Here is a 144,179-nt window from a genome sequence, read left to right on the forward strand (position 1 = left end):
AATAATGGCTATTTCTCAGAAAGTTTTAAACTGTCAACAGGAGTGAAACAAGGTTGTCCACCATCGGCATATCTATTTATTGTGGCCATCGAGATGTTAGCTATTAAAATCTGATCCAACAATAATATCAGGGGATTATAAATCCAGGGTTAAAAACAAAGGTGTCATTGTACACTGATGATTCATGTTTTCTTTTAAATCCACAACTAGAATCCCTCCACAGCCTCATAGAGGATCTAGATACATTTTCTAACCTCTCTGGATTACAATCAAATTATGACAAATGTACTATATTACGCATTGGATCACAAAAAAATACAATTTTTACATTACCATGTAGTTTACCAATAAAATGGTCTGATGGTGATGTGGATATACTCTGAATACATATCCCAAAGGAAATAAATGATTTCACTTCAATACATTTTAATAGAAAGTTAGCAAAAATAGATAAGATCTTGCTACCATGGAAAGGTAAATACCTGTCAATTTGTGGAAAAATCACCCTGATTAACTCTTTAGTATTATCCTAGTTTACCTATTTGCTTATGGTCTTCCCTACACCTAGCTAACAGTTTTTTAAATTATATGAGAAATAAAAAGCCATTTTATTTGGAACGGCAAACCAGACAAAATTAAACGGGCCTATTTATAAAATGAATATGAATTCAGAGGACAGAAATTATTAAATATTAAAGCATTAGACCTATCACTAAAAGCTTCAGTCATACAAAAGTTATACTTAAATCCGAACTGGTTCTCTAGCAAATTAGTAAGATTGTCTCACCCAATGTTCAAGAATGGCCTTTTTCCCTTTATTCAGATTACAACCACTCACTTTCAGTTATTTGAAAAGGAGATCATCTCCCAAATATCACTATTTCTAAAACAAGCCATAGAAAGTTGGTTGCAATTTCAATTTAATCCTCCAGAAATGACAGAACAAATAATGCAACAAATATTGTGGTTAAACTCAAATATACTAATTGACAAAAAAACGTACTTTACAAAATGTTTAAAAAATGTATAATCTTCGTAAATGATATCATCGGTAGAACTGGTGGAGTTATGTCGCACATGCAGCTAACAAAAACATATGGAAATGTCTGCTCTACCCAAAATTACAACCAAATAATTGCAGCCTTACCGCAAAAATGGAAGAGGAAAGTGGAAGGGGGAGAAAGTAAGGAACTTGTCTGTCGGCCTTGCATTAAAGAACATAATTGGTTAAGGAAAACTGTGATAAATAAAAAAGTATATCAGTTTCATTTAAGGAGCAAAGGATTGACAGCCGTCCCATATAGATTGCAAAATAGTTGGGAAGAGTTTTTTGACGTAACGATCCCATGGCATAGTGTTTATGAACTGATACGCAAAATTTAAATTATTATATAAAATTCTTGCTACCAATAGAATGTTATTTATATGGGGGATACAATCTTCCCAGCTCTGCAGATTTTGCTGCGAAGAGACAGAATCATTAGATCATTTGTTTTGGTACTGTCCGTTTGTAGCTTGTTTTTGGACACAGGTCCAGGAATGGATAAAGGATTGCAATATTTCATAGTCAATCGATCAATAACATAATAATACTTTTAGCAAAAATGTTTATTTTCAATTCACAATCTGTAGAAAAAATGAGAATAGAAAGGTTCAGAACTTTTGTAAGACATCACAGTACAGTTGAAATATATATGACAAATAGAACTCCTATATGGATGGTGTTAAAAGATAGATGGGAGGTGTTGAATGGAATTGAAGGATGGGACTAATAACAACTAACAACAAATAATAACAAGATAACTAATAATGTAAGCATACTGTGTCCATAATAAGTATATAGGTAGTAGGTTGGGAGCTTTTGTTTAAGAGCACAGTTAGAAAGATATGGCATATAGAAGCAAACCGGATGGACATCATGAAAATGATCGGAGAGGTTGAGAGTAGAGGAAGAAAAAACAAACAAAATATAATTATTGTAAAATTGACTGTGTCCATAAAATGTAGATAGTAGGTATAAGCTGGAAGTAGAGGCCTAAGCATTGTTGTTCACTAGTTTACTCCAAGTAGGGAAAGGGTGGTGGATTGGAAAGTAATAAAGGGGAATATATATATATATATTAAAGGATATGTATGAGTATGCATGTATGTGTGTATGTATGTGTTGTGTATGTGTGTATGTGTGTATATGTATGTGTATATATATATAATATATATATATATATGTATGTGTATGTATGTATATGTATATATGTATGTGTGTGTGTGTGTATGTATGTATGCATATACAGTGGGGAGAACAAGTATTTGATACACTGCCGATTTTGCAGGTTTTCCTACTTACAAAGCATGTAGAGGTCTGTAATTTTTATCATAGGTACACTTCAACTGTGAGACGGAATCTAAAACAAAAATCCAGAAAATCACATTGTAGGATTTTTAAGTAATTAATTTGCATTTTATTGCTTGACATAAGTATTTGATACATCACAAAAGCAGAACTTAATATTTGGTACAGAAACCTTTGTTTGCAATTACAGAGATCATACGTTTCCTGTAGGTCTTGACCAGGTTTGCACACACTGCAGCAGGGATTTTGGCCCACTCCTCCATACAGACCTTCTCCAGATCCTTCAGGTTTCGGGGCTGTCGCTGGGCAATACGGACTTTCAGCTCCCTCCAAAGAGACTGGCTAGGCCACTCCAGGACCTTGAGATGCTTCTTACGGAGCCACTCCTTAGTTGCCCTGGCTGTGTGTTTCGGGTCGTTGTCATGCTGGAAGACCCAGCCACGACCCATCTTCAATGTTCTTACTGAGGGAAGGAGGTTGTTGGCCAAGATCTCGCGATACATGGCCCCATCCATCCTCCCTTCAATACGGTGCAGCCGTCCTGTCCCCTTTGCAGAAAAGCATCCCAAAGAATGATGTTTCCACCTCCATGCTTCACGGTTGGGATGGTGTTCTTGGGGTTGTACTCATCCTTCTTCTTCCTCCAAACATGGCGAGTGGAGTTTAGACCAAAAAGCTCTATTTTTGTCTCATCAGACCACATGACCTTCTCCCATTCCTCCTCTGGATCATCCAGATGGTCATTGGCAAACTTCAGACGGGCCTGGACATGCGCTGGCTTGAGCAGGGGGACCTTACGTGCGCTGCAGGATTTTAATCCATGATGGCATAGTGTGTTACTAATTGTTTTCTTTGAGACTGTGGTCCCAGCTCTCTTCAGGTCATTGACCAGGTCCTGCCGTGTAGTTCTGGGCTGATCCCTCACCTTCCTCATGATCATTGATGCCCCACGAGGTGAGATCTTGCATGGAGCCCCAGACCGAGGGTGATTGACCGTCATCTTGGACTTCTTCCATTTTCTAATAATTGCGCCAACAGTTGTTGCCTTCTCACCAAGCTGCTTGCCTATTGTCCTGTAGCCCATCCCAGCCTTGTGCAGGTCTACAATTTTATCCCTGATGTCCTTACACAGCTCTCTGGTCCTGGCCATTGTGGAGAGGTTGGAGTCTGTTTGATTGAGTGTGTGGACAGGTGTCTTTTATACAGGTAACGAGTTCAAACAGGTGCAGTTAATACAGGTAATGAGTGGAGAACAGGAGGGCTTCTTAAAGAAAAACTAACAGGTCTGGGAGAGCCGGAATTCTTACTGGTTGGTAGGTGATCAAATACTTGTTCTCCCCACTGTATATATATGTATATGTGTGTATGTATATATATATGTATGTAAAATGTTCCTTACTTGCATTTCAGAGCAGCGAAGCAGGAGAAGAAGCCAAAAGGAGGTCAGGGAAGGAGAAACCAAAATTATTAACATCCTTGAGTTTCTCAGAGTTGGTACAGTACAAGTGTGTTTAGGTCAAGCTGTAGGTCACTGCAGCCCGTCTGGGAGAGGAGATGGTTCCTTCCTGGAATACATTCTGGAGACTGCATTGTATCCCTCATGCAGTCCATTCCCATGTAAGCAGGAAAAAGTAGAGCCACCTGGTTCTGGGACAAAGGTCAAGACGGCAGATGTTTTAACAAAGCCAGTTACCTGAATGGTTATCAAAATGATTTTATGTGTTCATGGCAGTGAATGTTTGTGTGTTATATCACTGTACTTTCAACTACTTTACTTACTTGTGTCTATGTTGTGTTTAGCCTCACTTCAGAATTGATTTTAGCACACTCTTGCTCTGAAGTAATAGATGTGTTACAAATGTGATTGGAAGCAAGCTGCCTTTATAAAGGTTATCACCCATATCACAACAGCTGCTGTGTACTTGCATTCATTATGTACAGTGAGGGAAAAAAGTATTTGATCCCCTGCTGATTTTGTATGTTTGCCCACTGACAAAGAAATTATCAGTCTATAATTTTAATGGTAGGTTTATTTGAACAGTGAGAGACAGAAAAACAACAACAAAATCCAGAAAAACGCATGTCAAAAATGTTATAAATTGATTTGCATTTTAATGAGGGAAATAAGTATTTGACCCACTCTCAATCAGAAAGATTTCTGGCTCCCAGGTGTCTTTTATACAGGTAACTCTTAAAGGGAGTGCTCCTAATCTCAGTTTGTTACCTGTATAAAAGACACCTGTCCACAGAAGCAATCAATCAATCAGATTCCAAACTCTCCACCATGGCCAAGACCAACGAGCTCTCCAAGGATGTCAGGGACAAGATTGTAGACCTACACAAGGCTGGAATGGGCTACAAGACCATCGCCAAGCAGCTTGGTGAGAAGGTGACAACAGTTGGTGCGATTATTCACAAATGGAAGAAACACAAAATAACTGTCAATCTCCCTCGGCCTGGGGCTCCATGCAAGGTCTCACCTCGTGGAGTTGCAATGATCATGAGAACGGTGAGGAATCAGCCCAGAACTACACAGGAGGATCTTGTCAATGATCTCAAGGCAGCTGGGACCATAGTCACCAAGAAAACAATTGGTAACACACTACGCCGTGAAGGACTGAAATCCTGCAGCGCCCGCAAGGTCCCCCTGCTCAAGAAAGCACATATACAGGGCCGTCTGAAGTTTGCCAATGAACATCTGAATGATTCAGAAGAGAACTGGGTGAAAGTGTTGTGGTCAGATGAGACCAAAATCGAGCTCTTTGGCATCAACTCAACTCGCCGTGTTTGGAGGAGGAGGAATGCTGCCTATGACCCCAAGAACACCATCCCCACGGTCAAACATGGAGGTGGAAACATTATGCTTTGTGGGTGTTTTTCTGCTAAGGGGACAGGACAACTTCACCGCATCAAAGGGACGATGGACGGGGCCATGTACCGTCAAATCTTGGCTGAGAACCTCCTTCCCTCAGCCAGGGCATTGAAAATGGGTCGTGGATGGGTATTCCAGCATGACAATGACCCAAAACACACGGCCAAGGCAACAAAGGAGTGGCTCAAGAAGAAGCACATTAAGGTCCTGGAGTGGCCTAGCCAGTCTCCAGACCTTAATCCCATAGAAAATATGTGGAGGGAGCTGAAGGTTTGAGTTGCCAAACGTCAGCCTCGAAACCTTAATGACTTGGAGAAGAGTGGAACAAAATCCCTCCTGAGATGTGTACAAACCTGGTGGCCAACTACAAGAAATGTCTGACCTCTGTGATTGCCAACAAGGGTTTTGCCACCAAGTACTAAGTCATGTTTTGCAGAGGGGTCAAATACTTATTTCCCTCATTAAAATGCTAATCAATTTATAACATTTTTGACATGCGTTTTTTAAGGATAATTTTGTTGTTATTCTGTCTCTCACTGTTCAAATAAACCTACCATTAAAATTATAGACTGATCATGTCTTTGTCAGTGGGCAAACGTACAAAATCAGCAGGGGATCAAATACTTTTTTCCCTCAATGTAGATAGAAAAAGTTGTAAAATCTATTATTTTAAATCACTTAAATTCTTTTGTATGTATTTTTTTTTTTTACTCTCTTGTGCATATGCACAGAGGGCATTTCTTTGTTATCAGTTGTTGACAAGTTTCTTATTAATGTGTTTTCTAAAGAAAATCATTTAAGTCAAATTCAGCTATTTCGCTTTTCCGTTCGTGTCATTGCTCATGGTATAGCAGTAAGAAGAGGAGCTCAAAGCATTACAATCACCTGATAATTACTTAGATCAAACAAGTGGCTATTTTCTTATCTAATGATATATCATAGATAACCATCACATTAATCTACTTGTTTAAACTGTTGTTGATGTTGGATTTCTAAATTTGATTTGTCATAATAAAATATATACATGTTACATGCATTAACAACACACAGGGGATTTTCTAAAAGTATAACACTGCTTTCCAAAGTGTGATTCGTATTAGTACAACAGTTAAATCAATGCTCTGAATGCAACTTTTAGGCATAGGCCTAGCACAGGAAATGACTAACCACAAACGCTGTGTTCGGTGGTGATGGGGGAGGGGTCTTTAATTAACAATGGAAATCTGTGAACTTGTGAGGCTGTGGGACAGCCCACCATCACATCCTTAGGTCAATATCACACTTCCTCATCTTGACTTTAAAATAACACTTTCCTCTTCTCTGCTGTCTTCATGACAGCCAGTATACTGACCTTCCCCAGGATAGGCACCTCAGTTGTTTCTGAACCTTCAAGGATAGTCTGTGTTTTTGACCCCCCTTTGGGAAATTCCCCAACATCCCCATTGGCAATTTGGGGGCTGAACATCACCCCCAAGTCTGCTGAGAGGGCCCTCGAGCAGTGGTTCCAAAATGTGTATGGTAGACAGATGAGAGGGGTATAGCACAGAAAATGAGTGGCAAGACCAGGGATCAAACCGCTGCCTTCACACTTGGAGGCATATGATATCCGGGGGCGGCAGCACTAGTAGACTACCCAACAGCACAGGCATGGATCATGTTGGAAAGAAAACGGTAGAAACCTTCTCCCGCCCACTCACACACGCTTACTCTCAGACATTAGATTTCTATGAAATGGGAAATGAATCTTTAACAAAGGCAGAACCAGCAGGGCAGGCTCACTGGTAATCCCCATAGTTGCTCAATAGGCTATTGAATGGAGTGTTGATCACTCACAAATCACATACAGTCACCTCCGAAATGATTGCCACCCTTGATAAAGATTAGCAAAAAACACTGACAGGGAGAAAGGTTGTAACCGCTACACCACCTTGTTTAACGAGGTAAGGTCCTCAAATAAACAAATACAACTGAACATTAACAAAACAGGTTTTCACATTAGGGGTGGAGCATGGAAATGACAAGGTGAGAACTATGAACACTTGTATTCATACCCCATCATGCATGGACCATTTTATGATATGAAAAATACATATTCTCTATGTAATAACTCACAAAGTCACCAAGGGAATGTTCAACCTTTTTTAATCAATGCTCAGAATTCTACCATTAAAATAATATTGTATGAAACAAGGTGTAGGATTATTTCCTGAGTAATTATTTCATTTATATGGCAGTTATGCACGTTGCTGAAATGTGGTGAAACTGTGTTACAGGAAATAACTGTTCATCTATTTCTTTACCTGGTAACTAATTGTCTGTTTTCCTATTGGCCAACGCTTTAATTGTGTGGGGTTAAGCTTTATTGATACAGGAAGTGACAGACAGTTCTAGTGTGGTGGCTGATGGTGTTTGACCATTAAAGCTGCTAAATAGTTATCCGTCTCCATCCAGTCCTTGCTCCTACAGAAAGTCATCCTTCCACCTGTACTGGGACCCTCAACTTACAATGGGAAAGTGTTGTTCTGGTTGTGTTTATTCTTATTTTCCCTGTAAGAGGAGACAGGAGAGATAAAATGTTATCATGGTTTGGGTCAATTCCATTTCAATTCCAGTAAATTCAGAAAGTAAACCAAATTCCAATTCCAAATGTTTCTCATTGAAAAGCATTGAAGAGAATTGGAATTGGAATTTCAGTGTACTTCCTGAATTTATTGTAATGAAACGGAATTGACCCCAAACCTGAATGTTATTGTAACACTCAGCTTGCAACACAAATCCCCTAACTCTTAGTAGAATATATTGGATTTCTAACTATAACAATTTTTAACTATAATTTCCCTTTTCACTACTGTGTATTTCCAAATTGTATATATACATATTGAGTGACACCACTTACTGTAAAGTAACTGTCCAGTGAAAATCTCACTTTTAAAAGTTCATTTTCTGTTACCTCATACCCAAATAATGTTGTACCAAGGATAATTTAGCTATTTGATTTTGAATTTTAAGACCCCTTGAGGTATCAAACATATATGTAAATACATTATTGGATGAAACATTGAGTTTGGAATTACTGCTATTAGCCAATAGAAACGCATTGAATAACATATTCACTACATGGAACAACAGATAGTCCCCCAAAAAATCTAAAGGAAGTTTGTTTATGAAGTGTGTCGTAGTAAATATAAAATGTTATAGCTTGGTCTGACTAAAATGTTGTGCATGACCCATTCTGTGTTAGGAGCTTGTTTTCAATCAATGCTGTTCCTATGCAAGAACAATGGACAGAGGATCATATCTTGTCACCAGGTGGCCAAGGACAACACCCACGCCACAGGCCACAATCACTTGTTGCTCCCCACGAGTTTCCCTTGAGACACACACACACACACACACACACACATCTCACTGTGGACGCACACTCATTTTCAACTCCCCTGTCTACTGGTCGGGTGCCAAGGGCAGAGGACTCTGCCGTGCACCAATGGGGCATCTGCTCTGGACAGAGCAGACCCGCCTCCTACGCCTCGGGAACCAATCAAGGGACTAGAAGAAGGACCCCTTCCTTCATGTTACATTGTATAAAATAATGCTGTAAACTCTGTTTATCCATCCTTCTCAGCTGACACTATTAGCGTGGCATATGATTAGGTCCATGCATGTTAATTAGCAGGATCCCATGCATGTAGCTTGAGCAGTACCAGCTATCTCTGTGTTTAATAAACTGCCTTTTGCTTAAGCAAATTCCTCTCCGTCTAGCGTCGTTGGTTTTGTACTTCCTCTCCATATTATGGTTTCACCAACAAGTGTCTGTCCTATATCTGAGAGATATAAGAAAGATCAGGAAACTATTTAACATGTATTTATCCCCTTATTTTAGGCACTAAACTTATATACTTCCATTGATTTTTTAAAACGGGGACCTTCAGATGATTCTTGTGAGGCTTGTGGGTGTCCTAGAGCAAAACGGAGAACACCATCGTGTTTGTGAGAGTCTCAGCTAGATTGGTCATAACAATTTGTAGACCAAACGTTCGAATGCAACAGAAGTTTCTTGAGAAGACCGAATTTCGGGATGTCTCTGCCACCTTTCACCGCGGAAGGGGCAGTCCATACAAAAAAACACATATCTCTAGCTTTCGCCTCGATCACAGCTACATCGTCATTGCATTTTGGTACACAAGAAATACATTAATTTCCAATGGATCGTTGCGTTTGCCTTGCAGCATTGCGTTGCGGAGGAAGTTGCAGTGCGTTCTGTGTGGTGCATATGTTGGATTTATCGAACATATGCCTCAAACTGTATGAGTAGCATACAGTTTGACAGAAATGGTAGCAGAAGGTGAATGTTGAACTTTTGTTGTACACATATCCAGATGATGCTGCGCACTATTTTGCGGCAAAAACCTATCGGTGTGATCAAGGCGTTAAACAGACGGATTTTGATGTGGATCTTTTTATTATGTTAATTCGATTTCCGCGGGGCGCGACCATTGTAGGCCAAGGGTTAAACCCAAGCCCAATAATGACAAAGTGAAACATGTTTTTAGGAATTTTTGCTAATGTATTGAAAATGAAATACATAAATATTTAATTTACATAAGCATTCACACCCCTGAGTCAATACATGTTAGAATCACCTTTAGCAGCAATTACAGCTGTGAGTCTTTCTGGGTAAATATCTAAGAGCTTTGCACTTCTGGATTGTACAATATTTGCACATTATTAATAAAAACAATTATCAAGCTCTGTCAAGTCTGATCATTGCTAGACAGCCATTTTCAAGTCTTGCCATAGATTTTCAAGCCAATTTAAGTCAAAACTGTAATTAGGCCACTCAGGAACATTCAATGACGTTTTGGTAAGCAACTCCAGTGTATATTTAGCGTTGTGTTTTAGGTTATTATTCTGCTGAAAGGTGAATTTGTCTCATAGTGTCTGTTGGAAAGCAGACTGAACCAGGTTGTCCTCTAGGATTTTGCCTGTGCTTAGCTCTATTCCATTTCTTTTTATCCCCCAAAAACTCCCTAGTCGTTGCCGATGACAAGCATACCGATAACATGATGCCACCACCACCATGCTTGAAAATATGAAGAGTGGTACTCAGTGATGTGTTGTGTTGGATTTGCCCCAAACATAAAGCTTTGTATTCAGGATATAAAAGTTAATTTCTTTGCCAAATGTGTGTTACTTTAGTGTTACAGGATGCATGTTTTGGAATATTTTTGTTCTGTACAGTGTTGTTGATCCATCCTCAGTTGTCTCCTATCACAGCCATTAAACTATGTAATTGTTTTAAAGTCACCATTGGCCTCATGGTGAAATCCCTTAGCGGTTTCCTTCCTCTCTGGCAACTGAGTTAGAAAAGACGCCTGTATCTTTGTAGTGACTGGGTGTATTGATACAGCATGCAAATTGTAATGAATAACTTCACAACACTCAAAGGGATATTCAATGTCTGTATTTTTATTTTTACCCATCTACCAATAGGTGCCCTTCTTTGCGAGGCATTGAAAAACCTCCCTGGTCTTTGTGGTTGAATCTGTGTTTGAAATTCACTGCTCAACTAAGGGACCTTATAGATAATTGTGTGTCTGGGGTACAGAGACGAGGTAGTCATTCAAAAATCATGTTAACCACTATTATTGCACACAGAGTGAGTCCATGCAACTTATTATGTGACTTGTTAAGCAACTTATTACTCCTGAATTTATTTAGGCTTGCCATAACAAAGGGGTTTTGTTATGGGGTTTTGTATTGACTCCAGACATTTCAGCTTTACATTTTTTATTAATTTGAAAACATTTCTAAAAACATAATTCCACTTTGACATTATGGGGTATTGTGTGTAGGCCAGTAACACACAATCTCAATTTAATCAATTTTAAATTCAGGCTGTAACACAACAAAATGTGGAAAAAGCCAAGGGGTGTGAATACTTTCTGAAAGCACTCAGATCTTTACAGCGCAGCAGGCTTCAATATAATCCAAACATAACTCACAGGGAATAGTTATCATAAATAAACAAATTCCTTCATGTCACCAGCATTTATGATGTGATGACATCTTACTTCATGCTAAAATTACAACTGGGACTCACTTAGTGTTTATGGGTAGAATGTGTGTTCACCATGCAGGCAATGCAAAGGGTTTATGGCATTGGATCACTGAAGTTACAGTATTTAAATGGTCAATGATTTAGCTTACACTTCACACAACTTGTCATTCACTCTTTAAATGTTTCACTAAGCTCTCCTTGAGTACACATACTGCGACGGTTGAATTCTGGCCATAGTGTTACGTGCTTTCTGTCATTGAGTAGCTAAACCGTCATGGACTGTCATCGAGTATATGATCGTATGCAGTATTTTGGCAGTGGCATTATGGCAGAGAGGGACTTGATCCAGTAAGAATGATTTATGTTGCAAAGTAGTTTTACCACAACTGTCATCATGAGTGTGCCCAATGGACCTAATGTAATGGCTTTCATTTGTGTTTGGTGGTGGCATGATTCAAACTATTAACATGAACGTTTTATTTGGAATGTGAGATGTCATAGATTGACAGTGAATTTTGAATTTTAACTTTAAAAATAAATTCATATATTTGATTTACAAGTAAAACACATTACTTTAAATCAAAGTGCAGTGGATAACATGTAACATTGCTTGAATCAATGTAAAGTGCTCCTGTAGGTCCATGAATTAGACTAGTTATTAAGCAGCAGGGTTGGGCACTTAGTTTGGAAGCTGCTGTATTGGCTTGATCACTGGGGAGCAGCTGGTGCCTCTGTGGGACACTGTGGATACCAAGGCTTTCACTAAAGGAGTGAAGGTAACAGCCTCTAACAGGCTATTTAGATCTGCAATTCATCACAACAACAGACCCATAGAACTAAACCCTGAGGGACTGTAACATCTATCATAATAACACTGAGATCAGTAACGTTGTCACAGGCTGTGAAATTGTGCAGTTGCCGTTATCTAATAAGGTTGCCCTGCATTGCATTGGCCTGGTTCCTCTGCCTTGTAGTAGCTAGAATAATGTAGGACTGTTGTAAGAATGTAAGAATTGTTCAGTGCAAGTTCTCAATTCAAATTCTTATTTTTTCAGATCCTTCAACTGTCTTCCCATTTAGATTCCTGACACTTTGACAGCTGAATCAGAAGCTATGAAAATGTCAATGCAGAAGGATAAATCTTTTCAGGTTTTAGGATCCATTGAGTCCCCTACGTTTCCATGGAGTCCCCATGTGCCATGTTGTTTTGACTGTTACTAAATCTTTAGCCCTTTTTGCTCAGGATTCTGTTTATAGATGCCCCAATATGACTGAGGTCTTTACTATGTGTGTAGCATTGTGGAAATACTAGCAATATGTGGCAATATGTCTGCGTAATTATTTATTATGTGCTAACAAGTTCTATAACGTTTCAACTTCAAGCAACTGGTAAATGTGTGTAAGCATAACATTACTCAATAAAAAAATAAAAATAAATGTATTCTGAACCGTAAGCAAATTAATGATGTTGAACCTGTTGAATGTGTTTGACAAATTTCACATAACTCCAGCTGATTCGGTTACAGAAAAACTAAATCACACTTAATGACAAAAAATAGGATATACTGCAACACCCGTGCCAATATATCCTCCAAACACCAGCTTCTCAGGCATTATCACTTAAATATTACAATTATAATGTGCCTTCAGAACAGTGTGGAGTCAGTGCTTGAATCTAATCTAACTGTTACATCACAGCTTTGGGATAGTACTGAATGTCTTTATAGGCCTACATTTCTAAGATGTTTCCTAGTTGTGTAATATGTTAATTGAACACTTTTTGTATAGCCTACCTCGTGTATGGAGCTTTTCCCGGCATGTAATAGTAATGTTTTATGTGTACAGCATTGAATTCACAAAGTCACCAAGACTAATGTACAGATGTTTCTACGTTTCAATATGTTTTATTAAGGAGTATGCAACAGTGTAAACAAGTGCACAAAACAATTTGTGGGCTCCCCCTTTTACACACAAGACAACAACAACAACAACATGCATCAAAACAAAATGGACAACAAAACAACACAAAAAGCAAATGACAAGGGGGAAAAAAGCAGGAAAAAGCAGTGCCTTCACTGACCACCCAGCCCCTGGCCTGGTTTCTCTGCCTTGCAATAGCTAGAATAATGTAAGACTGTTGTAAGAATTGTTCAGTCCAAGTTCTCAATTTAAAATAAAAAAGTTTATTCTTCTTTAGCCTGTAAGAGAAAGTAAAAGATATTAATGAGTATATCCAGTTCTGGGGTCTAGATCGCCAAGAACTAAAGTTGTGGTTATATTAAAATGTACTTGGGATGAAATGCCTCTGATCTTTTAAAATGAAGATTAAAGGAACAACATTAAACATTAACCTTAAATTCGATTTATTCATGTTTTTTTTTTAAAGAACATTGCTTAGAAACGCCTAGAATGGCTTAGTACCGCTTCTCCATGATCATAATCCAAAAAACATCAGTTGCAGGGACGTTAAGAAGTTTTGTACTGCTAATGTTTTAGCTGTTGTTGTCAACGTCTCAAATGATAACCAATCGTAATTCGGTAAATTGTACACAACAAAAGCCGGACCAGCTAGTCATAGTAAAAATGCTAATTAGCTGTAAAAGTGCTACGTGGCATTCTAAAAAGTATGTTTTGTGCTTGTGGATTTTTATTGTAATTGACAGGTGGAATTGTTATATGTAGTTCCTTTAACTGGGTCCAATAATAATTTTGGCCATGTTTATGCAGCCAAATTATTATTTGTTTTGAATTAGGTTTAATCTGAGTCTGTGAAAGCCTTTATTGATGATGATGACGAAGTCTTACTTGAACATAATTCAGGTGTAGGTTTAAAAGCCGATCTTTACCTTTCCGGAGTCACGGCTCTTGACTCTGAGCTTGTTGACCTGGGACTCTGCAATGTCAGCGCGTTCCTCAGCCTCCTCCAGCTCATGCTGAACCTTACGGAACTTAGACATGTGCTGATTGGCTTGTTCCTCCTGGGAGAAGGGACACAGATCAACATCAGTGGTTTATTCAGGATGGCATATTTGTTTCATGCATTGCTTGCTATGGGCAAGTTCACTACACAACTTAATACAGGCTAAGACCATTATACTTGCTACTAATTTTAGACCTAACTCACCGCTTCCTCAGCCTGCCTCTTGTATGCCTTCACTTTCAGCTGCAGCTTTTCTACCAGATCCTGAAGTCTGGTAACATTCTTATTATCCTCCTCAGTCTGTGGGAGAAAGTAGATGTATCAGTGTTCATCTGTTCATACACATACATCTGTCTGTATGACTGTGTGTTAAGGTGCTTTTCTTACCTGGTAAGTGAGCTCCTTGACTCTGCGCTCGTACTTGCGGACTCCCTTAACTGCGTCTACACCTCTTCTCTGCTCGGACTCCACCTCAGCCTCCAGCTCACGTACCTTCACGGATGAAATTGTCATGTTTTTTATGAGGTGGAATCAGTTTTAAATCATTGCAAATAAATAGAGGTAGATTCCTCCAGGCTAATGTAAAGAAATGGTGTTCACGAAAGTTAATACAGACTATCACATAGTCTTCTTCTCTTCCTTTGTCCTTTTTGTAAATTTCATAGGAGAGTTTATAATGATAATGACATCATCATTATCCACGTGGGTTATTGAAAGCAAATTGTTTACCCCATCTTCTAAATGCCTGAACAACACACCCTTGTCTCCAGTTTCTGGAGCTGCTTCTTGCCACCCTTCATGGCCAGATTCTCTGCCTCATCCAGACGGTGCTGCAGGTCCTTGATTGTGACCTCCAGGTTCTTCTTCATCCTCTCCAGGTGAGCGCTGGTGTCCTGCTCCTTCTTCAGCTCCTCAGCCATCATGGCCGCCTGAAATATCATTAAATAGGTTTAATGAAGGTGAGACCTTATGGCAACACAGACAGGCTTTCCTGTAATGATCTGATAACCACATTTCTTGACTTAGTTATTCTGTTGTTATTAACTGTTATACTCATAAAATCTTATGACAAAACTGATATAGCTAGGATTTGGTACAGATCAAACACTTTCATGTGGTTAGCCTGGAGGCCTTGTACTGTGTTTTGGCCAAACATACGGACTCACATCAGTGATAGCCTTCTTGGCCTTCTCTTCTGCGTTTCTGGCCTCCTGGACAATGTCGTCCACCTCACCCTGCACCTGCACCAGGTCAGCCTCCAGCTTCTTCTTAGTGTTCAGAAGGTTGGTGTTCTGGAGGAGGAAGTATAGATCAATCAAAGATTGGCTGAATTGCCTTATCGCAAGACAATATACCAGTCACACCATGGAAATTATAGAAATCAATCGCCACAACCTTCAATGTTAATATTGTTAAAAAATATGAAAAACTGGTTTTTAATCAAGTATTTAGGTAATTTATTTCCTTTTATGTACTTTATAAAGTATGCTATAGCATCTGAGATGGCATGAATGTATGTCTAGAATGAGCTAAAGTAGGATAAGACAAAGTAATAAAGGGGAGTATATATATTTTAAAAAAACATGGGGGATTGGAAGTGATGCAGACAATTACATTGATAGAAGATACAATCTATCTGCAATATTAAGCTGATCCATTCCCCCCCCCCCAAAAAAATAAATAAATAAATAAATAAAAAGTTGGATAAGACAAAGATTTTGACATGAAAGGCACGTGGGAGACAACTTTTTTCTTTGGTTCCATTAAGTGGAAGTTCCATTTGGCTCCCCCAGTGCAGATATACTCCCTGAAAAAGCGTGAGATTAATGAAATCACTGTCTAGTCCCTCTTTACCTTATTAATGTTGTCACATACACTGGATAAGTGCTGTGAAATGTGTTGTTTTAAAGAGTCAGCCATAGTAGCACAGCTTTCTAGGCATACTCATCTCATATCATATCATCAGTATGAAAAATGAATGCACTCACTAACTGTAAGTCGCTCTGGATAAGAGCGTCTGCTAAATGACTAAAATGTAAATGAAAAAATGTAAAATAAAATCAAATCAAATTGTATTGGTCATATACACATGTTTAGCAGATGTTATTGCGGGTGTAGTGAAATGCTTGTGTTTCTAGCTCCAACAGTGCAGTAATATCAACAATTCACAACAATACACTGTGGCAGATCAGGGGGTTGGGTCAAGACGTGTACACAGATCAGAACGGACAGAGTATGATTAGCTCAGTTTCAAGGGTGTTTATTAATAGAATAATCAAAAGAAAAGGGTAGGTCTCCCCCATGAGACCCTCTCTAGTATACCATCTCCAACTACACAAAAGTTACCTTACTTCCCCAAGTCCTCTCCCATGTGCTGCCCTTCTGGCAGCTTTATGGGCCTTGCACAGCTGGTGAGCAATCCGCCCTTAATTACTCACCAGCTCCCAATCAGCCCCAATTAGTCCTGTCCGGGGAGCCCGTCGAGACCTGGCACGTCCAGCAGATGGAGCCACCGCCTCGTGCTGTATACTCCATCTGTTACCAGGCCTCGACGAGTCTCCCCCTGGTGTCTGACCTGCTGTACGCCACAACACATAATACCCACAATCTAAAAGTTGTCTGGTCAGTGACCAGACCCGTACCTGAGAGTGGAGCAGTCCCACACGCTCACTGGCGTCCACCAGCTCTTGCTCAGCAACTTTACGGCCTCTCTCAGTCTGCTCCAGAGCAGCCCTCAGCTCCTCAATCTCTGCCATCATCAGACCGTTCCTGCGTTCCACCATGGCGGCCTGCTCCTTCATGTCTTCTGACGCACGGACAGCGTCATCAAGGTGCAATTGGGCATCCTGGAATTCAAAACAACAGAGTATTAGGATGTGTGAGTGTTGTCTTTATGAAGAATGGGACTGATGTACCTGCTTTTCTGCTTTATTACATCACTTGATTAGTCTTTGACCAAAACAAAATCAGTCACATTTTTTGGTGTTTAACTGGAAGTTTTGGCATCTTTTACCTTGAGTTGTCCCTGGATATTCCTCAGCTGTTTCGTGGCCTCAGCGGCCTGCCTATTGGCGTGGCTCAGCTGGATCTCCATCTCGTTCAGGTCTCCGTCCATCTTCTTCTTCACCCTCAGGGCGTCGTTCCTGCTGCGGACCTCAGAGTCCAGTGTGTTCTGCATAGATTCTATAATCCTCTGGCTGTTCCTCTTGATCTGCTCCATCTCCTCGTCCTTCTCTGCCAGCTTCCTGTCCACCTCACCCTTGATCTGGTTCAGCTCCAGCTGCACACGCAGAATCTTGGATTCCTCGTGCTCCAGTGTTCCCTGGAAGAATAAAAGTGATTTGTCACAGAATGCTTAACATAGGAGATCATCCCAGCAATTAGAACATTATAAGACTTGGAGACAGCTAAAAGTAACAATTGGCTCTCTCACTATTGTGTTTATAAGACCTAAGGCAGTTGTATAAATCGAAAAGTTCCCACTCTTCGCAATGGCGAATGTGCATAAAGATGGCAGAACACAGATATGACTTCATTGTTTTAACACTACAATCCTAGTTTTTAAACTATGGCACACAACATGGTTCAATGCGCCAATAAATCAACACATTCTACTTTTTTTAAATTTGTATATATGGCGGTGTCTGGGAGCTAGAATCGGGATCATGTATACTGTGCTAATGTTTCAAGTTTCAATGTCACATGCACAAGTACAGTGAAATTCCTTTCTTGCTAACTCAAAACCCAACAATGCAATAATCAATAACAATGTATTACTAGAAAAAACACGCGAGAGATAAGAATAGGAAATCTGAAATACACAATAAAGTAAATAAGTAAGTAAGCATACTAAATTATATACAGGAAATATTTAAAAAGTCAGTTTCATTACCATATTTACATGTGCAGGGATACTGGAGTGATGGAGGTAGATATGCATAGGGTTAAGGTGACTAGGCAACAAGATAAACAGAGTAGCAGCAGCTTGTATGTAAGTGGGTGTGCGGGTGTGTAGAGTCAGTATAAATGTATGTGCATATTATGTGTGAGTGAGCAGATGATGGAGTGAGTGTTTGTGTGTGTGTTGGAATGACAGTGTGTGAGAGTGTGTAGGGCCCTGTGAGTGTGCATAGAGACAGTGCAAAGACTGAAATAAAAGGTCAGTAAAGATACAAGGTTAACTCAGATAGTCCGTGTAGCTAAATTTGTTAGCTATTTATCAGTCGTATTGCTAATTTGGCATTTGTGGTAACTACATGGAGACCACCATCTTTATACACGTCCGCTATTCCAAGGAGTGCACCACCTAGTGAAGAACTGTAAGCTATATTACTGCAATAAGTACCAATACAGGAGTACTGAACAGCACTGTAGCTCTCATTCTGTTAAATGTATTCTACTACATAAGGATGTATTATATCTGCTCACTTCAGCCTCCTCCAGAGCGGTCTGGATCTCAGAATTCTCAGTCTCCACAGTCTTCTTGGACTTTTCCAGCTCATGGATACTCTTGCTAGTCTCTCCGATCTGTTCAGTCAGGTCAGAGATCTCTTCTGCACAAACACAGAGAAATGGTTTAGAACAGGGAGATTTTCAGTGAATATTACCAAATATCATACAGCTTTGCATAAAAGCCTTTTACGACCATAGATGTTTCAAAAGAATACAGCTATAACTGATAACAATACAAAAAGTGATATTGAAAACTGTACACTCCAAATGTGCCAAATAAACAACTCCTGCTGTTTACTCACGTTGGAGGTTCTTGTTCTCTCTCTTCAGAGTCTCCAGCTGATCCAGAGCCTCCTCGTAGGAGTTCTTCATCTTGAAGAGCTCTGTGCTCATAGAGCGAGCCTCCTTCTGAGCTCCTTCCAGTTCAGCCTGACCCTCCTCATACTTCTGCTTCCACTCAGCCAGAACCTATGGGATTGTATGTGATTTAATGGTTTATTCTTGATGCGGCTTTTACTTCTAATCAGAAATAAGCCATAATACATTATGATCACTGGAGACACATACTGATAATGCCTATCAGAAAGAAAATAAAACGTGTTGTTGCTATTAATTTTGCCAGTCCATTTAATAGCACATTTCAAAAGTCAGTATAGTGTGTGAAGTGTTCTTTTTCACCTTGTCGAAGTTCCTCTGCTTCTTGTCAAGGTTGCCAGCCATAGCGTTGGCCCTCTCTACATCAATCATGATATCCTCCACCTCTCCCAGCAGCCTTTGCTTGGTCTTCTCCAGCGAAGCACACTTTGAGTTGGTTGCCTCAATCATTTCCTCAGCGTCCTGCAGACGCTGCGCCAGCTTCTTCCTGTTAGACAGGAAAGAGTTAATCTTTTAATGCTTCCACTGGTACTGTATTCAGACAAACGTATCATATAAACATGGTGCCTCATAATGAAGTGAAATTAGGAAGGTGTGAAGATGCGCACATTTAGGATCATAGTTATAATGAGAGGTTTATTTTCAAGTGTAACTGCTTACTTGGCCTCCTCAAGCTCCTCTGTGCGCTGGATGGCATCCGTCTCATACTTGGTCCTCCACTGAGCCACCTCACTGTTGGCCTTAGACATGCAGCGTTGCAGTTCTGCCTTGGCCTCTTGCTCCAACTCAAACTGCTCCCTCAGAAGGTCACAGTCATGGCGGGCAGACTGGACACCATGGGCCAAGGCATTCTTAGCCTGAGTGAGAGATAGCAAAACCGGTTACAGTAATACATTTCTGAGGATGGTTTAGTTATGATAAACATGACAAGAGGCATTTGACTCTATACTCTGTGCTTGGTAGAGCATTTTGACTCCCTTACCTTGACCTCCTCCTCAATCTGCCTCTTTAGCTCCTCCACCTGTTGGGTGAAGGCCTGCTTGCCTCTGGTCAGCTGAAACACCAGAGCTTCCTTCTCTTCCAGCTGGCGTCCAAACTCACCTGCAAGGGATGAGAGTACACATTGTAAATTCTTCTGTTCTTAAAAATACTGTAGCCTTGTACAATAGCCCCTAACACATGTTGTTGGGTACTGATTTAGATTATGTATGGTAAATGTGTTGGTCATTGTTGTGGGTACCGTTCTCAGTCAAGAGTCTGGCCCTCTGTCCACTGATGTCGTTGATCTGGCGAAGATTCTCGTCGTTCCCAGTCTTGAGCTCACTCAGCTGATCCTCAATAGTACGGCACATCTTCTCCAGATTGCCCTGTTAGTGAAATATAGATAGGTCATCTTTATTTAACATTCTTATGGTGTACAGCTTGTATACAGTCGTGGTCAAAAGTTTTGAGAATGACACAAATATTAATTTTCACAAAGTCTGCTGCCTCAGTTTTTATGATGGCAATTTGCATATACTCCAGAATGTTATGGAGAGTGATCAGATGAATTGCAATTAATTGCAAAGTCCCTCTTTGCCATAAAAAATGAACTTAATCCCAAAATAACATTTCTACTGCATTTCAGCCCTGCCAGAAAAGGACCAGCTGACATGTCAGTGATTCTCTCGTTTACACAGGTGAGAGTGTTGACGAGGACAAGGCTGGAGATCACTCTGTCATGCTGATTGAGTTAGAATAACAGACTGGACGCTTTAAAAGGAGGGTGGTGCTTGAAATCATTGTTCTTCCTCTGTTAACCATGGTTACCTGCAAGGAAACACATGCCGTCATCATTGCTTTGCACAAAAAGTGCTTCACAGGCAACGATATTGCTGCTAGTAAGATTGCACCTAAATCAACCATTTATCGGATTATCAAGAACATCAAGGAGAGAGGTTCAATTGTTGTGAAGAAGGCTTCAGGGCACCCAAGAAGGTCCAGCAAGCACCAGGACCATCTCCTAAAGTTGATTCAGCTGCAGGATTGGGGCACCACCAGGGCAGAGCTTGCTCAGGAATGGCAGCAGGCAGGTGGGAGTGCATCTGCATGCACAGTGAGGCAAAGACTTTTGGAGGATGGCCTGGTGTCAAGAAGGGCAGCGAGGAAGCCACTTCTCTCCAGGAAAAACATCAGGGACAGATTGATATTCTGCAAAAGGTACAGGGATTGGACTGCTGAGGACTGGGGTAAAGTCATTTTCCCTGATGAATCCCCTTTCCGATTGTTTGGGGCATCCGGAAAAAAGCTTGTCCGGAGAAGACAAGGTGAGCGCTACCATCAGTCCTGTGTCATGCCAACAGTAAAGCATCCTGAGACCATTCATGTTTGGGGTTGCTTCTCAGCCAAGGGAGTGGGCTCACTCACAATGTTGCCTAAGAACACAGCCATGAATAAAGAATGGTACCAACACATCCTCCGAGAGCAACTTCTCCCAACCATCCAAGAACAGTTTGGTGACGACCAATGCCTTTTCCAGCATGATGGAGCACCTTGCCATAAGGCAAAAGTGATAACTAAGTGGCTCGGGGAACAAAACATCGACATTTAATCCCATTGAGAACTTGTGGTCAATCCTCAAGAGGCGGGTGGATAAACAAAACCCCACAAATTCTGACAAACTCCAAGCATTGATTATGCAAGAATGGGCTGCCATCAGTCAGGATGTGGCCCAGAAGTTAATTGACAGCATGCCAGGGCGGATTGCAGAGGTCTTGAAAAAGAAGGGTCAACACTGCAAATATTGACTCTTTGCATAAACTTAATGTAATTGTCAATAAAAGCCTTTGACACTTATGGAATGCTTGTAATTATACTTCAGTATACCATAGTAACATCTGACTAAAATATCTAAAAACACTGAAGCAGCAAACTTTGTGAAGACCAATACTTGTGTCATTCTCAAAACCTTTGACCACGACTGTACATTGCTGTCTTGCAGTAGGTTTTGTAGATAGTAATTTGACAGTGATGCTACTCCAGCCCTTCACCTTTGAGGTAATTGCATTACCCTCTATGTCTATAGGATTAACCCACTAAATTGAAGCTGTAGTACGCTTACAAATGTGTCCAACTTTAGAGCTGGATGCCATGCTGCTGTCTCGCAGCATTCCATTCATCCATTAATGTTGAGTATTTAGGGTTTGATTCAAATGCCCACCTTAGTCTTGGCGACAGCCTCCATGTTGCTGGAGAGGTCGTCAATCTCCATCTTGTACTCGCTCTTCTCCTTCTCCAGTTTCTGCTTGACACGCTGCAGGTTGTCAATCTGCTCTCCGAGCTCCGCCACACTGTCAGCCTGCTTCTTCCTCAGGACTGCGGCTGTGGCCTCGTGCTGCAGGGTCGACTCCTCAAGGTCGCGTCTCAGTTTCTGGAACTCAGCCTCGCGCTTCTTGTTCATCTCGATCTGAGTGGCAGTGGCACCTCCAGCTTCCTCCAGCCTATCACTGATCTCCTCAAGTTCCCTGGAGAGATCGGCCCTCTGCTTCTCAACCTTTGCCCTGGCAGAATGCTCAGCCTCAATATCCTCCTCCAGCTCCTCAATACGAGCCTGAAGCAAGGGAGGGGGGTTAGGATGGGGAAATTTAAACTGACCTTGCAAAAATAAATAGCCTGGATAGTTGTGTATTTATACTATGTTTTATTGTTCCTTTATTACAACTACAGAATGTTGCTAAATGAGTAAGACTGACATCTAGTATCTAGAACATGTAGTATCTAGAACATCTAGTATCTAGAACATCTAGTATTATATGGAATACTATACTGAAGCCGGGGTTAGATACTGTACTGTACCTGGAGTTCCTTGATTTTCTTCTGCAGCTGACCGCCCAGAGACTGCTCATCCTCAATCATGCTGAGGAGCTGGCTGGTCTCAAAATCCTTCCTATGGGAACATAAATGCATCAGTACTCAGCAGTCACTTTGTATTTAAAAGAGTCTTTCAAAGTCCTAACTACACAAAACTATTTTTTTAAATGTACTTTTTGATCTTTTCTTCAGACTGCTGCTTGTCATTCTCCAGGTCCATTATGGATTCCTGGGCCAGTCTCAGGTCTCCCTCCAGCTTTCTCTTGGCTCTCTCAAAGTCCATACGGAGCCTCTTCTCTTGCTCCAGAGAACCCTCAAGCTACATGTTAAGATACTTGTGTCAGTTAATTTTAAACAATCAATGATTATGCCATGGCCTAGCTAAATGTTTAATCTAACAATATATAAATCCATGACTCGATAAAGTCTGACTCCACTCACGTCATCAACTTGCTGTTCCAGCTTGGTCTTGGCCTTGGTCAGAGTGTTGACTTTGTCCTCCTCTGCCTGCAAGTCGTCCAGTGTCTGCTGGTGGGCCTCTTGGAGGGCTTTCTTCTCCTTGGTCAGCTTGGCAACGCTCTCATCTTGAGAGGCCATCTCCTCAGTCAGATTTTTGACCTGAACACAGCCACAACAACATTTGTATGTAAGTTGTGTGGTTAGTTTCAATCATTGTTTAGCTTTGGGTTGATTCTACTATTGTTCAGCTATGTCAACATTTTAGACCTTGTTTTCAGTGGCGTGTTTCTCCTTTTCCACTTTGGCCAGGGTGAGCTCCAGGTCATCAATGTCCTTCTTCAACTCCGAACACTCATCCTCCAGCTTCCTCTTCTTGGAGGTCAGCTCAGCATTCATTTCCTCCTCGTCCTCCAGCCTTTCGGTCGTCTCTTTGAGTTTGGCCTCCAGCTGGATCTTGCTCTTGATCAGCCCCTCGCACCTCTCCTCAGCATCGGTCAGATTCTCTGATTCCTGGTTTCACAATGATAGAAAAATAGGCAGACATTAATTTAGTCAGTGCACACCTCCTGTCCATCGTTTTCAATATAATATGGGTAATCAAGCCAGGCACTTGACAGATGCTCACAGATGCAACTTGGAGCGTCAGGTCATTCTTCTCCTGCAGAACGGTCACCATCTTCTCCTCAAGCTCCGTCTTGCGGGCCTCAGCCTTGGTCAGGGCGATTTTGCACTTCTCATTGTCCTCCTTCATGTTGGCTAGCTCCTTCTCAGTTTCAGCACTCTTCAGCAGTGGCTTGATCTTGTAATACACCTTCATCCATGGCCAGTGTTTAACATTCATGAATGAGCGAATGTTGTATTTGATGGTGAAGACGGCCTCTCTGAACAACAGGAAACAGGGATATTGGTGAGTGTTATGGCTAAATAATAGTAATATGTTATTTACAGGACAAAGTTACAGCTCCTCAGAAAAAATAAAGTGAAATTCAATTAATGAATCAAAAAAAGTATAACATTTGTAAATTTAAGGTGAATATAACATGTTCAGTTTGATCCCTGGAGTCGTTGGAGATTAAATGGAAACCACTGCAACCCTGTTAGATGAATGTGGGTGAGCCTTGATCCTTGAGATATCTTCTATCCCTCACCTCCGCTCCATCATCTTCACAAACTCCTTCCTCATGACGAACCCACGACACAGAGACTGTATCATGCAGACCAGAGAGGCCAGCCTCTCATCTCGCATCTCTTCCAGGACACCCAGCAGGCCAGCTTTGAAGAACACCTGAGCGCATGTAACAGGAAGGTAAATGCCTGAGACACCGGTAAGAACTAAGAACACCTGAGAATAGGTCAACATTATCAATGGATGTCATCAGAAGTCAGAACGCATAGAACAGGGTTGAATTTAAATGAGGGATCAACACGACAATATTTATTGTAAAAAGGCTGTGAGTGGTTAGCATTTACATTGTTGTTTTACTTATGTTTTGTGTTTGCTTTTCCTGAGTGTATTTGACCCTGACCTTGGTGTGTCCAAATTTGTACTGCTCGTGCTCCACATCGATTGACCCAAGCAGCTTCTCAGAAGCCTTCTTGTTGTCCATGAATGTGCCTTCTGGGATAACACTGGGATTCAGTACTTTGTACCTGGATTAGGAGAGACAGGCAACTGTCAGTTTTTAAATTGTGAGCAAACAAGGATATTCTGTTGCTGTGTCATAGTTTATGAAATCTGCTGAACGATTTTAGCCATTCTTCTTCTTTTACATTTTTCTAGCATAGGCCACTCGATGCCAAACGTTGTTTCGTCTGTATTTATAAGATCTCAGAATGTAATCTTTTAAGATTTCAGAATGTAATCTTTTAAGATTTCAGAATGTCATCTTTTAAGATCTCAGAATGTAAGAATTTCTGAGTTTCTTATTATTTGGTCAAATTCAGTTCTATTCTAAAGTAAACATGGAGCCATGTTAGATAGGTCACATCTCTAAAGGGTACCTCTGCTTGAAGTCACCGTAGGGGATTCTGCTGGGGAACCCCTTTCTACAGATCCTGATACCCTCCAGTACACCGTTACACCTTAGCTGGTGGATAACCAGGAAGTTCTCCATCAGACCTGGAAAAACACAATGTATCATTAAAGCCAATAAACACAAACATTTGAAGGGCTACAATTACATTGTGGTGATGTATGTGCCATTATTTCTCGGTAAATATATGGGAATAACTTATAATCAGCTATCTTGTACCACATGTAAGTATAGGTAGTTACTTAGTGCTTATTTTGTTTTAGGATACTGAATGTCACTAGCTGATAACCATAGGGTTACAATTTAGTATTTCACTGGATGTTTCTTGTACCTGGAGTCTTTGACTCATTGGGGATCAGACAGCGCACAAAGTGAGGGTGAGTGCTCCTCAAGTTGGTCATCAGCTTGCCCAAGTTCTCCTGCAGGGCGGGGACACATCAAACAGCCGTCTCAGAAATTATTAATACAAATGAACGCACCTTAGGTTTTCACCTAAGGTACATTAAAAATGTTGACCAGATAGGTTTTAACCAGATAACTTTGAATACAAGTTTGAGAAGCTCACCCTGAACTGGGAGGACACCGTCTGCATGGAGCCTCCCTTCTTCTTGCCTCCCTTCTTGGACGCTCTCTCTGTAAAAATAGCTAAAATCATGAGTGATTGACATCTATGGTGAACACCCTATTTTATTTATGAGATAATATATTTGCAACTGCTACCAAATAGTTTGTGTAATGTTGATATCGGGAATATTGGCAAAAAATATTAAATAATGTTAAATGACCTTCAGCTGGAGCATCAACGTAGATAAGAACCAGCAGTTTCACTGAGGACTTCTGGTATAGCTGCACCACTGAGTCGTTCAGGGGGTCCTTGTTCTTGTCCAGCCAGCCACAGATGTTGTAATCCACAATACCAGCGTAGTGCACCAGGGAGAAGTGGGCCTCGGCCTTTCCCTTGACAGGCTTGGGCTTCTGGAAAGTGTTTTTCTTGCCCATATGCTGGTCATACAGCTTGTTCTTGAAGGAAGTGTCTGAAGCCTTGGGGAACATGCACTCCTCTTCAAGGATGGAGAAGATGCCCATTGGCTGATGAAAAATGTAACAGCAGGATTAGTAGCAGCCATCTTGTACCAAAATGGTAATAATTCACTCTCAACTCCAACATCTGTCCCTGTCAACTCTGCTGTTGTCGCCCATTCCACAGTACATTATTCTTAAGTAAAATGATTACAGTCTGCTTACCTTCTCAATAAGCTCAATGCAGGCTGCCAAGTCCATGCCGAAATCAATAAACTCCCAGATGATTCCCTCCTTCTTGTACTCCTCTTGCTCCAGGACAAACATGTGATGGTTGAAGAACTGTTGCAGTTTCTCATTTGTGAAGTTGATACACAGCTGCTCCATGGTGTTGAACTGTTAATGACGTTCAAAGAAGATTAGTTCAATCACCTTTTGTCATAAGGCCTCAAAGCCATAAACTGTTTATTCTGTAATGATCACATACTTACATCAAAGATCTCAAACCCAGCAATGTCGAGCACACCGATGTAGAAGTTCCTTTGTTGCTTGGTGTCCAACATCTGGTTGATACGGATGACCATCCACAAGAACATCCTCTCATAGATGGACTTGGCCAGAGCGCTCACAGAGTTATACACCTGTGCAAAAACAATACCTCCAGTTAATATGTGAGACATTGATCATGTCTTGCTGGTATTGAGCTTCAAAAAAATTAATCAAAACATAAAATCAATAGTGGTGTTGTATCAATTATTGAATCTTGGATGTCTCACCTGAGGCACGGTCTGTCCCTTGGTAACAAACTCATTGCCAACCTTCACTCTGGGGTAGCACAGAACTTTCAGCATGTCAGCTGAGTTCAGACCCAGGAGGTAACCGATTTTATCAGCTACTGTAGATAGAAAGAACAGCAGACTCATATACAGGGACACAGGATGGCAAATGTAGTGTTACTGACAGAGAAACCAGTTTCATTCGGTCTATTCCTGTGTTTGGAGCGAGGACTCACCCTCTGTGCCGTCTGGCTCGGCCTGCTCTTCACGCTGCTTCTGCTTGAAGCGTAAATTGCCGTGGTGCATGACAGCGCCGGTCAGTTTGTAGATGCCCATCTTCTCATCATTAGTGAAGCCCAGGATGTCAATGGCGGCCTGAGTGACAGGAATTTCATAGTTAAACTTAGTGTACGCACACACAGCAGATATCACAAGTTCAGGGAGTTTCAAACTGGACAAAACTGTCATGGGGCTGCACCGCTTGGAGTTAAGTTATAACATGTACAGTAATTGTGCATTGCATTCAGTGGGGGATGGAGGTGTGACTCATCCTTGTATATAGTTTGTGAGACTCACGTCTGTGGCATCCAGCTCCTCTTTGTCATCGATAGAGGCCACTTTGATCTGCCCCTGGCTGATCATGGGGAAGTCGTAGGGGTTGGTGGTGATGAGCGTCATTTCTGTGGGGACGGAGAACAGGACAGAGAGTCAGTTAAACCAGATGGAATTTGCTTTCCTCTACCTTTTCCTCTCTTGCATGAGATTAAGATTAAGATTAGAAAGTGCGGACATAAAGGATGTACTGTATCTGCATTGGGAGCCAAATGCAACTCAAAATACAAATGTAATGCAGTGAAAAATAGAGCAGTCAAATGAAACTATATGGATTTTTTAATTTCCCCTCCCTATTCCTCCTAGGAGACTATACCCCAGGAATACGAAGCAGACTTTATGACTCACAGGTACAACAAACTACAGGAAGAACCTTTATTGGTTCACGGGACACCAACCCACTGAGGCTGGAAGTGTCATCTTTCACAGTACCATTTAACTTGTCATCAAATGAGGGCAGCATTTGAGTGGTGAACTGTCACTTTGTCTTGGATTGCTTGATTGATATTACCCCTTAATTTCCACTGGAGTGCACTAGTTCTCCATGCAAGTAGCCTAGCGGTTAAACACATTGGGCCAATAACCGAAAGGTTGCTGGTTCGAATCCCTGAGCCAGCAAGGTGGAAGAATCTGCCGTTTTGTCCTTGAGCAAAGCAGTTAACCACCAACAACAACTGCTCCCCGGGCGCTGATGACGTCGATTAAGGTATCCCCCCACATCTCTCTGATTCAGAGGGGTTGGCTTAAATGCGGAAGACACATTTCTGATGAATGCATTTGGTTTTGCAACTGACTAGGTTTTCCCTTTCCCTGTTTATGGAACTCTAACTCAATTAGGCAATTATCTGATATTGAAATATTACAGTAGTCATGACTAATACAACCCTGAGCTTTATAACTCACTGTAGCACTTCAACATTGAAATGAGAACACTGATATGTTGATTCAGGTGCAATGTCCCTGTCAACTAAATGAGAAGAATTGTCAAACCGCTTTCTACTTTGTCGTACCAATCAGCTCAGGCTTGTGGTTGGTCATCATCTGGTAGAATATGTGGTAGCTTCTCTCATCGGGCAGCTGGAAGGTCACTCTGGACTTCTCCAGCAGGTCTGAAAGAGAACAGGAGATAAAGTTCAGTGCTTGGTCTCCTTAAAACATAATCTCTGTGAATTTTGGACATTGTGCATTCATGACTAATAATCCGACAAACAATCCAACCAACTTACAGGTCTCAATGTCAGCACTAGATAGTTTGCCATTACTGTGGAAGTGAATCCTGATGAATTTACCCTAAAGTAGAGCATGGGGGTTAGAAATGAGGGAATGAGTCAACAAAAGGAAACTGCCAAGGTGTCCATCTCAATACTCTGAAAATAAAGCTTTCCTTTCTTTCTAACCCTTCGTTTCCCATTAACATTTGGAAAGACTGGATAGGTCTCAATCTCTGTCCTTCTAGATCAATAAGGAATATTTAAGTACGGCAAGTGTGTCCCTCATACTTACAAAACGAGAAGAGTTGTCATTCCTCACTGTCTTGGCATTACCGTAAGCCTCCAGCAGAGGGTTGGCAGCAATAATCTGATCTTCAAGAGACCCCTGAGGGAGACAAACACAAGTAGGTCAGAAACAGCATGGCATACAGTACTGTAGAACACCCTTCTTCAACAGTGGTGGAACTGTCTTAAAATAAGCAGTTATATACGGTTGGCCTACAGATGTAGGATCATAATTTGAGCAAGTTTGCTACAGCAGCAAAATAATGCTGCAGGAAATGTGTATTCTGTGGATTATACACTGAACAAAAATATAAACGCAACATGTAAAGTGTTGGTCCCATGTTTCATGAGCTAAAATAAAAATTCCCAAAATTGTTCCATATACACAAAAAATGTGGCAGTACGTCCAATAACTTGGCAGTACGTCCAACCAGTCTCACAAGCGCAGACCACGTTTATGGCATCGTGTGGGCGAGCGGTTTTTTGATGTCAACGTTGTGAACAGAGTGCCCCATGGTGGCGGTGGGGTTATGGTATTGGTAGGCATAAGCTACGGACAACCAACACAATTGAATTTAATCGATGGCAATTTGAATGCACAGAGAAACTGTGACGAGATCCTGAGGCCCATTGTCGTGCCATGTTTAGGATGCTCTGTATTGACGTGTACGACAGCTTGTTCCAGTTCCCGCCAATATCCAGCAACTTCGCACAACCATTGAAGAGGTGTGGGACAACATTCCACAGGCCACAATAAACAGCCTGATAGACTCTATGCAAAGGAGATGTGTCTTGCTGCATGAGGCAAATGGTGGTTACACCAGATACTGATTGGTTTTCTGATCCACGCCCCTACCTTTTTTTTAAGGTACAGTATCTGTAACCAACAGATGCATATCTGTATTCCCAGTCATGTGAAATCCATAGATTAGGGACTAATTAATTTATTTCAATTGACTGATTTCCTTATATGAACTGTAACTCAGTAAAATCTTTGAAATTGTTGCATGTTGCATTTATATTTTTGTTCAGTATAATTAATGGATGTTTTTGTAGGGGTTGATACATTTTTCCTAAGGGGAAATCAAGTCTGAAATGTGAAAGTGGAAATTACAAACTTCAGAAGCCTTTTTAAACCTAAAATACACTACAAGTTTTACATTTCCTGCATTGCATTGAAAGTTGTCCTGCAACAGGGTTATCAAATTAAGATCCTACACCTGTACCTGCATTTTGCCGGGTTCTGCCGCCCTCTTCCTTTCTCCTCCAGACACAGCGATAGTGGCAAAGTATTGGATGACACGCTTGGTGTTGACAGTCTTTCCTGCACCAGATTCTCCACTGGTTTATGTGACAGAGAATAAGAGGTTTTGGTGACATGTTTCAGTGTCAGACATCATTCAAAACATAATCATTTAAAAGTACACTTTGAGTTGTTTACTCATTTACTATAGTTCATGTATACACTTAATAATTGTTATGATATCGAACTAACTATAATGTTAGATGTTAGTAGAGAACTTACGTAATCAGGATAGACTGGTTCTCCCTATCTGCAGGAAAAAAACGACAACAAAGAATATGAATATAAACCAGTTTTGATTCATTATGGCATTTGCCAATTATCTTAAAGTTGTGGATAGTGTTGCACACGCTTTTCACTAGTTCTAAATAAATAAAAAAGGATTGCATGGATGTTTCCAGCTGTCTTGGCTGCCCATATCTGTTTGTGTGAGCTTCTATCTATTTATCCGTCCATCCACATGTATAAGATCATACCCGTCAACATGAACTGATAGGCCCTGTCAGAGACAGAGAAGATATGGGGTGGAGCCTCCATTCGCTTCTTTCCTCTGTAAGCGTTAACAACCTCCTCGTCGTACACGGGGAGCCACTTGTAGGGGTTCACTGTGGCACAGAACAGCCCGGAGTAGGTCTGGATGAAGGGAAGTTAGGGGATTAGCAAAATCAGCTTTTCTGTTAACTGTATGGACCTGTGTGAGGATGTTTGAGGTCTGAGTTGCTATGGAACACTTACAAGTGTTTCTTGTATTCAGTTACATTATTTTTGCGTAGGTGTTTTTCAATTACAAACAGCATGTGCATTTTGGAGTTATGTTGGTGTCTTATATAGGCTATATAGGTGTCATATATGGTGGTGTCCTATGTTCACTTATGAGTGTGTATATGTACCTATAATTTATATGTACAATAGGTTTCTTACGTAGATCATCCATGCTGCATAACGCTCTTTGAGGTTATACAGGACAGTGGCTTCATTGAGGTAGGTCATCATGGCCATGTCCTCAATCATGTCAAACTTTGGGGGGTTCATTTCGAAGACATCAGCTTCTTTGAAGTCTTTAGTCTGAAAAGCAGTCGGTAATCTACATTACACTTGGATTAACTGGAAGAACTGTTACTGAATCTGTGTCGACACTGCTTTGATTTTGTAATCATCAAGTCAGTCATACATTTTACTGTTCATATGTAGGATCTTAATTTGAGCCAGTTTGCTACAGCAGTAAAATAATCATGCAGCAACAGGACATTTTAATTATTATGTCTGAAATTATAAAATTCAGAAGCCCTTTTAAACCTCAAATACACTACAAGTTTTAAGTTATCCTGCAACAGGGTGATCAAAGAACCTACATCTGAAGTAATTTTTCTTTGAAAGATAATTGTGAATAAACAAACTTCAACTTTAAACTGAATTATGTCCTATGTTGTAGGCTTACCTCGCCAGTGTCAAGGACTTTCACCTGGACCTTTCCCCCTTCTCTGCCAACAATGGTACCCTTGAGGTACAGCTCCTTAACATCAGTCACATAGCAGGCGTTCTTTGCATCGAAGGGCTTGCTTTGGGCCTCAATCCTCGCCTTCTCAGGTTTACGGAGGTATACACCGGCTTTGCCATAAGAGGCCATCTCTGCGTCGGTACTCATGGTGGCAACTCACTGAGAAACATAAAAGGAGGATTTACCTAAATTGTTCGAGACCAGACGGACCACAAGAGTTAACCAATCCTGGGAGCGGGTTTGGTAGCTCATTCTTTTATACATTAGCAACAAAGTTAGGTAAGTAGTAAGCTTGTGTAGTTAATAAAACAGTGTCTCTCATAGAATACTCTCCAATAGAAACAATTTGAGTGAAAGACTCAAACAATGTCTCACCTTGTCTTCCTCTTCCAGATGAAATTTTATGTTAGAGGGTTCTGTAAGACATTGAGGTGTCATGATTAAACACACATTACCGGCACTTAGTCTCATCCCACCTGAAGTGTTGCAAAAAACATTGAATGGCATCCCAAATTAATCCACTTAAAAACACATTCCATGCACAAAACACATTTCACACCCTGTCACAACAGATAAATGGCATTTAAAACAGATTGCAACTTGACAATGCAACTACATTATCAGGTGCCGAGATATTAGAATAAACAGTGTAAAAGTGTAAAGGGAGATAGTCTTACCACAGAGGTAGAAGCTGTCTGTCATTGATGCTGCTCTGAGGCTCTATTTATCTGGTTGACAGTTTCAAGTGCTAACCAAGCAGAAGTTAATTATGGCTCTCCTAATCAAGGATGTGGATTGGAGGAGAGAATTAGGGGTTGACTCCTATTGCCACTATGTATTTCTGTGATATTTGTCTCTGAATTGGATTTTGCTAACTTCATATAAAGGTAATGTGTTATAATAATGTACCTTATTAAATCATTGCTAATAGTTGTTCATCATTTATAAATCATTATCCCTACATTTGTAGATGTTACTGTAGTAAGCTAATTACTACCAAACACAACCACAAAAAGACAAATATAATAATGAGTTAAATATATGTATATTTTTTTATCTATCAACATTATGCCAAAGCCTTACTAACAACTGTTTGTTGTGATTGAGTAAGCTAGGTAAACCATCCATGCAGTATATTGAGCTATGTTGGCAGTGGAGCCTTGGGGAATAGCGTAGTAAATCTTGATCCATTACAGTAATGGATTATTGAAATTATATTGGGGTAGAAAAATTGTGTTATCATAACTGCCAGCATGAGTTTGTTGCCTCTCAGCATTTCATAATGACAATATTTACACCATTCGTGTCCCTGCAGTGAAAGTCTAACTTGGGATTTGAAACTCATAACACAGTCCTGGCACCCTTTGAGGGACCTGGGAGAGGCCCAATTATGTTCCTGACAACATATATGAGTGGCAAGTTTATTACAGTACTGATGTCAGTAGTGTGAAGGTAGGGACGACTAATATGGACAATTTACTATGCTTGCCAGCACCGGATCTCTGTGCTACATAGTAGATCATGGGGCTTCAGCAGTGTGGAGTACAGAAGACAGGTGTAGGACATTCACTTTAAATGGGCAATCTGCAGTTCAAACAATAACAAAGTGGCCACCGGTAAACAGCTGAGATATAGGCCTGGAGAAATCCAAAACGTTTTTTATATGTTGTCTTAACCAACAAATTCATAGACAGAACTATGGATGCAAGGACTGACCATCCATGATATTACAATTATAGTTTTATCCATGTTTTGAGGCTATACATTGTTTGTTTGCAATTGCATTGTTTACAAACAAAGCAGTAAAACAAGCTTATATTTTGGGTTCTGAAATAGTTAGACAGTTGAACTAAGCTCATGAGGCATTTATACTGTATGTTCTTCGAGAATCAATGGCTATATATTATGAACTTAAATGTCCAAAAAACACAGATAGCCCCTTTAACTAATAGAATACACCCCTTTTGGTTTAGAATAATATCTCTTACTTGTACCTTAATGTACCACTCTCTTACATTATCATAATTGAAAAACCTACTACTCCATGTTTTTGTTGTCATAGATCACTTTAGACAACAATTATGTATATATTAAAATAATGTTTTAAAATGTAATCTTCCTAATTCATTAGGCACTACAGATATACAGTATAATTGAATGCAAATTCTATTTGCATGTGAAAATAACCTGGGATGCATTTGTTTACATGTTATTGGTCCCAGTCTTTGATAGCCCACTCTTTGATTGGTCATTTCTGTTTCAGCTAGTTTTACATCCCCCTTATCATCTAATTAAAAATATCAGTTTAACCTTTGGACAAATAAATCAATTATTATTTTGGAACTCCAATGAGATGCCATCCCACTGGGCAAATACTTGTTGTTTTCATGTCATTTCAACCCCAAAAAAGTATACTGTATGTGATGATGTTGAATCAATGTGGAAAACTGATTTGATTTGCAAAAAGTAATCAATGTAAGTGAATTTAGTCTTTTTTTCAACCAACTTTTAACCTGAATCCAATGACATGGTGAAATGTTTTGTTGAATTCACATTAGTTGACAGTTCAACCAAAATGTTTAACTAAACTAGATGTTGAACTGACGTTTGTGCCCAGTGGGATGCTAGTTGATGAAGTACAAGTTGTAAACAATAACAACATTATTTACAAGCCCAACAGCAGCTTTCTGAATGGTCATGGAAGTATTGGGTGTCAGAAATACATATAGCCATCACAGCACTGGAGACTGGGGATTGCATTAGGACCCGCCCTAATAGAGAAGAATATTGAATGTGATCAGCTGCCATTTGAGCTGTATGCCAGAGGATATGGCCTTATATGGACACAGGTTACCACAGGTTAACAGGTTTGATGTTGTTTGAGTAGCAGCTGCCCGGGTAACTGGGGTTGCAGAGGAGATTCCTCCAGTTCAGCCCTGAAAGGAATTGAATGCAAGTGATAGCACATGAGCCCAAAATACTTTGAGAAACACAAAGGAGTCCAAAAGTTGTGAAACACATTGTAAACAAATATTTCTGAATGTGTGTTATGTAGATTATTTGATAGCAGTCTATTTATATGGGGAAAGATGGTCCTGTCTGTCCATGAATGAGTTAAGAATAAGAATAATAGGCCTGTTTGGATTTATATAGCACTTTTCCAGAGCTCAAAGCACTTTACATAGTAAAACTTGAGGTAGTCTCCTGAGTTTGGCAGCTGCTGTAGTAATAGTCTTGAACACTGGGGAGCAGCTGTTTCCTCTGTTGGACTCAACGGCTTTCACACCACGGCTGTTTACATTTAAGTCATTTAGCAGACGCTCTTATCCAGAGCGACTTACAGTTAGTGAGTGCATACATCTTTATTTATTTTTCATACTGGCCCCACATGGGAATCGAACCCACAACCCTGGCGTTGCAAGCACCATGCTCTACCAACTGAGCTACACGGGACTATAATAATACATATAATAATATGCCATTTAGCAGACGCTTTTATCCAAAGCGACTTACAGTCACGTGTGCATACATTTTTACGTATGGGTGGTTGTGGGGATCGAACCCACTACCCTGGCGTTACAAGCACCATGCTCTACCAATTGAGCTACAGAGGACCACAAACAGGATTATATCTTGAGGGACTACGGCAATGGACATTGGACAGTCATAAAAGTAAATTTAATATTGAATAATGTTGTATGTAATATGATTGTGAAATTAAAGTAATGCTTCTTTGTTGTTTCCAAACAAGATGTGGCAGCATTCGCCTACTTTGGCCTGGTTTTTCTGTAACATGGCTGTCTCTTAGCTACATTGTATAGCAATTGTAATATCTCAGACTGAATAGAGGGTGCCATAAACGGCCACTTGAGCTCCCCATGACCCCAGACGCACCACGCAACAGCCATCTTAGTCCGGCTCTCTGAGGCCCATAAAAAGTGACCATCACCTGTCTCCCTGTCTCACATCAGTATGTAGTGAATTTACAGCCAGACACATTCTGGCTGTCACCTCCCACTCTGGGATTAAGGCGGGGATAAGGAGGCCAACGGATGCAGCGATGCAACCTCAAGTCAAAACCTGCAGTGGAGACAGCCTATAGTATGAACACATTTAAAAATAACCCCACTTCCCACTCCAATACCATCTGCTCAAACCGACTACGCCAAATGTAACCCAGTGATGCTAATCTGAGAGATATTGGCAATAAAGTTAAAATAGCAGTGGCCTGTGAGGTCCAGCAGTTGGTGCCACTGCTGACCCATGTATAGCAGGGGGGTCGATGTGGGTTTGAATCCGACCCACTGCCCTTGTGATTTGCATTCCTGTCTTTTCTCCACTGTCCTATCTGTTAAATAAAATGACAATTTCCATTCCTTAAAAAAAAAGGAATAGTACAAACCAAGTGGTAACTTTGTGGCTAACATTCCATCTAATTGAGCAGTTATCAATTAATCTTCTTTTAGATTCTTTAACAATCTTTTAATTCTTCAAATTTTTATTAACATTATAAACACTGGTAGCTGAATCTAAAACTATGAAACAGTACATTTCAAAAATACATTTAAATAACATTAACAGTATGTGACCAGCGTGTCTGCTTAACTAGTCTCCTCATCCTGTGTCACTACTTCTGGCTTTAGGATCACTTTAGAGAGAGTGTAATATAATGCTTGTTAGGAAGTCACAATGATTTCTCATTAGTTTGGACCACAAACTCTTCCACAGTCAATATCTTCGCTTCCTGCTTCCTCTGGCAACAAAGGATGGGTGGCCAATTGATTCCATTAATCAGGGGGGGCAGTATGAAAAATGTATGCACTCACTAATTGTAAGTCGCTCTGGATAAGAGCGTCTGCTAAATGACAAAAATGTCAATTGGACCACAAAAAAAAACAAAAAAAGTCAAATGAGCTAGTTCACTTATCTGACAGGGCTAAATAGATGGAAGCAATATGTTGGAAACGTTACCTCCAACATATGTATCAATAGTGCTGGCTTCACGTGCTACTGGGAAGTGGGAAGTCATAAATCTGACATGATCGCGTTCAAGCGCTATTAATGTCGGAACAATTCTTCAACCAATAGCCTAAGATTTTAGCTAGCTCGATAAACTTGCTAAACTTGTTAATAATAAAGTTAACTAGCTTGCTTAACATTGACAATGGTCAGACTAGCTACATTATCCATAATGATACGTTTGTAATAGTCAAAAACGAACTTGCTGTCATCTTTTGGTTGAAAAGGTAAAAGGTCAGTGGTGAAACGTCACAACTAGACAACTTAGGTAAGACGATTTTCTCACTTTCCTACTTGTAATTCTCACTAAGAGGGTAATTCAAGTGAAATTTCCCACTGGGAACTAGGAGCTTCCGATAACTCCGATAGCATATAAACGCGGCATAGGTCTGTGCTCTACCACAGGTGACTGACTGCGTTGCACTAAGTAAACAAAGCAAAATATGTGCGCTCTCTTTAAGGAAGGCTGCGATTCCACCGGTCGTCAATAGTTACCACAGCCATAAAGTCATAAACCCCCACTATTCCTACAATTTATCTTCTTAAAATGTGATTTTAAACCTAACCCTAACCACACTACTAACATTATGACTAAGCCTAACTTCAAATTAAGATCAATAATCTCATTTGAGTTTTCATGAATTTTTACGATAGCCAATTCTGACTTTGTGGCTGTGGTAACTAGTGGACACAAATTCCACCGGTGTGATAGATCCAAGATGGACGCCGGAGTGAAAAACTGCACTGAGCTTTAAAAACTTCAGGAATAACGACAGGACAACGAGGAGACAATCTAGAGTAAACACACCTTCTTCGTTTTAACCAGAAGAATCGAAAAACGGTTGAAAGGGCGAAGGCAAAATGATGAATCTTCCGGTAATGACACAGAAAATTGCTTGTTGACTGTAAATATAGACGTTGGCTAGCCGGCTAGTAGTATTAACTAAGCTAGTGTAACCTGTCTGCCCTCCGCTTTTCATGATATTCACGGATGATGCAAGATAGTGATGACTTGATAACAGGCAAGCTATTGATGTATCTGGTGAAATAATGTGTTTCAGGTCATGTCAGCAGAAAGCTGTGAAACAGCTAGTTAATTTAAATCGATTAGCCTCATAGCTAGTGGTTAGGACTAGCTAGCTAACTAACGTTATCGAACTAGCCAGCTAACGCGTTACCTGACTAATTAGTTAGCTAGGCAACAACTGGGATATTAATTGCTAGCTAATTGAACCAATAGAGAGCAAATGTTAGCCATACGACCTCTAGTTATAACCTAGTATTACTATTAACCTATTGTTTTGATTAGGAATTCTTGGTCACCATGGATACTAGCATAATTAGATGGCTAATAGTAAGCTTGTGTGGCCCTGTGTAGCTCAGTTGGTAGAGTATGGCGCTTGCAACGCCAGGGTTGTGGGTTCGATTCCCACGGGGGGGGGCAGTATGAAAATGTATGCACTCACTAACTGTAAGTCGCTCTGGATAAGAGCGTCTGCTAAATGACTAAAATGTAAGCTAGCTAGCTGATCATTAGTCATGATATAGTCCAAAGACCGGCAGATGGCGATATTGAGTCGTTTCATCATACCGTCCAAACACAGTATTCAGCTGGCAATGCACTTGTATCCCCCATGAACCGGTTCGTGCCTAAAACATTCTCCATTCAGGCTGCAAAGGTGATGATATTCTCCTTTACTAGTTTAATGGCGAGGAGGCGGGAAACAAAACAGGGAAAATATGCATTCTTTATTCATGAAACACAATTTTCCACCACCATGCTAGAGTGGTTAATGCCTAGGAATGCTAGTCCCGGATGTTGCCGTTGTGGATCAACGTTGAAATCAATAGAACGGGGCAAATGTTTGGGGTATATGCGCTGTTAAAACTAACACTATTCAAAGGCCACACGGAATCTGAGAATAATGTTTACATCACCGGTTAGAAGATAATTGAGAATTGTTGAAGACAGTCATCTAAATTCTAGAATGGTGGATGGAGATTTTGGGAGACTGCCGAAACAGGGAAGGAAACAAATCAGTTGCTTTGTTATTTAACTTCAACAAAGCACGACCCGCCCTAGGATATCAACACTGACAAGGGTTGGCTGTAATTTAAGTGATAGTTTCTCTCAAATCGATGTATTAGTGTGTGGCCAGCGACTTTTATATAGAGTGCCTTGAATTGTTCATTCCATTTGAATTAGAAAATTACAGCAGAGTTCTAAGTCCTGCGATCCTCAGCTCGTACAACAACATTTATGATACAAAACCAAAGATATTGATCTGTTTTAAGCCATCAATTTTGTGTAATCGAGATGACTATAAACTTTTATAGTAGCATCACCAATCTGAGGTAAAAAGTATGTGTATTTTCTGTGTGTTGTGAAAACGTTAACCTGTCTACCATAGGGACATTTGCATAATATAAGATAATTCAAGATGTCAATATTTCGATTTATGGTAAATGAAGCATTCACGTTTTTATAACAATGACATACATTTCTTACTACTTTAAGCATGGAGACAAAAAAAATGCACCTAAGCACAATTTAACCAGGCGCTCTAGACTAGAGTGTCCATGGGGTCTGTGCAGCAGGCTGAACGTTTGATGTCCCTAGTAGTATGCATAGTAGTACAACTGATATGCACACAAACAGTGGTGGAAAAAGTACCCAATAAAAGTAAAGATACCTTAATAGAAAATGACTGAAGTAAAAGTGAAAGTCACCCAGTAAAATACTATACTGAACAAAAATAAACGCAACATGTAAAGTGTTGGTCCCATGTTTCATGAGCAGAAATAAAAGATCCCAGAAATTTTCCATACGCACAAAAAGCTTATTTCTCTAAAATGTTGTGCACAAATTTGTTTATATCCCTTTTAATGAGCATTTCCATCCACCTGACAGGTGTGACATATCAATAAGTTAATTAAACAGCATGATATTACACAGGTGCACCTTGTGCTGGGGACAATAAAAGGCAAAAAATAATCCAGAATATCACATTGTAGGATTTTTTATGAATTTATTTGCAAATTATGGTGGAAAATAAGTATTTGGTCACCTACAAACAAGCAAGATTTCTGGCTCTCACAGACCTGTAACTTCTTCTTTAAGAGGCTCCTCTGTCCTCCACTCGTTACCTGTATTAATGGCACCTGTTTGAACTTGTTATCAGTATAAAAGACACCTGTCCACAACCTCAAACAGTCACACTCCAAACTCCACTATGGCCAAGACCAAAGAGCTGTCAAAGGACACCAGAAACAAAATTGTAGACCTGCACCAGGCTGGGAAGACTGAATCTGCAATAGGTAAGCAGCTTGGTTTGAAGAAATCAACTGTGGGAGCAATTATTAGGAAATGGAAGACATACAAGACCACTGATAATCTCCCTCGATCTGGGGCTCCCACGCAAGATCTCACCCCGTGGGGTCAAAATGATCACAAGAACGGTGAGCAAAAATCCCAGAACCACACGGGGGGACCTAGTGAATGACCTGCAGAGAGCTGGGACCAAAGTAACAAAGCCTACCATCAGTAACACACTACGCCGCCAGGGACTCAAATCCTGCAGTGCAAGACGTGTCCCCCTGCTTAAGCCAGTACATGTCCAGGCCCGTCTGAAGTTTGCTAGAGTGCATTTGGATGATCCAGAAGAGGATTGGGAGAATGTCATATGGTCAGATGAAACCAAAATATAACTTTTTGGTAAAAACTCAACTCGTCGTGTTTGGAGGACAAAGAATGCTGAGTTGCATCCAAAGAACACCATACCTACTGTGAAGCATGGGGGTGGAAACATCATGCTTTGGGGCTGTTTTTCTGCAAAGGGACCAGGACGACTGATCTGTGTAAAGGAAAGAATGAATGGGGCCATGTATCGTGAGATTTTGAGTGAAAACCTCCTTCCATCAGCAAGGGCATTGAAGATGAAACGTGGCTGGGTCTTTCAGCATGACAATGATTCCAAACACACCGCCCGGGCAACGAAGGAGTGGCTTCGTAAAAAGCATTTCAAGGTCCTGGAGTGGCCTAGCCAGTCTCCAGATCTCAACCCCATAGAAAATCTTTGGAGGGAGTTGAAAGTCTGTGTTGCCCAGCGACAGCCCCAAAACATCACTGCTCTAGAGGAGATCTGCATGGAGGAATGGGCCAAAATACCAGCAACAGTGTGTGAAAACCTTGTGAAGACTTACAGAAAACGTTTGACCTGTGTCATTGCCAACAAAGGGTATATAACAAAGTATTGAGAAACTTTTGTTATTGACCAAATACTTATTTTCCACTATAATTTGCAAATAAATTCATAAAAAATCCTACAATGTGATTTTCTGGATTTTTTTTTCTCATTTTGTCTGTCATAGTTGACGTGTACCTATGATGAAAATTACAGGCCTCTCTTATCTTTTTAAGTGGGAGAACTTGCACAATTGGTGGCTGACTAAATACTTTTTATATATACACATACATACAGTTGAAGTCGGAAGTTTACATACACCTTAGCCAAATACATTTAAACTAAGTTTTTCACAATTCCTGACATTTTAATCCTAGTAAAAATTCCCTGTTTTAGGTCAGTTAGGATCACCACTTTATTTTAAGAATGTGAAATGTCAGAATAATAGTAGAGAGAATGATTTCTTTCAGGTTTTATTTCTTTCATCACATTCCCAGTGGGTCAGAAGTTTACATACACTCAATTAGTATTTGGTAGCATTGCCTTTAAATTGTTTAACATGGGTCTAACGTTTCGGGTAGGCTTCCACAAGCTTCCCACAATAAGTTGGGTGAATTTTGGCCCATTCCTCCTGACAGCTGGTGTAACTGAGTCAGGTTTGTAGGCCTCCTTGCTCTCACACACTTTTTCAGTTCTGCCCACACATTTTCTATAGGATTGAGGTCAGGGCTTTGTGATGGCCACTCCAATACCTTGACTTTGTTATCCTTAAGCCATTTTGCCACAACTTTGGAAGTATGCTTGGGGTCATTGTCCATTTGGAAGACCCATTTGTGACCAAGCTTTAACTTCCTGACTGATGTCTTGAGATGTTGCTTCAATATATCCACATAATTTTCCTTCCACATGATGCCATCTATTTTGTGAAGTGCACCAGTCCCTCCTGCAGCAAAGCACCCCCACAGCATGATGCTGCCACCCCGTGCTTCACGGTTGGGATGGTGTTCTTCGGCTTGCAAGGGGCCCCATTTTTCCTCCAAACATAACGATGGTCATTATGGCCAAACAGTTATATTATTGTTTCATCAGACCAGAGGACATTTCTCCAAAAAGTAAGATCTTTGTCCCCATGTGCAGTTGTAAACCGTATTCTGGCTTTTTTATGGCAGTGGCTTCTTCCTTGCTGAGCAGCCTTTCAGGTTATGTCGATATAGGACTCGTTATACTGTGGATATAGATACTTTTGTACCTGTTTCCTCCAGCATCTTCACAAGGTCCTTTGCTGTTGTTCTGGGATTGATTTGCACTTTTCGCACCAAAGTATGTTCATCTCTAGGAGACAGAACGCGTCTCCTTCCTGAGCGGTATGACGGCTGCGTGGTCCCATGGTGTTTATACCTGCATACTATTGTTTGTACAGATGAACGTGGTACCTTCAGGTGTTTGGAAATTGCTCCCAAGGATGAACCAGACTTGTGGAGGTCTACCTTTTTTTTTCTGAGGTCTTGGCTGATTTATTTTTATTTTTCCCATGATGTCAAGCAAAGAGGCACTGAGTTTGAAGGTAGGCCTTGAAATACATCCACAGATACACCACCAATTGACTCAAATTATGTCAATTAGCCTATCAGAAGCTTCTAAAGCCATGACATAATTTTCTGGAATTTTCCAAGCTGTTTAAAGGCACAGTCAACTTAGTGTATGTAAACTTCTGACCCACTGGAATTGTTGATACAGTGAATTATAAGTGAAATAATCTGTCTGTAAACAATTGTTGGAATAATTACTTGTGTCATGCACAAAGTAGATGTCCTAACTGACTTGCCAAAACTATAGTTTGTTAACAAGAAATTTGTGGAGTGGTTGAAAAACAAGTTTTAATGACTCCAACCTAAGTGTATGTAAACTTCCGACTTCAACTGTATATATATAAGTGGATAGTGTCTTGGTCACGCAGTTGAATAAATGGTATAATGCAGGATTGGGACAGTGTCCTTTAATTTGTTGCTATGATTTCAACATTTGTATAAATCTGCAATGACTAGCTGGCTGTTTCCTCACATTAAGGGTTGCCCTAGTCACATTTCCACACAAAATAGTTGGTGCAATACCTATAAAGCACTGTAAAATTCCTTTATATGTACTTAAACTGATGAGGCTGCTGTAAACTCGTGACAGACTTGTTTGTGACACCCAATGGGGTTATTATTTCCCTTGGTATCTTCCCTAATAGTAGATCTTTAATTTGATTTCTCCACAGACATGGAGAGCAGGGGTCAGAGTCTGAAGTACACAATAACACATAGCTGGAGAACGTTTGAGATGCTAACTGTTTGGTCAACGATTGATATGTTATTAATTCATCAACCTGTCTGGGGAGTGGGAATTGTGGATGAAGGCTTAGGTTTATACCTAACTACAACATTTTTACACTGACTTGGAAACTGAAATGCAAACCGAAACGTTGATTGAAATGCATTCGCCCAGTCCACCTAAGACTACTAGATAACAGATAACAATACTTTATGTTCTACTTCCAGGAGGCGAAGTTGTGAGTGGAGCCTCTCTCCCACCAACAGCCCAGCATGGACAGCTTCTTCAAGGCTGCTGTATGTGACCTGGATAAGCTTCTGGATGACTTTGAGCTCAATACAGGTTAGACGCCATTACTATGAAAAAACCCATTGAGTAGCATGTATTTCTTTTTCTTTTCTGTATGTGGGTTGGAAGGGTGAGGTGTGGGGCGACCCAACCAACTTCACATAGAACTGTGAGTTATAGATATGTCATTTGCATTAAAAGCAAGTCTAAGAAGCTGTAGATCTGTTCTATGTGCACTATTTCTATGCTTCCCGTTCTTAAGTTTAGTTTTTGCTTCTTTTACTTTCGGTTTTGTACACTTGCTTCAAACAGCTGAAAATATAATATTTTTGGTTATTGAAAATATATTTCACAGCGGTTTAGATGGTACAATGATTCTCTACGCTAAACATTGCTTGTTTTGTCACATAAATTGAAATTAGGCGAACTATTCGAATTTTAACAACCTGGAAATGGCGGCGCAATTTCTGCATATTGCACCGTTTTAAGTGAAAAATGAATATATTTTTAAAACTAGTTGATACTTGTACATGTGGTGCACATTGTATTTTGTAGTTGCTGACTTAACTTGTTGCTCACATGTTCTGCTGAGATATAAACGACAGAATTGATTAACGGATACTTCTCTCTTCCCCTCCCTACCAGATGAGCACAACTACAGATCAGTCTCTCTGTCGCCTCCTGTGTATCCCGGCCACTCTCTGAGCCCCCAGGGTTTCCTTCCGGAACCCTCCACAGTTCCAGTTCCACACGCTCTTCCTGACCTAAACTCCCTGCACTATGGCACTGCCCCCAGCTTCCCCGACCGTCCCAGCCCCAGTCCTGGGGAGCGCGAGGCCAAGGGACGGCCTCTCACAGGGGTTGACCTTCTCTCCTCCGTGGACGGCCGGGGGGCAGCTAAGAGCTGTGCGCCACCCTTCCCCAATCGGGCGCTGAAGCCTGTGTGTGACCTGGTCAGTGACACGGGCTCAGCCCACCTCCTCCTCCGGGCCAACAGCCACGACGCCTTCAGTGAGCTGGATGTGGCGGAGAGACGGCTGGAGGAGGAGCTTCTGGTGGACTTCACCAGCCCCGTGGTGGCTCTGCCTGGGGAGACCTCAGCCGGCCTGGGTCCCGGCCATGGGAGGACTGAGGGGAGGGAGGCTCTTGCCGGGGGAGGGGAGGGGCTGCTGGGGCTGGACTCTGGTGGTTACTCTGCCTCTCTCAGTCTGCTGGATGTGATTCTTCCTGCTGCTGTGGAGAGGGCCTGTGAGCCCACAGATGCCCCCTCACTGAGGAACTCTGAGTCTGGAGAGACAGAGAGAGACAGAGAGGGAGAGGAGGCAGAGGTGGCCTTCGTCAACCAACACCTGAAAAAAACAACAGGCCACCAGGACCAGGCTAGTGTCCTGCCTGTTGCCATAGACACCAAGAAAGAGGACACTCCCATGTGTGATATCGACACAGAGGCCAGGGAGGAGGGTGAGGGGTCTTTGGAGCCCTCTGAGCTGGCTGAAGCAGAGAGCTCTGGGAGATGCACTGGACAGGAACCTAACCCTGAGGACGGCAGTGGTGGTGTGGCAGAGAGCCCTTCAGCAGAGACAGAGCTTTCGCTGTCCTGCCTGCCCATGGGCGTGTCCATGTCTGGGGCCCTGGTGGCCTCCAAAAACCCTGAGGAGGCCATGAGAGGGGGGGCAGAGGAGGCTGGCCTAACTGAGACCTTAAAGACAGAGTCCCTGTCTGCTTTCGAGGTCCAGGAGGAAGTTACTCTCCCAGAGAACCCTGGGACTGTGGAGGACTGTACCAGCCCTGATGCTGCCCCTGAGAACCAACCTGTCCAGTCACCTAACACACAGAGCCCAGAGACAACCACCATGCCTTTCCACCTGGCAGTCTTGGCTCCCGCCGTCTCCCAGCGGCCACTGGAGGTCAGCTTCTCCCCAGTGGAAAAACAGCCAGCCCCAGGGGCTTCACAGCGCCCAGCCTCCCCTCCCTCAGAGCCCAGCCCCAGTCCAGTGGACCCACCTGAGTTTGGGTTCGAGTACCTGCCAGAGAGCGACCAGGCCGGACTGCTGGTGACGGATGAGGAGCTGGACGCCTTCCTCCGGGGAGAGACTCAGGGCCAGGAGGACCACAGGGTCCCTGACTGTGGGAGGCCCGGGGAGAACCTCCAGGACGAGGGCTTTTCCGAGCTCAACGGGAACCTGGAGGAGCGGCTGGTGGAGGAGGAGCTGTGGAGCTGCAGCCGGAGCCGAGGGGAGGGGCTGGAGAGGATAGAGAGGTTGGCCTCGCCGGAGAGCGACAGGACCTTGTCTGCAGAGGGGAATGCGAGTCCAGCCCTCTCCACTCCCTCCCAGGAAGCCCCCAGCCCCTACCAGACAGACACCAGCCCCTGTAGTCCCAGGAACCTCCCACCACCCTACTACGGAGGGGCCCGACCCAAACAACTGCTCTGCCAAGCACCCAGAGTACCTCCAGCAGAAGGGGAGGACCAAGGGCCCAGTAGCCCCACAGACCACACCGACACTGGGGAAGAGGTGGACCAGAGCCCATCTCCTCCCAGCCCCAACCCTGCAGAGGACCCCACTAACCAAGGTGTGCTCTGTCCAGGTTACTCCCCACCTGAGCGCTATGAGAGCAGTGTGGGGTACGACGAGCTGTCGGAGCCCCCGCCCTATTCTGGCGAGCCTGCTGGAGAGGGGAGCGGGTCCTCAGAGGGGAGGTTGGCGGAGGATGAGGATGGGCTGGGGTGCAAGCAGCCCCCCTGGGTGCCGGATTCAGAGGCACCCAACTGTATGAACTGCTGGCAGAAGTTCACCTTCACCAGGAGGAGGCACCACTGCCGGGCCTGTGGGAAGGTACGTACCTAAATTTGTCCATGAAGGGACTTTCTTTACCCTCATTTCTAGGGTCATCTTTTGCCCTGTTCTTGATAACATATTTGGTGTTTTGAAGATATTCATTTTATTGACATTAGGTGTTAGTAGCTAAATATACTTTTACATAGTAACACATAATAAAGAGGTCTTAACATACACTGAACAAAAATATAAACGCAACATGCAGTTCCACACTCTCTCCCTGACCTAAACTCCCTGTACTATGTTACTGCCCCCAGCTGCCCCGACCGTCCCAGCCCCAGTCCTGGTCCCATGTTTCATATAAAAATAAAAGATCCCAGAAATGTTTTGTACACACAAAAAGCTTATTTCTCTCAAATGTTGTGCACAAATGTGTTTACATCCCTTTTAGTGAGCATTTCTCCTTTGCAAGATAATCCATCCACCTGACAGGCATGGCATATCAAGAAGCTGATTAAACAGCATGATCATTACACAGGTGCACCTTGTGCTGGGGACAATGAAAGGCCACTCTAAAATGTGCAGTTTTGTCAGAAAACACAATGCCACAGGTGTGTCAAGTTTTGAGTTGGGTTTACGGCAGGGGCAGGCATAAGCTACGGACTTGAACACAATTGCATTTTATCAATGGCAATTTCAATGCACAGAGATACCGTGACAAGATCCTGAGGCCCATTGTCGTGCCATTCTTCCGCCGCCATCACCTCATATTTCAGCATGATAATGAACGGCCCCATGTCGCAAGGATCTGTACACAATTCCTGGAAGCTGATAATGTCCCACCATGGCCTGCACCAGACATGTCACACATTGAGCATGTTTGGGATGCTCTGGATCGACGTGTACGACAGTGTGTTCCGGTTCCCGCCAATATCCAGCAACTTCGCACCGCGATTGAAGAGGAGTGGGACAACGCGTTTCCACTGCTCCGGAGTCCAATGGCGGCGAGCTTTACACCACTCCAGCCGACGCTTGCCATTGCGCATGGTGATCTTAGGTTGTGTGCGGCTGCTCGGCCATTGAAACCCATTTCATGAAGCTCCCGCGAACAGTTCTTGTGCTGACGTTGCTTCCAGAGGCAGTTTGGATCTCGGTAGTGAGTGTTGCAACCAAGGACAGACAATTTTTTATGCACTTCAGCACTCTGCGGTCCTGTTCAGTGAGCTTGTGTGGCCTACCACTTCGTGGCTGAGCCGTTGTTGCTCCTAGACGTTTCCACTTCACAAAAACAGCACTTACAGTTGACCAGGGCAGAAATTTTACGAACTGACTTGTTGGAAAGGTGGCATCCTATGACGGTGCCATGTTGAAAGTCACTGAGCTCTTCAGTAAGGCCATTCTACTGCCAATGTTTGTCTATGGAGATTACATGGCTGTGTGCTCGATTTAATATACCTGTCAGCAACGGGTGTGGCTGAAATAGCCAAATCCACTAATTTGAAGGGGTGTCCACATACCTTTGTATATATAGTCTATCTGTGACCAACATATGCATATCTGTATTCACCATTATGTGAAATCCATAGTTTAGGGCCTAATTAATTTATTTCAATTGACTGATTTCCTTATATGAACTGTAACTATGTAAAATCTTAGAAATTGTTGCATGTTGTGTTTATTTTTGTTGAGTATAAATATGTGACCCAGTCACAAAGATCCTGAATATGAATGGAAACTGAAGAAAATAAATAATGGAAAGAGGGCAATCTCTTCCTCTCATAATTGCACATTCTGGGAACATTACCTGACTCCAAACCAATCAGTTAACTTCAATAAAGCAGCGGTACTGCCATTTCCAATTAAGCACATTTCTGTATTTACTGAGTCAGAGGTATTCAAGTGTAAATGTGGGTTACAATGTGGAGCAGTGACCTAGCTATGATTCAGTTCGTCCAGACTGTCACCTGACATTGACCTATCGTTCTCTTTGTAGACATAACACTCCTTTTTGTTCCTGTCTCCTGTTAACAAACAACACGGAGTCCCCTGCTCACATACGTCACACTTGATCACGCAGTATGGCACGATATAGCCTATATACCATACCCCCATCCTCTGCTACTATATAAATAGCTTGCTCAGAAAGAGGCATGAGTCAGTGATTCTTATTCCAGCTTCTCTATAGATCTCCTCTTCTCTGAGGTCTGAGAAGCCAGGGCTAAAGCCAGAGCTAAGGCCCTAACAGCCCAGTGACTAAAGCTAGAGCTAATTCCCTAACAACGCAAGCCTACCAGATGAGCGAAATGCCTTTTATGCTCGCTTCGAGGCAAGCAACACTGAAGCATGCATGAGAGCACCAGCTGTTCCGGACGACTGTGTGATCACGCTCTCCGTAGCCGATGTGAGCAAGACCTTTAAACAGTGTCATGACTGTCCACGAGAATCCAAATAGTAGATCAGGTTTGCAATGAATAAGTTCAATCAGACCCACTCTCACCCGTAGAGGGGGGTTAACAGCTCACAACCTGTTGTAAATCAACAAAGAAGACCAGGCTCTCCCTTTGAAGATCCCCCAAGGGAATGTCTTTGTTTCAACAGACTTTTTCCCGCTTAAACTTTAACACGTTCAAAAGCGAATACTGGAATAATATTCCTAATGTAGAACGTGGGGAATGGTCAGAGGCGATCTATTGGACACTAATGTCATATTGTTTGTTATTTTGTGATGTCATAATTTTTGTATTAAAGGAAATACTGTAACTTGGAAAGGATACCCACTACATGTACAAAGTGTCCATCCTATGCATTGTGCATATAATATGAAAAAACGATTAAAGTGTTTTTGTTAAGAGAGGGATTTGATTTGAAGTTATATGAGAATTGTTTTTTATAACTTGGCACAATGAGTAGTCACCGCCCAAAGTGAGGTCAGAAAGCATGTCAGCCTGACGGAACCGCCCCCTTTCGAGCAGAGATTGGTAAAGAAATTAACATACCAGACCAGAAAAGCATGAGGTGGCAGCCACACGTTTAAAATGGTTGGAACTTTGAATATGAACACGAAGTGGAGAGAGATCTCACCTCCCGGACAATCACTGGTACGGCTGATTAGCTGTCTTAAGTAAAGTGTCTTCGAAAGCTAATTTAAGTAGGCCCATCCTATTACTCTGCTCAAGCCATCCTGTTACGCTACGTCCATCAACCCACTGGGAATCATTGATGCAGCTGGCTAGCCTATCTTCAAAGAAGAATCTTCATGAGCGAATGAAAGGAAAATCAACTCTGTAGTTCTGTTCAGGACTACACAACAAGTCATCGGAGACCGGACAACTACGAAGAAGAGAACAACAGAAGACTTGTTGGAACCTTTTTGGACAATCAGAGCCTTACTAGCGTGCCGCGAGAAGGCCCAACTCCCTTTCCAGGGCGGTCCTGGAAGATACACGGGGTTTATCCTGTGTTCCCATTTAATTAGCTAGTAAATAAATAATAAAACCAAATTGTGTAGTACTGAATCATAAGTAAGGCTCGGGTTTTTGCAGATGCAAGGAAGTTACGACTGTCAGAATGATGATATGATACGAGGTTATGATTAATAAGTTGACTGTTTATAGATGTGATATGTAAAGACCTTTTAGAGTTTAATTCAGGAGATGGTAATTCTTTAAAGAACCACTCTCGTGGTGCCCCAGATACTAATGAGTTAATTGTTACATGATTAATTTAATTAGAGATAAAGTCACGCCACGACAACAGGTAAACATTCACAAGTCCGCGGGGCCAGACGGATTACCAGGACGTGTATTCAGAGCATGCGCGGACCAACTGGCAAGTGTCTTCACTGACATTTTAAATCTCTCCCTGATCGAGTCTGTAACACCTACATGTTTCAAGCAGACCACCATAGTCCCTGTGCCCAAGAAAGCGAAGGTAACCTGCCTAAATGACTACCGCCCCGTAGCACTCACGTCGGTAGCCATTAAGTGCTTTGAAAGGCTGGTCATGGCTCACATCAACACCATCATGCCAGAAACCCTAGAACCACTCCAATTCGCATACCACCCCAACAGATCCACAGATGACGCAATCTCAATCGCACTCCACACTGCCCTTTCCCACCTGAACAAAAGGAGCACTTATGTGAGAATGCTGTTTATTGATTACAGCTCAGCGTTCAACACCATAGTGTCCACAAAGATCATCACTAAGCTAAGGACCCTGGGACTAAACACCTCCCTCTGCAACTGGATCCTGGACTTCCTGACGGGCCGCCCCCAGGTGATTAAAGGGAAATAACAACACATCTGCCACGCTGATCCTCAACACGGGGGCCCCTCAGGGGTGCGTGCTTAGTCCCTTCCTGTACTCCCTGTTCACCCACGACTGTGTGGCCAAGCACAACTCCAACACCATCATTAAGTTTGCTGACGACACAACAGTGGTAGGCCTGATCACCAACAACAATGAGACAGCCTATAGGGAGGAGGTCAGAGACCTGGCAGTGTGGTGCCAGGACAACAACCTCTCCCTCAATGTGAGCAAGACAAAGGAGATGATCGTGGACTACAGGAAAAGGAGAGCCGAACAGGCCCCCGTTAACATCGACAGGGCTGTAGTGGAGCGGGTCGAGAGTTTCAATTTCCTTGGTGTCCACATCACCAACAAACTATCATGGTCCAAACACACCAAAACAGTCGTGAAGAGGGCACGACAACACCTTTTCCCCCTCAGGAGACTGAAAAGATTTGGCATGGGTCCCCAGATCCTCAAAAAGTTATACAGCTGCACCATCGAGAGCATCCTGACCGGTTGCATCACCGCCTTGTATGACAACTGCTCGGCCTCTGACCGTAAGGCGCTTGAGAGGGTAGTGCATACGTCCCAGTACATCACTGGGGCCAAGCTTTCTGCCATCCAGGACCTATACACTAGGTGGTGTCAGAGGAAGGCCCAACATCTTTTCAAAGTCAGTCACCCAAGTCATAGACTGCTCTCCATGCTACCACACGGCAAGCGGTACCGGAGTGCCAAGTCTAGGTCAAAAAGACTGCTGAACAATCAAATGGCCACCCGGACTATTTACATTGACACCTTTGTTTTTACACTGCTGCTACTCGCTGTTTATTATCTATGCATAGTCACTTTACCCCTACCTACATGTACAAATTACCTCGACTAACCTGTACCCCGCACATTGACTCGGTACCGGTATAGCCTCGTTATTATTATGTTATTTTATTGTGTTACTTTTTATTTCATTTTTTACTTTAGTTTATTTAGTAAATATTTCCTTAACTCTATTTCTTGAACTGCATTGATGGTTAAGGGCTTGTAAGTAAGCATTTCATGGTAAGGTCTACAGCTGTTCTATTCGGCACATGTGACAAATCATTTGATTTGATTTGAACAGCCCAGTGATTAAAGCCAGAGCTAAGGCCATAACAGCCCAGTGATTTAAAGCAGCATTACACAGGAGTCCCATGGGCTTTAACTCTATAGGCTACTTACTGCAGTCCAACAGGATATGTAAGAGTTAATCAGCGAGGGGCTATGCGTTCTGTGGAAAATAATGAACGACGCGGAGTTGCATTCTTTTCCAGAGAACGCATAGAGCCCCAAGTTGATTATCCCTTTTATAACATGGCTATAATTTAACACATTTGCCGCTAGAAATGTGTTCATTTGTGAGTAGAAATGTGTTCAACATCCACTGAAGTAGCTAACAAGTTTACTAGATAGCTACAGTAGTTGCCTTGTTAACCAAACAAACTGACTTGCTAGTTTAGCTAACCAAACCATCACTCCTAGCTTGCTGTTATGAAAATCAAATTCAACAATGCCAATAATGTTTTCAGTTCGACTTTTGCTTTCAAAAGCAGCTCAAACATAGAACATGTATGAATTAACTCTAGCCATTGAATTTTACCGTGCGGATATATCGTGTGTTATAGGGAAATAATGCACGCTCTAGAATGCCCTTCAAGCCAATCAGATGAGTATTCAACAATACCATGGTACTGTATAAAGAGGACTAGTCTAATTTACTTTACAACCTCCTTTGACTTCTCTTCTTAATTGCTGCACAATCGATTTGTATCAGTTATTCCTGTAATTTACTGCTCTTCTTTATGCTAGTGCAAGATGTGGGTCACACACTTAACATGGCATGAATAACTTCATGTAGATTGTCGTCGTAGCGTGTACGTATAGTGTCGTGTTGCAGTAGTGTTTGTTTTTCTCCTGCCTGACGGTTGTCCTCCCACCCGTGGCACAGGTGTACTGTGCCATCTGCTGCAACAGGAGATGGAAGCTCAAGTACCTGGACAAGGAGGCCCGGGTGTGTGTCATCTGCTTCGAGACCGTACACAGAAGTAAGACCCAAGGTGTGTGTGTGTTTTTGTCTATAAGTTCATGCACAGGTGTAATAATGTTTGTATTGTGTGTGCGCGTGCGTACATCCATTTTCTTCTATGAGTGTTTTCTTCCAAGATACCAATCACAGACCACCATCCGATTCGTGCAAGTCAGCTGACTGCTCTGAATGACTTAATTGTCAGGCTCCTGTTCTCAGAACAACATGAACGAAGACTGATGTCTGAAGAACACAGAGTATTCACAGCCTGGTGTCTGTAGTGTAGTTAGTAGGCCTCAGCTCTGCTCTGCCCTGGGGGCTTATGGGAGCTCTGTGAAAGGAACCCAGTTTATGTTGACTCTCTGTGACTTTCATTAGTCATTAAACTGTTCCAACTTGGAGTCTTCATTAAAGCAAAGTAATATGCATTAAAATAACAACTCTGAAGAACAAGCCAAACAGACGGGACATGGTCTGTTAGAAGAGAGTTGCTGTCTAGGTTTTATAAAGGTTAAATATATCTAGAACAACACATGACTGATGAATAGCCCTTTTTTAGTTGGAAGTTGTTGTGCTTGTTTGTGGCTTGGTCACGGTGTAGCAAACGTCACTAGCCGTGAAATGCTTGCTTCCTCCGTCCTTGTTTCCTCAATTTCTCTCAAAGCTCATTGGAGGAGAGGACCCAATGTCCCTCCCTTGGACCTCATCTAATTGGCTTTCCGAGGAGTTGAGGAAACAAGGACTTAACAGCCAGTGAAGTTTTCAGACACAGCCTAAGAATGGCCAGGGATCTTAGGTTAAGTTAGATGTGCAGTGTAGTCTCGAGGCTAAAACGGCTATCTTGCATCAGAGAGCCTAGTGCCTAAAGTGCTTTCTAACACAGCCTGCGTGAAAGTGTTTCCTTTGAGTGTGCGTGGGACTGCGTAAAAACATAAGACCAGGTTGTGTAAGAGTGTGTGTGTGTGTGCACCTGTCTCTCTGTGCGTCTGCTTTTCCCCAAGCTCCTGTCGTGTCCCGCCCTCCTGCACTCCTGAACAACAACGTCTCTAGCCTTCCCTGGTATACTGAGCTGCTATAGAAACAAAAGGGCTAGAACATCCATCCTCATTGAAAATGCTTTTTTTATGTGCTCGCAGATCACTACTAACCAGTGATTTATGTTGCTCTATGCTGTTATTGGTGAGTGGTGGTAAATAATGTGGAATAGAAAAGCGTTTCTGTTCTATGCATTCCGTCTCTATGGTTCTGCTTCCCCGGTCGGGTGATGAAGGACTTTCTCATCTCCAGAGACAGAGCTGAGGTTAGTCAGGACGAAATGACTGGTGCAGAGAGAGTGGGGGAGAGGAGAGGGGGGTAGTTATGGCTGAGAGGAGTCAGGACGTTGGTGTGTGTCCTTGACTGTGAGTGTGGGACAGGAGCCACCTGACGCAGTGAGAGTGTGACGCTCACAGACACACACACACACACACACACACACACACAGCACCTTGACTCCCTTTCTGGCACCTACACACATACTCTGAGCATCTCTGCGGTCCAGGGACAGGCTGGTGTGACTATTCTATTCTCGGCTCCTTGTCTGCTGTGTGAGTGTGGTAGAGATAGCGTGTGCGAGTGTGTGAGATAGAGAGAGAGAGGTCTACTTTGCTTGGGCCTGTGAGGGCTGGAGCAGAGTGATGCGATGTTCCATTCTTCCCTCCCTCCCTCTCTCCATCGCTCTCATCAGTATGGGGAGCAGCCTGTGAGGCTCTCAGTACACCCCCCTGCCTGCCTGGAGTCTGCGGCTAACGCAGCTAACAGCCAAGTGGGGCTAACAGAGCTAGCTTCAGCTAATACAGACAATTTACATTCAGCTAACTGGGGCTAGCGTCAGTAAGGCTAAGTAGGTTAGCGTGACCAAGGGCACTGTCTTAGCTGGGAGTTTGGAGGAGTGAAGACGAGGAAAAGGTAAGATGGGAACGGACTTTCAATTTGTAAAAGAGAAGGAAAAGATTGGTGCTGCAGCTCATACTGGTTTATCTGTTACCATCTCATTCTCTGTTTGTTGTTGTGGTGCGCAAAGTGGAAAACCTGCTACGTGATGTCACGCACACACACACACAGCATGCATGCTGCTTACATACACACACGCATAAACATAAACACACACGCTGAATGTATTTCAGGCATCTGTGTTTATCTGTATGGGCATGTTGAGTCTGCTCCCAGCTTAATGAAGGACACTGACTGCTGGGCTTGTTATGCCGTGTCATTCTGTCTGTCTGAGATCAAGGTGAAACTCTTCAACTCTCCTCTGTTTCTCTCTCTTTGTTGTGCTATTGATCTGTTGTTGTGAGTAGTGCTCTTTATAGTGTGTGTGTGTGTTCCAGTGCGTGTGTGTGTTCCAGTTTAGTGACTTGGTGTTCCAGTGTTTGTGCGTCTGTGTGTGTACCTGTGTGTCCCTGTGTGCGTCTGTGTGTGTACCTGTGTGTCCCTGTGTGCGTCTGTGTGTGTCCCTGTGTGCGTCTGTGTGTGTACCTGTGTGTCCCTGTGTGCGTCTGTGTGTGTACCTGTGTGTCCCTGTGTGCGTCTGTGTGTGTACCTGTGTGTCCCTGTGTGCGTCTGTGTGTGTACCTGTGTGTCCCTGTGTGCGTTTGTGTGTACAGGTAGCCTGACAGACTGTGTTAGCTTGGGCCAGTCCAACCAGGTCGATAAAGATCATATGACGTTACATCAATATAATGCAGTCCAGAGCCCAGTCAGCACTTCTCTCTCCCCTCCCCCCCCATTAGGTCATCGTTCGCTTTCCTTAAATCATTTTTTTTTATCGCTCTCCATATCTCACCCTCTCTCTCTCCATATCTCACCCTCTCTCTCTCCATATCTCACCCTCTCTCTCTCCATATCTCACCCTCTCTCTCTCCATATCTCACCCTCTCTCTCTCCATATCTCACCCTCTCTCTCTCCATATCTCACCCTCTCTCTCTCCATATCTCACCCTCTCTCTCTCCATATCTCACCCTCTCTCTCTCCATATCTCACCCTCTCTCTCTCTCCATATCTCACCCTCTCTCTCTCCATATCTCACCCTCTCTCTCTCTCCATATCTCACCCTCTCTCTCTCCATATCTCACCCTCTCTCTCTCCATATCTCACCCTCTCTCTCTCCATATCTCACCCCCTCTCTCTCCATATCTCACCCCCTCTCTCTCCATATCTCATCCCCTCTCTCTGTCTCCATATCGCACCCTCTCTCTCTCTCCATATTGCACCCTCTCTCTCTCCATATCTCACTCTCTCCATTCTCTTGTTTTCTCCATCATTGCAAACTCACTCTTGCCTGATTCACACAATAGGACCGACCTGGACCTTACTGTGCTGGCTCTGACATAGTCTTTTCCAGCACGGTTCCAGCAACTGGATGCGTAACCAGGCCAGCCCAGTACAACTTGGCTTGGTTCAGCTCTGTTTGGCTCAGTAGTGTAAAAAGGATAGCTGTCTCAATGTGATGCTTGGCCTCCATCTGTCCACAGTAGATTGCTGTATGGATATTGGAGTGTCTGGCCAGGAGAGGTGGTGGAACGGTTGTTTTTATTACAGTTCACCATTTACTTTTACAGAGGCCATATTCAAGAATAGCTTCTATGACATGCCAAACATTCCATACAACAATGTTTATTAGCTATAGCACAGAACATGCATCTCTGTGTAGTTACAAACATGTCCAGATCTCTGTACATATACAAATTGTGTACTCGGTCTTGCCCCCTGACCTCTGTCTGTGTTCGTGTCCCATGTTTGTATGCTAACGCTCTTTCCTCTCTGTCTACCTCTACCTACCTGTCTCTACCTCTCTCTCGTCCCCTCTCTTCCCCCCTTCCCCCTCCCTCTCCCCTCTAGCCCAGGCGCTGGAGCGTATGATGAGTCCGACAGGTCCGAGCCCCAACCCCAACATCCCGTCAGAGTACTGCAGCACCATCCCCCCCCTGCAGCAGGCCCGGGCTGCAGGCACCCTCAACTCCCCCCCGCCCACTGTCATGGTGCCTGTCTCCGTGCTCAAAAACCCTGGCAGCGACGGTACGTACGCACCCCTACATGGGCCATTGTAGTCGCTAGTTGTGTAACAGTGGTCCCAAAAGCGATAAACATCCTGTTGCTCTCCATAGAATAGCTTATTCAGCCACAGTTTGGCTATGATGAAAGATTTAAACAAAAACGTATTCATTTATTTTGCTGATTTTGGATTTCTTGTATTATTTTCCCATTTGTTTCGCATTTATATTAATTTTTGCGCTCTAATCTAAACAACAGTTGAAATGAAAGGGGAAGTGACAGAAGTCCCTGTCCCTGTGTGGTGCATGTGTCAGGTTGTCCTCGTGAGCAGAAGCGTGTGTGGTTTGCAGATGGCATACTGCCCAATGGAGAGGTGGCCGACACCACCAGGCTCTCTGTGACCAGCAGGAGGGGCTCCCAGGAGTCCAGCCCTGTCACACCTGACCCACCTACGGTAAGAGGCATGACTTACACACACACACAATCACACACACACACACTGAGAGACACACATATGCAGTTAGACCCCACACACATAAAGACCACATACACATGGACCCTAGACCAGGGGTGTCAAACTCATTTTAGCTCAGGGGCCACATGGAGGAAAATCTATTCCCAAGTGGGCCGGACCGGAAAAATCATGGTATATATAACTTAAAAACAACAACTTCAGATTGTTTTCTTTGTTTTAATACGATCAACATACAACATAAAGCTGGAGCCTGAGGACAGTGTGTCCAAAATAGTACAAGCACAACATCACTATTAATCATAAAACACCTCAAGTTATTTGAAAGTTCTGAGGACAAAGAACACACAAACACACAATGCCTCAGTGATTCACAGAAGTATATCACAGATCACAGAACTATATCAGGGTGTCATTTCTCAGGCAGAAATGTAGATAGAATAATGAAATCCTGTTCCCCAAACAAGTGCAAGAACCACAGAGTCAAGAATAGGTTAAATATACAAATAAAATAAAATAAATTAAAATCAATAGCACATCAACATAAAAACATATAAACATAAATCTGAAAGCGTTGCTCAAACTCCCGTAACAGTCCCGTTATTTTATCTTTGAACCGCTTCATGTCTGCCACATGTTGGGTCGCGCACACATTTTTCAGACAGGGGAAGTGAGCTGCATCACCACCGGCAAGTTGCGTCTCCCACAATGACAGCTTCAACTTGAAAGAACGTATGCTGTCATAATACTGCGTGACAACTTTGTTGCGCCCTTGCAGCTGTTTGTTCAAGTTATTCAGGTGCTCTGTAACATCCACCATAAATGCAAGGTCCTGCATCCATTCTGCGGAATGAAATTCTAACACTGGTTTGCCCTTTTCTTCCATGAACTGTTCAATTTCTTCTCGTAAATCAAAGAAACGCCTCAGCACAGCACCTCGGCTTAACCATCTTACCTCAGTATGGTATGGCAGGCCATAGATGTGGTCTTTCTCTCTGAGAAGGCTGTCAAACTGACGGTGATTCAGGCTTCTGGATCGGATGAAATTAACAGTTTGGATGACCACCTTCATGACGTTATCCATCTTTAATGACTTGCAACACAAAGCCTCCTGGTGCAAAATACAGTGAAAAGTCAAAAATCACGTCCTCCATTTGCAGATTGCACTTTCTCTCTGAACTTTGTCACAACGCCTGCTTTTTTCCCCGATCATTGAGGGCGCACCATCTGTAGCCAGGCTGACAGCGCGGGACCAGTCCACTCCGACCCTGTCCAGCGCGCCCGACGAAATGCGGTAAAAATATCAGCTGCTGTCGTTGTATCTGTCATCGGCACCAACTCCACGAACTCCTCGGTGACGGTCAATGTGTCATCAACTCCCGCGGATGAAAATGGCCAGTTGTGCAACATCTGTAATGTCCGTGCTTTCATCAATTGCAACCGAAAACGCAATAAATGACTTTACTTTTTGCTTCAACTGGCTGTCCAAATCCACTGAAAGATCGGAAATCCTGTCTGCAACTGTGTTTCTTGTCAGGCTGATATTTGCAAAAGCCTGCCGCTTTTCAGGGCACACAATCTCCGCTGCCTTCATCGTGCATGTTTTTACAAATTCACCCTCACTAAATGGTTTTGAAGCCACTGCGATTTCATTAGCAATGAGGTAGCTAGCTTTCACTGCAGCGTCACTGATGTCTCGGCCGTGAGTAAACACAGACTGCTGTTTCTTCAGACCCGCCAACAGTTCATTCACCTTCTCTCATCTCCGCTGTCCTTGAAAGTTGTCATATTTGTCGGCATGAAGACTCACATAGTGGCGACGAAGGTTATATTCTTTCAGCACTGCAACATGCTCTGAACACACCAAACATACAGCTTTCCCATTCAATTCCGTGAATAAATAGGATGACCATTTTTCTTGGAACACTCTGCACTCTGCGTCCACTTTTCTCTTTTTTGACAGAGACATATTGGGGCAATGAGGGTGCCAAAGCACATAATGTTAAAAGTAGAAGCCGTAATAAATATCGCGGGCAAAACAAAGTAGCTCATTGGCTGCACGTGCTTGACCTACTTGCTCTGCCCCGGTATAAACAGTTTGCTTGCTTAACACAATTGCTATTGCGCCATCCAGTGGACGCAATTGGAACAGCAGTTTATTTTATTGAAAAATTGCAGCGCATTTTTATACTTTACAAAATTATTATTATTTATTTTTTTTATTTTTATTTTTTTGAAATCATCTTGCGTGCCGGATTAAACCCGTTTGCGGGCCTGATCCGGCCCGCGGGCCGGACGTTTGACACCCCTGCCCTAGACACATAAATGTATCTGTCTTTCTGTCAGTTAATACGTCTATTCATCAATCTCTTATCCGTCTGTGTCCTCCAGGCTGGTAGCAGAGTGTCCCCTGGCTCTGCAGCGGTGTCGGAGGGTGGTGTGTCGGCCCCGGAGGCCCAAGCAGAGGTGGAGGTGGTGCGCCCCCCAGTGTCAGGACCTTGGGACTACAGCCTGCTGTGTGGGGTGGGGGGTTATGTAGAGAGGAGCCCCAGTCTGCTGCCAGAGGATGAGGAGGGCCTGCCACCTCTACTCATCACCACCGGAGAGGAGGAGGGAGGAGGAGGAGATCTATTGGTGGAGGAGCGCCCCGCCCCCTGCCAGATCCTGCTCCTATTGGAGGAGGGAGGGCCGCGACCTTTGACCTTTGTCCTCAACGCCAACCTGCTGGTCAACGTCAAACTGGTCACCTGTGAGTAGAACACCCATCTCTACCCTTCTATTCTTCCTGGGGTACATCTCAATATAATGTAAACTGGCTTTCTCTCCTTGTCTTGTTTCCTTCATCTGCACTGAACTTTAAAGACGGGACAAGTGAAGTAATGTAGCCTAGCCGATGCCTACTGGGGGATAGCTTTCACCTGTCCAATTCTTGTAGATCAGTTCTTATTAAAAGAAAGGTGACAAGGAGAGAGTTGAGATGCACCCCTAGGCTCATTCTAAAAATGAATGTGTGTCTCTGTTATTCCTATCAGATTGTGGTCGTAGGTGTTTTGCAGGCAATGTGTGTGTCCTCACTGTGTGTATGTCTACTGTGCTGTAGACTGCAGTAGGAAGTGCTGGTGTTTGGGCTCCAGTGGTCTACAGACTGTGGGACAGAGGGAGATAGTGTTCATCCTGGAGTGTCTGCCTGTGGAGAGGGCTCTGCCCAAAGACCTGTTCACACTCTACCTCTCCATCTACCAGGATGCACAGAGAGGTAGGACCACACACACTGCCACGCCTCTCCATCTACCAGACAGAGCCACACACACCCTGACCAGTATGTCTCTCACCCTCCTCTCCTCCAGGGAAGTATGTGGAGGAGCTGGGCAACGTGGCGTTTACAGGTAGTTTCCTGGGCAGTAAGGAGCACGGCGGTGTGCTGTTCTACTCCCCTACCTTCCAGCCCCTGGAGGGTCTCTGTCTGCCCCCACAGCCCTTCCTCTGTGGTCTGCTCATCCAGAGGTTGGAGGTACCCTGGGCCAAGGTGTTCCCCCTCAGACTGCTGCTACGGCTGGGAGCAGAACACAGCGGTGAGCCCCCAACAGTTACTAGCCCAGTCTAGATTCAGTGGTAATAAATACACTGAGTGTACAAAACATTAAGGACATCTGCTCTTTCCATGACATAGACTGACCAGGTGAATCCAGGTGAAAGCTATGATTGATGTCACTTGGTAAATCCACTTCAGTCAGTGTAGATGAAGGGAAGGAGACAGGTTAAAGAAGGATTTTTAAGCCTTGAGTTAATTGAGACATGGATTGTGTATGTGTGACTTTCAGAGGGTGAATGGACAAGACAAAAGATTGATGTGCCTTTGAACGGGGTATGGTTGTAGGTGCCAGGCACACGGGTTTGTGTCAAGGACTGCAACGCTGCTGGGTTTTTCACGGTCAACAGTTTCCTGTGTGTATCAAGAATGGTCCACCACCCAAAGGACAACTAGCCAACTTGACACAACTGTGGGAAGCATTTGAGTCAACATGGGCCAGCATCCCTGTGGAAAGCTTTCAACACCTTGTAGAGTCCATGCCCAGACAAGTTGAATCTGTTCTGAGGGCAAAAGGGGGGGGGGGGTTCAATTAAATATTAGGAAGGTGTCCTTAATTTATTTTTACCCTCATTGTACACTATATATACAAAGGTATGTGGACACCCCTTCAAATTAGTGGATTTGGCTATTTCAGCCACACCTGTTGCTGACAGGTGTCTAACATCGAGCACACAACCAGGCAATCTCCATAGACAAACATTGGCAGTAGAATGGCCTTACTGAAGAGCTCAGTGTCTTTGAACATGGCACCGTCATAGGATGCCACCTTTCCAACAAGTCAGTTCGTCAAATTTCTGCCCTGCTAGAGCTTCCCTAGTCAACTGTAAGTGCTGTTATTGTCAAGTGGAAACGTCTAGTAGCAACAACGACTCAGCCGCGAAGTGGTAGGCCACACAAGCTCACAGAATGGGACCGCCGAGTGCTGAAGCCCGTAGCGTGTAGAAATCGTCTGTCCTTGGTTGCAACACTCACTACTGAGTTCCAAACTGCCTCTGGAAGAATCGTCAGCACAAGAACTGTTCGTCGGGAGCTTCATGAAATGGGTTTCCATGGCCGAGCAGCCGCACACAAGCCTAAGATCACCATGCGCCAAGTGTCGGCTGTAGTGGTGTAAAGCTCTCCGCCATTGGACTCTGAAGCAGTGGAAACGCGTTCTCTGGAGTGATGAATAATGCTTCACCATCTGGCAGTCTGACGGACGAATCTGGGTTTAGCAGATGCCAGAAGAACGCTACCTGTCCGAATGCATAGTGCCAACACTAAAGTTTGGTGGGGGAGGAATAATGTTCTGGGGCTGTTTTTCATGGTTCGGGCTAGGCTCCTTAGTTCCAGTGAAGGGAAATCTTAATGCTACAGCATACAATTACATTCTAGACGATTCTGTGCTTTCAACTTTGTGGCAACAGTTTGGGGAAGGCCCTTTCCTGTTTCAGCATGACAATGCCCCTGTGCACAAAGCGAGGTCCATACAGAAATGGTTTGTCGAGATCGGTGTGGAAGAACTTGACTGGCCTGCACAGAGCCCTGATGTCAACAACATCGAACACCTTTGGGATGAATTGCCCAACATCAGTGCCCGATCTCACTAATGCTCTTGTGGCTGAATGGAAGCAAGTCCCCACAGCAATGTTCCAACATCTAGTGGAAAGCCTTCCCAGAAGAGCGGAGGCTGTTATAGCAGAAAAGGGGGACCATCTCCATATTAATGCCCATGATTTTGGAATGCAAAGTTCGACAAGCAGGTGTCCACATACTTTTGGTCATGTAGTGTTCATGGTAATTCATTTTAGAAGGCTATTCACTTTGACTTTTCAAAGTAATTTTTTTATTTGTATATAGCTATTTCAAACTTTTGAACTTGACCAAGTCCTAGATATCTGCTGTAGACTGTACTGTCCTACCAAGCAAAAAGGCAGTAACTGCTCATAGCGTGGAACAGAGAAAAATGGCTTTTATTTACCTTGGTTTCACAGTAACCTTATGCAGTTACTGCAAAACACAATACAATAGAGGCAGGATACTTGTCCACATGATTAAGCATGTATTTAATGTAGCAAAAATGACATTAACTCATTTTTGACCAAATTAGCAGTTACTGTCTTTTTGCTTGGTAGGGCAGTATAGGCTATTGAGATCACCTTTACTTTCACTTTACACACGTGACCATAACTTACTGTAATGACATGGTGAAATAATAATAATAACTGTTTAGATGGATGTGGAGCCTGAATCTAATGACCTTTGTGTTTTTTTGCAGTGTATCCCAGCACGCTGGTCAGCGTCCGCTTCAGAGAAACTGTGTTCAGAGAGACAGGACACACCATCATGAACCTGTTGGCTGTAAGTACTGAAAATACACACACACAGTTATAAAGAATAGCTGGAGTTTTTTATTGTAAATCTCAAGTATTTCAGAGTATTTATTTATGCAATTTGATCAATCTAAAACTTTGATAAAAAGCATTGACATCAAACCGAAGCTATGTAGTAAACGTAGGTCTCCAGCCCTGATTTAAAGCAGAGTTAAGACATATCTCCCTGATTTAAAGCAGAGTTAAGACATAGCTCCCTGATTTAAAGCAGAGTTAAGACATAGCTCCCTGATTTAAAGCAGAGTTAAGACATATCTCCCTGATTTAAAGCAGAGTTAAGACATATCTCCCTGATTTAAAGCAGAGTTAAGACATATCTCCCTGATTTAAAGCAGAGTTAAGACATATCTCCCTGATTTAAAGCAGAGTTAAGACATATCTCCCTGATTTAAAGCAGAGTTAAGACATATCTCCCTGATTTAAAGCAGAGTTAAGACATATCTCCCTGATTTAAAGCAGAGATAAGACATATCTCCCTGATTTAAAGCAGAGTTAAGACATATCTCCCTGATTTAAAGCAGAGTTAAGACATATCTCCCTGATTTAAAGCAGAGTTAAGACATATCTCCCTGATCCTCTGTGATGATCACTGAGCCGTATGCTGTGCAGTGTGTTCTCCCACAGGAGGCCAGCCTCAGAGACAGGGGACAGAAATGACACACAGAGATAAATCAGGTGTCCTATGGGAGAACACACCGCAGTAGTTAGGTTCCCTGCCAGCTGTTCTCTGCTGAGAGTAGCCTGTAGTGGTCTGGGGTGGTCCAGCAGTTACGTTTGCTGCATTCAGAACACATGAACTAATCTCTCTCTCTCTCTCTCTCTCTATCTCTCTCTCCTCTCTCTCCTCTCTCTCCTCTCTCTCTCTCTGTCTCTGTCTCTCTCTCGGTCTGTCTAATAAATACTCATCTTCTCTGTGAGAAGGAGTGTAGGCCACATACTATTAATGTCCCCAAAACAAACCTGTGACGTGTGTGTTGTGATCATCCACAGGACCTGAGGAACTACCAGTACAGTCTACCTGCTGTGGAGGGTCTGAGGATCCACATGGAGATGGGCCACAGCTACATCGACATTCCCAAGAGCAGCTTCACTGAGGTAAGACCGACGTGTGTGTGTGTGTCAGGGTTCCCAATAACTGGTAATTGCCGGCTTTTGGCCCCCCAAAAATAATGGAAAGCTGATTTTAAAAAATTAAATTCTCCAGACAATTGCCGCTTGTGTATTTCCGTTAGTCGTCATGTATCTTATTTATCACACTTGCACAGCATACAGAGAAAGCTTGAGCGAATATCACTGTCAAACAGCGCAACAGTTGCCCCTGAACAGCTCTTTGCTGCTGGAGTGGAACGTGCTTTTACATCTGAGAGAGCCACTCACATGGCTCTCTCAGATATCTCAATTCTAATTAGCCAATGCACGTCACGTGATCGGGTCCTTCTCAAAGGCCTCGCAGCTCCCAAGATCAAGTGAAGATAGACAGGTCAGAGATGCAATGACACGCGTCATTGTTATCGAATTCCGAGGGGCACATTGAAGATGTTAGAAGAACTGTCCACATTTACTTTCCTCAGCTAACAAGATGAGTAACGAACAGCAAAATCACTAGCCTATGTCAATCTACTATCCCCCCATAGTAGAAAAGTTTACCTATTCTATTGGTCAGTTTGTCGTTCTGTGCGAGAATAAATATTCGGAACAGAGTCTGGAACAGTTGTGGGATGATAGATCCAAGCACTGAACATTTATTTTTTCTTGTAAAAAACAATGAGACTGATGCAACAGATCAGAATGTTTAGTTTAAAATGTAGATAAACAATAATTTCTTCAAATTATAAGCGCAGCAATGCGCACACGACAGAAGGTTATACACGCGAATGTTCCAAAATGCAATTAGCGGGAAAACACAGTTCTCAAAAGCACACTGCAAATGCAACATTTTCATGGGACAGAGATGAAAATATTCTTTAAAAAGAGGGAAGATGCATGAACTAGCATGGGTTGCTAATATGACTAGGATTGTGTCTTTGGATGCTGGAGAAAGTCGATTTTGAAAACCAATAGAACATGAGAGAAATACTGTTTTCAATGGCATATTAGGAAGTGTTTATAAAATAATTCCCTCAACATTCCTATGGTCGGAATTTGGCTAGGCTACTTTGAAACAAAAAAACTCCAGGTTTTAAACAATTAAGTTTATGTATAAATAGTTTCAAAATGCTGACTGCCTCCACTCAGATTGCCAGGTGGGTGATGTTGCGGTGCACAACAGGCACTGGCCTTTCTCTCGGGTCTGAACCAACAGTGCCTCGAGTATGTAAGAATCAAGCCTTTAGACGTTTATTAATGATCCTACATTATATTTGTGCAAGATGACTGGCGTTTAGCCTATATGTAATTCTCATTCAAGTTTGGCCACATTTCCTGGCGCCTCCCTCATGTCAGCATCGGTGTGGACATGAGGCTGTAGCCAATAGGCATAGTCTACGTGTAGGCCAATTATTTATGTACATTTTACATACACATGTTTTTCTTAATAGAATAGATAACGTTTTTCGGTTTTCAAATCCATTTAATTGGCTATTTTGGTTAATGGCCTTGGTGCCCTGGCAGATGGCCTTGGTACCCTGGCAGATTGGGCACCTCTTGAATGCCAAATGGCCTTGCCTTGATTTATATTTGATGACTTTGACAGTGTTGGTGCAGCGCTGCGTCTCTCCAACAGCACACTGGACAAGCAAAATATTTTTCATCCCTGACTGTCTTTGGAAAAGTGGGCAATGCTTATCAGGGGGCAACATATGTTGTTGGAGGTGCGTCTTGGTCAGTTTAGCTCAGAAAATACCACCCTCGTCAATCTGCCGCCCTAGTGGTCTTCCTGCCTAATAGGTGGGCCGGACCTGTCTGTCATTCTGAGCACCGTTAAGCACCCAATGCAAATGTGTCCAGTAATTTTATCTTGCGTCCGGTAATTGTAAATCTTGCCTGTCATTTGTCCGCCGACAAATTTTCTAAACCCTGGGGTGTGTGTGTGCATGTGTTTTTGTGTGTGCATTACTGTCTAACTATATGTGTGTGTTTTCTAGATGCTGAAGGTTGTGAATGCGTCTAACGAGCATGTGATCAGTGTGGGTGCCGGGTTCAGCTCAGAGGCTGACTCCCACCTGGTCTGTTTCCAGAACGACGAGGGCAACTACCAGACCCAGGCCAACAGCCAGCCTGGCAAGACACGCACAGGTCAGTAACAACCTAGATTGCCCACTAGAGGTCAGAAGAAACTGGTTTTGTTTCAGAAAATGTAGCAAAACATTTTGCAACAGAAAACGATAAAGAACATTTCTTATTGGACAACTACAGGTAGCCCACCCCTGTTTCAGTCAGTTTTTTTCTCCATTTGGTGGATAATGAATACGACCCAGATATGAAGCAGGTGTTTCCTGTGGTGTTGTGGTCTTGACTAGTTAAAACATTAAGTAGTCCTTGCTTGTCTTTCTGTTTGTTAAAACATATTATTTGTAATTAAATGAAAGAATATACTTGATTTTTTCCCTTGTGTCCTGTCCTTTTCTTTTATCAGTACCAAACCAGACTCCAACCTAAATCGGTAAATCTGCTGGGATTTTATCTATGATATTCTGTTATTCTAACCAGTGTATCATTGTGTTATTCTATAGTGACGGGGGCCAGCTTTGTGGTGTTCAACGGCGCTCTTAAGGCCTCGTCAGGCTTCATCGCAAAGTCGAGTATCGTGGAGGACGGCCTGATGGTGCAGATCCCCCCAGAGACCATGGAGGCCCTGCGTGCCGCCCTGAGGGGGCAGACTGACTTCCACATCCCCTGTGGCAAGGCTGACGGAGGGGAGCTCCAGGACAATGTCACCGTCCGCTGGATTGACTGGAGCGCCCCCGTCAACGCTGGGTAAGGGTTATTATACACACACACTGGTGATCTTCTCCCTGGTGCATAATTGATCAATCCATTACTGTGTGTGTGTCCCTGTAGTGTGACCAGTGGTGTGGACAGGAAACCTCTGGAAGGGGTCCACAGTGTGCGGATGCAGCAGGACACAGAGTTTGAGTCAGACGGACGCACCATCAGGTGTACTGAGGTAGGACACACACAGGTCATACTTACAGACATGGTGTTCTGTTCACCTTCTGCGTCACAACTCTCTGAAACACACACTTGTAAACAAACACATTGTCACTCAAACCTGTCTGTCTGTACCTGTCTTACGCCATCTTTCTGTCTTTCTGACTCTACCTGTCTGTCTGTCTCTTCCTCCAGGTGTTCTACTGGCTGAAGACTCCAGACGTGTCCCTATCTGTGGTGCTGCCGTCCTGCAGTGTGTTCCAGAAGGAGATGGCTGTGGCCAGCTGTAGTGCTCTGACCCCTCACCTCTCGGTCCTCTCAGCCAGCGGCATCAACTCCCTCGCCCTCAGAGTCTCCACACACACTGACATGGTTACTAATGCACTAACACACTGTAATGTTATGAAAAGGTGTCACTTGGTGACAAATGTATCTGTGAACAGCGCTATGAAAACATTTGATTGATTTGTTTACTATTATAGCAACGACACCCACTGGAGTCAAATGAAACTGTAAGGATATTAAGGATTTTAACTGAAGTTAATGGTTTGTGTGTGTGTGTGTGTCTGTGTGTGGTGTGTCAGGTGGAGTACCAGGCTGGTTCGGGAGGCAGGCTCCTACCCCAGCGCTATATGAACGAGCTAGACAGCGCTCTGATCCCCATCATCCACGGAGGCTCAGCCAGAGTACCACAGACAGCCATGGACATGGAGTTCATCTTTTACATCACACACACTGTCTAACACACACACACACCTGTACGCACACACAGTTAGTCTCGCACATGGAAACACAGTACGTGCAAGCACACACACACACACAGCCTGGATGTCTTTGCACAGAGAAAGAGGCTGGAGCTCTGAGGACCTTGGACAAACTGACAGGACGTGAGGACACAAACTGCCAATAAGACACGGCTTGTGATGAGGACACAAACAGCCAATCAGGCGTGGCTAACAACTGAACTAAAGACACAGGCCGTCAATGGCAGGACATTCCCACAGAGTCTCTCTCTGAAGGCCTTGGAAGGACAGAGGTGTAGGCCTATGTTCCGGGACAGACAGACAGAGAAACTGGAACAGTGACGTGGCTTTAAGTCTGAGAAACATCTCGAATGCTGCTTTAACCCACGAGGCCAAACACTTAACACAAATAACAATAACAACAACCAAAAAAATAACTAACTCTCCTGAAACTGAAATTTCTCTTCTCATCTCTTCCTGCTCTGCCTTCTTGGCTTCTTGCTGGGATCTGTCTGTCAGCCAGCCAAGGAGCATCTTGATGAATGTTTCCAACAGACACTCTGTCAACAAACTGCTTTCTTTTCTCTACTCTTCTTTTAATGTATTTACTGTATGTTTAGAATGACCAGATGGTAAAACAATGATGAATTATATTAAAGTTACTTGATTGACAACTGGATACCAGGCTTGAGAAGAGCAGCACGACATGAGACAGTGAAGTGCTACTTAGAAGTTTCTCGATGTAAGCTGTTATTTGAGGATGTGAACGCTATTTTAGAATGAGGAAATAGCCTGTGGCAGTTTGACGTAGCTTCCTGTAAGCCTGCGATTCTAGAATGGCGTTTTGAACTTCCTCTCCATCGGCAGAGTGCAGAGTCTTGTTTGACAGACAAGTGGTCTCTCCAGTTGTGTGTTATATGTGGGGAGTTCTCTGACAACTCTCACTGTCCGTCTTGTCCAAATCTATAGAAATTATATCAAGCTTTTTTTTAAGCTTAAAGTACTATTTTTTGGAACCGTTACGTAAATGGAATCGATGTTCATATTTTTGATAGGACGTTAGCTAGCTGAGTCACTTTTGCATGTGTAGTGCAGATAAGGCCTGAGGAGCACTGAGAGAAAAAACAACGGACTAGAGTTTCCCCTGATGTTCCCTTTGATGTCAACTGAAATGTTAAATACCAGTGGAATTAGGCCATGTTGAACCAAATACTGCTGCAAAACATGAACATCTGTATAGAAAGTAATTGATGACGTATGGAGAGGAACACTGTAAAGGTATTAAAACTTCCCTTCACATTTTGTCTGACCTGAGTTATTTGCTGCCGTAGAAGGCCTTGAACCAGCCAGACACATTCTCCAACAATATCACCGATACTGACTGAGGTTATTGATATGGTCCAATCTTATCTTGAAGGTGAGTGTTAATGTTACATTAATCTATGTAAATTCCTATTGATACAGTAGAGGAATTAATGCAAATGATTGACGTTTATTGACCATATCTTCATTTCTCATGTGTTGTGGTGCTCTTAAAACCTCCCAGAGTCGACATAATAAGTAACATTTAAAAAATCCCCATCAAAATCGGTTAGTTTAAGCGAGAGATATGTTTTCTTTGCATTTCACCGCATCCGCCTATGGCGGCCTTCCGCAGTTGGGGTGAAAGATGGCCGAGCTACATCGTGTTTGTCAGACCATGAGACATCCGAAAATCGGTCCTCGAAAACGTCTGTAACGTCTGAACGGTTTCGCCACTCTATGGAAAGGAGAGACTTACAAACATGACTATGTTCTCCGTTTTGCTCTACGGGACTCGTCTGAAGGTAACAAGTACCGGTTTTAAAAAATGAATGGAAGTATGGAGTTAGTTTTGTGCCTCACAGGTCCTCAACTGGCAGCTTCATTAAATAGTACCCACAAAACACCAGTCTCAATGTCAACAGTGAAGAGGCGACTCCGGGATGCTGACCTTCTAGGCAGAGTTGCAAAGAAAAAGACATATCTCAGACTGGCCAATAAAAATAAAAGATGGGCAGTCTGAGATATGGCTTTTTCTTTGCAACTCTGCCTAGAAGGTCAGCATCCCGGAGTCGCCTTTTCACTGTTGATGTTGAGACTGGTGTTTTGAGGGTACTATTTAATGAAGCTGCCAGTTGAGGACCTGTGAGGCATCTGTTTCTCAAACTAGATGCTCTAATGTATTTGTCCTCTTGCTCAGTTGTGCACCGGGGCCTCCCACTCCTCTTTCTATTCTGGTTAGAGCCAGTTTGCGCTGTTCTGTGAAGGGAGTAGTACACAGCGTTGTATGAGATCTTCAGTTTCTTGGCAATTTTTCGCATGGAATAGCCTTCATTTCTCAGAACAAGAATAGACTGATGAGTTTCAGAAGAAAGTTATTTGTTTCTGGCCATTTTGAGCCTGTAATCGAACCCACAATTGCTGATGCTCCAGATACTCAACTAGTCTCAAGAAGGCCAGTTTTATTGCTTATTTAATCAGCACAACAGTTTTCAGCTGTGCTAACATAACTGCAAAATGGTTTTCTAATGATCAATTAGCCTTTTAAAATTATAAACTTGGATTAGCAAACACAACGTGCCATTGGAACACAGGACTGATGGTTGCTGAAAATGGGCCTCTGTACGCCTATGTAGATATTCCATTAAAAATCAGCCGTTTCCAGCTACAATAGCCATTTACAACATTAACAATGTCTACACTGTATTTCTGATCAATTTGATGTTATTTTAATGGACAAATAAAATGCTTTTCTTTCAAAAACAAGGACATTTCTAAGTGACCCCAAACATTTGAACGGTAGTGTATACAGTTGAAGTCGGAAGTTTACATACACTTAGGTTGGAGTCATTAAAACTTGTTTTTCAACCACTCCACAAATTTCTTGTTAACAAACTATAGTTTTGGCAAGTCGGTTAGGACATCTACTTTGTGCATGACACAAGTAATTTTTCCAACAATTGTTTACAGACCGATTATTTCACTTATAATTCACTGTATCACAATTCCAGTGAGTCAGAAGTTTACATACACTAAGTTGACTGTGCCTTTAAACAGCTAGGAAAATTTTGAGTCAATTGGAGGTTTACCTGTGGATGTATTTCAAGGCCTACCTTCAAACTCAGTGCCTCTTTGCTTTACATATGGGAAAATCAAAAGAAATCAGCCAAGACCTCAGAAAAAAAATTGTAGACCTCCACAAGTCTGGTTCATCATTGGGAGCAATTTCCAAACGTCTGAAGGTACCATGTTCATCTGTACAAACAATAGTATGCAAGTATAAACACCATTGGACCACGCAGCCGTCATACCGCTCAGGAAGGAGACGCGTTCTGTCTCCTAGAGATGAACGTACTTTGGTGCAAAAAGTGCAAATCAATCCCAGCACAACAGCAAAGGACCTTGTGAAGATGCTTGAGGAAACAGGTACAAAAGTATCTTTATCCACAGTAAAATGAGTCCTATATCGACATAACCTGAAAGGCCGCTCAGCAAGGAAGAAGCCACTGCTCCAAAACCACCATAAAAAAGCCAGACTACGGTTTGCAACTGCACATGGGGACAAAGATCGTACTTTTTGGAGAAATGTCCTCTGGTCTGATGGAACAAAAACAGAACTGTTTGGCCATAATGACCATCATTATGTTTGGAGGAAAAAGGTGAATGCTTGCAAGCCGAAGAACACCATCCCAATCGTGAAGCACGGGGGTGGCAGCATCATGCTGTGGGGGTGCTTTGCTGCAGAAGCACTATTGACTTGAAGTGAAAATGACACATTTTGCTTTTAATGCTGAGATTTTATCTAATTGACAGATACCTGTTGTAATCCCTTTTGACGTTTGTTGTTTGTTACAATTGACTAGATGCTTTAAAATAATTATAACTGTATGATTATATAACAAAAACACTGTGTAATTTGCAATCGTTGAATATATATTTTTTCCATTCTATTACAGTTCTTATCACCTTAGAACCTGGAACAGCACATTATTCTTCTATTATGGAAAGCAAAAGAGGTACGAAAAAAGTAAAGGAAATAGGAATGAAGGAATCTAAGGAAAAACAGATTCAAAATGTATCCCTGTGTCCTGGGAAAACAGCAAATATCAACAAAGAAATCTTACTTTGTTGTAGAGGTGGGGGGATCATGGATAGTAGGAGTGGTCAAGGAGTCCATCAACAAGGAGAAGAACATAGGGTTTGGAACTAAAGATGGTGCCTGGACTCTGAGGTGGAACAAGGGTAAAGTAGGAGTTTATGAGGGGACCTTGTTTTCTCTCTTCCACACTGAAGAACAGAATGAGTTGAAGAGTGTCGGGGGTATTTGTAGATTATGATAACGATATAGTCTCCTTTTACAACGTGACCAAGATCTATGCTGCTTCTCATATCTACTCTTATGTAGAGTGCAATTTCTCAAAGGAACCCCTCCATCCATTCGTTGGTGGAAATTCAACCCACAAGATCATTAATCCTGTCTGATGACAGTGGAGAATGGAAAGATGTTCACAGTTACAGATAGGAGAAAACTGAGGATGAATCAACAACATTGTAGTTACTCCACAATACTAACCTAAATGACAGAGTGAAAAGAAGGAAGCCATTACAGAATAAAAATATTCAAAAACATGCATTCTATTTGCAACAAGGCACAAGAGTAAGCTGGCTTCACTTGACACTTTGGTGCGCCAGGACCATTCACAGTTGAGCTCGCACTGTTTAGCTCAACGCTGATTGGCTAATTTTCTTTTACTTTTTTTTATCATGGGAGGCCAAATGCTCGCTGGCTTCCCTTGCCTTCAATGCCATGGGCGGCAACAATGTCATACTCGTTTGGGCCAGACAGCATCAGATAGATGACCTACACGTAGAGAGACAGAGGGGCGCTGTTTCGCTCGCTTGGATGCTTTCTCCTGTGAGATACATTCAGCCTCTTGTGAATTGAGTGAAAATTATTGTTATTATATTTTCTTGGACAATTATTTTAATTATAAAAATAAATTGAATAGCGCTAAGCACAGGCAAAATCCTAGAGGAAAACCTGGTTCAGTCTGCTTTCCAACAGACACTGGGAGACAAATTATAATTTCACCAGGACAATAACATAAAACACAAGGCCAAATCTACACAGGAGTTGCTTATCAAGACAGCATTAAAATGTTCCTGAGTGGCCAAGTAACAGTTTCGACTTAAATCGGCTTGAAAATCTATGGCAAGACTTGAAAATGGCTGTCTAGCAATGATCAACAACCAACTTGACAAAGCTTGAAGAATTTTTCAAAGAATAATGGGCAAATATTATACAACCCAGGTGTGCAAAGCTCTTAGACTTATCCAAAAATACTCACAGCTGTAATTGCTGTCAAAGGGGTTTCTGACATGTATTGACTAAAGGAGATATTTCTAATCAAGATGTACTGTATTAGTGTTTTTTCTTTTTAATATTTTTTTTTATAAATGTTAGAATTCTTTTTCCACTTTGATATTAGAGTATTTTGTGTAGATCGTTGACCAAAAATGATAATTCTATCAATTTTTTCCCACTTTGTAACACAACAAAATTGGGAAAACGTCAAGGGGTGTGAATACTTTCTGAAGGCACTGTATCTTCTACAACTACCGTTACTAGTACTGTAACTGTCTCAACACCTGATAGTTGTGACCTGTCTCCAATGAGCGCACACCGGGGTCTCATCCACAGCTACAGTATATTCTACAGGTTGCACCCATTCAGTATTTGGAATATTACATTTTGGCTTTATTTGTGTATTGTGTTGTACCGCTGAGTGTTTATGTCTATATTAAATGTGAACAGTCTAATCTAATGCACAGGCCTCCTAAATCTGAGCCAGGAGGTCCAGAGGACTGCTGGTTTTCTTTTCTACCTGAGTTAATTGCCCAAAATTGGGTAAAAGATCAGAATTAGGCTGCCTGTGTAAACGTAGCCAAAAAGTGCATCCTTCCCTGTTCTCTCCCTTGAGCTAATCATAGACCTAGAAGTGACTCGATAGGCTAGATGATAGTAGGTTATCAACCTATTGTTTTCACCAATTTAACCAAATCAGATCACTTTAAGAAAGAGAGAGGAAAGAAGAATTTAAAGTAGTTTGAACAGGGCCCAGGTGTGAATCAGTCCCTGACTGGAAGGGAAAGATGAAAACCAGCAGTACTTCTGGCCTATAGGGACATATTTAAGTATCCCTGGTCTAATGCATTGGCCAACGATATGATAATTATTGATTGTATTGGTGGTCACAGAGCTCTGCTGTGAATCTCTGCAATCTTAGTTCTGTTAGTAATTGACATTTGGTCAATTGTTAGGGTGCTTTGCCTTTTAAAGCTTCTATGTATCCGGTTTATCTGTTTGTTTAACTTTTTATACCTGTTTTGTACCCTCTTGGTAAAGGACCTTTGTGATGCAAGGGCACATTTCTGACAAAGCAGACTATAAAGTATCTTCAAAGCCCCTAAACAGACCATCAGGTTGCTATCTTTATAGTAGGCTATTTGCTAAAATGCATGGCAAAGATATTAGATTATGTGCTAGATTTCCCTGTGAAATATGCCAAATATGCATATATTATATGATAATAAAGGATAATTTTGTTCATTGCATTGTTTGATTGTCACAGAGTTATTACTATTCTATATCACTACTGTACTGTGGTTGGGGGTTTATCTGGGCTGGAGCTGTTCCTAGACACTGAGCTGAGGTCAGTTTAGCATTTCCCCCGTGTAGTTAAAGGTGAGGATTTGGGAAGGATAGGCTGGTCCTGGATCAGTGTGCCTCGGAGTCACCGTGACCGCAGGACTACCTGGAGGGAGGGGAGGGGTCTGATGGCGGAGGGGAATGACATGGGAGGTGTGTGTGTGACAGTGACAGAGACCGCTTTAGTCCACCGGAGTTCCATTCACAGAAAGTGATTTACTGGAGCGCCTACGCGGTCATCACAGATAGAATGAGCGGACGCGTGGGCGACCTCAGCCCGAAGCAGGTGGAAATTTTAGCCGAGGTAATTTAAACTTTCCACTATAATATTTTATGTTCTTTGTAGGCCTGTAGTCTAGCCTCTGTTTATTCAAGGTACTGTCTCAAAAAGCGACTTTTCGTTGTTGTCATAGAGCCTATTCAGTCTATTCCTCCTTTTCCCCCCTCACCAATTCTTTATTTAGTTAGTTGTGTCAGTATTGTGTTGTCTCCTGCTAGTTTCGAGAGCAGGTTGAGGACATTCTCCCAGACCTTCCCGCGCAGCATGATCACTACCTGCTTCGCTGGCTCCGAGGTAAGATGAAAACTACATTTTTGTTCCCATAGCAACATGAATTTCTGCAGATTATGTTTTTGATATGTATTTTTTTTACCCTGCAACATTTATTGCATACATTACAATATGATGGTAGGATGGTCATGTTCAAATTAAATTAGGCCTACCCTAAAGTGCTTTTCAACATCTCTAATCCTAATGACCAGGCCTGTATTCCTCATGGTGAATAGAAAGAGGATGCAACATTTGCGCTGATACAGTAGACTATGTCTGAGTTAAAGTATGCCTATAGGCTTCATTATCTCACTGATGTAGTGGACATGGGCTTAGCATACACCACATGCAGTCTGTTTCTCTGACCCATAGAGAGTGAACCCTACAGTGAAACTTATTGTCCAATAATATGAGAACAGGTTTTGTTGTGACAACCACAGAGGACAAAAGTACAGTAATCACTTTCCGCTCTGTCTGTTCCAATAGGGAGCTACGTCACACAGGTAGCCTAGGCATTTGAGGCATTTTGACAAGTTGTGTTTTGACCAACCGTCAATCCACAGCTCTGTTTTCAAATGATAGTTGACTCCTATTCATGGTGGTGACATCTTTTGTAAATATACAGTCAAATATTGTCTTTTTTACATATGTTACCTGTTGCAGAGAGACAGTAGTTTTTCCGATTGGGTGTAACAGGTGTGATATGAGGTATTGTTAACCCACACTCAGCAGACCCAGTGGAAATGGAACTGTTACAAATCGGCCAAAAACGTACATATTGCCTCTTTAACAAATACTTAGTAGTCAAGTCTTTAAGGAAGTGATATTTTTTTTGACAATATATTTATTCCCATTTTTAAAATGTCACAAGCATCCCCCCCAAAAACAATTAAGATAATTCCTCTTCTACACCCCCCTGTGTAGCTCCAACACCCCCCCCCCCCCCCTTTTTGTATACTTTTTAACCAGTAGTTCTGAAAGTAGTGCTCACGAGCCAATAGTGGTCCCTGAAAATTGCTTCGTCACATACTGTATGTGCAGATATGTGTACCACATAATTATTCGCTCTCTCACTCTGCTGTGTGTACATGATGTGCATATTGCTTTATTGCTTTATTTTTCAACAATATAATGCCCCTTCTACCCCCCACCCCCTCACACACATACACAGAATTACAGGCTACATGAGAGTACAGCATAGAGATCCCTTCCCTCCCACAAACAGCCTCCCCCTCCCTCCCCCAACCAGTATTAGCCTCAATGATGTACAAAAGGGTGAAACAGTGTCCTCCATATCAAATATTAGCAAATACATTTGTCAATGTAAATACAAAGAAACACACACAGATAGAGAGGGGAAGAGAGAATCACCTGTGTGATCCAAGATACGTCAGAAACATGGATTGTTAAAAAACTTGTGTATAGGTAGCTGAAGACTCCGGTAAGATTTGGGGACATGTTCTGTATCCATGTTTGTGTATGTAGAGACTGGTCTCTATCGCTTCTGGCTGCCAGTGGGGCTTCTGCTCTGGTGACTTCTGACATTCGGCTGCTGTGTTTTTGATAATGTTTTGGAAGTAAACATCAGCCTATGGGGCACTTCGCTGGCCTGACCAATAGGGATGGACCGTGAGCCCCCTCCTCCTCCTCCTGCCCTATGCCCAACAGAGCATATTTACTCAGCCAGTAGACCGGGTTTGGACAAACAAAGTAGGCTAAATATTAGAGGACTTCCCAAACCTGAATTTTTGTAGTGTTTTTGTGTTTTTTTAATGATTTTGTTATATTTTTTACTAATTTTAATTTATATAAATTTTTATCGTTTTATCTTTATAATTTTTTGTTTAATTTCATTATTATTATATATATATTTTTTATTCTATTATTTATATTTTTTTGTCATTTAGCAGACGCTCTTATCCAGAGCGACTTACAGGAGCAATTAGGGTTAAGTGTCTTGCTCAAGGGCACATCAACAGATTTTTCACCTAGTCGGCTCAGGGATTCAAACTAGCGACATTTCAGTTACTGGCCCAACGCTCTTAACCACTAGCCTACCTATATTCTAGAAAATCATATTTTAAGCAGCAAACAGTGAACAGACTTGTACTTTCTTTCCATGGCTGTATTTCATTGTCCAGCACCTGTGCCACATTGTGAATGTGTGTAATTATTTTATTTTCAGTGGTTGGACAAAGGCCCTGATCAATTCAATAGAGCACTCAATTTCCTATTAGTCTCTTAGGGAAGTGTATTCACCTGTGTAATGAGATAGGTGGACAGGTAGGGGAACAGGTCCAGTATCTGTAAACTACCCATAGACAACCAGGCAGGCAGCTGGACACTAACCCTGTAATAGGCATTAGACAACACAGGCACCAGATTACTGCAGCTAGGATGATGGTAGCGTACTCACGGTCTGTACACACAGGTGTCTGACAACAAGGGCATTAAAAAGACATAGCAGTGTTGTAGTAGCTACTAGGTGACATGCATTGGGGTTTGGGCTTTTATAACGTGCAAGATTAAAACTCATTCTGCAAATAATGTATCAGCATTCACTACAGGCAATATATGCCATTACATATGAGCTATTGTATAGTGTGTGTGTGTACACGTTTGTGTGCACGTTTGTGTCCATGAGAGTTGACTCTTCCATATAGTGGGCATTACTTCAAGGCAGACGGAATAGATCAATATTTGCGTTCTCCCTCATCCAGTGTTTTAGCCTTACAAAAGAGAGTTTATTCAACTTATTCAACTGTGTCAGATTCGCTGTCTCACTGTCATTGGATGGTGTTACTATGTACCCTGTACACTAGTTGCACTTAATTCTATGAATAGTATCGGCCAACCTAAATTCAAGGCCATGCTAATTTATGGTCCATACTGTGTGGTTAAGGAATATTTCCATAGGTGAGTTCTTTCACTCGAGCATAATAATGATTTATTATGTGTCCCTTTTGTGAAATGTATCTTACATCTCAAACTCAACAGCAAAACATGAACATCAGCAGGTATAATGCATAAATAAATACAAATCCTGACATAATTACATCAAAACCACCATCTGCTGATGTAAAAAGGGCTTTATAAATACATTTGATTGAAATTTGATTGATATAATTTATAATTTGTATTCATAGGAGCTATGAAACAAAACAGCAGAAATACTTTGAAAACAGCTACTGCAGTATTTTTCTGCTATAAGTCACGTGCTCAGACTTTACTTTTGACTATTTTTATTAGCAAATGTGAATGTAACGCACTGTAGAGCCCTGCAAATTGACCACCCGCCTACATGGCTGGTGAAATAGACGTTCTTACCCGCCAATACCGAAATCTATGGGGTGTTAATGGCGGGTGTTTAATTTGATGCCCTGCTAATGGCCATAATGATTGTCTATGTTACATCTTGTTTTGTCTTATTCTGTATCATGACCAGAGTTGTTTTTCTTCTTTTCCAGCCCGAAGCTTCAATGTTCAGAAAGCAGAGGCGATGCTTAGAAAGGTAAGACCCTGTTTCAGGTGTTTGTTGATCTAACAAGGTCCTTCTGTCCTCTGATATCTAAATACTGGCTACTTTCCTCTCGTTGACTTGTAATGAGAATTATTGACAGGACATAATAATGTCTACATATTCAATATACCATGTGCATGTTACTATACACTGTGTATACATGATGCATTACCCTGTAATTAAAAAGGGTAACGTGTTGTATTGATAAGAAAGACTAGAAGGTAATAATAAAGATGGTGAGATAACAAGATTACTTTCTGGTGTCTGTAAATTCTCCATGGTGATTGTTTCATAGAAACAATCTATTTCTATGGATTATTTTTTACATCAGAGGATTATAATATGACACCCTGCGAGCTGTCAAAGACTGTATCTTCAAGCTACTTATTGCACACACACACACACACACATTATCAGTATAAGCCTCCTGATCCCTTTCCTTCCCAGGGTGCACTGCTTCCAAAATGCTCCATTATGTGTGTGTGTTCCCTTTTGTTCAAAGTTCAAAGCCTTGAGGTTGTGTTTATCCAGAACTCCACATTATCCCACATTAAAAACACACAAACACTGTCTCTCTTTTTAAATTCACTTGAAACTTTTCAAAGCCTACTTTTATTCAACATAACTGTCACTGCTAAAATACTGTTCTGAACGAGAGTCTCTCTCTCCTCTGTAGCATCTGGAGTTCAGGAAACACATGAAAGCAGACACCATCATCTCTGACTGGAGGCCTCCTGAGGTGCCTGCCTGCCTTTCTGTTTGTCTGTGTGCCTGCCTGCCTTTCTGTGTGTCTGTCTGCTGACAAAGTACAGCTCCGTCTGTGACAGAGTAGAGCTACACCATTAAGACTAATAGTGTTATTACACAGTGTAATGACACGACACAGATGTTGATACAAACTACCGTCTTACACGACACACAATATGATCATTTGTGTGGCTTTCCTCCTGTCTACCATGGTCAGATAGAGATTGGTATGGGCACAGAATTAAATACAACAACAATAATATATCTGGGTTGTGAAATCAGCTTGATTCTCACTACTAATTCTAATCGAGCTGTATGAGTTCTACTATATTGAACAAAAATATAAACGCAACATGGAAAGTGTTTATCCCATGATTCATGAGCTGAAATAAAAGATCCCAGACATTTTCCATACACACAAAAAGTGTATTTCTCTCAAATGTTGTGCACAGTTTTGTTTACATCCCTGTTAGTAAGCATTTCTCCTTTGCCAAGATAATCCATCCTCCTGATAGGTGTGGCATATCAAGAAGCTGATTGAACAGCATGATCATTACACAGGTGCGTCTAAAATATGTGTGAAGATAATGTGTCTATAATTTAAAATGGTGTATCAAGAAAAAGGGGAGTGGGGTGTGGTGAAGATATGGTGCATCTCCAGAATGCATGCATATGTAGGAAAGTGCCCATTTGGCTATGTCTTATTTCTGTACACCACTCTTTTTTTCTTCGCCTCACACAAGTCAACAAAGTCTGGGTTTTTTAACATCCATTGTGAATGATAGTTCCTCATTATTTGAAAAATCTTTCCAACACTCCCGGCCTCAATAATCACCAAGCCTCGGTGTGACAGAGCAAAATATCAGGATCTGATGATCCCATATATCCAGTGGAAACATCATAAAAAACAGCTTACTGGCGCAGGAAACTTTGAGGGAATAGGCTAGTTGATACAATGTTGCAAGTTTATTAGGATGACTTCGGGCCGGACCCTGTGATAATTTGATACATTGTTGAACTTCACTATCAATAGCTCAAGTCAAGACACATAGAAAGGGAGGCAGAGAGGAGAGATGAATGTGAATGAAAGAACCAGAATTTTCATCAGGATATTTTCTACTGTATTTATTTGTCGGCTTTAGGCCTATTTATTTTACTTAGTTGATGATGGAAGTTATCGGCCTACTGCTGCATTGGCCTATCGGCTTTCTCTGAGTTCTATGCTCTAATTTCTTTAGCCGCCAATGGATCACAGTGTATCAATGTGTCCATATGGCAGAGGCTAGTGCTCTCGCCATAGTTGAATTGTAACTTTTATATTTGTACCATTTTACTTCAGATTTTTATGATTAACCACGTGATAATGATTTTCAGAAACGAAAACGTTATTACTGAAATGAAACTGTTCCATTAAAATGTGCATATATAAATATTCATAACTGGCACGCAGTTCGGTAGAAATGATAGGATAAATTGTAAGCTTCCCCAAACTTGAAACTCACGGTCTTTACTATTACACCCATTTTAAAAAATGCGTGCAAACGCGTGCACACATGGGAGGTCAAAGGCCCGTCCAACTGATTCGTTCTGGCGCCGGGTCTGACTGTATGATGTGGTTCCCCAGGTGATTGAGCGGTATGTGTCCGGGGGGATGTGTGGGTACGACCTTGAGGGCAGTCCCATCTGGTATGATGTCATCGGGCCCCTGGACCCCAAAGGTCTGATGCTGTCCTGCACCAAACAGGACTTCATGAGGACCAAGATCAGAGACACAGAGATGCTCCGTGGAGAGTGTCAGAAACAGACAGAGAAGGTACACTTTGACCTACCATGCTTTATTAAATATGTATGACAATATTACCAGAATTGAGTACATACAGTGCCTTCAGAAAGTATTCACACCCCTTGACTTTTCCCACATTTAGTTGAATTAAAGCGTGAATTTAACATTTGTTAACTTTAGATTTTTTGTCACTGGCCTACACACAGTACCCCCCATAATGTCAAAGTGGAATTGTGGTTTTAGACATTTTTACCATTCAAAAAAATGAAAAACTGAAATGTCTTGAGTCAATAAGTATTCAACCCCTTTGTTATGGCAAGCCTAAATAAGTTCAGGAGTAAAAAAGTACTTAACAATCTCATAATAAATTGCATGGACTCACTTTGTGTGCAATAATAGTGTTTAACATGATTTCTGAATGACTACCTAATCTCTGTACCCCACACATACAGTTATCTGTAAGGTCCCTCAGTCAAACAGTGAATTTCAAATACAGATTAAACCACAAAGACAAGGGAGGTTTTCCAATGCCTCACAAAGAAGGGCACCTATTTGTAGATGGGTACAAATAAAAAAATCAGACATTGAATATCCCTTTGAGCATGGTGAAGTTATTAATTACACTTTGGATGGTCTATCAATACGCCCAATCACTACAACGATACAGGTGTCCTTCCTAACTCAGTTGCCTGAGAGGAAGGAAACCACTCAGGGATTTCGCCATGAGGCCAATGGTGACTTTAAAACAGTTACAAAGTTTAATGGCTGTGATAAGAAAAAACTGAGGATGGATCAACAACACAGTAGTTACTCCACAATACTAACCTAATTGACAGAGTGAAAAGAAGGAAGCCTGTACAGAATACAAATATTACAAAACATGCATCCTGTTTGCAACAAGGCACTAAAGTACTGCAAAAAACTTTTTGTCCTGAATACAAAGCATTATGTTTGGGGCAAATCCAACACATCACTACTACCACTCTACCACTATTTTTAAGCATGTTGGGGGCTGCATCATGTTATGGGTATGCTTGTAATCGTTCAAAGACTAGTGAGTTTTTAGGTTAAAAAGAAACGGAATAGAGCTAAGCACAGGCAAAATCCTAGAGAAAAACCTGGTTCAGTCTGCTTTCCACCAGACACTAGGAGATGAATTCACCTTGGGGCAGGTAGCGTTCTCCTGGCATCCGCCAAACCCAGATTTGTCCGTCGGACTGCCAGTTGGTGAAGCGTGATTCATCACTCCAAAGAACGTGTTTCCACTGCTCCAGAGTCCAATGGCGGCGAGGTTTACACCACTCTAGCCCGACGCTTGGCATTGCGCATGGTGATCATAGGCTTGTGTGGCTGCTCGGCCATGGAAACCCATTCCATGAAGCTCCCGACGAACAGTTCATGTTGAAGTTGCCTCCAGAGGCAGTTTGGAACTCAGTAGTGAGTCTTCCAACCGAGGACAGACGATTTTTACAAGCTACGTGCTTCAGCACTCGGCGGTCCCATTCTGTGAGCTTGTTTGGCCTACCACTTCGCGGCTGAGCCTTTGTTGCTCCTAAATGTTTCCACTTCACAATAACAGCACTTACAGTTGACCGGGGCAGCTCTGCAGGGCAGAAATTTGATGAACTGACTTGTTGGAAAGGTGGCACCCTGTGACGGTGCCACGTTGAAAGTCACTGAGCTCTTCAGTATGGGCCATTCTACTACCAATGTTTGTCTATGGAGATTGCATGGCGTTGTGCTCAATTTTATACACCTGTCAGCAACGTGTGTGGCTGAAATAGCCGAATCCACTCATTTGAAGGCGTGTCCACATACTTTTGTCCATGTAATGTAAATGTATGTACATTTGATTTTTCTGTATTGTATTTTCAATACATTTTCAAAAATTTCTAAAAACATGTTTTCACTTTGTCATGGAGTATTGAGTATAGATGGGTGAGAGAGAAAAAATCAATTTAATTCATTTTGAATTCAGACTGTAACATAACAAAATGTGGAATAAGTCAAGGGGTCTGAATACTTTCTGAAGGCACTGTATGTATTACAGTATGACAGACCTTTATTCTTATACAATATCAGAGTGCCAGAAGCAGACAGAGAAGGTATGCTTTAACTGAGGATGATTTATTACATATACATTATCAGTCAAAAGTTTGGACACACCTACTCATTCCAGGGTTTTTTTGTATTTTTACTATTTTGTACATTGTAGAATAATAGTGAAGACATCAAAACTATGAAATAACACATATGGAATCATGTAGTAACCCAAAAAAGTGTTAAACAAATCAAAATATATTTTATATTTGAGATTCTTCAAAGTAGCCACCCTTTGCCTTGATGACAGCTTTGCACACTCTTAGCATTCTCTCAACCAGCTTCATGAGGTAGTCACCTGGAATGCATTTCAATTAACAGGTGTGCCTTCTTAAAAGTTAATTTGTGGAATTTCTTTCCTTCTTAATGCGTTTGAGCCAATCAGTTGTGTTGTGACAAGGCAGGGGTGGTATACAGAAATCCCTATTTGGTAAAAGACCAAGTCCATATTATGTCAAGAACAGCTCAAATAAGCAAAGAGAAACAACAGCATCATTACTTTAAGACATGAAGGTCAGTCAACCCGGAAAATTTCAAGAACTTTGAAAGTTTCTTAAAGTGCAAAAACCATCAAGCACTATGATGAAACTGGCTCTCATGAGGACCACCACAGGAACGGACGACCCAGAGTTACCTCTGCTGCAGACGATATGTTCATTAGATTCCTCAGATTGCAGCCCAAATAAATGCTTCACATTGTTCAAGTAACAGACACATCTCAACGTCAATTGTTCAGAGGAGACTGCGTGAATCAGGCCTTCATTGTCGAATTGCTGCAAAGAAACCACTACTAAAGGACACCAATAATAAGAAGAGACTTGCTTGGGCCAAGAAACATGAGCAATGGACATTAAACTGGTGGAAATCTGTCCTTTGGTCTGATGAGTCCAAATTTGAGATTTTTGGTTCCAACCGCTGAGTCCTTGTGAGACGCAGAGTAGGTGAACAGATGATCTCCGCATGTGTGGTTCCCACCGTGAAGCATGGAGGAGGAGGTGTGATGGTGTGGGGGTGCTTTGTTGGTGACACTGTCTGTGATTTATTTAGAATTCAAGGCACACTTAACCAGAATGGCTACCACAGCATTCTGCAGCCCATCTGATTTGCGCTTAGTTGGACTATCATTTGTTTTTCAACAGGACAATGACCCAAAACACACCTCCAGGCTGTGTAAGGGCTATTTGACCAAGAAGGAGAGTGATGGAGTGCTGCATCAGATGACCTGGCCTCCATAATCACCCGACCTCAACCTAATTGAGATCGTTTGGGATGAGTTGGACTGCAGAGTGAAGGAAAATCAGCCAACAAGTGATCAGCATATGTGGGAACTCCTTCTAGACTGTTGGAAAAGCATTCCTCATGAAACAGGTTGAGAGAATGCCAAGAGTGTGCAACGCTGTAATCAAGGCAAAGGGTGGCTACTTTGAAGAATTTAAATATAAAATATATTTTGATTTGTTTAACACTTTTTCGGTTACTACATGATTCCATGTGTATTATTTCATAGTTTTGATGTCTTCACTATTATTCTACAATGTAGAAAATAGCAAAAATAAAGAAAAACCCTTGAATGAGTAGGTGTGTCCAAACTTTTGACTGGTACTGTATATTCAATATGATAATGATTGATTTATTATTTTATCTCAGAGAGTGCCAGAGACAGTACAGACAGACATTCATTAAAGAGATTGATCTCTGTACTCTTTAAATGGCTCAGTCGGTATAGCATGGCGCTTGCAATGCCAATAGTTGTGGGTTTGATTCCCGCTGGGGCCACCAATACGTAAAATGTATGCACCCATGACTGTAAGACGCATTGGATTAAAGCATCTGCTAAATGGCATACTGTATATTATTATATAGAAGAAGGAGAGGTTTGACTTGTTACTGGGGCTCTGTTCACAACGCTCTTAAAATATCCCCCAACCCTCTCTCTCGCTCTCTCTCCTCTTTCTCTCTCTATTTCTCTCTCTCTCTCTCACTCACTCACTCACTCACTCACTCACTCACTCACTCACTCACTCACTCATTCACTCACTCAGTTGGGGGTTAATGTGGAGGCGATAACCCTGATCTATGACTGTGAGGGGCTGGGCCTGAAGCACCTTTGGAAGCCTGCTTTAGAGGCCTATGGAGAGGTGAGCCCACCGAATTAAATAGATTACAACATAATATATACACACTAATGGTTCTAAATAGTACCAGATAGGGGTTATTTGGCTTGTAACCATAGTAGCACCCTATTTGGTGCAATATAGAACCCTTTTTTGAAGGTTTAATAAAGATCAATGCTCATAATGTTCTAAATAGAACCTGTATGGTGTTATAAAGAACTATTTCCTAAGGTTCTCTAAAGAATCATTAAAAAAGGTTCTATATAGCACCAAAAATGGATTCCGCTATGGTTACAACCCTTTTGGGGTTATAAAGAACCCTGTTTAATGGTTATTTATAGAATCTTAATGGAGTATGGTTCTTTATAGAACCATTCTCAATCTGAAAGGTTCTTTGTAGATCCTGTAGAAGAACCATACAGGTTTTTTTAATTCTGGTCAGTCATATTATATTGTTAAAATTCTATTCCCCAAGTATTCTAATGAGCCACCTCCTCTACATTTTAATTATCACTAAAAGAGCAAAGAATCATTTTGTGAACTGTAAAGAACCATTGAAGAACTCAAAGGTTATTTGAGTTATTATGGTTCCACATAGAACCATCACCCTTCCCAAAGAACCCTTGAGGAACCCTAATCTTTTAGTGTTTATGAATCTCTATGGGTGAGACCACCATGAATAGATATGTGTCTGAAAAACAATGTGTCTGTCTGTCTGTCTGTCTGTCTGGCTGGCTGGCTGTTGTCTGTCTGTTGTCTGGCTGGCTGGCTGTTGTCTGTCTGTTGTCTGGCTGGCTGGCTGTTGTCTGTCTGTTGTCTGGCTGGCTGGCTGGCTGGCTGGCTGTTGTCTGTCTGTTGTCTGGCTGGCTGGCTGTTGTCTGTCTGTTGTCTGGCTGGCTGGCTGTCCCTCTCTCTAATACTGTGCAGATCCTTACCATGTTTGAGGAGAACTATCCTGAAGGACTCAAGAGGGTGTTTCTCATCAAGAGTGAGTCATCTAGATTTTACACAATACAATGTGTGTGTGTGTGTGTGTGTGTGTATCTATGTCTTACAATCTATGTCTTACAATATCTATGTCAATACAATGTGCGTCACAGGAGATTGGTGGCACCTTAATTGGGGAGGACAGGCTCGTGGTAATGGCTGGAGCGTAATCGGGGGAATGGTATCAAATACATCAAACACATGGTTTCCATGTGTTTGATGCCATTCCATTTGCTACGTTCCAACCATTATTATGAGCCGTCCTCCCCTCAGCAGCCTCCTGTGTTGTGTGTGCGTCCGTGTTTGTGTGTGTGTGTGTATTTATAGTGCATCTCTCTCCCTGCAGCTCCTAAGATATTCCCGATGGCCTACAACCTGGTCAAACACTTCCTGAGTGAAGAGACACGTCATAAGATCATCATTCTGGGATGTGAGTACTGTGTGTTCCCATACATGCTACACACCAGGGAGCAGTTACAGTATATGTGAGGTATTTTTCTTATCAATATGGACTACAGGAGTATGGTTTCTGTAAATAAGAAAATATCGCCTAATATTGCTTTTTGTTATGGTATCTAGTCTAGTCCAGGGCTCTCCAACCCTGTTCCTGGAGAGCTACAGTCCTGTAGGTTTTTACTCCAACCCTAATCTAGCACACCTGATTCTAATAATTGGTTTATAAGGTGAATCAGGTTAGTTACAACTGCTAGTAACAACAGTTGGAGCAAAGACCTACAGGAGGGTAGCTATCCAGGAACAGGGTTGGAGAGCCCTGGTCTGTATTGTGTTGAGATGTCACTTCTCGCCACTAGGGGGCAATCTCACAACAGGTGGTGGGCCGAGTGTACAGCCATAACAGACTGTGACCCCCCCCCCCCCCACTCTCTCTTTCTCTCTCGCTCTCTCTCCCCTCTCTTTTCCCCCTCTCTCCGTCTCTAGCTAACTGGCAGGAGGTGTTACTTAAGCATATTGACCCGGAGCAACTCCCGGTGGCGTATGGAGGAACCCTTACTGACCCTGATGGTGACCCTCGCTGTCGCACCATGGTGAGAGAGAGAGGGAGGGAGCGAGGTAACTTCCACAAAGTGATCTGAGAGAACGGTCTGAGAGACAAGGCAAGAAGGGCCTTCTACGCCATTAAAAGGAACATCAAATTCGACATCCCAATTAGGATCTGGCTAAAAATACTTGAATCAGTTATAGAACCCATTGCCCTTTATGGTTGTGAGGTCTGGGGTCCGCTCACTAACCAATAATTCACAAAATGGGACAAACACCAAATTGAGACTGCATGCAAATTCTTCAAAAACATCCTCCGTGTACAACGTAAAACACCAAATAATACATGCAGAGAAGAATTAGGCCGAAACCAGAAAATAGCTTTTAAATTCTACAACCACCTAAAAGGAAGCGATTCCCAAACCTTCCATAACAAAGCCATCACATACAGAGAGATGAACCTACAGAAGAGTCCCCTAAGTAAGCTGGTCCTCGGGCTCTGTTCACAACCACAAACAGAACCCACAGAGCCCCAGGACAACAACAACACAATTAGACCCAACCAAATCATGAGAAAACAAAAAGATAATTACTTGACACATTGGAAAGAATTTACCAAAAAACTGAGCAAACTGGAATGCTATTTGGCCCTAAACAGAGAGTACACAGTGGCAGAATACCTGAACACTGTGACTGACCCAAAATCAAGGAAAGCTTTGACTATGTACAGACTCCTGCTATAGCCTTGCTATTGAGAGAGGCCGCTGTAGGCAGACCTGTCTCTCAAGAGAAGACAGGCTATGTGCACACTGCCCACAAAATGAGGTGCAAACTGAGCTGCACTTCCTAACCTCCTGTCAAATGTATGACCATATTAGAGACATATTTCCCTCAGATTACACAGACCCACAAAGATTTTGAAAAACAAATCAAATTTTGATAAACTCCCATATCTATTGAGTGAAATACCAGTGTGCCATCACAGCAGCAAGATTTGTGACCTGTTGCCACAAGAAAAGGGCAACCAGTGAAGAACAAACACCGTTGTAAATACAACGCATATTTATGTTTATTTATTTTCCCTTTTGTACTTTAACTATTTGCACATCGTTATAACACTGTATATAGCCATAATATGACATCTGAAATGTCTCTATTCCTTTGTAATGTTTACTGTAAATGTTTTAATGTTTGTTTCACTTTAGTTTATTATCTATTTCACTTGCTTTGGCAATGTAAACATATCTATTTTCAATTGAATTGAGAGAGAGAGGTGTGTGTGTGTGTGTGTGTGTGTGTGTGTGTGTGTGTGTGTGTGTGTGTGTGTGTGTGTGTGTGTGTGTGTGCGCGCATTAATTTATGTGTGTGTTGTGGTGGTAGATAAACTACGGCGGTACAGTGCCCAGGTCGTACTACGTTCAGGACAATGTGGTCAAGGTCCAGTACGACCACAGCGTGACCATCAGCCGAGGCTCCGCCCTCACACTGGAGTATGACATCACCACCCCCAGCAGCGTCCTCAGGTAACCAACCTAACCTTTAACCCTGACAATTGACCTTTAACCCTTACCTTACTTCCCAAACCTGGCTGTAATCTTTGACCTTCAAGCTGAAATCCGCATAAGGTGAAACAGCATTACTGTTCGGCCCAGCGTCTTGGTTATTGTTTTTGTTGATGAAACGGGGGAGCTTGGTAAAACAAATCTGTGGTACTTGTTGTGTTCTCTCTCCAGTGCAATGATGAGGGAAAACAACAGTGTTTGTTGTTTGCAGTAACTTATTTGTTGTTGTAAAATCCCAAACGGACATGGTAGTTTCACCATGAAGGATTCCAGCTTTAAGTCTGACCAAACACACTAGAGTTGACATGGGTGTCTTCCATATTGATTTATCCTACCCAGTGGTGATTTCCGATCAGTGCAGATGAAGGAGAGGAAGCCTCTTCACACTATTGAGATGCAGCGCTGGTAAAGATGTCACGTGGAGTAACACCCCTCCCTCCTCTCTTCTCGTCCATCTTCCTCCCTCCCTCTATCTCCCCACCTCTCTCCATTCCCCTCTTCTCCTCCTCCCTCTCCCTCTCCTCCTCCTCCCTCTCCTCTCTAGGTGGCAGTTTGCCAGTGATGGGGCAGACATAGGCTTTGGGGTGTTCATGCGGAGCCAGGAGGGGGGTGGGGCTCAGAAGGTGGGGGATATGCTGCAGGTGCTGCCTAGTGAACGCTACAACGCACACATGGTCCCAGAGGACCGCTCACTCACCTGCCCCGAGCCTGGAACCTGTGAGTACACACACACACACACACACACACATTGGTAGAGACACACACAGATACAGATACACACACACACAGATGAACACATACACACACAAATATTCAGATGCAAAGATACAGTGCATTTGGGAAAGTATTCAGACCCCTTCACTTTTTCCACATTTTGTTACGTTACGCAGTCCTTCTCAAATAGTGGGGCGCGCCCCCCTGGGGGGGCTCGGAGCGATGCCGGGGGGGGGCGCGTGTGACCCCGGGGAACATGCTTTTTTTTGCCGCAGGGAGTAGGGTTTTTTTGCACCGAACAAGAGCACACAGCACAGAGCAGGAGATATGAAGTGCAGATAACAAACCCTTAGGAGACACCATGGAAAAATATTCAACAGGGATGAAAAGAAAGGCGGAGAGAGACGGAGATACTGAGACAAACGTAAGTCTCCCGAAAGCTAAGACGAGGAAATATGATGAAGCGTATGTAGCGCTTGGCTTCACTGTGACTACGGTGGGAGACGAGGAAAGACCGTATGTTTACTGTGTCTAAAAATGTTGGCAGCGGACAGCATGAAGCCAAATAAATTAAGGCGTCACTTAAAGACATTACACCCCAATCACGCTGATAAGCCGCTTGAGTTTTCAGCGAAAACGTGCCGAAAATTGCAAACAATCGTCCCGCTTTGTGAATGCTACTTCAGTAAACCAGCGAGCACTGTTAGCATCATATAAGGTGGCGTACCAAATTGCTCAGTGCAAAAAAAACACTCCATAGCAGAGGAGCTGATACTGCCTGCAGCTTTAGACATGGTCTCTGTCATGCTGGATGACGCAAGTGCTGCAAAAATAAAAACTATCCCTCTGTCCAATGACACTGTCGCCAGACGTATAAATGACATTGCTAACGATCTTAAAGAACAGCTGGTAGATAAACTCAAAGACAAACGTTTTGCCTTACAGTTCGATGAAGCAACTGACAGCAACAAAGACTGTTTGTTTATCGCTTATGTACGTTTTGACATGACAAACTCCCTGTGTGAGGATCTACTTTTTTTGTAAATATGTCAGAGACAGAGCCACAGCTGAAGAGCTATTCAAAATGCTGGACTGCTTCCTGACTGAGAATGGGCTAAAGTGGGAGAACTGCATTGGTGTTTGCAGTGATGGTGCACAGACCATGGCAGGGATGAGAAAAGGACTTCGGGCACTCATCAAGAAGGCCTCACTTAATGCTGAGTGGACACACTGTGTTATACACAGAGAAGCACTGGCATCAAGGCACCTTTTCTCTGAATTAAGTGAGGTTATGACTGACATTGTAGGTGTAGTCAATTTTATAAAGACCAGACCACTAAAAACAAGAGTCTTCTCTGCTATCTGTGAGGAGATGAGAGCTGAACATCAAGCTGTGCTGTTTCACAGTGAACCAAGGTGGCTGTCACGAGGAAAAGTCTTGTCCCGAGTTTTTGAGCTCAGAGAGCAGATAAGAATGTTTTCGGAGCAGGAGCACAAGTATGACCTCGCAGAAAAATTTAGTGATGAGAACTTCCTGGCAAAACTGGCCTACCTGAGTGACATATTTGGAAAGCTACATGAACTAAATCTACAGCTTCAAGGGAAAGATAAACACCTCCCTCAGGTCACAGACAAGATCAGCTCTTTCACTCGAAAGCTTGCAATGTGGGGCAGGCGACTTGATGAAGGAAATACTGATTCATTCGAGAACCTGCATGAATTTGTTGACACTACTGACTATGATGCCACCTCAGTGATTCCATATATTAAGGAGCATATTTCATCACTGATGGGATTCTTTAAAAAGTACTTCCCTGAAAACAGTTCCCAATATGACTGGGTGAGAGATCCTTTCAATGCACCAGCTCCAACTGGTTTCAGCTCTGCAGAGGAGGACCAGTTCATTGATATGACGTCTGACTCCACATTGAGACTGAGGTTCACATCACAGACACTGAGTGAATTCTGGCTGAGTGTAGAGAGGCAGTATCCACTCATAGGGCAGAGGGCCATGGGCATTCTTCTTCCTTTTGCAACATCTTATCTTTGTGAGACTGGCTTCTGTGCTGTTGCTGCACTGAAGACCAAGTACAGGTCCCAGCCAAACATTGAGCAGGAGCTGAGAATTGCAGTATCATACTTCAAACCCCGCTTCGAAAAGCTGTGCACTGCAAAACGTGCTCATTGTAGCCATTAATCCTGACTTCCACATTTTTATTTAAAAAATAATAATAATCAGCACAAATTGTTTTATTCATTTTTGTTTTATAGGTCAAAGTGTTTCATATATTGTGCTCCTGAGTTAATGTTGCTGATCAATTTGAATGTATTATTATTTATTGATTATATTTTATTTTATTTTTCAGTATCAAATGGTCAAAAAATGTTTACAGTTTAAATAAGGTTTGAATTTTTTTTTAAATTTCAGGCAAATTTATGCACTTTAGTATTTTCTGTTAATAAAGTTATTCTTTGTTGTAAGTTGATCTATATTTTTCTTTTTTCTTTTTTTGTTTTCTTTAATGTTAATAAGGATACAATGTTATGCAGAGGTGTACTTATAACAATTTTATAGACAAATTATACTATTTACAGTTGCGGCGGAGAGTTGGGGGGCGCGAAATGTTTACTTCTTCCTAGGGGGGGCGTAACAGAAAATAATTGAGAAGCACTGCGTTACAGCCTTATACTAAAATTGATTAAATAAATACAAAATCCTCATCGATCTACACACAATACAACATAATAACAAACTAAAAACAGGTTTTTAGAAATGTTTGCGCATGTATTAAACATTTTAAACAGATATCTTATTGAAATAAGTATTCAGACCCTTTGGTCCCCTAGAACACAGTGGCCTCCATCATTCTTAAAAGGCACCTGAAGGACTCTCAGACCATGAGAAACAAGATTCTCTTGTCTGATGAAACCAAGATTGAACTATTTGGCCTGAATTCCAAGCGTCACGTCTGGAGGAAACCAGGCACTGCTCATCACCTGGACAATACCATCCCTATAGTGAAGCATGGTGGTGGCAGCATCATGCTGTGGGGATGTTTTTCAGCGGCAGGGACTGGGGAGACTAGTCAGGATAGAGGGAAAGATAAACGGAGCAAAGTACAGAGAGATCCTTGATGAAAACTTGCTCCAGAGCGCTCAGGACCTCAGACTGGGGTGAAGGTTCACCTTCCAACAGGACAACGATCCTAAGCACACAGCCACGACAATGCAGGAGTGGCTTCGGGACAAGTCTCTGAATGTCCTTGAGTGGCCCAGCCAGAGCCCGGACTTGAACCCAATCAAACATCTCTGGAGAGACCTGAAAATAGCTGTGCAGCGATGCTCCCCATCCAACCTGACAGAGCTTGAGAGGATCTGCAGAGAAGAATGGAAGAAACTCGCCAAATACAGGTGTGCCAAGCTTGTAGTGTCATACCCAAGAAGACTCAAGGCTGTAATCGCTGCCAAAGGTGCTTCAACAAAGTACTGAGTAAAGGGTCTGAATTCTTATGTAAATGTTTTTTTATAAATGTAGAAACATTTCTAAAAACCTGTTTTTGCTTTGTCATTATGGGGTGTAGATTGATGAGGGAAAAACAATTTAACCAATTTTAGAAAAAGGTTGTAACGTAACAAAATGTGGAAAAAGTGAAGGGGTCTGAATACTTTCCCGAATGCACTGTATGCACATACAAATAGACACTCACACAAACAGATACACAGATACAGCTATACAGATAGACAGATACACAGATACAGCTATACAGATAGACAGATACACAGATACAGCTATACAGATAGACAGATACACAGTAGTAATTCTGGATTGTGTCCTGTGTGTAGACGTGCTGCGTTTTGACAACACCTACAGCGTACTGCAGTCGAAGAAGATCAGCTACACCGTCAATGTTCTACTGCCAGACGGACAGATCCAGAGCCCTAGGAGTATCAGAGGGGATGGACGGCTGGAGTAACACACACACGTACTGACAGACAGACACAGAGCCCCAGGAGAGAGGGGGCGGACATCTGGTATCACACACACACACAAATATGAGATCTGGGATAGTGAAGATAGCAATGTACAGTAAACAGTGCAGTTTAAATACTACTGTTCTCAGTTATGGCCATTAGCTATTATGACAGGACATTTTCTAATGCTTTTCTAGGAAAAAAAGTATCTGTACATGCATTTCATACAAGAGTCACATTAGGTTTGAGATAGGACTATATGGCTTTGTTTTATATTATTGTGTGAATGGAATAGCAACCGTTTTCATCACAGAAAATACAATTTGCCTGTTTTTTCCCAGTTTGTGTGTTATATAGGCTACAGTAGATCAATGTAAAAAGACAAATGGTGCATGTGGAAAGAATGAAGGAATGATTATGAAGTGGAGCAATTAATATAGTTTTGTGTTTTCACTAACGATGCCTCTCATTAACAGTTTCAATAACTGGGTGGTCCTCTGTAGCTCAGCTGGTAGAGCACGGCGCTTGTAACACCAAGGTAGTGGGTTCGATCCCCGGGATCACCCATACACAAAAAATGTATGCACGCATGACTGTAAGTCGCTTTAGATAAAAGCGTCTGCTAAATGGCATATTATATGATTATTATTAACAATTGTATTAATTGACAGCCGATAGATAGGCTATATATCTTTATAGGTTGTTTTAGTATTATAGCATTCCCTAAAGTGATGATTCTTACACAATGTTAATATGTACTAATTGTCAATGGGTGGTTTTAATACATCAGTAATTCTAGAAAGGCTATCTGTCATAATCGTAAAATATTTATAATCAAAATGCAAGTTGAATCCTGAAAATGTTTTAAATGTTTATTGATCAGAATTGTATACATAATATTCAAATGTTGTAGTATCATGACATTTTCAATGTTCTTGTACCATGTTTATTTTTTAAAGAATAAATGTAACTTGACTGCGCTATTTTAGAAGCGCTGCACAATAAGGGATATTCCGTTTTTGTCCACTAGATGGCAATATAAGATCGCATAAAAACCACAATCATTGGATAAAACACGACCTTGATTTCTACATTAGCATGCTATTGTTACATAACTCTAGGTCACGGCAAAGTCAGAGGGGGGATAAAAATCACAGATCAAAAGAGAATTAAGTCACATCTACCTCACTAGGCTATTAAACGTGAACATATTTAAAACAGATACGCTCAAATTGAAAAGCCTAAATCATAGGCTTATTTTTTTTTTTAGAAGAGATTAGGTTATTTCAATCATTACACTAGCCTATTAGCCTACATTTTGATATTATAGACTTGAACACGTTTTGTTGTTGATGTTTGTTGTTGTCGTCCACCCTTTGTTGTTGACCCATCAATTCCTGAAGAGAATCTCAGCTCAAAGTCACATCTACCAGACCGCTGGGCGGTGAGATGCATCACTGACAGTGACCGCAGCTGTCTCAGTGACACGAATCCATCTGCATTCCCACTGATCACAGACGTTGCAGCATCATGCAGATCTTTGGTTTGGTTGAGTGGTCATCGAACCTGAATTCAATCTAAAAAACAACAACTTTTAGACACGGTCTTTTGGTTGAAACTTAGATTGAACTGAGACCCACTGTTGCCCACACTTCTGACATTGATTACTTTGTTACAGAACCAAATAGCCATGTTGAGACTATGTAAGTTATAGGTCTACGTTAATTGAAGCTGAAATAATAATGAACAAACAATTAGTCGACTCAACCCATTTTTTTCATCAAGAACCTCTGGTTCCTCACGGGGCTTCCTCCCCCCGCAACCCGCCTTCGGAGCCTGGCGGCCATGCACAGACAGAGCCAGAGAGATGCGGGTGAGACGCATAGATGCAGTGTGCCGGCCCTTTACGTAACAGCTGGGTCTCTGACTGTCTACGAACCGCTGGGCACCGCAGGATTCACTCTGCCACATTGCCTTGGTCCTTCATGGCAAAATGTGATTATGCAATTTAATTAGGAATAATATGCCTTGGGCTATATCAAGACGCAAGACAGGATCATTGATTAGGCGCAATGTTATGATATGCTTTCTTGTGGATAATTTGAGGTGGCTATAAAGCCTATGTTTGGGCTATAAACACAATCATAACGGTGAGCCTAATAAATGATAAGATACAGAATGCAATTAGCAAACACTAAAATTGCTCAGGCCAAAATGTGTGTATACAATAGGTCTACATAATTAGTCTGGCTAACACCTAACTCGAAGTACATACACTACAGTGGCATGTGAAAGTATTCACCCCCTTGGTATTTTTCCTATTATGTTGCCTTACAACCTGGAATTAAAATGGATTTTTGGGGGGTTTGTATCATTTGATTTACACAACATGCCTACCGCTTTGAAGATGCAAAATATTTTTTCTTGTGAAACAAAAAAGAAATAAGACAAAAAAACAGAACTTGAGCGTGCATAACTATTCAAACTGCCTCTGGAAGCAACGTCAGCACAATAACTGTTTGTCATGAGCTTCATGAAATGGGTTTCCATGGCCGAGCAGCAGCACGCACACAAGCCTAAGATCACCATATTCAATGCCAAGCGTCGGCTAGTGTGGTGTAAAGCTCGTCGCCATTGGACTCTGGAGCAGTGGAAACGCGTTTTCTGGAGTGATGAATCACACTTCGCCATTTGGCAATCTGATGGACGAATCTGGGTGGAGGAAGAATAATGGTCTGGGGCTGTTTTTCATGGTTTGGCTATGCCCCTTAGTTCCAGTGAAGGGAAATATTAACGCTACAGCAGACAATGATATTCTAGACGATTCTGTGTTTCCATCTTTGTGGCAACAGTTTGGGGAAGGTCCTTTCTGTTTCAGCATGACAATGCCCCCCCCTGCACAAAGCGAGGTCCATACAGAAAAACTGCAGCGCGGTCCAGCGTGAACGTGCAGCTCAGAACATTGCCCCAACCTTAGCCCAATATCAATCACTGAGGTATACAGTGCCTTCAGAAAGTAATCACACCCCTTTACTTTTTCCACATTTTGTTGTGTTACAGCCTGAATTTAAAATGACTCAATTGAGATTTTGTTTCACTGGCCTACACATAATACCCCATAATGTCAAAGTGGAATTATGTTTTTCGATTTTTTTGTAAAGAATGAATAAAAAATGAAAAGCTGGAATGTCTTTAGTCAATAAGTATTCAACCCCTTTGTTATGACATGACTAAATAACTTCAGGTGTAAAGATGTGCTTAACACGTCACATAATATGTTGAATGGACTTTATCTTTGTGCATTCATAGTGTTTAACATTATTTTTCAATGACTACATAATCTCTGTACCCCACACATAAAATTATCTATAAGGTCCTTCATTAGAGCAGTGAACTTCAAACACAGATTCAACCACAAAGATCAGGGAGGTTTCCCAATGCCTCGCAAAGAAGGGCACCTATTGGTAAATGGATAAAAAACAGACATTGAATATGGTGAAGTTATTTATTACACTTTGGATGGTGTATCAATACACACAGTCACTACAAAGATACAGGGGTCCTTCCTAACTCAGTTGTTGGAGAGGAAGGAAACCGCTCAGGGATTTCACCATGGTGACATTAAAACAGTTACAGAGTTTAATGGCTGTGATAGGAGAAAACTGAGGATGGATCAACAACATTGTAGTTACTCCACAATACTAACCTAAATAACAGAGTGAAAAGAAGGAAGCTTGTACAAAACAAAAAATATTCAAAAACATGCATCCTGTTTGATGACACACCTAACAGGACTTGTGTTGATAACACTTCAAAAAATGTGGCAAAGAAATTAACTTTATGTCCTGAATACAAAGCTTTATGTTTGGGGCAAATCCAACACAACACATCACAACAGTACCACTCTTCATATTTTCAAGCATGGTAGTGGTTGCATCATGTTATGGGTATGTTTGTCATCGGCAAGTACTAGGGAGTTTTTTTTTAATTAAAGAAATGGAGTAGAACTAAGCACAAGCAAAATCCTAGAGGAGAACCAGGTTCAGTCTGCTTTCCAAACAGACACTGGAAGACAAATTCACCTTTCAGCAAGACAATAACCTAAAAAAGAAGGAGTTGCTTACCAAGACGACATTAGATGCTCCTGATTGGCCTAGTTACAGTTTTTATCTATTTAAATCATGTTGAATTGAGGCTGTAAAACAACAAAATGTAGAATAAGTTAAGGGGTATGAATACTTTCTTTTGGCACTGTAAGTGGAGGCTGCTGAGGGGAAGACGGCTCATAATAATGGCTGGAACGAAGCAAATGGAATGGCATTAAACACATAGAAACCATAGGTTTGATACCATTCCACTAATTCCGCTCCAGCCATTACCACGAGCCTGTCCTCCCAAGTTAAGGTGCCACCAACCGCCTGTGATGAACCCCAACAGTATGTAGCCTACACACGTGTGTGCGTGTGTATGGCTATACCTGCCGTGTCCGATAGGCGGTGCTTTAGGGATATAATGGTAATAGGAGCGGGGCCGGAGGGAGATGAGTAGTGACGTCAGCTCCCAGGTCGTTAGCACAGTGAAACAAACATGGCGACAGAATGGAGCGGGCAGCAAGGCTACGTTCTAACTCTAATCGTTTTTCTTTGGAGTGCAGTCGGGGGACGCACCGAGACAGCCACTTCCAGTGTCCGCAGCAGCGGGAGCCAGGTGCTCGGTATGCGACTGGAGAGGAGCGACAAACCGGCCACGACCACTGACGAAGGGGTCATCCAGGTAACGGAGGAGAGCACAGTGCAGCTCCGGTTCTACGGTGTGCAGCTCAACTCGGGCACCTGGGCGCAGATCCGCTTTACAGAACGAGGGGATGGGAACGAGGAGGGGGGAAACATTAACATTATTGACGACACACCTAACAGGACTTGTGTTGATTTCACCAAAGACTTCAGCATCGCGAACTACATGAATATCAGTAGCCGGGGGACCACGGGGGTACTCAGCATAAACATTAAGCCACTTCGTAAGAGTGAGCCGCACAAGGAGTATGGGCTGTGCATCAGGAGTTTGGCCGATGGCAGGTGGGCTCTGCTCGGGGATAGCGACGGGAGACTGCGGGTGGTGGAGGGGGAAAAAACTCTCCTCCCCTTGTGGTTCCAGATCATCCTCATCTGCTGTCTGTTGGTGCTGTCTGGCATGTTCAGCGGGCTGAACCTGGGGCTCATGGCTCTGGACCCAATGGAGCTCCGTATAGTCCAGAGTTGTGGCTCAGAGAAGGAGAAGAAATACGCCCGCAAAATTGAGCCCATCCGCAGCAAGGGGAACTACCTTCTCTGCTCGCTGTTGCTTGGCAATGTCTTGGTCAATACCACACTCACCATCCTCCTGGACGACCTGATAGGCTCTGGGCTGGGCGCCGTGGTCGCCTCCACAGTGGGTATCGTGATTTTCGGTGAGATCGTTCCCCAGGCGCTGTGCTCTCGCCACGGGCTGGCGGTGGGCGCCAACACCATCCAGGTGACCAAGTTCTTCATGTTGCTCACCTTCCCCCTCTCCTTCCCTGTCAGCAAGCTCCTAGACGTGCTCCTAGGCCAGGAGATCGGCACTGTGTACAACCGCGAGAAGCTGGTGGAGATGCTCAGGGTGACGGAACCGTACAACGACCTGGTCAAAGAGGAGCTCAACATGATCCAAGGAGCTCTGGAACTCCGGAATAAGACAGTGGAGAGTGTGATGACTCCTCTGGCGCACTGCTTCATGATTCAGAACGATGCGGTCCTCGACTTCAACACCATGTCAGAGATCATGGAGAGTGGCTACACGCGTATCCCCGTGTTCGACGATGAGCGCTCCAACATAGTGGACATCCTGTATGTGAAGGACCTGGCGTTTGTGGACCCTGACGACTGCACCACCCTGAAGACCATCACCAAGTTCTACAACCACCCGGTCCACTTTGTGTTCCACGACACACGGCTGGACTCCATGCTAGAGGAGTTCAAAAAAGGTGTTTGTATCTGGAGGGACGGGGGACACATGCACCTGTCAGACATCACCATATTTACATACATGGTTGATGTATGTAAAAGTATTTATAATACATTTGTCACTCCACATAATCAAAACACACACACACACTTTGACACACACAGATGTGCCGCTGTATTGATGTGTGTATCGACGAGTGGAATATCTCCACCCAGTTGTCATGTCACAATCTAGGGGTCATCAACTCTGTCTCTGGAGAGCTACAGGGACAAGGTTTGCAGGTTTTCATTCCAAACTTGCACTATTCACACCTGGTTGATTAGTTGAATCAGCTGTGTTAGTGCTGGACTGGAACTAAGGTCTGTACCTATAACTCTCCAGGACCCCTGCCATAATTAGTTCTGGGTCCATTCTGTTGTCATTTAGAATAGGAGGGCCACACGGGGGCAAGAACATTGGGCTAGGGCTGCTGTCATCACTCAGTCTTAGGGCTGCTGTCATCACTCAGTCTTAGGGCTGCTGTCATCACTCAGTCTTAGGGCTGCTGTCATCACTCAGTCTTAGGGCTGCTGTCATCACTCAGTCTTAGAGCTGCTGTCATCACTCAGTCTTAGGGCTGCTGTCATCACTCAGTCTTAGGGCTGCTGTCATCACTCAGTCTTAGGGCTGCTGTCATCACTCAGTCTTAGGGCTGCTGTCATCACTCAGTCTTAGGGCTGCTGTCATCACTCAGTCTTAGGGCTGCTGTCATCACTCAGTCTTAGGGCTGCTGTCATCACTCAGTCTTAGGGCTGCTGTCATCACTCAGTCTTACGGCTGCTGCCATCACTCAGTCTTAGGGCTGCTACCAATACTCAGTCTTAGGGCTATCCAGGGGCTATACTAGCTAGGCTGTTCAATCAAAATCGCTGTATCATAATGTTGTAACACATGTTATCAACAAGTTGTTTGATGTTGCATGCTCATAACACACAAACCTAGGTGGCTGACTGTATGCCTAGCCAGTTAGCTGACCTAAACAACAGTTTGTGTCATCATGAGTGTGTAAAGAAAGACAGTTGTCACCAGCTGTCATAACTGTTTATATATATACAGTGGGGAGAACAAGTATTTGATACACTGCCGATTTTGCAGGTTTTCCTACTTACAAAGCATGTAGAGGTCTATAATTTTTTATCATAGGTACACTTCAACTGTGAGAGACGGAATCTAAAACAAAAATCCAGAAAATCACATTGTATGATTTTTAAGTAATTAATTAGCATTTTATTGCATGACATAAGTATTTGATACATCAGAAAAGCAGAACTTTATATTTGGTACAGAAACCTTTGTTTGCAATTACAGAGATCATACGTTTCCTGTAGGTCTTGGCCAGGTTTGCACACACTGCAGTAGGGATTTTGGCCCACTCCTCCATACAGACCTTCTCCAGATCCTTCAGGTTTCGGGGCTGTCGCTGGGCAATACAGACTTTCAGCTCCCTCCAAAGATTTTCTATTGGGTTCAGGTCTGGAGACTGGCTAGGCCACTCCAGGACCTTGAGATGCTTCGTACGGAGCCACTCCTTAGTTGCCCTGGCTGTGTGTTTCGGGTCGTTGTCATGCTGGAAGACCCAGCCACGACCCATCTTCAATGCTCTTACTGAGGGAAGGAGGTTGTTGGCCAAGATCTCGCGATACATGGCCCCATCCATCCTCCCCTCAATACGGTGCAGTCGTCCTGTCCCCTTTGCAGAAAAGCATCCCCAAAGAATGTTGTTTCCACCTCCATGCTTCACGGTTGGGATGGTGTTCTTGGGGTTGTACTCATCCTTCTTCTTCCTCCAAACACGGCGAGTGGAGTTTAGACCAAAAAGCTCTATTTTTGTCTCATCAGACCACATGACCTTCTCCCATTCCTCCTCTGGATCATCCAGATGGTCATTGGCAAACTTCAGACGGGCCTGGACATGCGCTGGCTTGAGCAGTGGGACCTTGCGTGCGCTGCAGGATTTTAATCCATGACGGCGTAGTGTGTTACTAATGGTTTTCTTTGAGACTGTGGTCCCAGCTCTCTTCAGGTCATTGACCAGGTCCTGCCGTGTAGTTCTGGGCTGATCCCTCACCTTCCTCATGATCATTGATGCCCCACGAGGTGAGCTCTTGCATGGAGCCCCAGACCGAGGGTGATTGACCGTCATCTTGAACTTCTTCCATTTTCTAATAATTGCGCTAACAGTTGTTGCCTTCTCACCAAGCTGCTTGCCTATTGTCCTGTAGCCCATCCCAGCCTTGTGCAGGTCTACAATTTTATCCCTGATGTCCTTACACAGCTCTCTGGTCTTGGCCATTGTGGAGAGGTTGGAGTCTGTTTGATTGAGTGTGTGGACAGGTGTCTTTTATACAGGTAACGAGTTCAAACAGGTGCAGTTAATACAGGTAATGAGTGGAGAACAGGAGGGCTTCTTAAAGAAAAACTAACAGGTCTGTGAGAGCCGGAATTCTTACTGGTTGGTAGGTGATCAAATACTAATGTCATGCAATAAAATGCAAATGAATTACTTAAAAATCATACAATGTGATTTTCTGGATTTTTGTTTTAGATTCCGTCTCTCACAGTTGAAGTGTACTTATGATAAAAATTACAGACCTCTACATGCTTTGTAAGTAGGAAAACCTGCTAAATCGGCAGTGTATCAAATACTTGTTCTCCCCACTGTATACATACATATACAGTGGGGAAAAAAAGTATTTAGTCAGCAACCAATTGTGCAAGTTCTCCCACTTAAAAAGATGAGAGAGGCCTGTAATTTTCATCATAGGTACACGTCAACTATCACAGACAAAATTATAAAACAAAATCCAGAAAATTACATTGTAGGATTTTTAATGAATTTATTTGCAAATTATGGTGGAAAATAAGTATTTGGTCAATATCAAAAGTTTCTCAATACTTTGTTATATACCCTTTGTTGGCAATGACACAGGTCAAACGTTTTCTGTAAATCTTCACAAGGTTTTCACACACTGTTGCTGGTATTTTGGCCCATTCCTCCATGCAGATCTCCTCTAGAGCAGTGATGTTTTGGGGCTGTCGCTGGGCAACACGGACTTTCAACTCCCTCCAAAGATTTTCTATGGGGTTGAGATCTGGAGACTGGCTAGGCCACTCCAGGACCTTGAAATGCTTCATACGAAGCCACTCCTTCGTTGCCCGGGCGGTGTGTTTGGGATCATTGTCATGCTGAAAGACACAGCCACGTTTCATCTTCAATGCCCTTGCTGATGGAAGGAGGTTTTCACTCAAAATCTCACGATACATGGCCCCATTCATTCTTTCCTTTACACGGATCAGTCATCCTGGTCCCTTTGCAGAAAAACAGCCCCAAAGCATGATGTTTCCACCCCCATGCTTCACAGTAGGTATGGTGTTCTTTGGATGCAACTCAGCATTCTTTGTCCTCCAAACATGACAAGTTGAGTTTTTACCAAAAAGTTATATTTTGGTTTCATCTGACCATATGACATTCTCCCAATCCTCTTCTGGATCATCCAAATGCACTCTAGCAAACTTCAGACAGGCCTGGACATGTACTGGCTTAAGCAGGAGGACACGTCTGGCACTGCAGGATTTGAGTCCCTGGCGGCGTAGTGTGTTACTGATGGTAGGCTTTGTTACTTTGGTCCCAGCTCTCTGCAGGTCATTGGTCATGGTTCTGGGATTTTTGCTCACCGTTCTTGTGATCATTTTGACCCCACGGGGTGAGATCTTGCGCGGAGCCCCAGATCGAGGGAGATTATCAGTGGTCTTGTATGTCTTCCATTTCCCAATAATTGCTCCCACAGTTGATTTCTTCAAACCAAGCTGCTTACCTATTGCAGATTCAGTCTTCCCAGCCTGGTGCAGGTCTACAATTTTGTTTCTGGTGTCTTTTGACAGCTCTTTGGTCTTGGCCATAGTGGAGTTTGGAGTGTGACTGTTTGAGGTTGTGGACAGGTGTCTTTTATACTGATAACACGTTCAAACAGGTGCCATTAATACAGGTAACGAGTGGAGGACAGAGGAGCCTCTTAAAGAAGAAGTTACAGGTCTGTGAGAGCCAGAAATCTTGCTTGTTTGTAGGTGACCAAATACTTATTTTCCACCATAATTTGCAAATAAATTCATTAAAAATCCTACAATGTGATTTTCTGGATTTTTTTTTCTCATTTTGTCTGTCATAGTTGACGTGTACCTATTATGAAAATTACAGGCGTCTCTCATCTTTTTAAGTGGGAGAACTTGCACAATTGGTGGCTGACTAAATACTTTTTTCCCCACTGTATACATACATACATACAGTGGGGGAAAAAAGTATTTAGTCAGCCACCAATTGTGCATGTTCTCCCACTTAAAAAGATGAGAGAGGCCTGTAATTTTCATCATAGGTACACGTCAACTATGACAGACAAAATGAGATTTTTTTTCTCCAGAAAATCACATTGTAGGATTTTTAATGAATTTATTTCCAAATTATGGTGGAAAATCAGTATTTGGTCAATAACAAAAGTTTCTCAATACTTTTATATAATATACCCTTTGTTGGCAATGACACAGGTCAAATGTTTTCTGTAAGTCTTCACAAGGTTTTCACACACTGTTGCTGGTATTTTGGCCCATTCCTCCATGCAGATCTCCTCTAGAGCAGTGATGTTTTGGGGCTGTCGCTGGGCAACACGGACTTTCAACTCCCTCCAAAGATTTTCTATGGGGTTGAGATCTGGAGACTGGCTAGGCCACTCCAGGACCTTGAAATGCTTCTTACGAAGCCACTCCTTCGTTGCCCGGGCGGTGTGTTTGGGATCATTGTCATGCTGAAAGACCCAGCCACGTTTCATCTTCAATGCCCTTGCTGATGGAAGGAGGTTTTCACTCAAAATCTCACGATACATGGCCCCATTCATTCTTTCCTTTACACAGATCAGTCGTCCTGGTCCCTTTGCAGAAAAACAGCCCCAAAGCATGATGTTTCCACCCCCATGCTTCACAGTAGGTATGGTGTTCTTTGGATGCAACTCAGCATTCTTTGTCCTCCAAACATGACAAGTTGAGTTTTTACCAAAAAGTTATATTTTGGTTTCATCTGACCATATGACATTCTCCCAATCCTCTTCTGGATCATCCAAATGCACTCTAGCAAACTTCAGACAGGCCTGGACATGTACTGGCTTAAGCAGGAGGACACGTCTGGCACTGCAGGATTTGAGTCCCTGGCGGCGTAGTGTGTTACTGATGGTAGGCTTTGTTACTTTGGTCCCAGCTCTCTGCAGGTCATTGGTCATGGTTCTGGGATTTTTGCTCACCGTTCTTGTGATCATTTTGACCCCACGGGGTGAGATCTTGCGCGGAGCCCCAGATCGAGGGAGATTATCAGTGGTCTTGTATGTCTTCCATTTCCCAATAATTGCTCCCACAGTTGATTTCTTCAAACCAAGCTGCTTACCTATTGCAGATTCAGTCTTCCCAGCCTGGTGCAGGTCTACAATTTTGTTTCTGGTGTCCTTTGACAGCTCTTTGGTCTTGGCCATAGTGGAGTTTGGAGTGTGACTGTTTGAGGTTGTGGACAGGTGTCTTTTATACTGATAACAAGTTCAAACAGGTGCCATTAATACAGGTAACGAGTGGAGGACAGAGGAGCCTCTTAAAGAAGAAGTTACAGGTCTGTGAGAGCCAGAAATCTTGCTTGTTTGTAGGTGACCAAATACTTATTTGTTGAAAGTCCGTGTTGAATGTCCGTGTTGCCCAGCGACAGCCCCAAAACATCCTACAATGTGATTTTCTGGATTTTTTTTCTCATTTTGTCTGTCATAGTTGACGTGTACCTATGATGAAAATTACCGGCCTCTCTCATCTTTTTAAGTGGGAGAACTTGCACAATTGGTGGCTGACTAAATACTTTTTTCCCCCACTGTATATACATACATACATACATACATACATACAGTACCGGTCAAAAGTTTTAGAACACCTACTCATTCAAGGGTTTTACTTTATTTGTACTATTTTCTACATTGTAGAATAATGGTGAAGACATCACAACTATGAAATAACACATATGGAATCATGTATTAACCAAAAAAGTGTTAAACAAATATTTTGTATTTGAAATTCTTCAAATAGCCAGCCTTTGCCTTCATGACAGCTTTGCACACTCTTAGCATTCTCTCAACCAGCTTCACCTGGAATGCTTTTCCAACAGTCTTGAAGGAGTTCCCACATATGCTGAGCACTTGTTGGCTGCTTTTCCTTCACTCTGCGGTCCGACTCATCCCAAACCATCTCAATTTGGTTGAGGTTGGGTGATTGTGGATGCCAGGTCATCTGATGCAGCACTCCATCACTCTCCTTCTTGGTAAAATAGCCCTTACACAGCCTGGAGGTGTGTTGGGTCATTGTCCTGTTGAAAACAAATGATAGTCCCACTAAGCCCAAACCAGATGGGATGGCGTATCGCTGCAGAATGCTGTGGTAGCCATGCTGGTTAAGTGTGCCTTGAATTCTAAATAAATCACAGACGGTGTCACCAGCAAAGCACCCCCACATCATAACACCTCCTCCTCCATGCTTTACGGTGGGAAATACACGTGCAGAGATCATCCGTTCACCCACACCGCGTCTCACAAAGACACGGTGGTTGGAACCAAAAATCTCCAATTTGGACTCATTTCCACCGGTCTAATGTCCATTGCTCGTGCTAAGCTACAGGACTGTTTTGCTAGCACAGACTGGAACATGTTCCGGGATTCTTCAGATAGCATTGAGGAGTACACCACATCAGTCACTGGCTTCATCAATAAGTGCATCGATGATGTCGTCCCCACAGTGACCATACGTACATACCCCAACCAGAAGCCATGGATTACAGGAAACATCCGCACTGAGCTAAAGGGTAGAGCTGCCGCTTTCAAGGAGCGGGACTCTAACCCGGACGCTTATAAGATATCCCGCTATGCCCTCAGACGAACCATCAAACAGGCAAAGAGTCAATACAGGACTAAGATTGAATCGTACTACACTGGCTCTGACGCTCGTCGGATGTGGCAGGGCTTGAAAACTATTACAGACTACAAAGGGAAGCACAGCCGCAAGCTGCCCAGTGACACAAGACTTCCAGACGAGCTAAACCACTTCTATGCTCGCTTCGAGGCAAGCAACACTGAAGCATGCATGAGAGCACCAGCTGTTCCGGATGACTATGTGATCACGCTCTCTGTAGCCGATGTGAGTAAGACTTTTAAGCAGGTCAACATTCACAAGGCCGCAGGGCCAGACGGATTACCAGGACGTGTACTCCGAGCATGTGCTGACCAACTGGCAAGTGTCTTCACTGACATTTTCAACATGTCCCTGACTGAGTCTGTAATACCAACATGTTTCAAGCAGACCACCATAGTCCCTGTGCCCAAGGACTCTAAGATAACCTGCCTAAATGACTACCGACCCGTAGCACTGACGTCTGTAGCCATGAAGTGCTTTGAAAGGCTGGTCATGGCTCACATCAACAGCATTATCCCAGAAACCCTAGACCCACTCCAATTTGCATACCGCCCCAACAGATCCACAGATGATGCCATCTCTATTGCACTCCACACTGCCCTTTCCCACCTGGACAAGAGGAACACCTACGTGAGAATGCTATTCATTGACTACAGCTCAGCATTCAACACCATAGTGCCCTCTAAGCTCATCACTAAGCTAAGGATCCTGGGACTAAACACCTCCCTCTGCAACTGGATCCTGGACTTCCTGACGGGCCGCCCCCAGGTGGTAAGGGTAGGTAACAACACATCTGCCACACTGATCCTCAACACGGGGGCCCCTCAGGGGTGCGTGCTCAGTCCCCTCCTGTACTCCCTGTTCACCCATGACTGCATGGCCAGGCACGACTCCAACACCATCATTAAGTTTGCCGACGACACAACAGTGGTAGGCCTGATCACCGACAACGATGAGACAGCCTATAGGGAGGAGGTCAGAGACCTGGCTGTGTGGTGCCAGGATAACAACCTCTCCCTCAACGTGACCAAGACAAAGGAGATTATTGTGGACTACAGGAAAAAAAAGAGGACTGAGCACGCCCCCATTCTCATCGACGGGGCTGTAGTGGAACAGGTTGAGAGCTTCAAGTTCCTTGGTGTCCACATCACCAACGAAATATCATGGTCCAAACACACCAAGACAGTCGTGAAGAGGGCACGACAAAGCCTATTCCCCCTCAGGAGACTGAAAAGATTTGGCATGGGTCCTCAGATCCTCAAAAAATTCTACAGCTGCATCATCGAGAGCATCCTGACTCTGACTGGTTGCATCACCACCTGGTATGGCAACTGCTTGGCCTCCGACCGCAAGGCACTACAGAGGGTAGTGCGTACGGCCTAGTACATCACTGGGGCCAAGCTTCCTGCCATCCAGGACCTCTATACCAGGCGGTGTCAGAGGAAGGCCCTCAAAATTGTCAAAGACTCCAGCCACCCTAGTCATAGACTGTTCTCTCTGCTACCGCACGGAAAGCGGTACCGGAGTGCCAAGTCTAGGTCCAAAAGACTTCTCAACAGCTTCTACCCCCAATCCATAAGACTCCTGAACAGCTAATCATGGCTACCCGGACTATTTGCACTGCCTCCCCCACCCATCCTTTTACGCTGCTGCTACTCTGTTAATTATTTATGCATAGTCACTTTAACTCTACCCACATGTACATATTACTTAAACTACCTCAACTAGCCGGTGCCCCCGCACATTGACTCTGCACCGGTACCCCCCTGTATATATAGCCTCCCTACTGTTCTTTTATTTTACTTCTGCTCCTTTTTTCTCAACACTTTTTTTGTTGTTGTTTTATTTTTACTTTTTTGTTAAAAATAAATGCACTGTTGGTTAAGGGCTGTAAGTAAGCATTTCACTGTAATGTCTGCACCTGTTGTATTCGGCGCATGTGGCCAATAAAATTTGATTTGATTTGATTCTTGGCCCAAGCAAGTCTCTTCTAATTGGTGTGCTCTAGTAGTGGTTTCTTTGCAGCAATTCGACCATGAAGGCCTGATTCACACGGTCTCCTCTGAACAGTTGATGTAGAGATGTCTGTTACTTGAACAATGTGAAGCATTTATTTGGGCTGCAATTTCTGAGGCTGGTAACTCTAATGAACTTATCTTCTGCAGCAGAGGCAACTCTGGGTCTTCCATTCCTGTGGCGGTCCTCATGATAGCCAGTTTCATCATAGCACTTGATGGTTTTTGCGACTGCACTTGAAGAACATTTCTTGAAATGTTCCGTATTTAAGACCTTCATGTCTTAAAGTAATGATGGACTGTTGTTTCTCTTTGCTTATCTGAGCTGTTCTTGCCATAATATGGACTTGGTCTTTTACCAAATAGGACTATCTTCTGTATACCACCCCATACCTTGTCACAACACAACTGATTGGCTCAAACGCATTAAGAAGTAAAGAAATTCCACAAATTAACTTTTAACAGGGTACACCTGTAAATTGAAATGCATTCCAGGTGACTACCTCATGAAGCTGGTTGAGAGAATGCCAAGAGTGTGCAAAGCTGTCATTAAGGCAAAGGATGGCTATTTGAAGAATCTCAAATATAAAATATATTTAGATTTGTTTAACACTTTTTTGGTTACTACATGATTCCATATGTGTTATTTCACAGTTTGGATGTCTTCACTATTATTATACAATGTAGAAAATAGTAAAAATAAAGGAAAACCCTTGAAGGAGTAGGTGTGTCCAAACTTTTGACTGGTACTGGATATATATGTATATAGCCTAGGCCTTATTGTCAAGAGGGTCCTAGTAAAGCATCACTGCGGTTGTTATCCAGCACCACCAGAACACACCACAGAGAGAAGAACTGACTATATGACCTTCGAAGGTCTCAACTCTGTGCTCAGAGCAGGGATGTAGCCTACTAGCCTGGAATCCAAACCATTATGTACTGCAAACGGTGCATATCAGTTTGGATTCCAGGCTAGGGATGGACGGCTCTGGTCCTGGAGGGCCACTGTCTGTTTGTTTACATCCTCAAAGTTTAAATCAGAGGCTCATTCAGACTTGGGAAACCAGGTGTGTGTGCTCTGGGCGAACAGTGGGTTTAATGGATCAATTAGGAACAGCTGAACTGTCAGTCCGGCACTGTAGCACTCCAGGACTGGAGCTGGGGGTCTCCGCTGTAGAGCAAGCTGGTGGTACCAAAGTTCCTGTAGTGCTAACAGCTAAGTGCCCCACCTGATCCTGGAGACACACAGGGTGTGCAGGCTTTTGTTCCATCCCAGCATTAACACATGAGTAAGGTTGGGAACAAGGTGAGTGTTAAGGGTTAGTGGTTGAAATAGCCTTGTCTCTGTGGTTAGACAGCATGGTGACATAGTGGAGGGATATTGATAGTGACAGGCCAGTGCTGATCCTCACACCACACAGACAGTCAGAGATCAAAGATGGACGATACTGACTGAGCCTAACAACTACGCATTCAGGTCATCGCTGCGGCTATAATCACTGTGTGACCTCACTCTTCTGACCCAGTGGTGTGTCTTTACTCTTTTGTTTATTGGCTGGAGGGTGACAGCAGTGTGTGAGGTCATTAGTGAGATGTCAGCTGTGTTGTCAGTGGAAAGATGTACAGTATATGTGTGTTGGGTTCGGTTGACTCTTTGATGTTGGTGTGTGTGTTAGGTTGACTCACTCAGCCAATCAATTACCACTGTGTGTTCGCCTCCCCTTTAAGCGCAGGCTGAAAATACAATAGGCTATATCACACACTCAATATTATACATCATGTGACAGAGCTTGTAAAATACACAGAACAGTGTGTTCCCAACACTGAGGAGAGGAGAGGAGAGGAGAGGAGAGGAGAGGAGAGGAGAGGAGAGGAGAGGAGGGGGAATAGTAAACCAGGAGAGTGAGTGGATTATCCCCATCTCCCTTTGAGAGAGAGAGAGAGAGACTTTCTATATACCAGGGCTGCCCAACCCTCTTCCTGGAGATCTACTGTCCTATAGGTTTTCAGTCCAACCCTAATTTAGCGTATCTGATTCAGCTAGTTAAGGTCTTGTTGAGCAGCTAATAAGTACAATCAGGTGTGTTAAATTAGGGTTGGACTGAAAACCCACAGGACGGTACATCTCCAGGAAGAGGGTTGGGCAGCCCTGCTATATACAGTACACTTAAGTAGGCTACCCCCATCACCCTAACACCCAGGAACAGTCTCTCCTCTCAATCTTCAGATATTCCACAACAGCATTGACTCCAGTACTTACTGACTGACTAACTGACCCCTGTACTGACTGATCTTGGTCTCGTCACACTGGGTCTGAGTGTGTTCTGGTTCTTGGTCTGGGTATGTTCTGGGTCTTGGTCTTGTGGGTTCTGGTCTTGACTCTATCTCTGGTGTTTACCCTTCTAGGTAAATCTCACCTGGCCATCGTTCAGAAGGTGAACAGCGAGGGGGAGGGGGATCCCTTCTACGAGGTGCTGGGATTGGTCACCTTGGAGGACGTCATCGAAGAAATCATCAAATCAGAGATCCTAGACGAGTCCGACCTTTATAGTGAGTCAACATCAACCAACCCTGAGTCAAACTACACATGGACAATAGATCAGTCCAGAGTCCATTTGCTTCTACTGTAGTGAACTGGAGTATAATGAGTTAAATAAGGGATGGCCATTGGTTAACACTACTCCTGGAGAACTGCCCTGGTTCCAACCCTGTTCTAACACACTGATTCTACGAAGCAGCTTCTCCTCAGGACCTTGATTAACTGAATCAAGCGTGCAAGTGTAGGGCTAGAGTAAAAGCCTACCTATTAGCTCTTCAGGAGGAGTTATATTGTATTGAAACAGAGGCAGTGTTGCAGTTTCCCAACACACATCGCCTTCAGAATCCCACCCCCTCCACTAATTTCATACTGTCATCTCCCCACGGTGTCCCACCTCATTTCAAGACTGTCAACAGAAAAATACATAAAAAGGACGGAGCTCCCATCCTCCTAAAAAAAAAAAAAAGGGAAATATTTGTGGATAGTGAATTCACTCGTTTACTGTGCACACCTGGGTCAGTGGTAAACATGGTTGTTGCTGTTTTCCCTCTATCCTCTCTTCCTATTTTCCCTCGCTCTCTTTCTCTCTCTCTCTCCAGCTGACAATAGGAACAGAAAGAAGGTGGACCCTAACAAGAGAATGCGTGACTTCTCTGCCTTTAAACACACAGAGAACGAGTGCAGGGTGAAGATCTCTCCACAGCTGATGCTGGCTGCTCATCGCTTCCTGGCTACAGGTGAGTCGACTATCACCTGAAAGGAAATAGGAAGTAGCTAGTAGTAAACATTTTACTATAGTACCATACCATGGTATTGTAGTTAAGAACTGAACACAGGTCAACCAGATGTCATGGCATTCCAGTGGAGATTTGTCAGTGACACTTGACTTAAAGCCTGAAGTTATAACGCTTTAACTTGTTTATATGCCTTTATGAGACTTTATAAAGTCATTTAAAAAATGTAATCTCTATATATCAACAAAATGGTTGGTATTTAGTCAGGATAATCTTGAGATGAGTAGACATCATAAATGGGTCATAAATCCTCATAACATCCTTATGTTTATGCGTTATACAGCCTTTAAGTTTTACTGATTTGTTTGAATTGAAGGTACAATCTGTAAGTGGTTTCTGGGTGTGTCTCCCCATTCTGCCCTCACCCTCTCTCTCCCCTCACCCCCTCTCTCCGCTCTTCCACCTCTTCCCCCAACAGAGGTGAGTCTGTTCAGTCCCAGTCAAGTCACTGAGAAGGTATTACTGAGGATTCTGAGGCACCCTGACGTCATCCAGGAGATCAAGTTCAACGACAGCGACAAGCGCTCTGCTCTGCACTACATCTACCAGAGAGGCAAACCTGTCGACTACTTCATACTCATACTGCAGGTACACACGTAGTCCAACATGTAAAAACTTAAACACCAATGCAATATCTATCCTCATCTTACAGGTAGACAGTTCACTCACAGCTTTAAACACACACACATAGAGACTGGATTAAGGTCAACAGTGTGATTCCTGTGGTGTGACTCAGTCTACTGGCTTTAGCTCTTTAAGTGCACAATGTGTATATGTGTGTGTGTGTGTGTGTGTGTGTGTGTGTGTGTGTGTGTGTCAGGTGACTTCGTGTGAAGCTTGCTGGGGGGCAGACCTGTCCTTCACTAATTGATCCCTCTTATGTAAGGAGAGACTGAAAGAGGAGAGAAGAGGAAGGGGGGAGAAGGGGAGAGGTGACTAGAGTCAGGTGGAAAGGAGAAGGAAGGAGAGGAGACAGAATGGGTCGAAGAGAGCGAGGATTGGAAAGAGGAGGAACATTGAATGATAATTGAAGAGAAGAAGGGAGAGGAGGGGAAATTAGGATAGGAGGGGAGAGGAGGATAAGAGGAGGGGGGAGAGGAGGAGAGGCCCAGTGTTTCTGCTCCCACTGCCTGTGAACTAGCATCAACTAACCCCTCCCTTCCCCTGTTCTCCTCTCCTCCCCTGTTCTCCTCCCCTCCCCTCCCCTGTTCTCCTCCCCTCGCCTGTTCTCCTCCCCTCCCCTGTTCTCCTCTCATCCCCTGTTCTCCTCCCCTCCCCTGTTCTCCTCCCCTCCTCTGTTCTCCTCTCCTCCCCTGTTCTCCTCTCCTCCCCTGTTCTCCTTTCTTCCCCTGTTCTCCTTTCTTCCCCTGTTCTCCTCTCCTCCCCTGTTCTCCTCTCCTCCCCTGTTCTCCTCTCCTCCCCTGTTCTCCTTTCTTCCCCTACTACACCAAGATATGAGAGAGAGGGGGGAAGCTCACACATATCTAACCCTACCACTCCAGTGCCCCTGCACATTGTAAATATGGTATTGCCACTGACCCTGGATCTGACCCTGTATATAGCTACTGACCCTGGATCTGACCCTGGATCTGACCCTGTATATAGCTACTGACCCTGGATCTGACCTTACTTTTCTGTGTTCTTCTGATTTCTATTTGGGTTTTTGTTCTACTTTACTGTTTATTTTGTGTAGTACTACTGATATTGATTACTGCATTGCAGGGAAAGAGCAAGCAAGAAAAGCATTTCACTGTACTTGTGCACGTGACAATAAAAACTTGAAACTGACACACAGAGAGAGGGGGAGGGGGGCTCACATTGACACGCAGAGAGAGAGGGGAGGCTCACACTGACACAGAGAGGGGGGGGCTCACATTGACACAGAGAGAGGGGGAGGCTCACACAGGGAGAGAAGGGGGGCTCACATTGACACGCAGAGAGAGAGGGGGAGGCTCACACAGAGAGAGAGGGGGGGCTCACATTGACACGCAGAGAGAGAGGGGGGAGGCTTACACAGAGAGAGGAGGGGGGGCTCACACTGACACACACAGAGAGAGAGAGAGGGGGCTCACACTGACACAGAGAGAGGGGGGCTCACACTGACACAGAGAGAGGGGGGGAGTAGAAAGGGAAGCATACATACAGAGAGAGAGAGACATGGAGGGGAGAGAGAAAGAGGGAGAGGCTCACAGCTTCACACAGTCACTATAGCGTAATTCTCATTAACACAAAGAATCACAGTACTGCTTAAATTGGCACTGTGCTACATTACACACACATTAGTCCACTCTGACTGCAGACCGATAAAGCTTTCAGTGTTTAGGCTAGTATGTTTGCCTAACCCACAGACACACAAATACACACTGCCCCACAGAGCGCATCATTAAATCACAGCCTGGATTTCCGCTCCCTTAGTGGCGGTCGGGCCAAGGTTACCCCTCCCCCTGCTGTGTGCTGTTTCGCTGGGGGGATTACCCAGATCACCCTGGGGCAGAGATCAGGGCGATGAGTCTTAAACGACTCTGGGTTTTCCCATCAGTCATTTCACCACGCCTTTCAGTGTGGGAGGTTTGGATCCCTTTTCTGAGCAAGGTCAAAGCACTACATGTGTACATACCATAGCCTACCACAATTCACTCAAAGACAACACATCAACACAACACACAGACTTACCTAGGCTTAGCCCTCAGAACCCAATCCCCCTGTGTGTGTGATACTCTGTTGTTGACACACAAGGTGACACTGCAGATACAGTGACGGCTACATGAGCACAGCTGCTCTGGTACCACCATTCAGGAAGGTGTGGTTGTGTGTGTGTCTGCTCTAGGTGGTCATTGGGATCAGTGTTCATTTCATCAACAACAACTATGACGAAACATACTCGTCAACAACCTATTTTTCCTGACTAAAACTATGACAATAACGAGATGAGATGCCCTGGAAAAAAACGATAACCATTACAAATTACTTTTCATTTTAGTCGACGAAAATGTGATGAGGCGAGAATTCCACATGAGACTAATGGACAGTTAATTTGACATGAAGCTCCTTTTCATTTAATGCAGAATATTTCATGCAATCATTGGCAGAATCGACATCTTTCAGTTGCGCAGTCTGCTTGAGCTGATCTGCCCGCTCTCCCACACAACTCCCAGGATGTCACTTCAGTCACTCATCAATCTTTTGAACTGATGCGAAGCCAGGTGACTTGACTTGTAACTAACCTCAACTAGAAACCATGTTTACTCTCTCTCTTGCTTTCATGTAGGCTATTTTTGCTTTGATCACATCAGAAGCTCTATTTTCCCATGTGCTCTGTTATTCGTTCATCTGTGTTGCCGCTCTCGCGACGCGGTCCACTAATGCGAGTTGCGGTTGCTTTTTCCTAAAACGAAAGCTATTTGTTGAATACTAGGAGTACAGTAATACTTCTGGTATTTTTGGAAACCATAACCCCCCTTAACAGGTATGTTGGGGAGAAAATCAGAACTGTAAATTGTTTAACCTGTAGCCAAGGCTTTATAGCCTATGTGGTTAATTATGAATGGCATTGGTTACAATCTGCCACAATATCAATGTTGCCAGCTAATTTATACGAGGGGATAGTAGTCCTAGCTGGACAAGGCTATCTGAATGTGCACATGATGGAAGATACAGGTAGCCTACATATTCATTATTTAATAGAAAATAATGCACTGACTATTGTGACTAAAATGTCTGTGACAAAAATTGTCCAGTTTTAGTCGACTGATAATAACCAAAACTAACAAAGGATGAAATTACTAAAACGTGACTAAGACTAAAAGGTATTTTAAGACTAAAACTACATCTAAAATAGCTGCCAAAATTAACCCTGATTGGGATGTGTTGATCCAGGGCGCAGTGACATTAAACCCTCAGCGTGTGTGTGTGTGACACTGGAACCTCAGCATGCACACCTGCGCTGTGATATAATATTGATGAGATTGCCAGGGTTTTCTTTTACCCTGGATGGAGAGCTCACTCAAAGAAACATAGTAGATACAGTGAGGGAAAACATTTTTTGATCCACTGCTGATTTTGTACGTTTGCCCACTGACAAAGACATGACTTTTTTCTCAACACTTTTTGTTGTTGTTGTTTATTCTTACTTTTTTTGTTTAAAATAAATGCACTGTTGGTTAAGGGCTGTAAGTAAGCATTTCACTGCAATGTCTGCACCTGTTGTATTCGGCGCATGTGACCAATAAAATTTGATTTGATTTGATCAGTCTATAATTTTAATGGTAGGTTTATTCGAACAGTGAGAGACAGAATAACAACAAAATAATCCAGAAAAACGCATGTCAAAAATGTTATAAATTGATTTGCATTTTAATGAGAGAAATAAGTATTTGACCCCTCTGCAAAACATGACTTAGTACTTGGTGGCAAAACCCTTGTTGGCAATCACAGAGGTCAGACATTTCTTGTAATTGGCCACCAGGTTTGCACACATCTCAGGAGGGATTTTGTCCCACTCCTCTTTGCAGATCTTCTCCAAGTCATTAAGGTTTCGAGCCTGACATTTGGCAACTCGAACCATCAGCTCCCTCCACAGATTTTCTATGGGATTAAGGTCTGGAGACTGGCTAGGCCACTCCAGGACCTTAATGTGCTTCTTCTTGAGCCACTCCTTTGTTGCCTTGGCCATGTGTTTTGGGTCATTGTCATGCTGGAATACCCATCCACAATCCATTTTCAATGCCCTGGCTGAGGGAATGAGGTTCTCACCCAAGATTTGACGGTACATGGCCCCGTCCATCGTCCCTTTGATGCGGTGAAGTTGTCCTGTCCCTTTTGCAGAAAAACACCCCCAAAGCATAATGTTTCCACCTCCATGTTTGACGGTGGGGATGGTGTTCTTGGTGTCATAGGCAGCATTCCTCCTCCTCCAAACACGGCAAGTTGAGTTGACGCCAAAGAGCTCAGTCTCATCTGACCACAACACTTTCACCCAGTTCTCCTCTGAATCATTCAGATGTTCATTGGCAAACTTCAGACGGGCCTGTATATGTGCTTTCTTGAGCAGGGGGACCTTGCGGGCGCTGCAGGATTTCAGTCCTTCACGGCATAGTGTGTTACCAATTGTTTTCTTGGTGACGATGGTCCCAGCTGCCTTGAGATCATTGACAAGATCCTCCCGTTTAGTTCTGGGCTGATTCCTCACTGTTCTCATGATCATTGCAACTCCACAAGATGAGATCTTGCATGGAGCCCCAGGCCGAGGGAGATTTACAGTTATTTTGTGTTTCTTCCATTTGCGAATAATCGCACCAACTGTTGTCACCTTCTCACCAAGTTGTTTGGCGATGGTCTTGTAACCCATTCCAGCCTTGTGTAGGTCTACAATCTTGTCCCTGACATCCTTGGAGAGCTCTTTGGTCTTGGCCATGGTGGAGAGTTTGGAATCTGATTGATTGATTGCTTCTGTGGACAGGTGTCTTTTATACAGGTAACAAGCTGAGATTAGGAGCACTCACTTTAAGAGTGTGCTCCTAATCTCAGCTCGTTACCTGTATAAAAGACACCTGGGAGCCAGAAATCTTTCTGATTGAAAGGGGGTCAAATACTTATTTCCCTCATTAAAATGCAAATCAATTTATAACATTTTTGAAATGCATTTTTCTGGATTTTTGTTGTTGTTATTCTGTCTCACTGTTCAAATAAACCTACCATTAAAACTATAGACTGATCATTTCTTTGTCAGTGGGCAAACGTACAAAATCAGCAGGGGATCAAATACTTTTTTCCCTCACTGTAGATCAAACATTTACTCTGTAGCTAAATTGGTAGAGCATGGCGCTTGTAACGCCAGGGTAGTGGGTTCGATCCCCGGGACCACCCATACGTAAAAATGTATGCACACATGACTGTAAGTTGCTTTGGATAAAAGCGTCTGCTAAATTGCATATTATATTACATATTATATTATAGAAATAGAATAATAATAATCCATAATTATCATGTTATAATAATCCCATAAATCCATAATCCTGGGCAGAAATCCTATCATCAGATGCTCAGGCTTAACTTGACGACTGTGTAAATCATGCATGGATATTCATGGAGTTAGGATTCCGGCCTTTGTGGGTAGATCAGTGATTACACAGCACCATTTAAACAGTAGATAGAAGAGACAACACCACTGAAACAGTAGAAACTGCATTTCTCTGTGCGTTTGTGTTCATGTGTATGACATAAAGGTAGATACTTGCATACTGATGAATGCGCTTGAAGTTTTATTGTGCAAACTCCAGGTGTACTCATCAGCGTGAGGGTACCTATCTTTATTTAATTGGGTTACTTTTTGTACCCAGCACCTGGAAGTCACTGGGTGTGTGTACATTACTGTGTACATTACTGGTGTGTTCCTCAGGGGCGAGTGGAGGTGGAGGCTGGAAACGAGAACATGAAGTTTGAGACAGGACCCTTCTCCTACTACGGAGTTATGGCGCTTAGCACACCATCACTGGGTGAGCACACACACACAGCCGTAATGTACTGGATACAGTATATGATATGACACAAGCAATGCACACATACACACTGTTAAAGACAAACACACAGCCCCTCTCTCTCTCTCTCTCCCCCTCTCTCTCTCTCTCTCTCTCTCTCACCCTCTCTCTCTTTCTCACTCTCCAACTTTCTCTCTCCAACTTTCTCTCTCATACACACTGGCAGAAACACAAATAATAAACTTGGTTCAGTCAGACAGTATTTCTAGCCTTCAGTTTTTCTAGTATGGTTGTTTTATTCCTTAAACACCATCTTCACTGACCAACATCTGTAAATGTTCTACTCAAACACACATGCACCAGAGTAGATAGTGCTCCTACTAGCACTGTCCACAGCTCACAATGAGGCGTGTGTGTTGGCAAAGCTCACATGTAGGTGTATGTCACAGGAGGCTGCTGAGGGGAGGACGGCTCATAATAATGTCCTGAACGGCGCTAATGGAATGGCATCAAACACCTGGAAACCATGTATTTGATACATTCCACTGATTCCGCTCCAGTCATTACCACAAGCCCGTCCTCCCCAATTAAGGTGCCACCAACCTCCTGTGGTGTAGGTGTGTAATCACTTATGTTTTAGGAGATCCAACAGCAGACAGAAATGTGACCCACAGATGGTGTAGTAAACAGGTAGAAAGAAACACACCAGTGTCACCTTTAAAGGAGGACGGGAAGGTGTGTGTGTGTTCCAATGACTGGGTGTGTGTGTGTGTGTGTGTGTGTGTGTGAGAGAGGGCTTAGTTGGCAGGAAGGTGATGATGCCATAGGGCTGGAGCTGTGATGCCAACTATGGGTAGTATCTGAACCTAACAGGTGACACACACTCACTGATACAGAGAGCAGTGTTTAGTCCCATGTGAGCTAGAGTTGTTGAAATAGGAGAGAAATGTATCTCTGAAACCAGATCTCTTTAGAAACACTGACACCTAGGGGTCAGATAGCAGTATGACCAGCAGCCTCCCTTAAAGGTTTTACAATATAATCGGTGTACTGAGAGTCATAAAATGGAGTTAAGTTAGGCTTTCTATGCTGTCAGTATTGTAACTAGTCCTGTAGATGGCGCTACACATGCAGACATTAGCGGAGTAGGTTCTGGTTGTCAAAAGCCTTTTAAAGTTAAACACCAAGATTACAGTTACAGGACAAACTGGTTCTCTTCTCTCTCCTCTGTCTTCCTTTCTCTTGCTCTCTCTCTCTCTCCATCTCTCTCTCTCTCTCTCTGTCTAATATCTCTCTCTGTAATAGTGTTCTCTGTGCTCTGTGTGCGCAGCATCTATGTAATGTGTGTGCATGCGCTATATTCTGTGTACTGTACTGCTGCCTACACTCACATCAGTGTCTGATGTCACTCAGTTACGCCCCTACCATTGGTCTGTCTACCTCCAATCCGACAGCAGGCCTTCGTTGACCTTTTGAAAATGACGAGTCACTCAGGACGAATCTGAAATTGCACCCTATCCCCTATGTAGTGCACTAATTTAGGCCAGAGCCCTATGTGGCTAACCCTGGCCAAAAGTAGTGCACTATAATAGGGAATAGGGTGCCATTTTGGACGCAGCCTCAAATGTTTGGTTCACTAAATGTATATGATGTATAGAGGTGATAATGTCAAAGTGCTCTGTGAAGGAGAAAGGTTTGTGTGTCTTCAGGTCAGTCTGGGCGAGAGAGGCACATTTAACTCCTACAGAGCTGTTACTGCCTACCGATGAGTAAACGACAGCGTCTCTCTCTCTCCCCCTTCTGCCCACCCCTCTCTCAGCCGTCACTCCCCCTCTCTCCCCCTCAGTGGCGTCCCCCCCTCCACGACGCCTCTCTCTTAAGAGATTCTCTCTGTTCTCTCGCTTTCCAGGTAAAGAACCAACCACCCTAAGGGGAGGGGTCACATGGGGGAGGGGGGTGGGGTCACTTTATATGCCAAGATCACGTTTAAGTTTCCCTCCCATCATCCTCTTCTTCAGAGCCCTGCTCCAGCAAGTACAACCTGATAGACAGACAGCGTGGAGATCCACTAGAATATCAATACCTTACATACAGGAGCAGTTCTACTAATTGTTTGCTCTACCTCTTTTTATTTTTATTTTAAGTAGAGTAAAAGACGAAAACATTTCAACTCCCAAACGACACTTAACTCCCAAGATCTATTCCTTCTCTCACTCTCTGCTGGTTTTATTCCCTCTGGAAACCAAGAGTTACAAAGGTTTAGTAATCTAATCAGACCCTCAATCCTCTAATGCTTTTCTCCAGAGCTTGATAGCAGACTCACAGTAGCCTGGTTAAACCAGACTGATAGCAGACTCACAGTAGCCTGGTTAAACCAGACTGATAGCAGACTCACAGTAGCCTGGTTAAACCAGACTGATAGCAGACTCACAGTAGCCTGGTTAAACCAGACTGATAGCAGACTCACAGTAGCCTGGTTAAACCAGACTGATAGCAGACTCACAGTAGCCTGGTTAAACCAGACTGATAGCAGACTCACAGTAGCCTGGTTAAACCAGACTGATAGCAGACTCACAGTAGCCTGGTTAAACCAGACTGATAGCAGACTCACAGTAGCCTGGTTAAACCAGACTGATAGCAGACTCACAGTAGCCTGGTTAAACCAGACTGATAGCAGACTCACAGTAGCCTGGTTAAACCAGACTGATAGCAGACTCACAGTAGCCTGGTTAAACCAGACTGATGGCAGACTCACAGTAGCCTGGTTAAACCAGACTGATGGCAGACTCACAGTAGCCTGGTTAAACCAGACTGATGGCAGACTCACAGTAGCCTGGTTAAACCAGACTGATGGCAGACTCACAGTAGCCTGGTTAAACCAGACGGATGGCAGACTCACAGTAGCCTGGTTAAACCAGACTGATAGCAGACTCACAGTAGCCTGGTTAAACCAGACTGATAGCAGACTCACAGTAGCCTGGTTAAACCAGACTGATAGCAGACTCACAGTAGCCTGGTTAAACCAGACTGAAAGCTGCAAACAAAAATAAAAAAAGGCTAACCATTGAACGCCGGTCGAGATGACAGTGGCGCTAATGCAAATTAATAACGCTATTTTAGCATAACGCGTATTTACGCTCCACTACACCCTCTGGTGGAGTAGGATGGTATTGAATTATTCATGGTTTGGTGGACAAGCCGGTCCTTTTTTTTTTTATTATTATTATTTTTTTTTAGTCATTTAGCAGACGCTCTTATCCAGAGCGACTTACATGAGCAATTAGGGTTAAGTGCCTTGCTCAAGGGCACATCGACAGATTTTTCACCTAGTCGGCTCAGGGATTAGAACCAGCGACCTTTCGGTTACTGGCACAATGCTCTTAACCACTAAGCTACCTGCGGTCCTCTGCAGTCATCTTTCACTAGGAGTGACTGAGTGATGTGGAGTGGTGCAGTTCTTACTCTGCCCGGTAATTGCTGATGCTGACAGCTGAGCCCTATACAGTATGTACTGCTAACAGACTGTGTGCCACATCAGGTCACATCAGTGGGTTTGTCCCCTGTCAGCAGGACAGAGCAGAGCAGAGGAGCCTGGGACAACATTACTCAGTTTAGTGCCGATGACGGGCCCTATTCCAATAAGGTTAGGGTTTACAAGTTAGGGTTAAATGTATCTTTCCTTTCTTCCTTCATTCCTTTCTTCCTTGGAATAATAGCTGATCTGCTTCCCTCAGTACTGGTTTCACCAACCTTATCATGTTAGATCAGTGACGTGGAAGGAAGGATGGAAGGTAGGACAGTAGGAAGGAAGTATGGAAGGTAGGACAGTAGGAAGGAAGGATGGAAGGTAGGACAGTAGGAAGGAGGGAAATATTTTCGTGATATTGGAGCACGGCCAGGGATTTAGAAAGGGTGATAACAATTTCTTTGGACCTTTGGAATAGCTGGACTACACAGTACAGATTGAGGAAAAGGAGGAGGGAAGGAAGGGAGGAAGGAAGGGAGGAAGGAACTTGCTGGATGGGGCTCTAGATGGAACCACTGCTCCACGGCACTACCTCTCATCTCTGATCTTTAACCCCTGACTCCTTCTACCTAGTTGCCCTAACCACTGGTCCAGGTTCAGATGTTTTCTCATTGCCCTACTGGTTACATTTTGGGTAATCTGATCCTAGACCTGTGGTTAAAGGCCATCTTCTACCTTGCGCCACTACTACCTGATCCTGTCACTAGCATAGAATTAGAGTTCTATGATCACTGCTCTACTTCTGACCCTCACTACTTCCTATAACTAATAGTTCCCTAGACCCTTCCCCTAGGCACTTGTATAGATCTAAAAAGAGTAGATGGGTATAGGCAATACGATGCCAGTTTGACCCAGCCTACCAAAAGACAAGGTGGTACTATTACCACATGCCTATCCAATGTTCTTAGAAGTGTGCCTAGAAGGAACGAGCTATGGGGGGTGGATTTGGAACTGGGCATGCTTCACTCACTACACACTCCTTAACCCCAGCTCCCCTAACCAACACACATAAACACACACTCTCATAATGTCGACACCCCTTCCCGTTCCCCAAAGCCAATCAGAGCCTCATTTGCATGGCAGGCCTGTTGAGCAGATCCCAGAGCCATGAAAACTCAGGGAGATCAAACGCCACAGAATACTCAGTCTTGATCCTGGCTGTTGATTGGTACCCATGATGCCATCACCCTTGATCCTGGCTGTTGATTGGTCCCCATCACTCCCGATCCTGATATAATCCCTCTTTACCCCAGCATAAAATCTGTATATAACCACATCCTCCTCTAATCACCAGTCAATCGTACCCAACCTGCATCTTTGTGTGTCCATATGTTTGTGTTGCATATATATACCTGTTGCTCTCTGTGCTGCTGTGTGTAACACCACATCTGTGTGTTGCTGTTCAGTCCTGTATTATATATATATGTGTGTGTGTGTGTGTGTGTGTGTGTGTGTGTGTGTGTGTGTGTGTGTGTGTGTGACATGGCTGTAGTGGCCGCTGACGTTGGTGCGTATCATGTGTGTTTGCATGCCTGTGTGTGTTTGTGTTGTGTGTCCACTAACCTCCAGTATCCATCCAGTGATTTATACCACACTGTGGTTTCTCACTAACTTAATCTGTGTCTGAATTACTGCTGTCAGAGCCATGATATTCTACTGTACAATCATACCCTGCTGTTCTCCTCTGTTCTCCTCTCCTCTGTTCTCTCCTCTCCTCTGTTCTCTCCTCTCCTCTGTCTGTGAACTTGCATGTGTGTGTGTTTACCTAATATGTGTGTGTGTGTGTGTGTGCATGCATGCATTCATGTGGGTGCGAGTGAATGTGTTTGTTCTTGTGCGAATGTGTGTAGGTGTATGTATTATCCCAAGCTCACCCTCTCTCTCCCTCTCCGTATCCCAGAGTTCCGTTCTCCTACTCACAGCAGCGGTCTGAACCGCTCGGCATCGCTGAGCTGCACTGAGCGTGGCGCTCCCGGAGAATGCAGCTCGGTAACCGCTAGCAACACGCAGCTCATCACCTGCCAGTACACACCAGACTTCTACGTACGGGCTCTTACTGACCTGCAGTATGTCAAGGTAACACTCTCACCTTTAACCCCTAACCTTGACTTTTAACCTGCTGATAACTGTACGTATGTCTTAGTCACCTTTATGCTGACAGCAGTATTCTGTCTAGTAGTCACACATACTTGGGTGAGGGTTTGTTTTTGAACAGGGCCTTAGTCTCTCTATACGCTCTCCTCCTCCTTAACACTCTGTCGCTTTCTTCTCCTCTCCTCTCCTCAGATCACTCGTTCCCAGTACCAGAACGGTCTGCTGGCGTCCAGGCTGGACAGCACCCCACAGTCACCCGATGGGAGCCATCCCCACCTTGACAGCACGTCCGCATCCCTGCCCCCAATCACCCCCCCAGCCCCTCCCCGCACCCCTCTCCCCTTGGCCACCCCACCCTTCAAACGCCCCCTTGCCCTCCCCCATCCCACCCCTCCCCCCACCGACCGTACCCCCTTACCCCAAACCACCACCCCCACCCATGCCAATCCCCGCCCGGCCCTGCCCCTGCCACAATCCACCCCTCCTCCCACAAAAGGCACACCTCTGCCCCAGACAACCCCTTCCCCCTTCTCGGCTCACCCACCTCCATCTTCCTCCTCCTCCTCTCCCCCCACCCGCCGCCTCCCCCCACCTCCCCCCAAATCCCCCCCTTCTGCGAGGCCAGGGGGTGAGAACGGGCCAGGTGAGACGACCTCTCTGCTCTCTGAGCAGCCGCAGAACTGCCAGGGCGGCACACGCAAGCCCAGCTACCCACAAACACACACACAACACCAACACCCGCACACACACGTGCACACCATCAGTCACGCACACACAGAGAGCACCATCTGACAACGACCCCTGCGGGGGGTTTGTTAAGATGTGTTCAAATAAATACACACTCCGTTCGCCTATTCTCCCACCCTCCCCTGTCCCCTATCCTCCCACCCTCCCCTGTCCCCTATCCTCCCACCCTCCCCTGTCCCCTATCCTCCCCTGTCCCCTATCCTCCCACCCTCCCCTGTCCCCTATCCTCCCACCCTCCTCTGTCCCCTATCCTCCCACCCTCCTCTGTCCCCTATCCTCCCAACTTCCCCTGTCCCCTATCCTCCCAACCTCCCCTGTCCCCTATCCTCCCACCCTCCTCTGTCCCCTATCCTCCCACCCTCCCCTGTCCCCTATCCTCCCACCCTCCCCTGTCCCCTATCCTCCCACCCTCCTCTGTCCCCTATCCTCCCACCCTCCCCTGTCCCCTATCCTCCCACCCTCCTCTGTCCCCTATCCTCCCACCCTCCTCTGTCCCCTATCCTCCCAACCTCCCCTGTCCTCTGTCCCCTATCCTCCCACCCTCCTCTGTCCCCTATCCTCCCACCCTCCTCTGTCCCCTATCCTCCCAACCTCCCCTGTCCCCTGTCCCCTATCCTCCCACCCTCCTCTGTCCCCTATCCTCCCACCCTCCTCTGTCCCCTATCCTCCCAACCTCCCTGTCCCCTGTCCCCTATCCTCCCACCCTCCCCTGTCCCCTATCCTCCCACCCTCCCCTGTCCCCTATCCTCCCACCCTCCTCTGTCCCCTATCCTCCCACCCTCCTCTGTCCCCTATCCTCCCACCCTCCTCTGTCCCCTATCCTCCCACCCTCCTCTGTCCCCTATCCTCCCACCCTCCTCTGTCCCCTATCCTCCCACCCTCCTCTTTCCCCTATCCTCCCACCCTCCCCTGTCCCCTATCCTCCCACCCTCCCCTGTCCCCTATCCTCCCACCCTCCCCTGTCCCCTATCCTCCCACCCTCCCCTGTCCCCTATCCTCCCACCCTCCCCTGTCCCCTATTCTCCCACCCTCCCCTGTCCCCTATCCTCCCACCCTCCCCTGTCCCCTATCCTCCCACCCTCCTCTCAAGATGGGAGCAGAAAGAGACCAGGAACGCTGGTGCATTACGCACTAGTGCAGCGGCCATGTGTGATGTATCTAGTCTCTGTCATACGGTTATGTGTGTGTGTGAATACGTGTGTCTGTGTGTGTGTCAGCATTACGGATGCTGCAGACACAGCCTGGGATCAGCTATGTGGGTGAGGAGGGGGTGATATACACCCCAACGTATAGCATGTTTATAATATGTGTTAATTCTTCAGGTTTTGGGTATAGTATATAATATGACCTGAAAAATATGTTTTTAAAGAGAAATGTAGCGATATTGAGAGATGTAGAGATTCATGCATTTTTAGCTTAGTGTTCACTGTGAACCCTCACCCACACACCTGTACCTGTGTGTTCTCTCTAAAACACTTTCTGTCCCACTCCCCTCCCACATGCCCACATATTTCCATGGCAACGACCTTCAAACCCCCTCCCCCAACACAAATGGAACATTCTCATGAGGGAGTCCTAGAATCTTGGTTAGTTTTTTTTGTTCTCTTTCTTTTTTCCAAAGATGGCGATTTCCCAAAAAACTGAACTAGATGGTTGTGAGTAGATGATTGTTAAAGATAGCGATTGTTGTGTTTGGGGTCTGTTTACACAAGGGCTCAACAGGAGTGTAAGGATTTGTGTGTGTACCTCCTGGGCTGCACCTCATTTTGGAACATTTGTGGAATGAAACACACTAGAAGTGGTTGACCACCTGACCCTATCAGGCTGGGGTGGGGGTGGCGTTACTGGAAGGGAGGAGTTGGCTGACTGATTGACTGACAGGTGGGTTTGTTTAACACAGACCCACCTCCTGACCAGAGATGTGAAGTATATTATATGATTAATTATTTAAATATAAATAGTAATATATTTATTTTGCATTACTTTGTATATATAGAGAGATTTATTTGTCAAATGTTTTATATTCTATAGATTTTTATTTTGTTTTAGACTTTCAAAACTCCATGTACTGTGACTGATGACACTGACACTCCAGAACAGACTTTACTACTGTATTGCAACCAACTCCCCCTAGCACCTACACACCTAACTGGGAACAGAGCTCAATTCCACTAAGATACTAGCTTCTTTTCCTGTTTATATCATTTCACATAAGCAGTGGAATAGCACTTGGGTGTCTGAGACACTGTGGTTTAACTTTATTGGCTGCTTTGGAGTGATGTCACAATGGAGTTTAGAGTTCAGAGTATTACTGTGTGATGTCACAATGGAATATAGAATTCACTGTTTTCAGGGGTGATGTCACAATGAACTTTAGAATTGAGAGTTTTACTATGTGATGTTACAATCAGTGAGTGGTGGTTGGCACTGCTAATGACCTGAAAAAAGGCATGCCACCTCCACTACAATGTTCCCTTCCCATTTACATTGTATGTACTCCAAAAAGGACATTCCAAAACAGGGGATCCACAATTGACCATTCAGATTCAATGTGATGTAGGTTTTATTGTGTGTTTATAAATGAAACTGTTACACGCTCTGTGCCCAGGCGTGCTCTCTATGGGTAGATATGGTGTCTATAACACATATATTTACATTTTAGTCATTTAGCAGACACTCTTATCCAGAGCAACTTACAGTTAGTGAGTACATACATTTTCATACTGGTCCCCCGTGGGAATCGAACCCACAACCCTGGGGTTGCAAACGCCATGCTCTACCAACTGAGCTACACGGGACTATATATAGAGGAACTATAGGACTGTACTCTCCTCCAGAGGAGTGGACACAGTTTAGAGATGACTATGTGTGGTCCTCTGTAGCTCAGCTGGTAGAGCACGGCGCTTGTAACGCCAAGGTAGTGGGTTCGATCCCCGGGACCACCCATACACAAAAATGTATGCACGCACGACTGTAAGTCAACTAGATAAAAGATTGATTTACACATATGAATTTGGTAAGAAAATCACAAACTGAGGTAGAACTAAGTATTTATTCCAAAGCATTTCTGTAAAATCTGTTCCACAGGGAAGAGTTCATACCTGAATTGTAAGAGTATAACACATATTAGAATGAATAGAACAGACACAAGCCCCTCAGTACAGGCTATTGAATGGGGTCGTCCATTCTAGGATTTCTAAGTCTATGGTGGGCGCAGCCTTACACACTACTACACCCAGAAACCCTAGACCTGACTGCTGGTTCACATAGGTCACTTGTAGCATTGGGTCTTACTGGTTTTGTTACAGCACTGGTCTGGTTTCAAGTCTAGCCACTGGTTGGCTGTGATGCTCCTAGTCTGTGTACTGGGAACGGTGATGTTATGAAAGCATTGTTCGACTACTTAGAAATGTATTTATTTGAAAAGTAATAATATTCAGTTATTTTTATGTGTTCTCTCGTGAAACGGGCTTCCATTTACAACAATCGCGTCTGTCAACGGGTTATTGTGACAGACGAAGAGATGTTATATATTTCTTGCTTGTATTATGTTACTGTAAATACTACTGTATATGAAGAAACTGGCATTTGTCTGCTATATTGTGTGTAATGGGAGTAAGCGAGGATGCCTATATGGAACACATGTATAAAGTAGCCTCTGTGAGAATACTTATCAGAGATAAAAACGTATATCTCCTTAGACTAAGACATTTTACTAGGAAGCTATTGAAATAGCAATAAAAACATTGCTTGGATTTGACCTCAAAGAACATTTCTCTTTCTCTCCAATAATTTTTTCCCCTAGCTTAAGTAGCATTTAGTAACACTGACCATTTGACATGAATGACCAAAGTCACAGCACCGTGGTAGCAAAGCTAGCTGTTAGCTAGCTGGTAGCTGTCTGTCTGGATAGACTTCCATGCCTCCTTCCCCTCTTTTCCTTTCCCAATTTTCTTTCCTCTCCTCCCCTCTCCTCCCCTCCTTCCCTTCCCTCAACCCCCTTTTTCCCTCTCTTCCTCCCCTCCTTCTAGCCTCCTCTGCTCCTTTCTTTACCCTCTCCCCCAGCTTCTACGCTCCCCTCTTCCCTCCCTCCCGCCGGTCAAGTAATGTTGAAATTCCTTGACCGCTGGTCTGAACAGTCCTATAAGCTTTTTTTTAATGTCCAGCTCCTTCTAGCTGGTGGTTGGTTCCTGGCGGGACAGCAAAGCTTAACTGGCAGCCAGGCTCTGTTGTGTGGTTGTTAGCTCAGCCCAAGTGTGGTGATTAGACCTGGGACATAGACCGGGAGGTTTAAAGATTCCTGGTGCTGTATTCTCAGACCAGAGACAGCTTTTCCACTGTGGGTGGTTGACTCACCGGTGGCTGGTAGAGGTGATGACTGAGGAGACACGAGGGTGCCATACTGGCCTGATTCCAGATCTGTTTGGGCTGTCTGCCAGCTACTATGTGGCCATTGTCACACCAATTACTTTATACTGAACAAAAATATAAACGCAACATGCAACAATTTCAAATATTTTACTGAATTAGTTCATACAGTGGGGGGAAAAAGTATTTAGTCAGCCACCAATTGTGCAAGTTCTCCCACTTAAAAAGATGAGAGGCCTGTAATTTTCATCATAGGTACACGTCAACTATGACAGACAAAATGAGATTTTTTTTCTCCTGAAAATCACATTGTAGGATTTTTAATGAATTTATTTGCAAATTATGGTGGAAAATAAGTATTTGGTCAATAACAAAAGTTTCTCAATACTTTGTTATATACCCTTTGTTGGCAATGACACAGGTCAAACGTTTTCTGTAAGTCTTCACAAGGTTTTCACACACTGTTGCTGGTATTTTGGCCCATTCCTCCATGCAGATCTCCTCTAGAGCAGTGATGTTTTGGGGCTGTCGCTGGGCAACACGGACTTTCAACTCCCTCCAAAGATTTTCTATGGGGTTGAGATCTGGAGACTGGCTAGGCCACTCCAGGACCTTGAAAAGCTTCTTACGAAGCCACTCCTTCGTTGCCCGGGCGGTGTGTTTGGGATCATTGTCATGCTGAAAGACCCAGCCACGTTTCATCTTCAATGCCCTTGCTGATGGAAGGAGGTTTTCACTCAAAATCTCACGATACATGGCCCCATTCATTCTTTCCTTTACACGGATCAGTCGTCCTGGTCCCTTTGCAGAAAAACAGCCCCAAAGCATGATGTTTCCACCCCCATGCTTCACAGTAGGTATGGTGTTCTTTGGATGCAACTCAGCATTCTTTGTCCTCCAAACATGACAAGTTGAGTTTTTACCAAAAAGTTCTATTTTGGTTTCATCTGACCATATGACATTCTCCCAATCCTCTTCTGGATCATCCAAATGCACTCTAGCAAACTTCAGACGGGCCTGGACATGTACTGGCTTAAGCAGGGGGACACGTCTGGCACTGCAGGATTTGAGTCCCTGGCGGCGTAGTGTGTTACTGATGGTAGGCTTTGTTACTTTGGTCCCAGCTCTCTGCAGGTCATTCACTAGGTCCCCCTGTGTGGTTGTTGGATTTTTGCTCACCGTTCTTGTGATCATTTTGACCCCACGGGGTGAGATCTTGCGTGAAGCCCCAGATCGAGGGAGATTATCAGTGGTCTTGTATGTCTTCCATTTCCTAATAATTGCTCCCACAGTTGATTTCTTCAAACCAAGCTGCTTACCTATTGCAGATTCAGTCTTCCCAGCCTGGTGCAGGTCTACAATTTTGTTTCTGGTGTCCTTTGACAGCTCTTTGGTCTTGGCCATAGTGGAGTTTGGAGTGTGACTGTTTGAGGTTGTGGACAGGTGTATTTTATACTGATAACAAGTTCAAACAGGTGCCATTAATACAGGTAACGAGTGGAGGACAGAGGAGCCTCTTAAAGAAGAAGTTACAGGTCTGTGAGAGCCAGAAATCTTGCTTGTTTGTAGGTGACCAAATACTTATTTTCCACCATAATTTGCCAATAAATTCATTAAAAATCCTACAATGTGATTTTCTCGATTTTTATTCCTCAATTTGTCTGTCATAGTTGACGTGTACCTATGATGAAAATTACAGGCCTCTCTCATCTTTTTAAGTGGGAGAACTTGCACAATTGGTGGCTGACTAAATACTTTTTTTCCCCACTGTATGAGGAAATCAGTCAATTGAAATGAATTCATTAGGCCCTAATCTATGGATTTCACATGACTGGGAATACAGGTATGCATCTCTTGCTCACAGATACCTTAAAAAAAATGGGCCTCACAATCTAGTCACTGTATTTTTTTGCATTCAAATTGCCATCGATAAAATTAAATTGTGTTCGTTTTCCGTAGCTTATGCCTGCCCATACCATAACCCCACCGCCACAATGGGGGCACTCTGTTCACAACGTTGACATCAGCAAAACGCTCGCCCACACGACGCCATACACATGGTCTGTGGTTGTGAGGCCAGTTGGACGTACTGCTAAATTCTCTAAAATGACATTGGATGCGGCTTATGGTAGAGAAATTAACATTCAATTCTCTGGCAATCGCTCTGGTGGACATTCCGGCAGTCAGCATGCCAAATACACGCTCCCTCAAAACTTGAGACATCTGTGGCATTGTGTTGTGTGACAAAACTGCACATTTTAGTGGCCTTTTATTGTTCCCTAGCAAAACGGTTCTGTGTAATGATCATGCTGTTTAATCAGCTTCTTGATATGCTACACCTGTCAGGTGGATGGATTATCTTGGCAAAGGAGAAATGCTCACTAACAGGGATGTAAACAAATTTGAGAGAAATAAGCTTTTTGCGCATATGAAATGTCTTGGATCTTTTATTTCAGCTCATGAAACATGGGACCAACACTTTTTAGATGTTGTGTTTATATTTTTGTTCAGGGTAGGAGTTGGCAAGACGGCACACACAGATCTGGGAACAGGCTAGTGCCATACTGCTAGACTGAGAGCCAGACCCCCACTATGAAATAGAATAGAACTGTCCTCCAAGAAGGATGCTTTTTGTGCAGTAAATTAGAATGGGTACAATGTTTCTTTAGACAGTTTAATACCGCTTACTCAGAGAGACCCATAAGCACACACTGAACAGTCTGACAGAGACTAGGGGTCTGGCCTCCAGGTTCACACTGATCTCTCTCAGTTTTCTCTCTGCTAGTCTTCCACGAGAAGCCGGTCAGAGTTGGAAATGTTATATTATTTATTACATTAAGTTAGGGTTTGGAGTGCTTGTGTCCTACAACGACTTTCATGTTTAATGACTGATCAGCAATACGTTCTGTGGTAAGCAATGTGTACTTACTGTTTTATAATAATGAATCTGTATGGAGTTTTGAAGAAGTCGATATAGGGTTAATAAACCTGAGATATATTTCTCTATGTAAACTGCTGTGTCTACTGTGCTCTTTTTGTCACAGTCTGTGTTCACTGTTTATCCCACCTAGACGTGTCAAACGTATAGAAAAGGTTAAAGAAATTCCCACAATAGTAATGTCAACAGTAGGCCACACCGATGGCAAACATCAGTGACTGTTAGCCTTACTTTTTGTCAATGCCAAGTAACAAAAGGTAAACAAAAATGCTCTCTTTGTGACGCATATAACTCCAACAGCACAAAGTCATGTAGTTCAGTTTGTCAAAGACAGTTTTTCAGAAAGTAGAAGTATGCAGGTAGCTACATGAAGATAGGAATTTAACCCTTCCACTGCACGTTTATGCTGTGTTTTCATTGGGGTTACATAACTACAGCGTTTGGCTCTGTGGCAGACCCTTAATCAGTCATGTTTTAACTTGCCTAGTCAGTGTGGTGCTGGGTGTGACTGTTTAGGCTTCTTTAGTGGTGATTGTATCCTCCAGTGGATGGCTTTGTCTCAGATGGAGCCATCTGTAGCGGTCTTAGTGTACAGAGTATAATGCATTTGGTCCTAAACTGATCTGCGATCAGGGTTAGGAGTTGAAGGAGGGTAAGCTGATTCTAAATCTGTGCCAAAAGGAAACTTCTACATAGAGCTCTGTACTTGGACTCACAGGGATCCTGAAATAACATAGTTGAACGCTCCTTTGTAGGCCTATTGTTTTCACTGTGCAGAACAAAGCTGATGATGACAATATCCATCAAATGGAGGAAAGCAAAAGTCAGGAAAATCTGGATGACTAAATAATGCTTTAACAACATGCAGTTACATAATCTTTAGGCTGCCTAAATGGTCTCTATTATAATTTAGTCATTTAGCATTATGCGTTTATGTCTATTATGCGTCAAGGAATATTGATGAAGCCCCTTTAAGTTTTGGTCAGTGCTATCTGGGATCCTTGGGACATCCTTACCCTAAACCTTAACCATACCTAACCATTTAAAATGTTAGGTATGGGTATTGGAGGGTGGGGGACGTCCCAAGGATCCCGCATAGCAAGGACCCTTTACATTTGGCTGGAAGCTGACTGTTTTTAAGACTCCAAACAAAGATGGGCGTGGTACAACCCGCTTTCTTGATTGGGTGTCATCAGCCATAGACTCATTGGTCAATTTCCGAGAAGGTGTTTTTTTTAAAGAGGAAACTACGTCCACTGCGGCTCCGAATGAGAGCAGTGCACGACACTAAGCTCATGCACTTTCTCCCCAAAATGGCGTCGAAAGGGAACCAGTTTCTTTCTGAGCGCTGTGTGGCTCGCAGAGCCTCGGTGGGCGGGCAGCTGCGACACCGGCAGGCAGTCACATGATTCGCGCAAAGCCCAGCTGCCCAATTCCAATATGGTGGCCAGCTTGGCAGACCTACGGTTCTTGTTGATGATATTGTTGCTCTGCTGGAGGACCAGGGACGGCGCCTGCACCCAGCAAGACCCGTGGGTTCTGGGGCTGCGACTGGAGGACCCAGAAGGCCAGGTTTATATGAAGGAGCGGATCATCTCTGCGCCGCAAGGGGCCAGTTTCAAGCTTCGGCTGTTCGGCTGGGATCTAAATGGGACCTGGCCGTGGGTGGCGTTCGCTGGGGCAAGACAGGAGGAGACCGGGGCGGTGGAGGATACAGCCGACCCGTGCGAGCAGGAGACCCGCCGTGACTCCGCCGCCTTCCAGGTCACGGGGGAGTTCACAGCGGACGAGGAGTACAGTGGGTTGATAACGGTACAGACGCGGGACAAGAGCAGCAGCTCTCCCGCTGCATCCTCCACGGGAGGAGTGGATGATGCCAAACCTACCTACCACCACCTGTGCGTGCTGAAGAGCGGAAGCTGGGTGTCGGTGGGACCGGACAGGCTGCAGATCAACAACGACACAGGTCTTCTGGCGGACTACATCCCTCCGTGGGGTCTGGCGGTGCTCATCGTGTTGCTGATCCTGGTGTGCGGGGTGCTGAGGAGCGTCAACCTCAGCCTGTTGTGGCTGGACCCCCTGGAACTCTACGTCTTCCACAGCTGCGGCTCCGAGGAGGACAAACGGACCGCCAAGCGCCTCGAGCCAATCCGGAGACGAGGCAACTGCCTGGTGGGTCCCTACTACTACTACAACTCACACACACAATGATTAGACCTGGGGTCAGAGGTGTGATGCACATAGGGGATACATGGGCACATGCCCCTTAAGATTTTTCCTGTTTATATAAAAAATATATAATACATGTTTTTTTCTCTCTGTAATACTACTAGCCACTTAGCATTTTTATTTAGTTGGCGTTAGCTAGCCCAGATAGGTTTCCAATCTCCCAACCTCATAACTAGCTACCAAGTAGCAATTTAATGCTATCAATCAAGTTAGAGTAGCTAGCTTGTCTACCTTAGCTGGCATGCCTGCTGTCAAGGTTGGTAGACTTTAGAAAAGCAAACAATAACTAAATGTACTGAATAAAACTCTCATTCCTTTCAAAGTTTTACCCAGATTTGAGCATATTTAGCATATTTTGTTTCTTTAAAAAAAAGGACAACTCGAGAGGTATGCTTAGATATGCAGGAAAATATTTTTTTTTTTTACATCGAATTAAGAATAATGATTATGGCTCTAGATTGCAGGAAAAAGCTGTTTCAGATGTTTGAAAAATGCTAAATTCTCACATTTTGGCCCCTCAGATAATTAGGGTGCATGGGTCCCCAATTTACACCCCTCCTGTAGAGCTATGCTATTGGGTGTAGAGGCTTTTGTTCCATCCCAGCACTAACACACCTGTTTCAAATAATCAGCTCGTGTCTGGACCTTAATTAGTTGAAACAGGTGTGTTATCAGGGTTAGGTAGGTTACTTTTTAAATGTAATCCGTTACTAGTTACCTGTCCAAAATTGTAATCAGTAACGTAACTTTTGGATTACCCCAACTCAGTAATGTAATCTGAATACTTTCAGTCACTTTGGATTACATTTCCTTTAAGAGGCATTAGAAGAAGACAAAAGGGATCCATCAAACGTATTTGGTGTGTCATCATAGTAGTCTCTGACTTGGGGTTAAACTTGCTCAGGTGGCACAAACTTAAACGTGCACCTTTCAATTGAATGTCATTGAGAAAACATTAAGGTGTCATGATGTATTTTTTCACAAACATCCTTTCTGAATTTAAAAGTAATCCAAGAAGTAATCAGTTTTTCAAAAGTATCTCATCTGATTCCAATATTTTAGCGGGTAACGCAACTGATTACAGTTAGTTTTGTTGTTGTAATCAGTTACTCCCCAACCCTGTGTGTTAGTGCTAGGTTGGAATATAAGCCTGCACATCCAAGACCAGAGACCCCTGCCCTACCCTCTTAATATTCAGATGTAAGGACATCACTCTGAAATCCACACTAACTTCACACCATCCCCACTCTCGGTTCTAGGTGTGTTCTCTGCTGTTCCTGTGCGCTCTGGGCCACTCGGTTCTCGGTGTGCTGCTCTACAGGGTCCTGGGTTCCATAGCGCCCGCCGTCTTCACCAGCGGGTTCCTCATCTTCCTGGTGTCAGAGCTTGTTCCCCACATAGTGTGTTCCGGCTACGGCTTCCAGCTAGCCCCAGGCTTCACCTGGCTGGCACAGGTCTGTATGGAACCTAACAGAAGGCAAGCGTCGTGTTCATTAGGCACCAACCGGGAGAAAACCGACTCAAACAGGGAGGAAATACCTGGACTTGTCCAATAAGAAATGCTCATTTTCGTTTTCCATTTTAAAACGTTTTCTGTTGCGTGCCCTAATGAACACAACCCCATTGTCCTCTAGCATCTAGTGAGACCGGTGGCTCCTAGCAGCCCCATATACATTTTTTTCTTAACAAGAAGGTAGAATTGAACAGGTTCCATCTTCCTCTGCCAGGTGTGTATGGTGCTGACGTGCCCACTGTCGTGCCCACTGGGCCTGGTGCTGGACCTGGTGTTGAGACGTGACATCAGCACCTGCGGCGTGAGGGAGAGGGCCATGGAGATGATCCGCACCAACGTCAACGACCCCTACAGGTACGTGACACACACAAACACACACATATCTGTATGACCGTGTGTAATGTCCATGGTTGCCATACACTGCTATGTCACTGATCTATAGGACTACTGTGTGTATGATTATTCCCATACTGCAGTAAACAAAATCTACATCTAGCCATGGTGACCAACAGGGGCAGGCTTTTGTTCCAGCCCAACATATACACAACTGATCAGGTTTGCGAGTACTGGGCTGAAAAGCTTGCAGGACTGGAGTTGACTACCCCCTGTCTAGGGTTTAGGAGCTAGGGGTTGATTTGGGATTGTAAAGTTCTTTGACACCTAGTAAATGTTATAATCCATCGTTATCGTTTGTCATCATTGTGATTTGCAGTGAGTTTGTGAAGGAAGAGTTTAGCCGTGGTGCGCTGCGCAGGAAGACAGTGGAGGACATCCTGACTCCGCTGAAGGACTGTTTCATGCTGCCGTCCACCGCTGTGCTGGACTTCTCCACCATGTCAGAGATCATGCAGAGTGGATACACACGAGTCCCCATCTATGAAGAGGAGAAGTGGGTGGATGGGCTCAACACACACACACATAAAGGGACACACACACACTGACACACAGATACAAAGGGACACACACACACTGACACACAGACACAAAGGGACACAGACACACAGACACAAAGGGACACACACACACTGACTCACAGACATAAAGGGACACACACACACTGACACACAGACACAAAGGGACACACACACTGACACACAGACACAAAGGGACACACACACACTGACACACACACATAAAGGGACACACGCACACTGACACACAGACACAAAGGGACACACGCACACTGACACACAGACACAAAGGGACACGCACACACTGACACACAGACACAAAGGGACACGCACACACTGACACACACACATAAAGGGACACACACACTGACACACAGACACAAAGGGACACACACACACTGACACACAGACACAAAGGGACACACACACACTGACACACAGACACAAAGGGACACACACACACTGACACACAGACACAAAGGGACACACGCACACTGACACACACACACAAAGGGACACACGCACACTGACACACAGACACAAAGGGACACACGCACACTGACACACAGACACAAAGGGACACACGCACACTGACACACAGACACAAAGGGACACACGCACACTGACACACAGACACAAAGGGACACACACACACTGACACACAGACACAAAGGGACACACACACACTGACACACAGACACAAAGGGACACACACACACTGACACACAAACACAAAGGGACACACACACACACTGACACACAGACACAAAGGGACACACACAGACACAAAGGGACACACACACACTGACACACAGACACAAAGGGACACACACACACTGACACACAGACACAAAGGGACACACACACACTGACACACAGACACAAAGGGACACACGCACACTGACACACACACATAAAGGGACACACGCACACTGACACACAGACACAAAGGGACACACGCACACTGACACACAGACACAAAGGGACACACGCACACTGACACACAGACACAAAGGGACACACGCACACTGACACACAGACACAAAGGGACACACGCACACTGACACACAGACACAAAGGGACACACACACACTGACACACAGACACAAAGGGACACACACACACTGACACACAAACACAAAGGGACACACACACACACTGACACACAGACACAAAGGGACACACACAGACACAAAGGGACACACACACACTGACACACAGACACAAAGGGACACACACACACTGACACACAGACACAAAGGGACACTGACACACTGACACACTGACACACTGACACACAGACACAAAGGGACACACACACACACACACACAGACACACAGACACAAAGGGACACACACACACTGACACACAGACCCAAAGGGACACACACACACTGACACACAGACACAAAGGGACACACACACACTGACACACAGACACAAAGGGACACACACACACTGACACACAGACACAAAGGGACACACACACACTGACACACAGACACAAAGGGACATACACTTAAAGAAACATACACACACATCCCGTCTACAGAAAAGACAGGTGGGTCATTCAAACACACACATAGGAACATATACACACACACACTAACAGGTATCTAATGTAATTTACTCAGGTCTAACATCGTGGAGATCTTGTTTGTCAAGGACCTGGCTCTGGTCGACCCTGACGACTGTACTCCCATGACGACCATCACCAAGTTCTACAATCACCCTCTGCACTTTGTCTTCAACGACACCAAACTGGACGCTATGCTGGAAGAGTTCAAGAAAGGTGTGCGTGTGTTAATACGTGTGTGTGTGGTGATAGTTTTTGAAAGATAGCCACAACATCAAGTCAATTTCTTTAACGTCACACCTGCATAGACCTACCTTGTGGACTAATGTGAAAAGCCAAAGTTGTGGTTGGCTTGCGATTTGACCACTAAGGTACCCAGCTCTCCTCAACTTTGACCTTTACCCCCTTTCACCCCCCTCTCTCCAGGAAACTCTGCCCTGGCCATCGTTCAGAAGGTGAACAACGAGGGGGAGGGCGATCCCTTCTACGAGGTGCTGGGATTGGTCACCTTGGAGGACGTCATCGAGGAGATCATCAAATCAGAGATCCTGGATGAGTCAGACGGCTACAGTAAGAGAGAGAGCACGAGAGACCGAGATTGTGTGTGTCCGTATGGGCTTGCAAGTGTGTGCGCTGTGTGTGTGTGTGTCTGTGTGGGAGAGAGAGAGAGAGCGAGTGTGTGTGTGTCACCTAACCCCTCTCCCTGTCACCTAATCCCTCTCCCCTCACTCCTAACCGCTCTCCCTGTCCACTAACCCCTACCCCCTCTCTCTGTAGTGGACATGAAGGTGAAGCGTCCGCTGGCCCCTCTGGAGATCCCTCTGGAGCCTCGCAGCGTCCACGAAGAGTTCTCTCTGTTCAAACTCCCAGAGGGAGAACCCAAGATCCGCACTTCACCTCAGCTACTGCTGGCCACACACCGCTTCCTGTCCAGAGGTGGGTGGGTGGGTGTGTGTGTGTGTGTGTGCGCATGCGCGTAACACACGGAGACACACACACACACTTATGTCATGAGTCAGTGGTTTACCAGGACAGTAACAGTTTAACACCACTGGTAATATTACATCACTGTAACAGAAGTTAATGGATACACACGATAAGTCTTCACGGTGGAAAATATGCAGGAATGGATATTCAACCTGGATAGTTATTCTGTCTGCATTATAGGACTACACTTTGGATGTGGGTGGATGTTATTTGACCTTTCTCTGTCCTCTTCAGCTGCTTGACATAGATTCACCTTTAGCCACTAAGGTTTGGAATGAAAATAGAACAGAATGTAGACTACAATAGAATAGTGTAGCTAATTACAATAGAAAAGACAAGATGGAAGGTTTGTTAGACAAACTAGTATGCTTTTGATCAGTGATGAAACCATAGGCCAGGGCTCGCCAACCCTGCTCCTGGATAGTTGCAGGCTTTTGCCCCAGCCCTACACAAATGTATTGGATAACTAAAGCTCCACAGACCTGTGTATTAGGCAGCACGCTTGAGCAAAGCAATGCAATCAGTTTGTGTTCTGGAAAGGTCATGAGAAGGTGCTGTGTGTGTGTGTGTGTCCATGTCCCCTTATAGAGGTAGAGCACTTCAGTCCAGCCCGTGTGTCAGAGAAGGTGTTATTCCACCTGCTGCGCCACCCCAGTGTCAACCAGGAAGTCCACTTTGACCCCTCCAACCGCCTGAGCCCCGACCATTACCTCTTCACACGCAACCACCCCGTAGACTACTTCATACTGCTCCTTCAGGTCAGTGTGTGTGTATTTTGTGTGTGTGTGGGTGACCACTACCTCTTCACACACAACCACCCTGTAGACTACTTCATACTGCTCCTTCAGGTCAGTGTGTGTGTATTTTGTGTGTGTGTGGGTGACCACTACCTCTTCACACACAACCACCCCGTAGACTACTTCATACTGCTCCTTCAGGTCAGTGTGTGTGTATTTTGTGTGTGTGTGGGTGACCACTACCTCTTCACACACAACCACCCCGTAGACTACTTCATACTGCTCCTTCAGGTCAGTGTGTGTGTTGGCACATGCGCATGTTTTATGGTACCTGACTATGTCCCTGTAGGGGCGTGTGGAGGTTGAGATCGGTAAAGAGGGCTTGAAGTTTGAGAACGGAGCGTTCACATACTACGGTGTGTCTGCACTCACAGCGCCAACCTCAGGTAAGACACAGAACTGCAGCACGCACATACGTATATACCTCACTAGTACCATTACCTGGGTCGTGCTCATTAGGGCTCTCAACGGAAAATGTTATAAAACGTTTCACAACAAGAAACAATTATAAGTTGTATGTTTTTACAACGTTTTTGATTTAGGAAATCTGTTCCCAGTATTCCCACGAATAAAACAAGATACTATATATCCAAAAGTATGTGGACACCTTCAAATTAGTGGATTCTGCTATTTCAGCCACACCCGTTGCTGACAGGTGTATAAAATCGAGCACACAGCCATGCAATCTCCATAGACAAACATTGGCAGTAGAATGGCCTTACTAAAGAGCTCAGTGACTTTCAAAGTGGCACCGTCATAGGATGCCATCTTTCCGTCAAGTCAGTTTGTCCTGCTAGAGCTGCCCCGGTCAACTGTAAGTGCTGTTATTGTGAAGTGGAAACGTCTAGGAGCAACAACGGCTCAGCCGTGAAGTGGTAGGCCACACAAGCTCACAGAATGGGACCGCCGGGTGCTGTAGCGCGTAAATAACGTCTTTCCTTGGTTGCAACACTCACTACTGAGTTCCAAACTGCCTCTGGAAGCAACATCGGCACAATAACTGTTAGTCGGGAGCTTCATGAAATGGGTTTCCATGGCTGAGCAGCTGCACACAAGCCTAAGGTCACCATGCGCAATGCCAAGCGTCGGCTGGAGTGGTGTAAAGCTTGCCGCCATTGGACTCTGGAGCTGTGGAAACGCGTTTTCTGGAGTGATTAATCACGCTTCACCATCTGGCAGTCCGACAGACGAATCTGGGTTTGGCGGATGCCAGGAGAACACTACCTGCTTCAATGCATAGTGCCAACTGTAAAGTTTGTTGGAGGAGGAATAATGGTCTGGGGCTGTTTTTCATGGTTCGGGCTAGGACCCTTAGTTCCAGTGAAGGGAAATCTTAACACTACAGCATACAATGACATTCTAGACGATTCTGTGCTTCCAACTTTGTGGCAACAGTTTGGGGAAGGCCCTTTCCTGTTTCAGCATGACAATGCCCCTGTGCACAAAGCGAGGTCCATACAGAAATGGTTTGTCGAGATCGGTGTGAAAGAACTTGACTGACCTGCACAGAGCCCTGACCTCAACCCCATCGAACACCTTTGGGATGAATTGGAACTCCGACTAGAGCCAGGCCTAATCGCCCAACATCCGTGCCCGACCTCACTAATGCTCTTGTGGCTGAGTGGAAGCAAGTTCCCACAGCAATGTTCCAACATCTAGTGGAAAGCCTTCCCAGAAGAGTGGAGGCAGTTATAGCAGCAAAGGGGGGGACCAACTCCATATTAATGCCCATGATTTTGGAATGAGATGTTCGACGAGCAGGTGTCCACATACCTTTGGTCATGTAGTGTATGTGATTGTGTCTCAATGTTTGGGCCTAGTTGTGGTCAATTTGCAGTGTACAAATTATTATAATTATGTTCTGGCCCCCCGACCATCCTCTCCGTGGCTGAATCTAGCTGCCTACCCCGTTCTAGGATGAGTTCCAGACTCATTTACATTTACTCTGTTGTAATTATTGGATTACATAATGCAAAGTTAGCGTCATAATTATTTGATTACATAATGCAAAGTTAGTGTCATAATTATTTGATGCTGTATTTGAAGGCAGCACAGTTTGACAGGGGTGCACAAAATGAGCTGACACCAGAGTTCTGTCTCTTGAGTTTCCTGTGAACTTCAGTGCAACACCATCGTGGTAGAAATTTACTGGGGGTGGCACAAAAATTTGCTGCCGGCAGCATTTGTGTGTGTGCGTGTTTGATTCACCTGTGTGTGTGTGTGTGTCCAGTGCACCAGTCTCCAGTTTCGACCCAGCGTCGTCCTCCCAGGGATCCATTTGAGATGGGAGATGCCACCAGCCCATCCAGCTACTGTCCTGACTACACCGTCCACGCCCTCACTGACCTGCAGCTCATACGGGTCAGTGTGTGTGTGTGTGTGTTTGTCTTTCTCTGTGTGTGTCAGACTAACAGTACTCTTCCTCTGCCAGGTGACTCGCATGCAGTACCTGAATGCTCTGATGGCGTCGCGTGTTGGCCAGAACCCAGAATCTCCTGAGATCAAGATCCTGCCTAACAGTCAGACCAAGCTTCTCAATGAGAGGAACACCGCCACGCAAGGTAGGAGTAACACACAGATACATAGGTGCATACTGTACACACACCCTTATACTAACACCATGGGCTAGAATGAAGAGAAACTGAAGATGGAAGTATAATAATAGTAGTAGTAGTAATAATAATAATAATAATAATAATAATGGTTGTTCCTGTTGTGACTTCTCTCCATCATGTATAACCTGTACTCCCTTTGGGTGAACTAAGACTTCTCTCTTTCTCTTCTTTCTCTCCTCTGGCTCCTCCTCTCTGTCTCCTCCTGCTCTCCCCTGTCTCCTCCTGCTCTCCCCTGTCTCCCCCTCCTCTCCCTTGTCTCCTCCTCTCTCCTCCTCTCCCCTCCCCTGTCTCCTCCTCTCCCCTCCCCTGTCTCCTCCTCTCCTCTCCCCTGTCTCCTCCTCTCCTCTGGCCACTCCAGAGTTCCCTGTAAACTTTTCCTTCTTTGACACCATTGAGAACTACTGTTAGTGTTTTCTGTGTGCATGAGGTAAAGGAAATGCAGTGTCCTCAGTGACATGACAACTACAACACACACACACACACACACTGAAAGGACACCAAGGCATTGGGAGAAAATAAAATAGTATTTTTCATTTTCTTTTCAGTCAGTCACAAAGCGCCTGAGGGTCATTTAGGGCTTTATTCAGACTTGAGATATGCGCTTGAATGGTTGCTGAAGTCTCCTATTGACATCACTGAATAGTTTATGTGAAAGTTAAGCATGCAGATTTCAAGTCTGAATACGGCCTTTAGAAAGTTTTGTCTCTTGACCAGATCCTTCACAGACACTGGGATAAGGCTTTGTGTGTGGAACGTACCCAATTAGAGGGGGTTCTTTTAGACTGTTTCTTCTCTAAATACTTAGTGTTATTTATTTTAGTGCCCTTTATTTAGTACCCTTTATTTGTATCTTACAGATAGTGAGATGCAATCAGGTCAGGGTGAATGAGATGGTGTGTTTGTGGGTGCGGAATGGAAAGAGAGGTGTGTGTGTGTGTGTGTGCGCGCTTGAAAAGCTTATGTCCGT

The 144,179-nt window shown here is 43.6% G+C and overlaps 5 protein-coding genes across 10 annotated transcripts in view; 4 read left to right on the top strand and 1 right to left on the bottom strand.

Moving 5' to 3' along the window:
* Positions 1-13,160: 13,160 nt before the first annotated feature.
* LOC121582133 (myosin heavy chain, fast skeletal muscle) lies at positions 13,161-32,489 on the bottom strand. The gene is made up of 40 exons (XM_041897735.2): positions 32,449-32,489; positions 32,014-32,232; positions 31,497-31,640; positions 31,052-31,208; positions 30,798-30,825; positions 30,499-30,613; positions 29,280-29,372; positions 29,003-29,066; positions 28,787-28,885; positions 27,741-27,844; positions 27,401-27,539; positions 27,165-27,283; positions 26,880-27,029; positions 26,614-26,784; positions 26,154-26,457; positions 25,934-26,001; positions 25,700-25,787; positions 25,337-25,454; positions 24,862-24,985; positions 24,484-24,620; positions 23,961-24,216; positions 23,603-23,845; positions 23,318-23,494; positions 23,050-23,195; positions 22,862-22,952; positions 22,227-22,616; positions 20,268-20,394; positions 20,010-20,128; positions 19,688-19,884; positions 19,331-19,514; positions 18,955-19,120; positions 18,629-18,753; positions 17,214-17,522; positions 16,843-17,046; positions 15,367-15,492; positions 14,959-15,129; positions 14,588-14,692; positions 14,405-14,500; positions 14,127-14,258; positions 13,161-13,478 (listed from the first exon to the last, which is right to left on the bottom strand). Exons 2-40 carry the CDS (start codon positions 32,218-32,220, stop codon positions 13,464-13,466), a joined length of 5,808 nt encoding a protein of 1,935 aa, XP_041753669.2. The 5' UTR covers positions 32,221-32,232; positions 32,449-32,489; the 3' UTR covers positions 13,161-13,463.
* Positions 32,490-37,794: 5,305 nt separating this feature from the next.
* On the top strand, positions 37,795-69,607 carry LOC121582135 (zinc finger FYVE domain-containing protein 16-like). Of its 3 annotated transcripts, none has more exons than XM_041897736.2 (16): positions 37,795-37,968; positions 43,817-43,931; positions 44,523-46,714; positions 52,932-53,040; positions 56,890-57,066; positions 57,357-57,496; positions 59,906-60,263; positions 60,615-60,770; positions 60,862-61,086; positions 63,364-63,446; positions 64,469-64,573; positions 66,562-66,712; positions 67,150-67,393; positions 67,478-67,583; positions 67,763-67,939; positions 68,152-69,607. In XM_041897736.2, the coding sequence occupies exons 2-16, from the start codon at positions 43,862-43,864 to the stop codon at positions 68,308-68,310; spliced, it is 4,452 nt and encodes a 1,483-aa protein (XP_041753670.2). In that variant the 5' UTR covers positions 37,795-37,968; positions 43,817-43,861; the 3' UTR covers positions 68,311-69,607. The 3 variants fall into 3 exon arrangements, with proteins under 3 accessions (XP_041753670.2, XP_041753672.2, XP_041753671.2); XM_041897738.2 differs by having other exon boundaries at positions 57,393-57,496; XM_041897737.2 differs by having other exon boundaries at positions 52,932-53,028.
* Positions 69,608-75,223: 5,616 nt separating this feature from the next.
* Positions 75,224-94,649, top strand: LOC121582132 (SEC14-like protein 2). Of its 3 annotated transcripts, none has more exons than XM_041897732.2 (12): positions 75,224-75,344; positions 75,539-75,614; positions 79,058-79,101; positions 79,787-79,849; positions 81,482-81,670; positions 85,783-85,878; positions 86,782-86,842; positions 87,188-87,271; positions 87,781-87,887; positions 89,221-89,363; positions 89,947-90,119; positions 93,960-94,649. In XM_041897732.2, the coding sequence occupies exons 1-12, from the start codon at positions 75,291-75,293 to the stop codon at positions 94,088-94,090; spliced, it is 1,221 nt and encodes a 406-aa protein (XP_041753666.1). In that variant the 5' UTR covers positions 75,224-75,290; the 3' UTR covers positions 94,091-94,649. The 3 variants fall into 3 exon arrangements, with proteins under 3 accessions (XP_041753666.1, XP_041753667.1, XP_041753668.1); XM_041897733.2 differs by having other exon boundaries at positions 75,280-75,344; positions 75,518-75,614; XM_041897734.2 differs by lacking the exons at positions 75,224-75,344; positions 75,539-75,614; positions 79,058-79,101; positions 79,787-79,849 and adding an exon at positions 80,376-80,418.
* Positions 94,650-98,651: 4,002 nt separating this feature from the next.
* On the top strand, positions 98,652-132,717 carry LOC121583122 (metal transporter CNNM4-like). Its single transcript, XM_041899331.1, has 11 exons — positions 98,652-100,089; positions 111,509-111,652; positions 112,241-112,378; positions 112,854-113,023; positions 118,833-118,929; positions 120,731-120,820; positions 124,338-124,513; positions 124,724-125,027; positions 129,310-129,381; positions 132,432-132,448; positions 132,691-132,717. Exons 1-11 carry the CDS (start codon positions 98,676-98,678, stop codon positions 132,715-132,717), a joined length of 2,649 nt encoding a protein of 882 aa, XP_041755265.1. The 5' UTR covers positions 98,652-98,675.
* A 1,302-nt stretch (positions 132,718-134,019) lies between these two features.
* LOC121582131 (metal transporter CNNM3) overlaps positions 134,020-144,179 on the top strand; it is a 12,314-nt gene continuing 2,154 nt past the window's right edge. Inside the window, exons 1-12 of one of the 2 annotated variants that reach the window (XM_041897731.1) lie at positions 134,020-134,756; positions 136,073-136,267; positions 136,541-136,680; positions 137,039-137,215; positions 138,872-139,029; positions 139,240-139,383; positions 139,591-139,749; positions 140,389-140,558; positions 140,887-140,983; positions 142,828-142,958; positions 143,029-143,158; positions 143,571-143,639. In XM_041897731.1, coding sequence (XP_041753665.1) covers positions 134,025-134,756; positions 136,073-136,267; positions 136,541-136,680; positions 137,039-137,215; positions 138,872-139,029; positions 139,240-139,383; positions 139,591-139,749; positions 140,389-140,558; positions 140,887-140,983; positions 142,828-142,958; positions 143,029-143,158; positions 143,571-143,620 — 2,283 coding nt within the window. In that variant the 5' untranslated portion in view covers positions 134,020-134,024 and the 3' untranslated portion in view covers positions 143,621-143,639. The remainder of the gene's footprint in view (positions 134,757-136,072; positions 136,268-136,540; positions 136,681-137,038; positions 137,216-138,871; positions 139,030-139,239; positions 139,384-139,590; positions 139,750-140,388; positions 140,559-140,886; positions 140,984-142,827; positions 142,959-143,028; positions 143,159-143,570; positions 143,640-144,179) is intronic. The other variant, XM_041897730.1, reaches the window with a different exon arrangement.

The sequence above is a fragment of the Coregonus clupeaformis genome, chromosome 15, assembly GCF_020615455.1.
Source record: "Coregonus clupeaformis isolate EN_2021a chromosome 15, ASM2061545v1, whole genome shotgun sequence".
NCBI classification, from domain to species: Eukaryota; Metazoa; Chordata; class Actinopteri; order Salmoniformes; family Salmonidae; genus Coregonus; species Coregonus clupeaformis.

Bases quoted from the DNA above. Each gene is read 5' to 3' on its own strand.
- LOC121582133 (XM_041897735.2), bottom strand. From the start codon at position 32,220: ATGAGTACCGACGCAGAGATGGCCTCTTATGGCAAAGCCGGTGTATAC. The intron at 30,826-31,051 runs GTATGATCTTAT...TTTTTCCTGCAG, and splicing joins CTATCAGTTCATGTTGACGG to ATAGGGAGAACCAGTCTATC. The intron at 22,953-23,049 runs GTACATTTAAAA...ATGTTCCCATAG, and splicing joins TCTGAAGAAAAGATCAAAAA to GAAGGATTTTGAGACCAGCC.
- LOC121582135 (XM_041897736.2), top strand. From the start codon at position 43,862: ATGGACAGCTTCTTCAAGGCTGCTGTATGTGACCTGGATAAGCTTCTG. The intron at 66,713-67,149 runs GTCAGTAACAAC...GTTATTCTATAG, and splicing joins GCCTGGCAAGACACGCACAG to TGACGGGGGCCAGCTTTGTG. The intron at 67,584-67,762 runs GTAGGACACACA...CTCTTCCTCCAG, and splicing joins GCACCATCAGGTGTACTGAG to GTGTTCTACTGGCTGAAGAC.
- LOC121582132 (XM_041897732.2), top strand. From the start codon at position 75,291: ATGAGCGGACGCGTGGGCGACCTCAGCCCGAAGCAGGTGGAAATTTTA. The intron at 87,272-87,780 runs GTGAGTACTGTG...CTCCGTCTCTAG, and splicing joins TAAGATCATCATTCTGGGAT to CTAACTGGCAGGAGGTGTTA. The intron at 89,364-89,946 runs GTAACCAACCTA...TCTCCTCTCTAG, and splicing joins ACCCCCAGCAGCGTCCTCAG to GTGGCAGTTTGCCAGTGATG.
- LOC121583122 (XM_041899331.1), top strand. From the start codon at position 98,676: ATGGCGACAGAATGGAGCGGGCAGCAAGGCTACGTTCTAACTCTAATC. The intron at 113,024-118,832 runs GTACACACGTAG...TGTGTTCCTCAG, and splicing joins ACTTCATACTCATACTGCAG to GGGCGAGTGGAGGTGGAGGC. The intron at 124,514-124,723 runs GTAACACTCTCA...TCCTCTCCTCAG, and splicing joins CTGACCTGCAGTATGTCAAG to ATCACTCGTTCCCAGTACCA.